This window comes from Panthera uncia, chromosome D2 (assembly GCF_023721935.1).
Source record: "Panthera uncia isolate 11264 chromosome D2, Puncia_PCG_1.0, whole genome shotgun sequence".
Classification (NCBI taxonomy): Eukaryota; Metazoa; Chordata; class Mammalia; order Carnivora; family Felidae; genus Panthera; species Panthera uncia.
The window spans coordinates 72,761,233-72,905,411 of NC_064818.1; the positions used below are offsets into that span (position 1 = coordinate 72,761,233).

General features: G+C 43.2%; 1 protein-coding gene and 1 long non-coding RNA gene across 8 annotated transcripts; one reads left to right on the forward strand and one right to left on the reverse strand.

Moving 5' to 3' along the window:
- Window positions 1-19,217: 19,217 nt before the first annotated feature.
- On the reverse strand, window positions 19,218-102,582 carry CACUL1 (CDK2 associated cullin domain 1). Of its 7 annotated transcripts, none has more exons than XR_007460966.1 (11): window positions 101,648-102,582; window positions 76,002-76,128; window positions 74,987-75,089; window positions 52,914-53,009; window positions 50,329-50,431; window positions 44,518-44,607; window positions 40,085-40,223; window positions 33,746-33,789; window positions 33,124-33,312; window positions 22,146-22,469; window positions 19,218-21,373 (listed from the first exon to the last, which is right to left on the reverse strand). XR_007460966.1 is itself a non-coding variant. In XM_049646557.1 (9 exons), exons 1-9 carry the CDS (start codon window positions 102,012-102,014, stop codon window positions 33,272-33,274), a joined length of 1,110 nt encoding a protein of 369 aa, XP_049502514.1. In that variant the 5' UTR covers window positions 102,015-102,582; the 3' UTR covers window positions 24,580-33,271. The 7 variants fall into 7 exon arrangements, 1 of the variants encoding a protein (XP_049502514.1); XR_007460965.1 differs by having other exon boundaries at window positions 19,218-21,127; window positions 21,269-22,469; XR_007460967.1 differs by having other exon boundaries at window positions 20,404-21,127.
- LOC125933470 (uncharacterized) lies at window positions 97,436-98,113 on the forward strand. Its single transcript, XR_007460968.1, has 2 exons — window positions 97,436-97,641; window positions 97,864-98,113. It is a non-coding gene; the product is annotated as an uncharacterized LOC125933470 (long non-coding RNA).
- Window positions 102,583-144,179: the final 41,597 nt, after the last annotated feature.

Genomic DNA, 144,179 nt, shown 5'->3' on the forward strand with positions numbered 1-144,179 from the left:
TATAGAGGGGCCATGGGGATGTGTGTGTGTATGTGTGTTGTAAAAAAAAAAAAAAAAAGATGAGTCAAAGGCATATGTGTCGTTTCTGGTTTAGAAGACAGGAGAATGGCATTTCCAAAGACTGGGGTAGGGGTGTTGGTTGGTCCCACGTTATTTCAGTATTGCAACCCCCATGTTCAGCACAGTCCTAAGCACCCAGTAGATGCTTAGTATGTATTATTGGATGGTTCAATAAATGAGTAACGCCAAAGTCAGAATGTGCTCTCAGAGAAAGTAAAGGAATAAATCAGGGGTCAAAAACCTCGCTCCTTCAGCGTATCCTATTAGTCAGGGTTCAGTTGCATATAACGATAACCACCCTGGTTAGTTTAAGCAGACATGAATTTAATTCCCAGAATCGAGTGCTTACCGTGTCATTGTTAGGGACGGAAGAGTAAATAACCTCTAGGCTAAGAAGAGACTCCAAAAGAACTTCACAGAACTGGTTCACCCAGGAGAGAAATCGCTACTTCTGCTGTAACCAGGAAGCCGTGGACTCAGGAAGCGACCCCTGGCTCCAGGTCTACACTGCTGGTGGTCCGAGGTCAAGAAGCTGCCCCTAGAAGGGCCAGCTCCAGAGCTGCACTGTGCCTGATGGAAACACTGCCACGAGTCTCGCACTGAACTCAGTTCTGAGCTCCGGGTCCAAGAAAGTGCATCCAGTTAGTGAATCTGAATCACTTCTGGAGCCACAACTGCAGGGACCTTGGAAAACAGGGATCTTAGCTTTTCAGCCTCTGCTGTGACGGGAGTTACCCTAGAAGGAGGCTGAAACAGGATCCACCACAGACACCTGGCTGGTAACCTCAGTCTGGTTGGTGTAAGAAATCGGGGTGCCTGGGGGCTGGAGGTTCACATGCTAAGCATTTCAAGAACATTGTGCTGGCCACATCTGCCTCTTTCCGTGAGTGGAAAGTCCTGGCAGAGAAGAAGAGTGGCTGAGCCTGGGTAGGGAGCGGGGGAGAGGAGACGCCTGGAAGGGAAGCAGGAAAAGCAAAGCAAAAGGGAGAGAAACCAGGAAGGTGGACGTGGCCGGTCGGCATTAGAGAAGATGAGGCCGGTCAGCCGCACCCTGGGTTTGACCAGAGGACGCCCTGGTGAGCCTGGAGGAGGGACCAGGGAGGGAGAGCAGGGAGGGAATAACACAGTGGTGGCATTTGGCAGGATCTGGTAAAGCTGGGAAATGCACACCTGAACCTTTGTGACAGGAACTCACGTGCATGCTCAGGGAGACAGGTGCACGCAGAGGCCCGCGGAATTGGGGGAAATCACGCCAGCAGAAAGCGGTCTATTCATACAGTGAATTCAGACGTCAGAAAGAAGTGTGTGTGTTATCTGTATCATACCCCTAACACAGATTTCAAAAACAAAATATTGGATGAGACAAGCATGAAGACAAATGACACGTAGAGAACAATTTTATGTCATCGCTTTTAATTTTTTTAATGTGATTTTTTAATTTTTGAGAGACAGACACAGAGCACCAGGGAGGGATGGGCAGAGAGAGAGGGAGACACAGAACCTGAAGCAGGCTCCAGGCTCCAAGCTGTCAGCACAGAGCCCGACGCGGGGCTCAAACCCACAAACTGTGAGGTCATGACCTGAGCCGAAGTTGGACACTAAGCCACCCAGGCGCCCCTATTTTATGTCATTTTTTAAAGAGTACTAATCCTGCTGTGGACACAGGGGTGTGTGCCCATCACAGTGCGGAAGGGGCTACAGCAGCCTTGCAGGAAGTGACCGCGAGGTCATGGAGGAGAGAGACAGAATGGGGAAGCCGGTTGAAAACCCTTCCGCTCCATTGTTAATGTTTACTTTTGCTTTCTTTTGTTTTATGTTTACTATTTGTTTTAAAAATTTTTTTTTAATGTTTATTTATTTTTGAGACAGAGACAGAGTGAAAGTGGGGGAGGGGCAGAGAGAGAGGGAGACACAGAATGCAAAACAGGCTCCAGGCTCTGAGCTGTCAGCACAGAGCCCGACGCGGGGCTCGAACCCACGGACCGTGAGATCATGACCTGAGCCGAAGTCGGACGCTTAACCGACTGAGCCACCCAGGCGCCCCACTATTTGTTTTTAAAAAGCATATACGAAAATAGGATAATAGGGTACCTGGGTGGCTCAGTCGGTTGAGTGTCTGACTTCGGCCCAGGTCACAATCTTGCATTTATGAGTTGGAGCCCCACATGGAGATCTGCGCTGATAGTTCTGAGCCTGCTTGGGCTCTCTCTCTCTCTCTCTCTGTCCCTCCCCCTGTTCTTGGGCGCACACGCGCGCGCACGTCCTCTCTCTCTCAAAATAAACTATAAAAAAAAAAGAAAATAGGATAATACGTTAACAACTAATAAGTGGTGACAATATGAGTATTGGTTATATGCTTTTTGTACTTCCTTTACTGTGGTATTTCACTTCTCACAAAATAAATTTTTGTTTTCAAGAAACAGACTTGAGTGATTCTGAAGTGGTTTTGCACATTTAACGCAAGGCAATGACCATTTGTTTCTTGCTGTCACATGTGGATCCAATGATTGCTGCCCAGAGGGGCCCAGCATATCCTGCCTCTCCCGAGGTTTAGGCAAATTGATGGGGCTTCAGGCAGCTCCTCTAGGCATATGGGATTTTAAATCCGCACAGCTTCTGCTCCTGGCCTGGAGTCTCTCCCCAGGGTGGTTGTGGGGCAGGCGGGCAGGCTCAGCAGCCTAGAAGGGGGAGGTGGACGGGCCGCAACCCCCCCAGCCCGCTGCCCCCCTTCCAGAGCTGGAGGAAGCGACAGATACCTCAGGATCCAGGGTCCCCTCCCTGAGCTTTCTTGAGGAGTCCGAAGGGAGGAAGAAGGGCGTGAGAATAGGATCCGAGAAGAACAGACAAACCAAGGCAGTGACGTGGAGAGTCCTCCCCGCTCCCCGCTCCCCGCCCCCCTCATGTTGGATGCTCATCTCAGCTTATCTCCTCCACGTCAATAAATTCTGCTCTCCGGAGCAGAGACCGGGAGAGAGCCCATCGGCTGAGGGACAATGTACACCGGGATATGAAGCAGACACTTAATTTTACTGGGAGATTGCCACTCTCCCATCTCCCAACAAACCTGAGGCTGGCTTAGGGCTCTCTGGTCACAAGCAAGAGAAACTGACCTCAGAGAAGGTAAGCAGGAAGGAATCTATCAGAAGGAGACTGGTTACCTCATGGAAGTGACAAGAAAGCTAGAGAAACAGGATCAGAAGAGGGCCTGCGACCCGGGCACATCCAGGGGTCTAAAGAGCAGTGGGACCCTCTCAGTGGTCTTCTCGGGGCTTGGCTGCCAGTTGAGGAGCACCTGTCATTCTGAGGGTGTCCCTACCTAAAGGTTCTTTGATTGGCCCGCTTCGGTCACATGATCACTCTGGGGGGGGGGGGGGGGGGGGGGGGGGGGGGTAGGGCAGGACACCCTGGTTCACGCCCCTCTGATCTTGTACATGGTGGGGATGGTAATTGTCCAAAAGAAAATCAAGGAACTAGGGCACCTGGGTGTCTCAGTCGAGCGTCCAGCTTCAGCTCAGGTCATGATCTCATGGTCTGTGGGTTCAAGCCCTGCTTCGGGCTCTGTGCTGACAGCGTGGAGCCTGGAGCCTGCTTCAAATTCTGTCTCCCTCTCTCTCTGCCCCTTCCCTGCTCAGGCCCTATCTCTCTCTCTGTCTCTCTCTCAAAAATAAATAAACATTTTTTAAAAAAGAAAATCGAGAAGCTGTTACCAAAGGATGGAAAAGAGATGTTGAACGGTCAGTTAACAGCCAGGGGCCCTGGGACACACACCCATTTTATAGATGAGAAAGCGGAGGCCCAGAGAAGTTAAATAATTTTCCCAAAACCACACACTTAGAGCAGAAATGGGATTCCAGCTCTAATCTTTGTATTCCAAAGCCCATGTACTTCCCACACCCTATTCCCAGGTCTCCAAAGAACATGAGCTGGCCAAGGGAATAAACATCACCCCACAAGCACTGCCCCATCTGAGTTTTCCCTCTACACACTGGCCTTCTGAAAGCTATGACTTCTCAAAATTTCCGTGCATTCTCATCCCAGATGGAAATTAAGGCCATGACCAAGCTCAGGACTTATTGCCATGGTGTGGGATGCTGCTGGAATAATTGCCTTATTATAGCAGACCCAGAGACGTAATTTCTCAAACCGTCTGGCTAGAGTACGTGCCTGGGAAGGACAAATTAAGATGCCCTTGCAGAGACTAATCAAATAATAAATGGCAGACACACTCCTGAGATTGCTGGTTCATGGAGAAGTAGCCCTGGAAGCTGTTAAGGACTCTAAGCCCGAGACCGCAGGGACTGCACACCTGCCTTTACACCCTCCCCGCTCTGAGTGTCATTCTAGGGCGATGGGATGGGGAGAGAACTGGGTTCCAAATGGGAAGCTTTCCAAATGCGTGAAATGAGCTGCTTTCGCTCTTGAGGAACCCGGCTGATCATATTTGGGATAGAACATTTTAGATACAATCTCCCAGTGATCTTGTCACCATGATAATGACCATGATTTAGGCTGTGCTTCTCTCCTACTGTGGCTAGGATGGTTTTGAGGGATAATCCCCTATTGCCCAGCTCTGAGTTAAGAGTGCATGTGCACACGCATGTGTGTGTGTGTACCCCACAATGCACAGAACAGCTCCGAACGAGAATCACGCACCCCAACATGCATCAGGCTTTCTCAGCCTCAGCACTACTGACGTTTGGGGTCAGTTATTTCTTTGTTGGGGGGGGGCTGTCCCATGCGCTGGAGGACTTTTAGCAGCTACCGCAGGCCTCTGCCCTCTAGACCCCGGGGGCACCCCAGCCCCCTCTGTCTTCAGCTCCTTCCTCCTTTCCAAGCCTGACCCCACCCATCTATCTCAGCAGCAGCTCTGACATCCGAGGTCAGGAACTGCTGGGCTGCGGGCCAATTTGGGTGGGTTTCGTTTGGTGTGGTTTGCCAGTGTTTTAAAGGCTTTAATCAGCTACCTACCAGCAGAGAAGTCAAACTCCCTTCTTGTCCTGATAATTCAGAAAGTCCAGAAAATAGCTGATTTCTCTGGCTGGAGCACAGTGGGGCCTACTCCAGGGGCCCTGTCGCCCTGATAACCCCCCACCTTCTCTCACCTTCTTTCCCTCCCCACCTCTCCCCCCACCCACCCACCGAGGGGGTCAACCCAGGCTTCACGCACCTGGGTTTGTGCTGCACCTGAAGAGCACTGGGTGACCCTGTCAACGCCCCCTCCCTACCGCAGGGGAGCCTGACGGGTGCGGGTCCCCCAGGGCTCCCAGCAATCCTTTCTCATAAGACCACCTCTCATTTCGGGGTCTCTGACTACTTACAAGGCTCTCTCTCGGGTTCACGGCCATCTTCATCTTCGTAACAGTTCCGGAAGGTGGGAGGCAGAGGTACAATCTCCCCAAGAGTACCGGTGGGGAAACTGAGGACCTCAGAGAAGTCATGTCGCTCCACCCAAGTGACGCCACGTGTCGACCGAGACGCTGGTTGGAGCCCAGGGTCCTGCTCCTCATTGTGGACCGAATGTTTGCACCCGTCCCTCGAAAGTCGCGTGCTGAATTCCTAGCCCTCAGTGTGGCTGTGCTTGGAGACCGGGTCTCTAAAGAGGAAATTAAGGTCAAATGAGCCCCTGGGGGGATGCTGCTCTGACCGGATTGGTGCCCTTATAAGAAGAAACACCTGGAAGTACTGTCTCTCCACCCCAAAATGCTTGCCCAGGAAAGGCCATGTGAGGACAAAGCAGTAGTGAGCCCTTCTCAAGCCAGGAACAATCTTCACGGGAACCATCCTGGCCATCATCTTGATCTGGGAATCGCAGCCTCCAGAACTGTGGGAAAATAAATGTTGTTTAAGCCCTCCCCGCCCATGGGGTTCTGTGATGGCAGCCTGAGCAGGCTAAGACCATACACCCATTTTATAAACTGCCTTTTCCACTGAATAGTGTATCTTTTAGGGTCCTTCCCTGTAAGGGCTACCTCATCATTTTTAATGCCTGCATTCAGCTTATACTGAATATTCCTGAAATGGAGGCTTTTTGTGTGTCAAAGCAATGCCTCCTGCCTTGGGGCAGGGACTCCCCGAGAGCAGTATCTTGAGCCTGCTGAGGTGAGACCAGGACTGGATCCAGCCGGGAGGACCAGCCCACACCACAGAGCCCACCACCCCCACAGCGCTGGGCAGAGAAGTGAGGGCACCTGCTGAATGTTCCAGCACCTCCCCCCCAAGCCCCCAGGACCAGAGCCCCTCTCCAGGGCCCCCTTCCCAGGGCAGGAGCCTCCTTCTCTGGTTGCTCCGGAGCAAGCGGTGCTGCTGCGAACCCCTGTCTCCCCCCCTCCCCTCAACACTGGATCCTTCTGGAGGCGCTGCCATAGGAACTTGCCAGGCAGAGGTTAGTGCGTTCCCAACGTGATTAGGGATAATGGCGCTGAGTCACAAGGGAGGTCTGACTGTTTTTCAGCTCGATTTTTGAAATTAGGGCTGGGAAAGTGTGCTGCCCCCCCCACCACCCAGGCTGGCTGCTCGCAGCGCCACTCCCCTCCCCCCACCACCCGCTGCAGCTGCCTCTTCTGTAGCACAGGCCGCCCAGAAATAGAAAAATCCCACTTCTAATTAGAGGGCACGAGAGGCCCAGCTCCCGATATCAGGGCTGTTGATACAAGCCGGCAGGATGCCGAGGCAGGACCACCGAGCCTCCAGCCCACCCACTTTTAAAAATTTTTTTTTATTTAAAGTTTATTCATTTTTGAGAGGCAGAGAGAGACAGAGCATGAGTGGGAAAGGGGAAGAGAGAGGGAGACACAGAATCTGAAACAGGCTCCAGGCTCTGAGCCCCCGACGCGGGGCTCGAACTCACAAACTGCAAGATCTTGACCTGAGCCGAAGTCAGATGCTCAACTGACTGAGCCACCCAGGTGCCCCTAGCCCACCCACTTTTAAACCCTTGGTGCCTGCCGCACCTGGCTTGGGCTGGGAACAAAGATCCTGAAGCCTCCAGAGTGGAGCCCCAAGACTGGTCAGGACTGGCCCCATGCTGGACACTGTGCTCCCTCCCCCTCCAGCGCAGCCCCTCGGTCCTCAGGATATAGCTGAGATAGCAGCTCCCGACCCCTCTCCTCCCCAAGGCGGCCTCTAGGCACCCCTCCCTCGCCATTCCCAAAGACAGCATGATGGCAAAGAACGGCTCCCTGAACAGCTCCTGTGTGCCAGGCATCGTTCTGAACCTTTGACACAGACCATCTCACTGAATCCTCAATCTGTCTCTGTGCGATGGGACCTAATACTATCCCCTCCACAGATAGGAGAGGAGATACAGAGAGCTTAAGGAAATTGCTTGGTAAGGGGGTCGTGGTGGGCTTTGTACACGGCATGCACCCGTTCTCAAGGGTGATGTGGTAAGAGCCTGGACGGGTGGAGAAGGTCCCAAGTTAGGGTCATGAGCATCTCACTGGGGTGGGAATGAGTAGCATCTCCATTGGATGATGCTCTGATGTCACCCGCATCTAATGCTTTGATTGGGTCAGTGGTCACAGGAGGGAGGGGTCCCCACACCGGTCAGCTCTCCGAGGACACAGGGCATGGGGCAGACTTGCCTGGTGTGGGTCTTTATACACCCATTTGAGTCTTTGTGCCCAGATGGAGCACCTGTCAGAGAAGTTCCGGCCTCCTGCAGCTGTACTGGCACCATGCCTGGCCCTGTCCCCTCCCCAGGAGGAGGCTGGGAGTCACAATCTTTTTTATTTTTTTTTAAATATTTTTAATTTTACATTTATTTATGTTTGAGAGACAGAGAGAGACAGAGCACAAGTGGGGGAGGGGCAGAGAGAGAGGGAGACACAGAATCTGAAACAGGCTCCAGGCTCTGAGCTGGCAGCACAGAGCCCGATGCGGGACTCGAACCCATAGACTGTGAGATCATGACCTGAGCTGAAGTCGGACGCTTAACCGACTGAGCCACCTACGTGCCCCTGGGGGTCACAATCTTGAGGAAACTTCCAACCCTGTGGGTCAGAGCTCAGCCACTGGGGTACAGGCCCAGCACCAATGTCCCAGCAGCTGCTCTGTCCCCAAAACCCCCACAGAAGGCTCCCTGTCTTTTCCATGCCAGTTCGCTAGGTTTTTTAACCTTTGACGCTTGCTCTGTCCTGCCTGTTCCTCACTGTCCACTGGAGACCAGGGGAAGGAAGGAATGGCAAGAGGTGAAGGACACCTGGGAACACTAGCCCAGCCTCAGCCCTCCACCCCAGACAAGAAGGCAGGAGACCAGATTCAGACCCGCCTCCCTCCAATCCAGACTAACTTCTAGGGCTCAGCTGCCTCGTCTCAGCTGCAAGGGACATGAAAGTGACCTACTGGCCGGAAGCAGAGGCCCGGACCAGATGGCTTCCTAAAGGTGTGGCCGGCTCCCCTACTCTCTGATGGGCTGATCCTGGGGTTAGGTACCCTCCCCACCAGGTCACAATAACACCAGGGACCTTCAGGTGCCCCTTGAAGGCCGCAGGATCTGATCTCCTCCTGGTTTCCGGTGGGTGTTTGAGCCCAGCCCAGCCCTCCCCAGCTACCCAGGCTTCCGCCAGGCGGAGGTGGGGCAGCCCAGCCTCACAGGGGTCAGTGATTCTCTGCTCGGCCTTATTTCGGCTTTGCTGCATCACTGCCGCTTTGGAAGATCCTCCTGCTTTGGGAACAAGGCAGCAGAGGAAGGGCAGGCACAGGCATCTAGCTATTCTCTGGCCTCCTGATGCCTCAGTGGGTCTCAAGAAGTGGCTTTGGACCCTTTCTCGGTACTGACACGAGCCCTCTGACTCCGCCTTGCACACCACTGTTCCTGCTCTGCCCACGGGCCATCCCTGGTCTGCAAGGTCAGGCAGGTCCCGATGGACTGTGACCAATAGTCATGCTGCTAGGGGACTAGGAGAGCGAGGGTGCTGGGTCCAAACTCCTCCCAGCCCCCACCCCTTCGGGGTGAGTTCCAGCCCCACATCAGGCTCTGGGCTGGCAGCTCAGAGCCTGGAGCCTGCTTTGGATTCTGTGTCTCCCTCTCTCCTCTGCCCCTCCCCTCCTCACACTCTCTCTCTCTCTCAAAATTAAATAAACATTAAAAAAAATTTTTTTAAAGATGTAGCTTTCGAACACATTTAGCAGCAGATTCCCCAAATGTAAAGGAAGTGAAGGCCATGCCTGATAAATTGGGGGGTGTTGTTCTGGGACAGTCAGGGGCTCACCCAAAGACCTACCTGTGTGGTTTCTCTCCCCAGGGCTGGCCAAAGACTTTTTTTGTGGACACGGAAACAGCCCATGCACCGAGAATCAGTTGGCCAAATATCAAATCATGCAAATGAATTAAAAATATCTTACGCGGAAAATTAGCATAAGTGCTAAACTTCTCTAATGAAACGCTGGTAATTGACTTTCTGCTGATGAAACATCCTCAGCAAAAATGAACTTGCCTTTAATAAGCTACCATATATTGCATTTATCAATCAAATAGGAAATCTGATTGTGAAGACCAGTTGGTCATTTGGCAAACTGATGAGTGAGTTTTCTTAGCATGCAGATTCTGGGGCCCCAGTCCAGACTCACTGAATCAGGATCTGCATTTCAAATAGGGTCTCCTGGGGTGGGGTGGGGGGCCTGGGTGGCACAGTCAGTTAAGTATCCGTCTCTTGAGCTCAGCTCAGGTCACGATCTCACAGTTTGTGAGTTTGAGCCCCACATCGGGCTCTGCACTGATGGTATGGAGTCTGCTTGGGATTCTGTCTCTCCCTCTCTCTGCCCCTCCCCAGCTTGTGCTCGCTCCTTTGCTCGCTCTCTCTCTCTCTCTCTCTCTCTCAAAATAAGTAAATAAACTTAAAAAAAAAAAAAGAATCTCCAGGATATTCCAGCTGCTTTTTAAATTTGAGAAGTGCTCATTTACAGCAATGGTTTCCAGCCTTGGCTACACATTAGAATCATGAAATCACTCTCTTTTTTTTTTTTTTAATTTTTTTAATGCTTATTTTTGAGAGAGAGAGAGAGAGAGATAATGCACAAGCAGGGGAGGGACAGAGAGAGAGGGAGACACAGAATCCGAAGCAGGCTCCAGGCTCTGAGCTGGCAGCACAGACGAAATGCGAGATCATGACCTGAACTGAAGTCGGACGCTCAACCGACCGAACCACCCAGGCGCCCCATGAAATCACTCTCTTAAAAAGTTATCTGCACCCCCATGTTCGTTGTGGCATTATTCACAATAGCCAAGACATGAGAACAACCTAAGTATCCATCAGTGGATCAAAGGCTAAAGAAAATGTATAGATCTGTATAGATCTTTAGATCTATATAGAGATATATAGATCTATATATCAAATCTGTATAGATACAGATATCTATAAAAAAGGCAGGAAATCCTGCCATTTGCTACAACATGGATGGACCTGGAAGGCATTATACTAAGTAAAAGAAGTTGGACAGAGAAATACAAATACTGTATGATACTAAGATGTGGAAGCCAAGAAAGCAGAGCTCATAGAAACCCAGGGTGTAGACTGATGGGTGCCAGGGGCTGGGGGTGGGGACAAGAAGGAGATGTTAATCAAAGGCTACAAACTTCCAGCTATAAGATGGGTAGATTCCATGAATCTAGTGCACAGCATGGTGACTATTGTATACTTGTAAGTTGCTACAAGAGTAGATCCTAAATGTTCTCGCCACTACAACAAAAAGTAGTAACTGGGGTGACGGGTGTGTTAACTAACCTTATCGTGGTCATCACTTCACGATATATAGGTGGATCATATCATCACCCTGCATACCTTAAACAGACGCAGTGTTATATGTCAGTTGGATCTCAACAAAGCTGGAAGGGAAAAACAAATCATCTGAGGTTTTATAAACAACCAGCACCCAGGTGTCGGTCCCAGAAGGTCTGAGTTCGTAGCCTGGGGTGAGGTCTGGGCTCCTGGTTTATGAGCTCCCCAGACAACGCTGATGACCAACCAAGGCCTGAGTGACTGTGCCGTCACCTGCACAGCCCGTCTAGGACCTGTGTTTCTCCATCTGCCCTCCCACCTTCTGTTCTCCTGAGGGTCAGGGAGCTCCGAGCTGTGGCCGGAGTTCTCACCAGGGACTGATTTCTGTCATTGGAGGTTGACAGTCGCTCACACTGAGCCATCAGCCAGTGAGACACCTCCTTTTGCAAATGACCAAGCAGTAGCATCCCTGTCCATGTCGCCCTCCACGGGACTAATCACCGGGCAGATAACAGTCTGAAAAACCAGCCCTGCAGACCGCAGTTCGTGGTCCCCAACCAGGAGCTGGGCCAGCAGCAAAGGGGACAGAGGCAGGGCCAGCCCTCACTGACCACCCACCTCTCCGCCTTCTCTCATGTCTGTAAGCAGGTCTGGAGGGGCGGCCCTGTAGCCACGTGGATCAGAGGGGAGTCAGGGGGCAAGAGGGAGACGCTGGGTTGGGGAGGGAGTTGTATGGGGCCAGTAGAGACAGCAGAAGCTGTGGATGCCAGTGGAACTCAAGACCAATATTCTGAAGGCCCCACAAGCTATGCGTCTCAGGCTCTAGTGCCCAAGAATCACCCAGGAGGCTTCTTTTTTAAATTTTTTTTTTTTTAACGTTTATTTATTTTTGAGGCAGAGAGAGACAGAGCATGAACGGGGGAGGAGCAGAGAGAGAGGGAGACACAGAATCGGAAGCAGGCTCCAGGCTCTGGCCATCAGCCCAGAGCCTGACGCGGGGCTCGAACTCACGGACCGTGAGATCATGACCTGAGCCGAAGTCAGACGCTTAACCGACTGAGCCACTCAGGCGCCCCTCCAGGAGGCTTCTTAAAACACAGGCTGGTGGCCCTTCCCCAGAGTTTCTGATTCTATTGTTCTAGGATGAAGCCCAAGAATTTGCATTTCTTTTGTTTTAAGTTTATTTATTTTGAGAGAGAGAGAGAGAGAGAGAGAGTGGGGAAAGGCAGAGAGAAGGAGAAAGAGAGAGAGAGAGAGAGAGAGAGAGAGAGACTCCCAAGCAGGCTCCGTGGTGTCAGTGAGGGCCTGACACAGGGCTCAAACCCACGAACCATGAGATCATGACCTAAGTCAAAATCAACCAACTGAGCCACCCAGGCACCCCAAGAATTTGCATTTCTAACACGTTCTGAGATGATGCTTATTCTGCTGGTCCAGGGACTACAATTTGAGAGCCGCTGCCTTTGAGGATATATTTCGAAGCAGCCCCTCGACGACAGACTCTTTCGCATGGCGGCTGGTGGAGTGGTCTCAGGAGTCAACCAGACCTGAGTCTGAAGCCCAGGCCTGCCACATCTTCCTGGCTGTGTGACCTGAGGCAAGTCACTTAACCTCTCTGTGTCGATTTCCCTTTGGGCCTACCTGCCAAGTGGAGTCAAGGACAGTAGCTATGCTTAGGGTTGTGGGTAAGAACAAGTACGAAAGTATCTATCAGGTATCTGGAGCCCCGGGACTCCTCTTGGCTCTCATGAACTGAGCTGTGGTGAGGACAAACCTGGAGAAGTGTGTCTGCCTCCTGTGGGCCTGGCTCCTGCCAGGGTTCAAGTGCACTTCACCAAATTATCTCTTTTAATCTTCAAACACTTAAAAGCTGATGCTAATAATACTCCCCACGGCCCACCAATTCACAGATTAGGCTGCTCAGAGAGGCCAAGTAATATGTTCAAGGCTACACAGCTAGGAAGCAGCGGGACCTAGATTCAGATCCAGGTTACAGACTCTATTGCCCTCCCGACATTCTGTCCAAAGTCATTGCACTGATGTGACCTCAGCCTGTGCAGCCTTACTGGATACAAACAAATTGTGCCCAGCAGGATCTTGAAATACTGAGAATGGCTCAGTCTCCAGGAGCATGAGAGTGTCCAGTTATCCGTAATTAATGCTTCTAGAGCTGCGATGCCCAGTATAGTAGCCAAAAGCCACACGTGGCTATTAAGAGTTAAGTGTAAATCCACTAAAATGAAATAAAATTTAACATTCAGTTCTTCAGTTGCACTAACCCCATTTCAGGAGCTCAACAGACACACACAGCTGGAGGCTACCATATTGGAGGGTGCGGGTCTAGAACATTCCCATCTCCCCATAAAGTTCTGTTGGACAGCACTGCTCTAGAGCTTTGATCTGATTGTTCTCTGTACTGTCCTCTATTTTTAAAATTTTTTTTCCAAATAAAGAGAAAAAAAGAGGGCCTTGGTCCATTATCAGGAAGAAGGCAATGCTGATTGAATGAAGCGAACATAAATGCTCCTGAACACGTGGCAGGATGCTCGGATCAATCAATGGTAGAAAAATACAAATTTCACCGTACTGGGAGACCATAGTTTGCCTATCTGACTGAGAATAAGCCTGAACACTAGTAGCGCCCCCTGTAGGTGGGGCCGTGGGAAGACAGGCTGCGTCAGCTACACCAGCAGGAGTCTACGTTGACTGTTACCCCTCCTAAGGGGGCCGAGTTGGCAGGCCTGCCTCAGAGGGCGGCCGGGGAGGCGGCTGGCTCTTCCCTTGCCATTTCCCCATCGGAGCCTGACGGGAGGCTTCTGGAGACCATCCATCCGCCGTGTCCCATAAGGTTCTGCACGGAGGGTGCATGACACTGACAGAGGGACACCATCAACCTCCCCGGGGCCCCGGGTCAGAGGGGTGGGACGGGACTGACCCTGGAGTCCCAGACACATGCTCAGGAGCTCTAGGGCCCTCGCAGATTTCAGGACGCAGCTCAACAAAACACGCTCAACAAAGAACTGCTGGATGAACGACGAACGAATGGGTGTGGGTCGTGGAGCCAGACCATACGGGTTTGTGCCGTGCCCGCCGGCTGTGCCACCTCGCACCCGCACCTAACCTCTCTGGGCCTCACGTGACTCCCGGGAGGCAGAAAAAGATCGTGCAGGCAGAGTCAGAGCATTAGGGAGCGCTCAAGAAAGGGGGGCTGCTACGGTGAGGGTGAGAAGTCTACCTGCCCCCGGAAGACTGATTTCCACCTGCCGGGCCTCCGGCATCAGTCTGGTCTCACTGCCCATGCCGGGTCAGCGTTGTGTCTGCAGGAGAACTCTGAGCGTCTGGGAGTGTGGCCTGGTGCCGATCCGGCTCTGCTTGCCGGAGGTCCCCTTCCCGGCGCTCCCGGGATCCTGCCTGGCGTATCTGCAGAGTGCAGTCTGTATTCCCCAGCTCCTGCCCTTCTTGCCTCTGGAGAGCCTCACAATAGGAGGCCCCAAGAGTAGGGAGGTGGAGGGTAGCACGGGGAGACCCTCTGCAAAGAGCACCCTGACTCCCAGCCAGAGCCCTCCCTCGGGGCCAGGTGGACAAGAATCCTCTTGGCAGGATGCGTCCTGAATCGGTGCTCCACAGACAAGCTCCACGTGTCCTTGAATGTCAGAACCACAGCCGCCAGCGCTCCTGGCCCCTGGTGATGGGTCCACTGGCCTAGGACTCAGGGGCCCGAGAGTCCACACGAGACCCGCCCTATTTCCCCCAGGGCCCGGCCTCATACCGAGAAGCCAGTGGAGCCCCTCGAATGACACCCCTCCTCACGCCACCCCTGCTCTCCCCACCCCAGACTCAGACATTGTGAAATATAAGGACAAGAATGGAGATCCTACAAGCTCAATCTCCTTCCGCTGGATAATGAATGGAGCCAGGCTTGGTTGCCAGAGTAACCATTCAAAATCCATTTATTTGAGGAAATCAAGAATCCTGTTTATGCCCATTAATCTATATTAATAAAGCCCTCGACTGCAGAGGGCTCTGGGGAACTCCAATCTGGAGTGCCCCCTGATCCCATCGTCTCCCCAACTAGCTGGATTGTCCAACCACCCTAACTGGGCCGTCAGGCAACAGGCTTCCAGGGGCCGAGCGGCCAGCGGAATGTGCTATGTGCTCGCTGAGCTACAACCGGGCTCACAGGGTTTCCAGGAGAGGAGGGAGCCCCCGCCAAGCCCCTCAAGGGCTTTGCTCGGGGAGAAAAGCATCACGAACTCCAGAAAACAGGACCCACAGACCCAGCTTGCTGGGCCCCCGTTTGGAGTGTTCAGCTCCTTCTGTTGCCAAGGGCTCTGTTAAGAGAAACTACAGCAGGGGGACAGGGCCACGGTGTGTCCCTGTCAGCACCCCCACCCCAGGTCCTGGCACCAGAATGGGTGCTCAGAGCATGGTGACAGGTGAACGAAAAGGTCAACTAAATTTGGGATTCTAATTTTAGCCCTGGATGAGAAAAGTGGAAAGGTGACTAAGAATTAACTGTCAGACCACATAGAAATTCACACCTTAGACCGGATGGAGTGTGTGTCCCCTTCCCCTCTGTGGTGGGCCCCACGTGCATCCAAGGCCCCTGGAGTTTGAGGCCGAAATGCGTGTGTCTGGGCCCTGGTCCAGGCCTATAGAATTAGAATCCTAGTGGGGTGGAGGTTAGGGGAGTAACAAGCCTCCCGGCTGCTAGCCCCGCACGCCGAAGCTCAGGACCCCCCTCTTCTTGCCAGTGACAAGACCGACGGGCAGCAGGTTGGCCAAGGACCCTTTGCCAAGTAATGTCGGGAGAAGGCCTGCAACCCATGCCGCCACTGCTGAGATGGGTGGGGGGAGGGAGGAAGACGGGTGGTGCCAGACCTCAATGTGTCGTGGGGGGCAAGTAGACGTAAGGCTTTGGGCTTTTGCAGCAAGATGGATCCCAGCTGCACATGAGGGGACCCGGGATCTGGCAGCTCTTCTAGCCAGTGAAGTAGAAGCAAGCCAGGCAGGCAGACTCAGCCCAGTGGGGTCTTTGGGGTGATGCACAGTGACTGGTCTGGGGTCCACTGCCACACAGTGACAGGCGGGCAGCAGAGAGGACAGTGTAGGGAATAGTTCCTGTGGGGCTCTGATTTGGGTCTGGCCATCTCGGCTCTGCCACCTGGGTACCTCTCTGAGCCTCAGCTCCTCGTCTGGAAACCAGGAATAGGGAGAGTTCCCACTTCCTGGGGTAGCTGTTGGCGGACTTGAGCTGTTGGCGCAGGTTGCTCAGTTGTATCTGCCTTTCAGGACCTTTCTGGTTCCCTGCTGCCCACTCTCACCCCTCCCTGTTTCTGAGCAGACCAGGGGGAGGAGGGCGAAACAGGAGCTCCCAGACCTAAGGTTCCCAGCCCCATCAGGCTCCAGGCTGCCTGCCCACAGTGCAGTTAAGGGCGAACTCACCCTATCTCATCAATCACATCTTTCACTGCCCATCAGGGCCAATTCGACTGAAATTAGACTCCCATGTTGACCATGAAGAGTTAATAGCATTTCAGCTGCAGAGTGAGCCAGCCCGAGCAGCATTTTGTGGGTAAACGATCGGTTCCTATTAAGTGTCCTGAAATGCTGAGGTGGCTCAGAGCCCCATTCCCGCTCCGGGGTCTTCACTGTGGCCCAGGACCAGAAGCACAGCCTTTGGGGACAGACCCAAGTTGGACCAGAGCTCTAGCCCATGGTAGCTGAGGGACTACAGATTGGTTACTGAATTTCTCTGAAGCCCGCTTACCCCTCTGTAAAATGGAGCTGAAAATGTTATTAGTTCCCTCATAGAACTGTTTTGGGGATTAAATGCCATTGTGTATACAAAGTGCTTAGCTCACAGCCTGACAACAGGTACACTCAGTGATTGAAAGCTACTGTTTTTACCCAAGGACTTCCATTCTGGGACCGCAGTCTAGGTATAAATCTGATAAGATGTGTAGATGTGTTGGATTACCATGGAGACCACCTAATCCAATCCGTGGGGGCCGCTCAGTGGCTGTTTATTGAGTTAAAAGAAACAGGCATCTAATTTTAGCCCAAAGAAAAGTTAAAAGGCAATTTGAATGGTGGGCTTTGACTAGACAGTATGATGGTTCTGCTGTCATTCTCTGGCATGTGATAATGGTGTTCCTTAAAGGAAAGAAGTCATTCACACTCACTGTGATCAGAGCCGCTCTCGTTTTCCAGGGACCTTCACTAGCCCCACCTCCAGTACAAGCCCCCCTGAGACGGTGGGGGAAATGCAGGCCACAGCCACACGGCTCTAAGTGGCAGCGCTGGGATCTGCCTGCTTCCAAAGAACCGAGCTGCCAGCTAGCACCCTGTACCCAAAGTCAGGGAGAAAACCCCATGACGGCTAACATAGCACCAGCTCTCACACATCAGTCTCACCAGGTGGCAGGGTACACACCCGAGGCTCCACGCAGCCCTGCAACATCACCCCCCCCCAAGTAGGTGCCCCCCCAGGAGCCACCGTGCCAGGCACAGGTGCATGGATGGAGCGTTGTTGGAGAGGCGATGGCCCTGGGTGGGGGAGGGGGAGACCTGGATTTATCGCCAGCTGGCTCCCTGGGACCACAGTGTAGCAAAAGTCCCTCTGGACTCAGACAGCCCTGCTTGGGCCCCAGGACTGAACCTCACGTGGAAAATGGGGTGGCTAACAACGGTGCCTGCCTCACAGGGCTGAGTGAGGACACATGACACAAGAGTGACAATGCCCGGCACAGTGCTTGGAACAAAGAGGACTCACTCCGTGGCGCAGTTCTTCCTAAATGACCTCATTTAGAGACAGAAACTGAGGCCTGCAGTTCTCATAGCGCTCTTTCCAGATATCACACGGTGGGTAATGAGGGGGCCGCCCTCGCCCCTGCCCACCCCCAACTGTTAGATTCCACTGTGTCCCCAAAAGGTGCCCAAGGGTCACCCCCTCCCTCCAGGCTGACCTGGCTCCCACTGTCCCAGAAGGTCACCAGTTCCCTCGATGCCCCAGAGACCCAGTGCTGAGGACCAGGGCCCCGGGCTACAGGGTCCTCCCCGCCAGCTCCCACGGTGGCAGAAATACACTTACTGCTGCCTGAAGATTGGAAATGCATTTTTCACTCTGTCAGGCACTGGGGCAAACGCGATTCACAAATAGCAGGAGGAGAGAGGAGCTGGAAGTGTTTTGCAGTTTGTTAAGCCGTGGTGACCAGGGCGTTGAGAGACGTCCCAGCAGCCATGCAGGGGCATCGCTCACGTGACCAGAGGCTTGGCTGCGCCTGACGGAGGGCTGGGGTGAGCGGACACCTTGATTTCTCCGCAGGGAGCGCTCAAGGACGGGGGCTCCCAGGGACCGCACACCTGGTTACTCCATTCTGGATCCGCTGTGACATCTCCCTTTTCTTTCCAGAGGGAAAATGCAGAGGAGGAAGAAATCATCGTCTCCATATTTTAAATATATTAATTTTTCTGCCCCGCCCATTGTCTCAGAAGAGCTCCAAAGTGGATAACAAAGTCCCTGCTATGGAGACGGGATCCCGCCCAAGAGATCTTCTGGGGGGTCTTGGCCAGGGCACTTGGGCTGCAAACACCAGTCACTGGCCATGACCCTCTAAGGCAGCGGTAAGGCCGTGGTGGACAAAGGGACGGTGGTCACCAGTGGTGAACAGTGCGGAGAGCCAGGCTTTGGAGCCCCCGCACCTGTCAGGGCCAGGGATCTCAGTGACAGGAACCCCAGCCAGTCCCTGGTGTGTCCATTCTGGGGAAGGGCTGACTCCTGCCCTTTTCAGACTTCAGATTGCCCCATATGCCATCCCAGCTCCCCCAGCAGTGCCCCCGAGACTGTAGTGAAGAGGAGGAGTAATTCCCCAAACAAAACTATATGAAGAAAAGGACGGTCAGAAGACCCAAACAACGATGTTCACCACCATGGGCCAATTTTTTTGTTTTATAGATGAGGAGACTGGAGGTCAGAGTGGTTCAGTGACTTTCCGGGTGAATTAATGGTGGAGCCAAAATTCCCAGTCTGATCCAGATACTAAGCTGAGCTCTCCCTGCAACAGGGCTCAGTCTCCTCTGAGTATGTTTGACCGAGGCTTAGATCCCTCTCCCTCCAACCAGCAAGCAGTAAGTAGCCACTCGATTGTGATTTCTGGTTGGGCTGGCAGGGCAGTCATTTTAACTTGGGGTGTCTTTGGCTCTGTTGAGAGCGGACTCTTGACAGACCTGTTGGGCACCTCTTCTTCTATGTGTCCTGAAAGTCTGGTCTTCCCTGAGGCTGGGGCTCAGATGGGCTCAGATGGGGCTCTGTTTGCAGGCCGAGCAGCCACCCGGAGCTTGGCAGGCACTGCCCAGCAGAGAATGCTGCTGACACTAGACAGCCCGCAGGCTGAGGGCTGAGCATCAATGACAGGAGGCTGAGTTCGTGCCCCAGACACCTGGGGCCACCCCAAGGAAGCAAAGTGAGCACTTCCTGGGCACCGGCCCTTGCCAGGCTGTGTTGGTTACATCTTGTAGCCCTTACATCCACCCGACAGTGTGCGATCATTAAGGACTGGCTACTAGGTCACCAGCGGGTGACCTTGGACACTTCACATCTGTGGGCTCCAGCTTTGTCACTGGAAAATGAGCGTCATTGAGATAGTGGACAGAGTGCCTCGCACAGTGCCAGGCACACAGCCAGCACTCGGCGACAGAACAGTGGGAGAGGAACCACGGTGGCGGTTGTTATTCTCACTGAAGGATGGATGAGAAGCACCTGAACCATGGTAAAGTGAAAGCCTGGCCACTCTGGCTTCATAGCAGGAGAAACTGAGGCTCAGAGAGCTGAAGTACCTGCACAGGGACACACAGCTCATACACCAGGAGCTGGCTGACCCAAAGCATCTCTGAGTCTGAAGCGTATGTTCTTTCAACTGCACCACGCTGCCTCTCAGAGGTTCTGGTCTACATCCCAGCTCTGCCACTTGCTCCCCTGGCCTGAGTCTCAAGGCCACTCCCCCACCCTGCCGTGTCTCCAGGCCCCGATGGGTCACACTTCACACTGCCTCCTTGGATTAGCTTGATTCAGCAGGATTTTCAATCAGCTTGAGAATTCCAGGTCTTGGGAACTGGTGGGTACCCACTAGACCCAGACTATCCTTGGAAAGCCTGAGAGCAGAGGGTACAAGCAACCCAGGAGGGAGGGGCCCCCCGAGTGCCTGGGGAAGACCTCCCACTTGCAGGAGACCCAAGTGCCACGGACTTCAACTGCCCCTCTTTCGAAGCTGCCTCTGATGGGTTGATGGGTTACGATGTCATTTCACCTAAAGCTAGGCTGGTAATACTAATGTCCATCCGATTCTCCAATCCCTGATTGGAAAGCCAAAAATGTACTGTCAACACCAGCAAGAGGACAGTAGGAATAAAACACAGCTTGTTGGGGCACCTGGGTGGCTCAGTGGGTTGAGCGTCCGACTTCGGCTCAGGTCATGATCTCGCGGTCCGTGAGTTCGAGCCCCGCATCAGGCTCTGTGCTGACTGCTCAGAGCCTGGAGCCTATTTCGGATTCTGTGTCTCCCCCTCTCTCTGACCCTCCCCCATTCATGCTCTGTCTCTGTCTCAAAAATAAATAAACGTTAAAAAAATTAAAAAAAAAAAAACACAGCTTGTTAGGCTCAGACTCTCAGATTTGAAGATAAACACTTATGTCATCTCAACACAGATTTTTTTTATGACAGAGCTTGGCGATCAGCCACGAGACCCAACAGCCATGTGCACATTGGAATTACCGTGGCTCCCTGTACGGCTTCTGAAAGAGGAATTAGAAGCTCAGATTCCTTGAGGACTGTTATTTCACACCACCTTATAACCGTGAGAAACCCATGGAATTTTTCAAAAACTCTTTTGGGAAACAGTTTTAGATTTATGGAAGAGTTGCAAAGATCGTACAGAGGGTTTCTATAAATTCTTCCCCTGTTATCCCTGAGTGTTAAAACCTTAGGTTTGGTACGTTTATCAAAACTAGGGAATCATCACTGGTCCAGCGCTATTAACTAAGTCACAAAGTTTATTCCAATTTCTCCAGCTTTTCCACAAATATCTTTTCTCAATCCCAGGATCCCACGCTGCACTTAAGTCTCCCTGTCTCCACAGTCACCTTAATCCGAGGCAGATTTTGGTCTTTCCTCATTTTTCACAACCTTGACACCTCTGACGAGGGAGCGGTCAGGTGTCCCGTAGAAAGTCCCTCACTTTGGATGTGTCGGACGTTTTCTTGTGTGTAGACTGAGGTTATGGATTTTGGAGGAAATACCACAGAGGTGAAGTATCCTCCTCGGTACATCCTATCGGGGGGTACAGGATACCTAAAGGGGTACAGGATAGCAGATGACACATGAACAAATAGCTGGGGGAGAATAACGTACTCAAGCAGTATTCCAAGAGGTGTTTTCAGGCATAGGGACACGACAGTCCATAAAAGAGCCCACGTGGCTCAAAAACACTACCTGAAATCTCTCGCTTCCCAAGAGCGCCATTGGACTTCATGCCAACAGATAGTGCTGCCTGAGAGGACAGGCCTTTCCTGTGGCTCCTCCCACCTCCGGATGCCCCTGGAAAATGCAGGAAACAGTGCAAGTGGGACTCAAGTACCCCATCCAGCGAAGGCCTCACCCTATTATCACCAGAGGAGAGCCACAGACTGGCCTTGAGCACTGGCCCTAGGGGACTTGTGTGTGTGTGTGTGTGTGTGTGTGTGTGTGTGTGTGTGTGTGTAGTTCCTGGCTTCACTAGTAGCTTTTGAGGCTGCTTCATGAGGAAAATCTCTCCCAGGGGATACTCAGGGCATTTTTCTCCCCAGAGCACACCTCATGGTTTCCTCCTGCTCTGCCTCTCTCTCCCCACTAGCCCTTCTCAACCAGGGTTTCTGAGAGAATTAATCCCTTATGCCCTAAAGGCACCCAGTATATGGAACTTCTCTCTGTGCATCTGGAAGCCATGTACCAACCTTGGGAAAAGTGAAAAAAACAAAAACAAAACTGTTCAAACCATTTTCTCTAGGGCTTCTGTCATGGAACCTCAGTGGAGAAGGTTCTCTCCTAAGGTTATTATAGACATGGTTGAACAGCTTCGGCTAGGGAGGTATGATCAGTGGGTCTTAAGAATTACACTGGGACAGAGCTTACCTCCACCGGAGGCTGTCAGGATCATCAGGTGGTAGAGACAAAAGCATCCTGGCAGATGAAGGCTCAAATCTGCCGCTGCTATGTAACTTTGGACGAGTTTTTAAATCTCTGACATCTTGACTATCTCATAATTGTTATCTATTGCTCTGTAACAAATTAGTCCAAAATGTAGTGGCTCAAGACACCATGTATATATTACCTCATAGTTTCCTTGGAGCAGGAATCTGGGCACAGCTTGGCTAAGTTCTTTGGCTCACCATCTCTCACAAGGCTATGATCAAGGTGTTGGCCAGGGCAGAAATCCTCGTTGTGTTCAAGTGGGGCAAGATCCACTTCTAAGTTCGCTCAGCAGCTGTTGGTAGAATTCAGTGCCTCATGGGCTGGTACTGAAGGTCTCAGTTCCTTGCTGGCTGTTGGCCCCATGCTACACTCAGTTCCTTGCCAGGTGGGCCTTTACATTCAAGTAAGCAAGTAAGAAGAGCCAGAGTATACACCAGTAAGGCGGATGTCAGTCTTCTGTAATCTAATTACAGAAGAGACACCCATCACTTTTGCTGTATTCATGAGAAGAGTCATTAGGTCCAGCTCACTCTCAAGGGTGAATGAATACCAGGAGGCGGGGATCACTGAGGACCAGGCTAGAAGCTGCCCACGCTTCAGCAGAGTAGCACTAATTGCCTTGCTCAAATGCTCTTAAAATTTGCATACAGCACCTGCCACACAGGCAGATGGCCAGTAAACAGCAGCCACTACCATAAAGTAGGTGCTTAGTTCACATCTATTTCCTTTCCCTCTCTTAGGCTATTTGAGCCATCTTTTTTCATTGACAGAGGATGTGTTTACCAAGCACTAGCTCAACAACATGGTCTTATTTTTGTTATAGGTGAAACTAGTCATACCCAAGGGAGAAATTTTCCCAGCCAGGGACTTGGGTTTTCTTGGGCCTGTGTTCAGGTAGCTCAAGCTCTTCCCAGCTTTGGGTTCTTTACAGTTCCCTGGCTATTCCAGTCAGGGGTGTGCCTATATCCTTGTTGCTTATGGATTCTAGACATGGACTACCATGACTTTCAAACAAGAGTACATCAGTTCATTCTGAATGAGAATTGGTAAGAGTTGGTTTTTGTGTACGTGTGTGGAAAACAAAGTTGATGTAGAATCAGAGGGGTTGTTTTTGGCATCTCCCTGAGGCTCCTGAGTAGCAGTAGTCATTCCCCCGTGCGGTAGATCCAAGCAAACCGATAGTTGCCAACAGCCATTTTCTCTTCCGTCTTCCTAACAGAGACATGGCTCAGTTCTAGCACATCCTCCTCTTGAGGTCAGTGGGAAGGTGAGCCCAACCGAAGCCCCAAGAGGTGAGACTTATTTAAGTCTGCCACAGTGGTCCCAATCTCTTTCCCGGTTATTAGTTTGGGCATGTTTATGTATCCCAACTTCCCTAGTGAAAAGTGAGAGGAACCATGCAGGTGGGCTCATGAGCAAGTTTCTTTGCTCTTAAAAAAAAAAAAAAAAAAAAAAGCTGGGAAACAAGGTCTTCTTCTCAAGTGGTTGGCCTCATGTCTGGCAACCGTGCGAGCCAAGACCCTGTGGGAAGCAATTCCAGAACAAAGCTCACATATGGAGGCTAGCAGAGCAGAAAGCCGGAAGGAACCTGGGTCCTTGATGACATCCATGAGCTGCCACATTTATTGATCCTGGAACTGCCCAATCTTGCAATTTCTGTGAGGTAATTCACCTTCCTTAATATTTAAGCTAGTGGCCTCTGAAGTAAACAAGATGATCCACAGAGGTGCAGGAAGAAATCAGGAGCCAATTATGTTTTTAAAAGTAAAGAAGAGGGGCGCCTGGGTGGCTCAGTCGCTTGAGCGTCCAACTTCGGCTCAGGTCATGATCTCGCAGTTCGTGGGTTCAAGCCTCGAGTTGGGCTCTGTGCTGACAGCTTGGAGCCTGGAACCTGCTTCCGATTCTGTGTCTCCCTCTCTCTCTGCCCCTCCCCTGCTTGTGCTCTGTCTCCTCTCTCAAAAATAAAGAAACATTTAAAAAAAAAAAAAAAAAGAGTAAAGAAGCTTTACCCAAACTTCATTAACACAGTGCCTATGTAAGTGGCTAGGTAGCACGCAGAAAACGTGAGGTACGTGCTTCAAGAAGCAGTCTGAGCTCCACAAAGTGCAGCCATTGACAATGGCGCCATCTTGCAGAATACTTATTTTGTATGTCCCCACAGAGCAAGTGGTCTCATGGATGTTATCTGACATAAGGGCACCCTTGCAATGCTCTATTACGGACCAGTGCCTGTCTGTAATATGGAATGGGAAGGTATTAAAAAAAACAACAACCACTTTATCTGATCCTTCAAGGTAAAGATGACATTCTAACATTAAGAAAGTAGCTATTTTTTCCAAAAGAATTCATGTTAAAAGCACTTTCAAAATGGTCAGAAATACTTCAACTTTACCAAAATGTGTTACCAAAAACTGTCACCTATCAACTCTCTAAGTGCACACTGAAAGCTTGGGATATGAAATCCAAACAGGAGTTTCAGTAGGTTTTGAGCCCGTTTTTTTTTTTTTTTTTTTTTTTTTAATATATACCAACAATAAAAATGCCACACTTGCAATTGAGCAAGAACAAGTTACTGACAGTGAGAAAGATGGAAATTTATTATAAAGATTTCAACAAACACTTTTTAAGACTAGTAGATGGAATTGAAAATGAGCATTGTTTTTCAGTAAGCAGTCATTTGGATACTCAGATCTTAATCAAGTGGCTTTTTTAGCTACAATAGCCATTAAAACCCAGCATTCAAATAAACTTACCTTAAAACCAGAAATTATTTTTTATCACAAAATGTTAAAATTAGAAGTTTGAAAAATGAAGCATTTTTTAATCCTATAGCTCTAAAAGAAAAAAAATTTTTTAGAAAGAGCAAAAGGTATTTTTTTACAATACACACAAAAGATATTTTAAAACATTTTCACTTTTTCTCTTTCTTTTTTTTTTTTCTTGCCTATGTGTCTTAGTATAGTACATAAACATTAATTTAAAAATATACAGGTCTATATACACATGCTGGGGGTGGTGTTCTACGTGCACACAGGTGACTGGTTTGGAAAGCAATGTTTCATGCTACTGCTTACATCCTTAGAAGAAACTTCTCCAATCCTCCCAAATACTAACTATATTGTCTTCAAGTTTTTGTAACTTACCCTTTTAAAATTTTTAGTCCAAATGGAATTTCTTTTGGTGAATGGTATGATGGGAATAAATTTAATTTTCTCTACTTAAACCAGCACCTTTTACTGAATAATCCATCATGGTCAGAATTATTTCAAGAAGCCACCTTTAGAGTACTCTAAATTCTTAAAAGCATTGGAGTCTATTTTTTAAACTCTTTTCCATTGACTTTGTCTATTTTTATATGAGTGTAAAAATTTAATTGCACTTAAAAACAATTTTTTTGGTAGAGCAAGTTCCCTTTTTTCTCCCCTTTCAATGAAGATCCTATTATCATCTGTTTATACTTCCATGTGAATTTTTAATTTGTATTAAAAATAAATACTCTTTGGCATTTGGATTGGCTTTGCACCGAATATACATGTTAACTCAAGAACTGATCTATTTACAACGGTCAAAACGCCCCTCTATCAACCTCTATCAAGGGTTTATCAGCCTGTGTTCCTCTCTGCTTTCCTTCCACCCCACCCCCAAGAAACTATGATCTTAAATGTTAATCTTTGTTTTCTTTAGTTTTACTACTCATGAATCCCTACCCTAAACAATGTACTAAGTTTTTCCAGTTTCTGAACTTTATAGCCAAATTATTCATCTTTCAATGGTCTGCACTTCCTCTTTTGTTTACAAAATCCTGCCCTTCCCCAAAGTCGTAAAAATATCCTTTTCTTTTTTTAAGTTTACTTATTTTTGAGAGAGAAAAAGAGAGACCAAGCTGGGGAGGGGCAAAAGACAGGGAGAGAGAGAATCCAAAACAGGCTCTGCAATGTCAACGCAGATCCCAACGTGGGGCTTGAACTCACAAACTGGGAGATCATGACTGAGCCGAAACCAAGAGTTGGATGTTTAACTGAATGAGCCACCCAGGTGCCCCATAAAAATATCCTTCTGTATTTATTGTCTTCTAAAAGTTTCATAGTTTTAACTTTCTTAAGTGAATCTTGAATGCGCCTGGGATTGCTTTTTGCAGCTGGTGCAAGGTAGAGGGGGGCCCAACTCACTTTTTTCCTTTGTGAAAAGTTATTCAAGCACTGTTTATTAAATAATCCATTCTCCGCTCCGCCCCCCCCCCCCCCCCCCCCGACTGGTCTGCACTGACCTCCTTTTAAAAATTAAGTTCCCGTACTAAGTGTGACGTTTCTGAGCTCTTCAACCTTGTCTGTTCCTCCACTTGTAATCTCTGTACCAATCCCACATTGTTTTAACGACTACATTTTACGTAAGTTTTTTGTTGTTGTTTCTTCAGATGTCTGAGTAAATGGCTTCTGGTTTTGTTTTTCATTTTAGAGTAAGCTTTTAAATCTGGTAGTGCTAGTTCCCTTCACACTTCGTTGTTTTTTAGTAATGTTTTGAATATCCTTGGCCCTTTGCTCTTGCATTCACATTATGGGATCAGCTTGTCAAGTACCACAGTGAAAACCATTGGGATTTTTTGTTGGGATTGCATTAATTTACTAATCGATTTGAACAAAGAGCTGCGACCTAGATGATCTTCTTATCCGTATCTCCCATTTATTTAGGTCAATCAAGGTGTTGGGGTTTTTTTCCATCATCGTTTTCTCATTAAAAGGCTTATATAGCTCTTAAGATTTATTCTTCTATACTTTATACTGTTTTGTTCCTACTGTAAATTTTCTTAATTACAATTAAAATCTTAAGACGTTATAGCTTGTTGCTTGACGCATGGAAATGTAATTGACATTCACATGTTGATTTTGTTCCAGTGAACTTGATAAACTCTTAAGTCTTCTCATCTGCCTTGCAGACTCTTTGGATTTTCACAGTCTGATCATATGTTAATCTGTTAACAGATGAGTTACACTGATTGATCTTCTAATATTAACCAACTTGCTTCCTCAGGTAAATCCACTGTGGTCATCATTTGTTATACTCTAAATACAATGTTAGATTTAATTTGCAAAAAATGCTTATTGTCTTATTGGAAGGTGCAAGGTGATTTTAGATATCTCCATCAGGTCTAATTTATTAGCTGTGCTATTTAAATCTTCTATGCCCTTCATCATTATGCTTTTTGTCTTCTTCATGATCTATTAACTCATGAGGGAGGTATGTTTAAAACACCTATTATACTGGTAGATTAATGTATTTCTCTTTGTAGTTATGGCCATTTTTAAAAATACATATTTTGAGGTATATTATTAGTCACTTAGGGGCGTAATTGAGTTTAAAACTGTTACATCCTTCTGGCCAATTAAGCCCATTGCACTATGCAGAGACTCTCCATCGTGAGTAATTTGGGGAGGGAAATGGGCTTAATATGGGGACACTGAAGTTCAGAAAAATAACCTTACCCAAGAACACACAACTCCATTAAGCTGAGACAAACATTTGCTCTCAGATTACGTGTAGGATAGTCCTTCTACCAAAACACGTTCTTTGAAATGCAAAATGTTCTGGAATTCTAGATTATTAAAGACACATGCCAATAGAGGAAATACACACAAGCACACTTAAAGAACTGACTCTAGTAGAAAAGTTTTATACTCCGTAAAAAACAAAATCTGCTGTAAGAGAGGGGAGAGGATTTAAACAACTCCCTACCTGGCTGGGGAAAGAAAAAGAAAAAGCTGAAGAAGGCAACTGTCAGGTGACTTAAATGCAGAGAAAAAGAAAAGACAGTCACAGAACCCCGCTGGGTATGGTAATCTAAGAGTGGGTGTTACTACAACACAGCTTGGGTTTTAAACAAGAGGAGGACGGAAGTTGAAAACCGGCATTCTGAGCACACTGTTAGGAAGAACATTTGTATAGAGAAAGTGAGAGGAACTAAAACTGGCAAGAGGGAGCACAACACCCTAGGGGATAATACTAATATCACAGCAAGAAAACACAGGGGGGTTATTTTTTTAAAGCATGGTGTCATCAGTGCAAACAACCACAAGTCAGAAGTTCTGATTAAAGGTCTACAATGTGCCAGTGTTTAAAGAAGAAAACGACACATATATGTACATAGATATAGATACTACATACGTATGCAGACTATGTACTAAATGTATATAAATACACACACCCCGTTTTCTTTTATCGCTGGTACAGAGGTCAAGATGGACACTCACCATGCCACTGATTATCCACAACAGAACAGACATGTGCTGAGTGTGCTTATCGTTTAAGAGGGAATTGTGAATACACCATAAGCAAAATCCTATGTTCTGTGCCATAACAAAGTTCCAATGAACCAAGTATCAACATAACAAGCCAAGGACATCTGTACAAGATTTATTTCATTAACCACAATGTTTTAGAGTGACGGTTATACACCCTAATACAGAAGGAGTGATTCCAAATCCATCCAGAGTTAAAGGTCAGAGCCAAAGTCAGTGGCTTTAATCCCCAATCGAAAAGAGTTTCATTCACAATTTTGTTGTTCTTAGATTAACAGAAGAACTGATGTACAGAACACCCTGTTCTAAGCTCCACCATGCTTTCCGACAAAGAAGCACCACCAGGGATTAGACTTCATTGCTTCCTCCTTGCTCTGGCTGTGCAGGTGGCTGGCAAGAGCCTCTTGTCTGTCTTTGACTCCCATTTATTCACAAACATTCCTGTGTCCAGCCACAGTTCCCCACAACGTCACATCTGAATTAATTTCTCCTGAATTGCATGGCTGTAATATTGACAAACAGGGCTAATGAGAGCAATTAAATTGCCATCTGTTTAACAAAACATACCCTTCTAAGAGAATATCCACAGTCCTATTGCATTTAGTACATCGTCACCACATTGAAATGACATGTTAAAATCAATACAAAAATTTTTTTTTCAAACCACAAAATTTACCCCAGAGCCACTCTATAAATTTCCTAGAATTATAAACCATTAACATTTTTCTGAACAATGCAATCCAACCAGAAATGAAGATAAATTTCCCACCAGCAGGGGTACAGTATGTACTGAGGTCAAGAATGTACCTCTGATGAGGATTCTAATTCTCCCACAGCCACACCACCACCGTCAGCAGAATCAGTGTATGGACTTGTGCCACTCGGCTCTGGAAAGAAGTTCAAAATAGGGTCCTGGCCAGGGGAGGAGGGAAAGCGTCAGTGACTTAGTTAATCACCAGTGGGGACAAAACAGGAATCACTACCCTTGAAAAAGAACAGGGGTCCTTTCATGGATTCTGGTGGCCAGAAACTGGGGCAAATTGCAACAAGGTAATGAAAGTAACAAGAAAGCCATTTCTCCAAGAACTCCTATAACTTCTATCTTAACTTCTGATAAACGTGAACTTCTTCTTAGGCAAGCTTATTGAAAACTGCAATCACAACTGAAAAGGTCCTATAAACCTATGCTAGTCAAGGGATTCACATTCTGATCTTAAATTTTAAAGTCCTTAAGAGGCCTAGACCGGGGGTAAAGTAAACATAATACTCTGAAGCGCAGTGAGACACCATAAAAAAAAATCAACTCAAAACATCCAAACTGACTGGATACCTAATGCAGCTTTTTAAATTTTTTTTTACTATCTCAGATTAGTGTATATTCATAAAACAAGGTTCAGTTATTTTAACAATAGCTGCTTATTGAACAACTGAATTTTTAGCTCAAGGGCAATGCCTGTGTAATTACCATGGAAAATATTAACTGCCCTAAAACAGAGAAAACACAGACGAAAATATAACTAGTCTCGATAAGAAAAGAAGATAAAATCTGGAAGGGCCACTCTGGAGATTAAACAGGCTTATTTAAATACTATGATGCAAGTGCCCCTGCTCACTTTATAACTGCAGAAACCGATCGTGTTTGCTAGATCACCATTACCTTTGCTAGAACGGGTGCACAGACCACCACTCTGAAGTTCTCCTTTTGTGCTGAAAAACTTTCAAATCCCTTGTTCGGTCAGTACAGAATATTGCGAGGCGATGCATGTGCAAACTCTTCCTGAGGAATTCTTCACGTGTGCAAATCTGCAACCTGACAGAAAGCGTGGCATTTATAGCGAGGGAAGCGGCAGCTTTACGGGGCCGGCGCACTAGGGACGGACACGCAGCACGAACGGCCACGGGCACCTGTTCCCCTGCGATCTCGCTCACAGGTCAGTGTTCACCCCACGCCTCAAAGAAAGGGAGAGAGGAACTGCCTCAAATTTGTAAAAGGGACAGGAAAAAAAAAGTGACTTTCCCACAAACCTGACCAACGCACAACTCCTGCCTCCGGGTTTGTGTTTCTTCTAACTCTACCTACGAACTGTTCAGAGTCGCTATACCAGGCTTTGCTTTCCGCTCCACAGAAAACAAGTAGATCCTGTCGGGTTAGGGTTAAGCTGTGACAACGGGGAACAGGAGATGACACTGTTACGGAAGCAGGAGGCCAACTCTGAAAGTACCGTCTCTCAATTACAATTACCAATGACTTGGACACGGCATTATTTCGAGGTGACTGAACTGCTTTCTTTTGGAGAGCCTGGTTTCAGGCTGCACATGCTTGGCGGTCAGGCTTGCCGAAGCAACTACGTGCCGATTAACAAGACAATCCGTGGACAGTTTTCTGTCCTCAATGATTTGGGCCCCACAAAAGCCAGGATTCAACTGGGGTGGAGAAACTAGACACTGTACGGGCAAAGAAGAACACAAGTAAACATGAGAAGAAAACACTTTCTGGTAAACGGTGCTTTGTCAATACAAAACGGGAGGGCAACTCTGATCTCCCCTCGTGTTGCAGACTAAGAATTCTGTTAAGAAACCCAATTAAAGAAGCAAGGTCAATTTCTACTCAAAAACGAAGAAATAGGTTTTCCATACTGCAATGTACCTCAAGGGGCCAACAGGTAACAACCACGTCACATGCACTAGGAGAACGTGTATCTTCTCTCTACAGGGCCTTCCACTCACGGCCTCGCAGTACCACGCCCTGGCCCATAGCTAGCTGCAGACGCTGTGCAAATATTTAGAGAAGCTGAATTTTGCAAACTTTGTCCACTTTTTGTTAACACATATATAATAAGAAAAAGAAGACAACATAAAATGTTTCTCCATTAACTTAATAATGCAAAAGCATCCAAAGATTTTAACACCAATTCACATCGTAATACAATGCTTTTGTAGAGAAGTTCCCCTGTTAGCCAAAGAAACACTCTCCCAGAAAAAGCATTTGGGTACATTATGAGGATAATGAAGAATTCATCCACATTTAAAGAAGCATCCCAATTTTATTCCTTTCAGAAATATTCCTGAAACCACTCAGGGGAGACTTTAGTTGCAGGTGTTATTTATAAGCCTGCGGCAAGCGTTCCATTGAGAAAGTAAAATTTGGACTTCACGACAGAGTGGAGTTCTTCCCTGATACCAGAATGCTACTGGGGTAGCGAATCAAACTGTATAGGGCACAGTGAGAACCTGTATATATGCTTCCAGTAATTCAGTGTGTATCAATACAACCCAAGATGCTCACAGGGTTAAATGAGTCCAATTCAAAGTCCTCCACGAAATCCAGCTCTGGTTGAGAAGTACTTAAAAAATAAATCTGCCAACTTGTACGCTGACTTCTCGGAATAGTAGTTTTACAAATAGAGGACTTCTACTAGAGCACTTACTTGCTCCTACTGTCACACTTCTAACTCTCCCACCCAGCCTGCTCCCCCAAAAAGGACAGAGTGAACTGGCAGAGGCCACTCTATGAAAAACCCGACAATCAGAAGCGTGGCAGTATCCCTGATCCATCTGGTTTTGCCCCAAGTTCTCCGAAGAGCTAAATATTAGTGTCACGTGGCCAAATACAGTCAAGCATATGCTCGATTTAGATTCAAGCAAAATTGAGGAGAAAGATATTTTCACCTGCCACATCTATTTTTCTTTGCCTTCCCAAAACGACTAGAATAAGCTTTAGAGTCTTTTATAAGAAACTAAATAGCACTGTGGGTGTAGAAAAAAAAAAAAGAGCTGTGTCACAGCTGGAACGAAGCTTCAAAACAGCAGTGTTACTTCTCCTCTGTTATACTCGAATATAATGCTACAAAAGATGCAGACTGCAGACATTTTTTTTGAAGTACCTGTCTCACCCATTTAAAATGAAATGGATCAGGAATGCCACACCACTGATTCTATCTGGATTCAATAACCATACCTGCTCCCCGGAGTATCCTAGTAACTAGCTGTCACCCTCTGGTAAGTCTCCACTGTCCTGAAAAAGGGAGTTTTGGTGCTAGAGGACAGCCCATCCTACGCTAGCATCATGCCAACGCTACAGCAGCGGGTGAGATCATGCAAGTGACGGAGGGAATGGATATGTTCTGTAAGAGTTGGTCCCCGACATCAGCATGAATATGCCACAGGTGAGGCAGGGGGGAATCTGACCAATGAGCAACGTGTTTCTATCTTCCCGCTTACTTACTAGTATCCTGCTAAAGTCACACCTGCCACCTCAGTGGGTCAGTCTGTGACACCACAAGCTTTTTCAGAAAGCATCCGGGAGTCGAACAACTGGTCACGGAGTTGCAAAGTGCACAAAGCTCAAGGCACAGAGTAGAAAACAGTTGTGAACGGTGAGGGGAGATGTTATAGCAGAAGCAGAGTTATTAGCATTTTCCTTGAACACGACTTTCTAACGCTAAACAAAGACCAACTCTTTTAAACGGGGTTTGTTTTAGTTATGGGTAAAAAACACTGTATTGTATAATGATCTGCTCGATTTCAAAGCAAAAGAGATCTCGATGTGTAAAAGCCAATGTGCTGAAGTGCCACATCCACAAATGAACAAAACAAGTGCTTTAAAAAAAAAAAAATTCTTCTGCTCTTATACTTTTGGAGGAAGCTGCTGACGGTCGCTGCTGGATTTCCCTTAGCAATGGTCGCTTTTCAAGACGCCTGTTCCTCACGGAATCTGTAGATAAACTCATTAAAAGATTGTCCCATTTCAAAATCATCCCCAAGTCTAGCAGCAACTGACTGTTTTTTGTTTTTGTTAGTTATTTGTTTTTTAAAATTACAAACCAAAGTAAGAAGTCCAACATCCTCTTCCGAGAACAACTTTGTGACAGAGCTCCTGAGTGTCTGCAGGACCCCCGCTGTGCTCCCAATACAGTCTCTGCAGCTCCAGTGTGTCCTCTTTTCGGGAAGGAAAGTACATTCAACACATTCACTATCTGTACCCTCTGGAACTTGCACACGCTGATGAGCTGTCTGGAAAAACAAAAAACATTGCGACAGGAAAAGGTATGAACAGCAGACGGCATTTGATAATGGTAAGAATCTGTTTATTTAATACATAGTTCTCACCCCTCTCCCGATCCCCCAAAAGGAGATTAAAAAAAAAAAAAAAAGTGAGTGAAGTGAAAGGAGGCTACATCATCAGAAAGGAGACTGGATCACTATCACACTCTAGCAGAGACTAAAGAATCCAAGAGGCTCTTGACAGCTGCTTGAGAACCACCGCCCCCACTGGACTTCGGAGCCATCCCAGCTTGCAAAACAGCGTGAACTTGATCACACGGACAGCCTCGTGAGACCACCATCAAGAGCACTGTGGACACGATCACACTCACCGTACGGTCACCACCAGCAGCTGCCTTACGTAATAGAACCATCAGAAATGGTAAGGAACATCATTACTTACTATAAGCCAACTCATCCCCAGCTCTTTTCCGGGACTGGTCACCTCTGGGGATAAGAAAAGAAGAGGGAATCAACCAGATTACACAGACATCTTCATACATCCAAATGGGAGAAGTGAAATGACATAACTGGTAATACAAGGAAAGCAAGTATTTCAATTCTAACAACCTATCTTAAAATAGGCATTAAACAGCAGTACAGTCATTTATAACCTGAATATTCTTAGCTAAAAGGTGTTGTCTTTTAAATATAAAACGCTATTAAATAAAGGAAGGATTATCTAGAAAAATGGCTTACACTGGGTTCTAGAAATAGGTTCAGACTAAAAATGTGTTTGAAGATAAATCTGGGTTCTGCTACAAACACCCACAGCGACCGCCATATACTAAGGCACATTTCAAATATGAAATAGAGGATAATTCAAAGTCTTCCCCCCAAAAAAGCCTTATTATAAAACCAAAAACTGCTTAAGGCTTTAGAAAAATCTCAGAATCTTAATGTACATGAATACCCTTCCTACAAGTGGAAGAACATGAGCCTTCATAAATATTAACCAGTTCCATCTTAGACACCTAGAGAAGATTCTAGTTCCACTTTACAGATAAGAGATTCTGATCAGGTCCTAATGCTACCCGTAAATCCTACCTTTGTCTCTCCAGTTTCTCAGACTATAACCCAGACAAATAACTATAATGAGTAATTATAACCAATTTGCTAGCTTTTCCTTGCTCGGTCACTTAGCAGCATATACCTTGTCCCATCTTTTCCTTCCTTAAACACTTTTGGCTCCACCCAGCATGGTCCTTGGCCGCTTTTTCTTCCCCATGTATATATTCTCCGCAGGCCAGGATGGTGATCATACATACCAGTGCAAAGACTTGAAACACTATCCATATACCAATGACTCCCAGGTTTCTGTCTCCAGCTCTGATTCCTTCCCTATGCTGCAGATAGGAGGTCCAGCTGTCTCCCCTCATCTAACTGGGTGAGTCAGGACTACTGGCAGTTCAGGATGGCCAGAATGCAGTCTGACTCCACGCCACCCCCACTCCTTCTTCAGTCTTCCTCAATAAATGGCACCACCATCCGCCCAATTACTCAGATCAAAACCCTGGCTCATTCTTGATTTCTTTCTTTCTCTTGCTCTGGAGCATACTGTCACAAAACATAATCCAAACTCAACCACTCCCCATCATCTTCATGGCTCCACTCCCAATTCAAGCCACCATCATCTCTCCCCTAACACAGCTGCAAGACTCTTATTATTAGTCCAGACCACAGCCAGAGCCATCTTACATAAAAGCATAAGTAAGATTATTTCATGCCTCTGATTAAAGCCCTTCAGTGGCTTTCCATCACAGTTAAAAATCAATTCAAATTCATTTTCCCAGTCCTGTGAGACATGGCTCTTGCCTACCTCCCTACCCTCATCTTCTACCTCTGTTCACTACACTCCAGCCATGCTGGCTTTCCTTCTGCGCTGGGACACGCCAGCACTTTGGTACTTTCCTTTGTCTCTGCCTGCAGCACTCTTCCCGCTAGTTAGCCACGTGGCTGTCTCACCACCCACGTCCTCACTGGAATGTCTCTTCCTTGGAAGGCGTTTCATGTTCAAGGTGGCTGGACCAGCCCTTCACACGTGCTCTGGTCACTCACTCTTTATCCCATGCTGTCTCGGTTTGTTCACAGCATGTTTTATTATGTGAAATAATTTGCGTACATGTTCGTTATTTATCTCCCAACATTAGAGCACAAGCTCCATAAAAACTGGGTCTCATTTTTACCGAATACTTAGAATAGTGTCTAGCACATGGGCAGAAAATAAGTATCTGCTGAATTAACAAATCAGTGAATAATTCATAAATGGCCTCTACAGATGGATTATGAAAATGCTAGCTCAAGTAATTATTTCATGCTTTTGAGTGATCTTACTAGATTAGCAGAGTTTCCCACCCTCCTTCCCTGGCTGTGCTCAAGACCAGGACAGAAACCTCTTGCTGGACAAGGCGAGGAGTCTCGATTACCAGCAGGAAGAGAAGATACCAAATGGGCTCTGAAGGCTTTTTCTCTAGGCTGGGCACGTAGAGAAAAAAAACATGCAGCGCACACAGCATGAACTAGCATCAACGAGCCTTAGGCAGCCTAAAGAACTCTCAACAAATCTGCCCTAACGCCACTTTCTTAACACCTCTGCTGTTAACACCACCCCTGGCCAAAGCCAGCTGTATCATCACAGTTAAGCATTCACCAAATATTCTGAAGCAAGTAGGTTAATGCTGATCAAAAAGGAAGACACAGGATTTTATATCCAGAGCCTCAACTTGTACACACAACCTTCATTCCCACTCCCAAAGGGTTAAATAAAAGCTGAACACGTAAAAATAAGAGGAGAATAATACAGATGTGCAAACAACAGAAGGCACAAAGGGATGTGAATGTGATATGTGAATGTGATATATGCGAGAGGCTGTGTATGTGGCCAAATATCTATGTGGCCAAGGATATTATCTAATGCCCCAAGTCTGGCAAGCTATGGCTGCCCTCAAAACCAGACCCCTGCTACTAAATAAAAAAGTGCCAATTCTAGAGTGACCCTCTCAACTAAAAGATCAACAAGATCCCTGCAAGGTTCTATTTTTGTTGCAGAAATCCAAGTAACAAGTACTCTGCAAGGTACCTGCCTTTAAAAGCTATTCGGCACAAGCTCTGAAGAGGCCATAGTCTGGTTTGAAAGAGAACGTTCCGTCTAAGGGCACTCATGTTAGAAGTTCCCAAACAAGATTACATAATGTCATCTTTGATACCAACCTGCCCTCCCCCACCCTCCAATCATAAATTTAATCATGCAGGTAACAGATAAAGACAAAATTCTGCTCTCATATGTTAAGTCTAGTATGTGTATTCCCATGTACATAAAGATGCTGCACACGAACTCCGGCTCCGATGAGAAATGCCCATTAACTGCAATCAAGGATATATTTGACAACATCCACACCTCATTTCAAAGACACTCTGTGCCATCCACATCAAAGCTGTGTGATGCCTATTCAGGACTACACCACGTAAATGGAACACGATCTTAAATGAAGAAATTGTGAAGCTGGGCAGGAATCGTGTAACTGGTTAGACATAAATCATAAAATGACTGCTCAATCAGGATAGCCAGTAACAGAATTCTGGTTAGACAGTCTGTACTATATTCTCAAGGTTTTTTGCATCGATGGACATCATTTCTTCCAAAACAATCCTAGCCAGATAATGAACAAAGAAGGCCTCAGGTCTGGCAGGGCAGACTGCAGAAGACCCACATACAGGAGATTCACGGAAGCACGGGCAGCCTTTCTCTCAGCTGTTAAGTATATGATGTGTGCACACCTTTCCATGGGGGGCGGGGCGGCTCAGCAGTGGAGTGGAGTGAGTCCAAGAATGTCAGCTTAGACAGAGCCTACTCTGTGCAAAGCACCCTTCAGCACAACCTGTGAGGCAGACTTTAGTCCTCACAGTAATGCAGAAGTTGTTAATTTAATTCCAGAAAGGGCCCAATCTGGTTTGTAAAATAAAACATTTTAATCATATCACCTCTTGAAATACTAACATTTAAATTTCAGGCAGAAGTTGTATGAAAGAATTCCACTAAGAGAAACAAAAATTCTAATACACACCAAAAATCCAAGGGACCTTTCCCGACTACAACCCACTTGGCCTTGGCAGAGCAGCGCCGTGTTAGTCCTTCGTGTACAAAGGCAACGAACGTCACACTAGACTATTTATGGAGTCAGTTCCTCTTTCATCCCGAGCAAATTTTAAGAGCTGCTGCACACTAAGCAGTCCTGCACCCCGTCCTCTTCTTCCAGTTCCAAAATCAGGCTTAGGAAAATATCTGAGGTGTTTACATAGTTCCAGACACTGTTCTGGAAGGTGAATTCAAGGTGTTCAGAGAAATCCACAAGAGCTATCTTCACACAGTGCTTCACAGAAATAAAGGTTTTCAGAAGGCTGTTTAGTTTTTAAAGGCATCAATAAACTCACCTCTAAAATTAAAAGCAAACATTCAAATAAAAACATGAATAAAAGCATGAAGACTTCACTATTATGGTAAGCCTAAATTAAAGAAAACCATAAAAGGTATACTCAGATTATTTTCCATTCACTTAAAAACATTTAAGAAAAAACTTTCAACTGCGATTCAAAACCCATACGCCATAAAGAAAAAACCTGACAATCACACAAAAAAAACTGCTGCATGACTTAAAACAAAAAAGCCACCATGAGTAAAGTCATAGACCAACTGAGAAAACTAACGGTCTTATCTTGGGCAAACCATCTCTGCACCACACAGAGAGCCCCCAGAATTCAAGAAAAAAAAGACTAACAAACAGAAAAGTAAGCAAAGGTCATAAGCAGGCAGTTTACCAAAAAAGAAATACAACATGTTCATATTCTCAGCCTCACTCGTAAGAGAAATGCAAATGAAACCAACTCTGAGTAATTATTTTTCACCTGCCAGACCAGAGAAAATCCAAAAGTGTAACGACATACTCTACCGGCAAGACCATAAAGAAGAGGTACTTTCAAAATTTGCTGGTTGATGTGCAAAACTGCACAATCCCCTGTGAAGGGAAAACCGGTGATACTGATCAAAATTACACCTGCCTTTTATTTTCGGCTCAGCAATCCCACTGACGGGAATTTACTCTCTAGATCCACCTGCAACAGGTACAAAATTATGCACGTACAAGGGTATTCATTGTAGCACATGTGTGACAGCAAGACCGGAAACAATTCAAGTTGCCATCCACAGGGGAGTGGCTAAACAAGTTCTAGCTACACAACAGAATGTGTACGAAAGGAATAAAAATGAGAACACATATCGTGTTTGCTTGCATCGGTATATTAAAAGGCACACCGAAAGGAATCATCAGCAGCTCATAAAATGGTCACCTAACGAGGTAGGAACAGATTGGAAGACAAGAAGGAGCAAAACTTCTCAATGTATGCTTTTTATATCATCTTGACTTTTGAACCGTATGAATAGAACAGCTCTTCAAATATGACTAAGTAAAATGCTATGCGCATTAAACGGCTTCATTCTGTGTATGAAAATAATACCATTATTGGAAATACTGCAATTAATGTCAGGAAACACCTGGCCACTGGACATCAGGGAGAAAAATTAGCCTAACATTCCAGCATTCCTATGGCCTTCCCTTAACTTGATCCAAGAAAGTCAAGATTACCAGACCTATCTACACAGCTTCCGTGGGCCTTTCCTGTGCGAGCTGCCAGCAAGGGGGCAAATGATCAGTGGATTACTCAGTGCCCCCATCACCACATGAATATAGATAGCACAAGGGCAAAAAGGGAATAAATACCAACCCGTGAGGCTACAATGAACGGACTTTCTGCTTTCTTTCCTAACCTGTGCTGAGACTAGAGACAGTAACAGTGATCTTGGTCAAGACTGGTGTTCCGAAACTTAGCTTGGCTTCAGAACCAGTGAAAGAGAAGGTCCATCCCCAGCCTAGCCTTAGATAAAGTGAATCAATATTCGACCTACCATTGTGTTCACAACTATGCCTAACTTTCCGTAACTTTCTTCCTTTAATGTCAGGAATTGAAACAAGAGAAGGTATGTAAGAGTGCTGAGAGTAGGGATTATGAAAATATAAGGCCTGACTGCACCTTTCAATGATTTGGTGACACAACAGGGTATTTTCCCATAGTATAATCTATTTCAGTTGAAAAAACGCACTTTGCAAGACTTTCTGGGATACAGCTACGATATTGAACTGCAAATTTTAGAAAAATTAGCGAAGTGTATGTATCAAAACCAAGGAAGGCAAATTTTCTGGACACATGTAAAGATATACTCTAATTTTTAAGAAGAAACAAGTAGAATTTAGGACAAAAGTGAAAACATGAAAAACAGAATCTAAAAGCCTCTTTACTGGTTTAGTCATAAAACGAAGTCATTTGCTAGTTTCAGTCATAAAAGTACCTTGTAACTAAACATAAAATTTCTCTGTTTTCCCATGTGTTGAGAACTAACGTAGAGGATCAAAACTAGAAGAGCACTTAGAGGCTTCCCAGTCTAACTACTCACCCACTGAGAAATCCTGTCTTCAAATCCATTTTTAGTGACAGGCAGCTTCCATAGAATCAAACCCCAGCTGTCCCATCTCTGTGCACAGACAGGGAGCCAACGGCCTCTCCCCCCAGTGTCACCTTGACCATTCAGCAGTTATTTCCCACTCTAAGAACTCTGGCCTCCCTCCCCTGCCAAGCCAAACTGGCCTAAGGAAATGGACATATTTTGTCAAAAGGGGGGGAAAAAACTTGCCTCGTAAAACCATTCTGTATAAGTTCTCTTTGAAGTTTCTGATCTTCAGCAGCATATTCAGAAAGTTCAGACTCCACCGCCGGAGGGAGAATGTTTGGAATAAATTTAGAAAACAGAGTTGGAGCCATCTGAACCCACTCTGTGAGGAAAGGAAAAGATTCATTAAGGAAATCAGACAAATTAAATGAAAAATGTAAAGTTTTCTTTTGTTCAAAGAAAGAATATATATTAAACCAAACTCAAAATGGGGGGAAAATTAGTGTAATCCTATTCTGATAAAAAATATACAACCAGGTTAAATTTCCTTTCTAAAATGAATTTATAGTCAAAGAAAGCAGATATTTTTCCATTTTGCTGTGTTAACAAAATTTAATGAAAATCTCTAGAGAATCTGTGAATGGACCTATCAAAAATTGTAATTAATATGGGGGAAAAATGAGTGAGACAGGCAAAGAATTCCAAGTGGAAGGGACTTAAAAGCGAGGGTTTGGTGGAAATACTAACCCCTATAAGCATTAATTAAACAAAACAAACAAACAAACAAACAAACAAGCAAAACAGACTCTTAGAGCAGTGGTCCAGATGGGAGATGCACAGAGGTATGAGCAAAACAGATAAAGGGGATTTAAAAAGTATACATTTCCAGTTATACTAACAAAGTCACAGAGATGAAAGTACAGCACAGAAAACATAGTAAAAAATATTGTAACAATGATTGGTGACAGACGGCGGCTACGCTGATGGTGGTGAGCACTGAGTAATGTACAGACGGAAGTGTCGAACCAACGTTCTATACCTGAAACCGACATAATGTTGCATGCCACCTATGCTTCAATACCAAAAAAAATTAAACAAGCACACCACATATGTACATACACACATACATACATACTGGCCCAAGAATAGAGAACAGTACAGGTAATAAGGAAGCATACAAAAAGTACCACAAAAATGGGGGAGAGAGGTCTAAACATTTAGGAAGTAGGCTGAAGATAACTAGAGTAAGTACTTTTGAAATAAAAACCTATTTTGGCCCAAACTAAATTATAGCAAATTAAATGTATGCAGTGTTGAAAGAAAAGAGAATTAACATGGGTATCAAATCATTAAGAAAGAGATAAAAGATAAAGAGAATACTCTATAGAAAAATAAGCGTTCATCTATCAAAACAGAAAAGGCAAACATTTGCATCAGACATGACAAAGGTGAATCAGTATCCTTATTTATAAAACATTTTTATAAGTCAGTAAGACCAAATAAATGAATGAAAGACAGGACTAATAATATACAAGACTTATAATTTACAAGAAAAAAATAAAGACAATGACAGCCTTGTTAATATTCAAAAAACTCAAGCTAAAATAAACACCCTCTTCCTCTCATTTTGTGAACGCTAAATACAACTAACATCCACCTGTATCAAGGGCATGCTAAAACTCGCATTCCCCTGCCCTGTTGGTGGTCTTAATGTAGCACTGTTATCCCTTTTAGATTCTTTTCATCTTGTCCTTTCAAATTTTCCCTTTTGGAAAACATCTTGGATGTACATATCAAAAACCATAAAATGTCAATGCTGTATTTAATCCAGTGAGCTCGCTTTAAAAATTGTAATTTGAGTAAATAATTCTAAATCTGAAACAAACACAAGCAAACAAATATGTTTAATGCTGTGTGATGCTGGGTCACTGGTAAGTAAAAAATGCCCAACAGGAGGACAGTAAGTTAAACACGACCAGAACAAAACAACAACGACAACAACAAAAACAAATACCACAAAAACACCACCAGGGCCAAGCCCACTGTATAAACTCATGGCAAAAATGTTCTCAATAGTGTCCCTCCTGTCAGCTCAACTCAAATATGGCTTTACGGTCTCCACACGGTGCCCAGGAGAGCCACTAGCCATCAGTCAGAGATGGCAGGAGTCAGACCGATATGCCATTTTCAGGAACTCCAGGCAATCATTAAGATACAAGATGAAGGAATCAAAGAAAAGTGTGTGTATTAAATGAAGAAAGGCCGGCTGGGACAGCTGGCACTGTGTCCCAACTAAGCTTCTAAAGATCGGATGGAAACACACCAAAAATTGTAATAGTCATAAGAATCTCCAAGGATTAGGGTCTAGGAATTTAGTTTAAAAAACTTTCTTGGGTGACTCTCATTATACAAAGATCAGTGCTTGAGAACCACTGCAATGAAAGAAACTTCCACATTTAAAATTCAACTTTTAAAGTATTTTAACCTTAATCTGTCCAGTGACTAAAACTACTTTAACAAACCAGGAGCACAACAGGCACTGGCAAGACAGGTAAATGTCAAAATATGTTTAATAGTATCTCAGAAAATGCCTAGGGCAGCAAACGGTTAGTCTGTGATAAAATTCGCCTTTTCAAAAGGACAACTCTCAAATACAAAATTCTCCTCACAAGTAGTATGAATCCTATTATAAGAGCTCGAACATGGGTAAAACAGCATTTGGATAAATACATATCTGTAAGTTTTCCTACCCTTAGTGATTAGTTTTATTATGCAATTTTGCTATAGATGATAAAAGCCAGAGCTGATAAAGCTGCCTACTTGGGAGGCAGAATTTAGAAATTTGTCATACCGCATTTGGATGCCTTCCAAAATTAAAGAAAAAAAAAAAAAAACCCATTCATAACCTATAGCACTAAAAGAAAACTTCATGAGCCATTTTCATCATTTAATAAAATGAATACAAAATTCTGAGAAACTAGAAAACATCAGTTTACTGGACATATGTAATAAAATATTTTTGCTACTTTACGTAAGTAATTAATTACTTTATAAGAATAACTTGTTTACAGTTATCAAGAGTAGAGCAAGGCCTGATCCAAATTTAAGTAACATTACATCTGAATATTCTAGCAGACACTAATCATTTACAAAGTAACCTGGGAAAGAAGGTATTTGTGACATCACAGTCTACTACTGGTACCACAGTTTTTAATTGGTTTCCATTTCAGCAAGCTAAATTCTCACATGTCTTTCAAATTAATTAAGCAAACAATCAAGCTGTCAATTAATGAAAATAAAATAACCACTGGACCCAACTGGATAGTAATCAAAACAGCTAATATCAGCCATGCTTATTATCAGGTACCATGTTAAGCTCTTTAGATCATGTTTTATTTCATTTAATCCTTAAATGACATAAAGAATTCCAAAAAAAGCACTGTCAAAAAAGCATCCCTTAAGGTTTCTAGATTGTAGAACAATGTTCTACCCTGAGATCTTTTTTTTTGTTTTGTTTTAACATTTATTTATTTTTGAGAGAGAGAGAGAAAGAGCGAGAGCAGGGGAGGGGTGGGGGGTGGGGGGGACGGGACAGAATCCGAAGCAGGCTCCAGGCTCTAGGTTGTCAGCACAGAGCCCAACATGGGTCTCAAACCCACAAACAGCAATATCATGACCTGAGCCGAAGTTGAACACTTAACTGACTGAGCCACCCAGGTGCCCCTACCCTGAGAGCTTTTGCAATCTCTCTTACTATAGGCATTTTGTAATTCGCTGGACAACCGTATGACAAGATTGAGGTTCTGGCTTATAAATAGGAAGATAAATACAAAAACATCTTGGGGTTCCTTTATATTCATAATTTTTTTTTAATTTTTTTTTTTTTACATTTATTTATTATTGAGAGACAGAGAAAGACAGGGCATAAGCATGGGAGGGGCAGAGAGAGGGGGAGAGACACAATCTGAGGCAGGCTCCAGGCTCTGAGCTGTCTGCACAGAGCCTGACGCAGGGCTTGAACCCACAAACCGGGAGATCATGACTGAGCCGAAGTCGGACGCTCAACCGACTGAGTCAACCAGGCGCCCCTCATAATGGTTTTTTTTTTTTTTTTTTTTAATTCTAAGATAGATACATTAAGACAATTTACAAGCCAGGCCTTTGAATGCAGTGATCTCTGATTTTTGGTTCTGCTATTCTGACTCTCTCTCTCCTCACAATATACTTATGAAATGACTGTACATTTAACAACACTTCTAGATTCCTTGCAATTTATAAAATAGGCCTGAGAACATGAAGTTGTGGGTATGTATGTCTACATATACTTGCAGTGTGGGGTACAAGCAAAGGAGAAACTCCATAACAAAAAAGAGATTAATACTGGATATGAGATTCAATTTCATCCAAAACGTCTGCTACAAATCCATTCCTTGTATTTCCTAACCGAGTTGGTTTTCACTAGTGTGGAAAGAATTTCAAGCGAGTCCTGAGTTTACATTTCATAATGATGAGTGTAGTATCTACTCAATGTTTTTTGGGGTTTTTTTTTGCTATAACAAATCCAAATACCATTAAGCCTCAAGAAACAGATAGACAAACACTGTCCTCTTGGATAAGCTGGAGCTACCATAAACAGATAAACAAGCCCAACCCCAAAAGAAATGACCACTACTTACCTGGTCTGAGAGTGTATAGGCCTTTCACAATATTTGCCATAGTTGAAGGTGTGACCTGAAATGGTGTTGACTGGGCTTCTAAGAGTAAAGCTGAAAGAAGAGAAAATGGGTTATAAAAATGATAGAACACTTATTGTCAAGGTTTCTGTTACTATTTTTCCCAAAGACTAAAGAGCAAACGAGCACAAGAAAAGAACAGCCTCAGAAGACAAACCAAGTTTATACTCCAAAGAGTTTTAAAAATCCAATGCACTAGAGCTCAATCTAATAAGTAAACACGTGCAGGTCTGTTAAAACACTAAGGGAGATTATTCAATTCATGGAGGTTCTGATAATAAGCTTTCCAAAAGCAATAGTATTCACGGTACTTAGCAAGTGAGCTGAGAGTACCTCCCACTAAGTTCATGAGTCAGGAGGTTTACATTTGGAAAATAAAATGGTCTCTAACCCCCTTGAATCATTTCTCTTTCCCCAAATCGCCGTATTTGAGGCTCCTGGATACTTCATTCGTAATTTTAGGAAATGCAATCAGTCAGAAAGTCACTTTTCCAAATGCTACAACCACATGTACTTTTTTCTTACTAAAAGTAAAGACAAGACACTGTCTGGCTCATCCTCACTTTCCTGACTCTCACAACCACAGGACTCCGACCGACAGTGACAAGGGAGTCAGTTTTCTTTTAGGTTATCTTCTCCAATGAAAATTTTATTAAAACATTTTTAAATAAATAGAAATAATTCCTCCAAATAACATCATTAACAGATATCAACATATTCCATCATTTCGTAGATACAACAGACACCACTGACTCAGAATTTTTAATTTATCTCTCAGAGACCTACAATTTACTACCCCCAAACCCATAAAACTTGGCATAATTTTACTCTAAGCCAAGCTTGTAAAGTCATATATAAGCTATGCCTTTTCAAAAATGAAAACACCACCTCACTTGGCCACCAATGATTTTATAGTTTTCAAACACGCAATGCGAGTTACATCCGAACTTATGTGATGACAGTAAGAGGTATACTGTTCAAGGTGATCCTTCTGCTTCTATCGTCAGGAGAGAGCTGCTAACTCTGAATGGCACAGATACATTTTAAGGATGACAAAAGCACTGCAGAAAATGTTTTAGAATGCAATTTTTTTTTATTATTTATTTTTATTTTTATTTTTTTAATAATGATTTATATTTGAGAGAGAGGGAGAGCTCGAGCAGGGAGGGGCAGAGAGAGACAAAGACATAGGACCCGAAGCGGGCTCTGCGGTGACAGCAGAGAACTCGATACAGGGCTCGAACACACGAACTGTGAGATCATGACCTGAGCCAAAGCTGGATGCTTAACCGACTGATCACCCAGGTGCCCCTAAAAATTGCAATTCTAAATTTTAGACCCTAGGAGTCTCTTCAACTCAAGGTTATCTCTAATTTCAACGTATGTCCCACATGCAGACTCTATCTCAAATCATTTTCCTACCTTTTGACCAATCATTTTGGCCTTCGTAAATCTTGATCCCACTAAATCTTCATGTTCAGTCACATGTTAATTATGTAATCGAATATATACATTTACAAATGAAGAAATGATACATTCACAAATTAAATTATACATAAAATATATAAAAATTAATTTGGGGTGAATTAAATGAAAAGAATTATATTCGATAACAAACAATTACAAAGTTGAGAAGGTGTTAACAGTTCACTAAAATCCTCTCCACCTAAATTATTTTTAGGAGATCAGTGTTTAGAAGACTTGTAGTTGATCTCCTCTTTTAAGAAAAAGGAAGAGAATCTGGGGAGGCAGCAGCTTGAGACTGGGAAGAAAATATTTCTTGAGTATTTAACAGGTGCTAGGTACTTTACAGGTTTCTCATAAACTTTACTTAAAATTTACTTTCTCACAAGCTTAATTATCATCTTTTTTTTTTTTTTAACAGATAGGGAAACAGAGGCTAAAAACAAAACAATATAAAACACAATGAAAAATGCATCCAAAGTCACAGAGCTAGCAGGCAGCAGAAGAGGGCTGAGAACCTATGTTTCACTCTAAATTTGCATTCTAATTCACCATGCCACCGTTGAAATACAGATCTTACATGTAACAGGTACTAATAAAGTACTAACTAGTACTAAAGCCACTGTTAACTAAACCCTTAGTTAACAGTCCCCCCCCCCCCAAATTATATAGTTAAAAAGACAAAACAAGGATTCTCCAACAATCCCACTGATGGAAACTAGAATTGGACTTTAGTGAACTTCTAATGCTCTCACCTCTTTCTTTACAGTCTATGATATTAAAGTCCAGAGAGATTAAGTGCCATCCTGAGAGTCACACAGCTTAACAGCTGACCTGGAACCAGAACAAAGCTCCTCCACTCATCCAATTATTCCTCAGAGCTACAAGCTGACCCCAGGGCTTCTCTCCTCTTTTAATATGAGAAGTAATTCTTAAAATCAAAACTGAAATTAAAAATATTTCTTGGGGTGCCCAGGTGGCTCAGTCACTTGAGTGTCCAACTTCAGCTCAGGTCATGATCTCGTGCTTCACAAGTTCAAGCCCCACATCGGGCTCTGTGCTGACAGCTCAGAGCTTGGAGCCTGCCTCAGATTCTGTGTCTCCCTCTCTCTCTCTCTGTTCCTCCCCGGCTCATGTTCTCTCTCTCAAAAATAAATAGACATTAAAAAAAATAATAAAACTTAAAAAAAAAACTACCTTTATTTGCAATGAGAAGTCACTATCTTCATTCATGGAACAATTGTTAAAATAGGGCATTAAAGGGACACCTCAGTGGTCATTAGGGCATTAAAGGGACACCTGGTTCAGCTCAGGTCATGATCTCGTGGTTTGTGGGTGTGAGTCTATATCCGGCTCCACACTGGCAGGGCAGACAGGCCTGCTTGGGATTCTCTCTCTCCCTCTCTCTCAACCCCTCCTATCTCTGTCTGTCTGTCTCTCTCTCTCTCAAAATAAACTTAAAAAAAAAAAAAAAAGCCTGCTTTTAAAAAATAATACACCAATTTTTAAAAACCAGGGCATTCGAATACCAATTATTCATTAGCAGAGAGGGTGTTCATTTTGCTCTGCTGTAAAACATGGCCCCTAAATTGTTTCAACAGGCCTCCCACTGAGAGGTGTCCCTGTCCAGTCCCCTGGAATCTGGGTTCTATAACTGCCTGCTCAACAGAAGACAGCAAAAGTGACACTGTGCCAGTTTCTAGGCCCAGGACTTCAGAAACTGGCAGTTTCCATTTCCTAGATCTTGGGACACTCACTCTTAGAGGAAACACAAGAGAGAAAACTACAGCCACCACAACTTGCCAGTCATATGAGTGACCCATCTTCGAAGTCCCCGACCCCTGGGTGAGTCGCATCAGCCGATGCTGAGTACAAAAGAGATAAAGTGCCCCGCAAAGCCCTGCCCAAATTGCAGATGTGAGCAAAATAAGAGATTTTATAAAAGATTATGTTTTGAGGTGATATGTTACACGGTAATAATAAACACTAGCATTTTCAAATGTATCTAAAGCCACAAAAAGGAAATTACTGATCAGAATTCAGAAAATTATACACATTGAGTGTAGCTATTTTTGCTGGAGGGGATAAGTATAGGAAAATGTCAACTAGGGCCAAGAAATCAATTCTTAATAGCTGTGTTTTTCTGATTTAATTAATATTAGCCTTTCTATGCCTCATTTTCTCCATCTGTAAAATGGAGGTAATGACTGTCCTAAAGTACCTAGAATAGGTCCTACTACATAGTAAGCACTATATGTGTGTGTTTATTTTTAAAAAATCTTTTTTTTAAAACATAACATTATTAAACACGTAGAGTGTCTCTTGTTGTTACAGAGCCCAAACTAGGCCAGTGATCACTGTGTGAATCCCTTACTCTAAGCACAATGCCTGGTAACTGCTCAACAGATAACTGATAAACTCAGGTTTATCCAATTCACAAAAGCTTAAGGAACTTTACAGTTTACTTGGAAAAGAAAAGCCTGTCTACCTTTAAATATAATTTTGGTTGAAAATCAGATTATATAATAAACAAGATGATAATTACTTTTTTTTAAAAAATAAAGTACAAATTAATTGAAGGTTTAAAAGGAAAAAAAAAATTCATTTTTTTCCGGATTTTATGTCTTTATGTGGTCTGATCTTATAAAATATCATGAATTTATGGAAGGCTTACATGGATTGAAGACAGAGTTGTCTCACCAGATCTGGAATACTATATTCTCTTTGAATATTTTCTTTGTTTTTGCCTAATAAAATTGATTTCCAAATTAATGACAAATATAAAAACATACTCACAAAGTATTTGATTAAATAAGCTTTTCTACCAAATGGCAGCGTTTCTCAAAGAATTTTAAAAGGAAAGACTTCAAAATACTCTGTTCTAATTTACAATGAAGGCAAAGACAATGTCAACATCAAAGATAATATTTAAGTGGTTATAACAGCTGCAATATCTCATGAGATTACGTTTAAAGATGTTTATAAACATATGTCCAGTTTTTTCAAAAGTCGTACTCCCAAGGTATCAGTCTCTATTCTGATTCTAGAATCTGTTGGGAACATAATAATGAAACAAATATTATCTTCATCTAGCATATTATTTGAAAACTCTGCTTTTCTAAAATAAACCAGCCCAATGTTTAACAGTTCCTTCTCTTAATTTAAACTCAAAAATTAGAAAGAGTTTATGGTCAAGCTTAGAATAATTCTTCTGTAAATACTAATAAAAGTTTGCTGTGGTACAGACTATTTATGACTATTAGGAAAGCAAAAAATCCATACTACAAATCCAAATATCTGCCAAATTCTAAAAAACGACTTCAATAATATACTGCATAAAATAGGAGCTTTTAAAAGATGCTGAGACATTAGGTTGTAGGGACTTCCTAAACTCCACGTAGAGAGGTATACTCTTTCAGGAAAGGTAGGATAAGATGCCACCTACTGGGATGGGGCAGGGGGCCAGGGAATAGGGGGAGAGAAAAACTAACTGAACTTGGCACTTTGATCTGCTTACTTGCTAACTATGTTGCCATTACAGTAAACATTTTACAAGTCCCAACTAATAGAAGAAAAACTCAGGACCAGAGGCTGAGAAGCTTGCCTAACATATAGTTAATAAGTGACAGAGCCAGACTAGAGATTTTTTTTTTTTTTGAGAAGAGATTTTTATATCAAAGGGTAAAAAAATCAGAGAGGATTCTGTGCTTCCATTTCAAAGATACAGTATTATGCTCCTTCTAGAATTACCAGTAACAAAGTTAGGGGTTAACTTCCCCCATTGTTGGTGGAGGGATGCGGGGGAAGAGGAAGTGTCAGGCCAGATAATAAAGGCACTCACTGCCCAATAACCTGGCTAAGTGCCCCCAGCTCTCCAGGGGGCTTCAAATCACATTTTCGATTCCTTTGGGTCTCTCTCTACAGAACTGAACTTCCAACACTTCTTGCTATGATTCAGAAGATGTCAACACTGGGCTTTATATACCGATGCTCTCTAATCAAAAATCAAAAAGATCACTGGGGTGCCTAGGTGGCTCAGTCGGTTAGGAGTACGACTCTTGATTTCAGCTCGGATGGTGATCTCACAGTTTGTGAGGTCAGTTCATGAGGTCGAGCCCTGCGTTGGGCTTTGCACCAACAGCACACAGCCTGCCTGGGATTCTCTTTCCCCTCTCGCTACGCTCCTCCCTTGCTCATGCTCTCACTCTCTCTCAAAATAAAGAAGCTTAAAAACAAAAACAAAAAAATCTTGTTAGTGTTAGCTCATCCCTATAAGTTGAAAATACTTACGCATTAGGCTGTAAATGTGCTTTTCTGCAACATGTTCCGTAAACAGCTTTATAAGGTCATCTTTTAGGTCTCTGTTAAGCTTGGTTTCGATGTAAAACTTATTCTGAAAGATAAAATACATTATGCTTAGTGTATCGATTAGGGGGAAATGATCTAATGAACTGAAGCACTAAAAAATAAATTATTTTAGGAAACAATTTATAAGGGCATCAATTAAAATATTAAACCCCAATATCAAAAAACAAAAGCCCTGCTACTATTAGTTATATGTCTTTCTGGCAAGGGGTTAAAGTACATAAAGATAAAATGCTATGAACCACACACACACTCCAAAAGAACACGGGAAGATACTCAACATTAACTAAACAGATATAGAGACACATGGACCACCCTGCGGGAGAGGCACATAACATGCCCTTTAGAAACACTCCATCATTGAAAGGCAACAACAGGAAACACTAGGGAAAGGTACCCCCTTTACCAACGATCTAGGCTGAGCAGGCACTGGTTGACTCCCCAACATACAATCCATTGTAATCATTAGTCTAAGTTATTCGGCCTGTGGCATTTCTTAGGAATGGTTTTTGATTCAAAGGCAGACACATGACCCAACATAGAACAATCAGACTGAGGGAAACCTAGGCTTTGGTGCCAAGCATCTTATAGTCACTTTACGACCATGAGAATAAGATGAAACAGATGCTGTGTACAGCGAAGAGACAAAAAAGAACCTGAATCCTTGGTAACACTACTGAACCACGGATTCAACCAACCCTAGAGACAGCCTTATTTGCAGAGTTTTATTCCAAGGGATTAATACTTTTCCTAATTTGCTTAAATCACTTTGAATCAGGTGTTCTGTTTTTTGTAGCCAAAAGCATCCTGATGAGAAAGACTGGCAAGTCAAACAAGATTGAACTTGTTCATACTTAAATGTCAACTCCATGGACAGGTGTGGGAAATACAAGAAAGAACATTAGCAAGTTGCTCTCTGATTCTTTTAATTCTTAGACAGAAGATTATAAAAATCATAATACGCACATGGTGACAAAATAAAACCATGCAACAAAAATAAGTCTCGCACAACAGACCCTCTGTCGCATTCCCAAAGGCCCCATTCTACTGCGGAAACTTTTGTATATTCTTTCTAAAATGCTGCTTGCATATATATGAATATGCTTTATTTTCCATAATAAAGAGAAAACACTTGCTATAAAGAAATATTACATACTGCTTTGCATGTTGCTTTTTTTTACCTAATGTATCTGGAGATTTCTCTCTAAATGTACATACATGTTATTACCTTCAACTGCTTACTTTTCTACTGTTAAGTATCTCCCACAAGTTATTTAAATAATAGTCCCCTGCTGATAATACAGATTTCTCCCAATGTTCTGTTTTGTTTTTTCAGCAAGGTATATTTTATGGAGAATAAATCATTTTGGAGATTAGTATTTCACAGATAGCAATCTTTATGCTACAGAATACAGATCAACCCAAACATCCCATTTCCTAATCTAAAAAACAAAGAGGAATTGCAAAAATGGTTAAGGGCCCCTGCCTTCAGTAAGAACACCAACATCAGGGTTCTATGGCTTGGGCACCTGGGTGGCTTAGCCGGTTTGACTGTCCGACTTCGGCTCAGGTCACAATCTCACGGTTCGTGGGTTCCAACCCCCTATCGGGCTCTGTGCTGACAGCTAAGAGCCTGGAGCCTGCTTCAGATTCTGTGTCTCCTTCTCTCTCTCTGCCCCTTCCCCACTTGCACACTCTCTCTCTCTAAAATAAATAAAGATTAAAAAAAAAAAATTTCTATGGCTTTATATATTTAGGAGAGAGAAGGAGGCAAATCAACAAAGTCAACAGACTACAAACTATACTTATGGCATAATTCTCCAAATGAAAGACATCATAATGGAAGAAAATTTTATTATTCTACTTTTTTTATGGGGTGACTTCCTTGACATTATCACACATCATGTTTTTAAATATATTGCTTAACTCTCTACTTTCCGAGGACAAGAAATCTTTCTTCTATATCTTTATTTCCTAAGCACAGGATCTTCCATATGGCAGAAATAAAATAAATGCTAACACAGTGACTGCTGATTATTAATGCCTAATTGTCTATTCAGCAGTGTTATTTATGGAGTTTTTAAACAGTAAAAGGGTAAACAAGTCTATGTCAACACAATCAAACATTACTGAGGTAGATTAATTTCCATTTCTTTTTTTTTTTTTTTAATTTTTTTTTCAACGTTTTTTATTTATTTTTGGGACAGAGAGAGACAGAGCATGAACGGGGGAGGGGCAGAGAGAGAGGGAGACACAGAATCGGAAACAGGCTCCAGGCTCCGAGCCGTCAGCCCAGAGCCCGACGCGGGGCTCGAACTCACGGACCTCGAGATCGTGACCTGGCTGAAGTCGGACGCTTAACCGACTGCGCCACCCAGGCGCCCCGATTAATTTCCATTTCTAACATAATAAGTAGTAAAAGAGAAAGAGAACATGCTTAATTCTGCATCTATCTGTACTTAGGCCAATAAACTGAGATACTTTGGAAAGGGAAAACAGCTCTAACTTACCATATATATGAAAAGAGGCACAATGCTCTGCAATGCTCCCATATATTGTCCAAGGGCTATATTAAATCTTTCAATATAGAGATCTGGAGGGCTGGCCTGTGAGAAAGAACATAAATGTGATCATTATGCGAAACCAAGTATAAAGACTTTCCAATGCAGATCTAAAATGCAAATACACTCAGAAGTCCAAGTCAAAATTCATATTGAAATTCCCAATAAAAAAAAGGAGAAGGTGTATATCCTGAAATTTAGTTTAGACTTCTATCTCTGTTTCAAAATCTGCTACGCAAAACTGAAGTTTGGTTTTGCCGTCTTTAAAAACTGTGTAACTTTACCATGCTAGCTAAAAGGCTTGCTCGGTTAATGAGTAAAAAGTTGAATTCACAAGTTGTATTTATTAAGATAAATGATTTTTAAAATTATCACTAAACTATGTGTACATTTCTGATAAGAACCAGGCTGTATTTGGACCTAGAATAAGAAAAAAAAAAAAAAAAAAAACTCAAGGAAATGGTACAGACTTAATACACTATGAGAACGGCTGTTGGGGGCGCTTGGGTGGCTCAGCTGGTTAAACGTCCAACTCTCTTGGTTTCAGCTCAGATCATGATCTCACACTTGGTGAGCTGGAGCCCTACATCAGGATCCATGCTGACAATGCAGAGCCTGCTTGGGATTCTCTCTCTGCCCTCTCTCTCTCAAAATAAATAAATAAAATTAAAAAAAAAAAAAGTTTGCTGAATTTTTATAATTACCTTAGGCACAGTAATATTCCGAGTTCTATACCACTTCTATAGCTAACCAATTAGTTAGAAAGCAGAGACTTAAATGGTTCATATACATCTGCAGCTCTGGAGAGCAACAAAATAAACATAATACATGCCTGGCTTTTAACTCATTGTTACCAAAATACCAGGTCATAAAGCCATCGAAAGAAAAACTTCCAATTTTACTGCAGGTTATGGACTGAATTATGTGTCCCCCTCCCCAAATTCCTACGTTGAAGCCTGAACTACTGTGCCTATATTTGGAAAAAGGAAGCAATTAAGGCTAAATGAGGTCATAAGAGTGGAGCCCTGATCCTTTAGGATTAGTGTCATGAGAAAAAGATACCAGGGGGCTCAACCTTCCTCCCTCTCTCTTTCTATCTCCCTCCTCCACCTATCTATCCCCCAACACACTCAGAGGAAAGGCCATGTGAGCACCCAGCAAGCCCATAGCTGTCTACAAGCCAGAAAAAGAGCTCTCATCAGAAACCAAATCAGAGGCTACATTAATCTTGGACTCCCCAGCCTCGAGAACAGTGAGAAATAAATTTCTGTTGTTTAAACCAACCAGAGTCTGCGGTATTTTGTTATGGCAGCCGAAGCAGACTAAGGCACTGTGTTTTATGAAAGTACATCCATCTACCGTTGCATTTTATTCTCTAAAGGTAAATTAATTAGGTGCCATTTTAATATTGAAGAAACGCACAAATGGGCAAGTCATTTGTCTAAAATTAGAGAGTAAATAGGATAGACCCAGGTCTCCCAGCTACGAATTCATTCCAGAGCTAGAGAGTTAGGGGGATGGGCATGGCACAACCTGCCATGCAAACAGGTGGTTCCAACCCGGCGAAGTCTCACTACCTGACAACCATAACCTGCACAGAAGGTCTTGCTTTCAAACAAGGTATAAGGAAATGCTATGCTGAAAAGATTCCTAAGTGCTAAATTTAAGCAATGAAATTATAAAACCATTTCAGCTATACTGTTTTAGAAATGTCCCAATGTTCTAATACTATTTTTAAAATAAGACTTAATTTATACTTTTTTCAGTTCTACTTAGACGTTAGAGTATGTGTAGTGAACTGTCCCTACTTCTAATTCATCTTTCATTATTGAATAGAGGGTTGGCACAAACTAGGTCCTTTTTTCACCTTTATTTTTCTTGGTCCTCCTAATTACCTGCAAATTGAATGTTATTTCCATTCTACGTATGAGGCAACTAAGGGCTCAGAAGGAGTCACTTGTCTACAGCCCCACAGCCAGTAAGCCCAAGAACTAGGACTCAAACCCTGGTCAATCTGAGTCCTTCCATGTATCCACCCTCCTTGTTTGGCACCCTGTAACCTTTAGAACAATTCAGGGCACCCCATCTGCCTCTCTGCTTTCACATCTTGCTCCCTCTTGTACACGGCCCGGCACAGCACTCACAAGGCACTACCAAACAGTTCCCAAACAACGTCGGTGTGCTGTTGGAGACCTCCTTGACCCCTCTTCCTGAACGTCTCTATCACTAGGCCCTGATGAGACTCACCCTGGCTAACTTCTATTCACCCTTCAAGATTTGTGTCCCTTTCTCAAAACTGTCTGAGATATAGGCCGCCAACAGGGCACCATCCCTCTTCTTCACTTCTCCCACTAGCTGGTCTTTGCCACTAAACTTCAAGTCCCCGGAGGGCAAGACCTGTGTCTTTTCTTTATGCCTCCGCAGCTGACCACAGAACCTGGAACACAGCACGCAGAGATAAATGCATTTTTGCAAGGACAGTCTTCCTTAAATCTAAATGTCTCTAAATGTATCTAAATCTAATCTAATCTAGCCTTGTTTTTATCTAAACTGCTTTTTTATTATCTGACAAGACTGTATGACCTTAGGCAATTCATTTAGCTTTCTGAATTTCAATTTCCATAAATATGAAATAGGAAGAATACTAACTGTGCTACTTCTAAGATATGCCAACAATCAAAGAAAACAATATGAATATGCTTTGAAAAATGTCAAACATTACAAATGCATATGCAACTAGTGAGGATAAGTAAACTTTCTGAGTTAACCACCTATTTGTCTAATACTTCAGAAAAACCTATTAACATTATGAAACGCAGTCTTTTGTTAACTAAAGAAGTTGGGGGAAATGGTTCCACATTATAAGCATACTTTTAACTATAACTAATGGACAGAATCACATGTAATATCTTTTTCTAAACTGCTGCAAAGAGCTCTGGAAATGATATTTCAGCATCCAAAGAAATAAATTTTAGAAGTATTATATGAGAAAAAGAAAATCTGAAGAGTTTTTGCATTAAAATAATTTTCCCTTTTCATAAAAGGACACTTTATTCAGAAGTTAAAAGTATGAACACTGATCAAAAGGCACACTTAATAGCAGACAGAATAAATAAAATTGAATTCCTTAGTTATTCTTTTCAAGAATTCCCAAAGCCTCAAAGGTTATGAGTATTAAAAAGCACTTTTTGTACTAAGTCAAATGTCAGAACATTCACTTAGCTTTTTTAGTTCCACATTTCATGCAGCACTTATTCAAAACCTTTTAAATGACAGGACTATAAATTATAACAGTCTTCTAAAATAAATCCAATCTCTTTACTAGGAACTAGAAATAACTGCTATTAAAAAAAATAACAGATTGTTCCTCCTTAAAACTTAAGTTCAGTATACCTTGGGCCCCACTGGGGAAATTGCTACCTATTTGATTTACATCATTTCAATATGAATGTATTTGGCTTGGACATTAAATGCAATTTTTTATCCCTAAAATAAGCAAGGTTCATTTTTCTTCTAAAAAAAAAAAAAAAAGAAAGAAAAGAAAAGAAAAACAAGAAAAAGCAAGGTGCCAGAAAAATGACCAATGCTCCAAACTTGCTCCAACTTTTCATAACAGACCTAGATTCCCTGAAATTCATAACACAGCTAGTAGGAATGTTTCAATCTCTTCTGTTTTTAAATGGGTAATACATTCATCTGGTTTAAAATTCAAATGCATTCAAAAGGAAGTAAAGAGTTTACCTTTACTCCTTCCTCGCTGGACCAACCAACACTTAATTCCTTTATATCCTTCCAGAAGAATTTTACATACATACAAGAAAATAACTATCCCATTTATATCCCTTTCCACCCAAATGCTAATATACAACCAAAACAATCTGTACCTTTCCTAACAACATTATCCTGCAGACTTTTATTCTAGTGGCTCTCAAACGTTTTGGTCTCAGAATCACTTGACACTCCTAAAAATTATTAAAGCTTCCAAAAAGCTTGTATTATATGGATTGTGTCTATCAATAATTACCATACTAGAAATTAAACCTTGGTTTTAAAAATATGTATTCTTATTCCAAAATGACAGTAATAAAGTTATTTCATTTTAACACTTAAATGTTATAGTATATACTTTAGGTTACAAGCTAGTTGTATGCAAATAACTATTTTCCCAAAAAAGGTAAGAAAAATGACAATGTTTTTACATTTTTGCAAGCCTCTTTAGCACCTGGCTTAACAGAATCTAGCTTAACTGCTAGATTCTCATACCTGCTGTTGTATGGAATCAGTCATGGTATGTTGTTTTGGTTGAAGTAAATGAAGAAAATCTAGCCTCACACAGATATGTAGGCAGATAAGGAAGGCATTTTTAATATCCTTTTCAGGTAATTGTGGATATTTTTCTTTGAAACTTGACAAGTGGTAGTTTCTTAAAGGTTAGTTGCAACAGGAAAGCTGAAACTATTATGAATTCTTTGTACTCTATTACATTAAAACCCACTGGTCTATCTTGTACTATGAATGGATCTTTTACCACATACATTTTATATCATCATAAAGTGGTCATTTATAAAATACTGACTGAGTTATGCAGATCTTCCACACGTTGACACGTTTCACTATACATGAAAAAGAAAAAATTACATTTGTTACTATCACCACCTATCTCATCAGGAGAGTCTTTTTTTTTTTTTTTTAATTTTTTTTTCAACGTTTTTTATTTATTTTTGGGACAGAGAGAGACAGAGCATGAACGGGGGAGGGGCAGAGAGAGAGGGAGACACAGAATCGGAAACAGGCTCCAGGCTCCGAGCCATCAGCCCAGAGCCTGACGTGGGGCTCAAACCCACGAACTACGAGGTCATGACCTCAGCCAGAAGTCGGACGCTTCACCGACTGAGCCACCCAGGCGCCCCCAGGATATTTTTTAAAGTACCCAAAGTTACCATAAAGTTAATAATTTTCACTGCTTCGTCTAGCATATTCTTAAGTGAAATGCTTTCGTTTTCTACTGCAGCATGTGAAAGTGAAGATTTGTGCAAAGGCACCAACAGTTTGCACCACTGCTTGTGCACTACCAGAACAAGTATCAACACAGAAAAGGGCAAAAAACATCTTAGTAGTACTAGAGACAGTTTCAATTTTGCAGACCCCTGAAAGGATTTCAGGGAAACTAGTAAGTTTCAAACCACACTTTAAGAAACCTGTTCTAAGTACAATATCTGAATGTACTAGTTAATCTCCATATTGACAGCTTGTTTTCAATCTTTTGTTACCGCAATGTTGCAATTAATAACTTCAAATAGATGTTATTTTATAGACAGCACTTTTTAAAATATTTTTAAGTTAAGAAAAAAGAACTAGATGATAGTCTTATGGATTATGGTATAGGAATCAAAAGAACTTTGGCAGCACCTAGTTTTGAAGACCCAACCTGCTAAGAATCACTAATATTTTATATATATACACACATGTATGTATGTATACATATATACATACACATACATATAATATTATATTATACATATAATATATATGTATAATAATATTGTATTATATTATACATATAATATATATGTGTATATATTATACATATATAATAATGTATATATTATTTATATATAATATATAAATATATAAATAATATATATATATATATTATTCATTAAGAATATTTCTTAGAGCAAGGAGGGAAGAGCTGGATTTGACATACCATACCAAGCCTTCACAGAAGGGAAGGAAAACAAAAGTTTATCTTTAGTTTTGAAAGCTAGATAAAAAAGTGTGGTCAGTTATTCTAAAGGGATGTATATTAATTTTATAGCACCATGATTTATTTCAAGAATTTTACTAGACAATAGACTTAAAAATACTTACGATCGAGGTCAGTACTGCCAACAGGACTTTCTGCGATGATGGAAAAGTCCTATACCTGCACTAGCCATGTAGGGCTACTGAGCACTTGAGATGTATGTAATGAAACTAAGGAACTGAGTTTTTATTCCATTTTCATTTGAAGAGATGCACATGGCTAGTGGCTATCAAAATGGACACAAATGTAAGATACAAACAAGTTCCACAATTTCCTATTTATATCCCTCCTCTTCCGCCTCTGCCCCCAACCCCATCCCACCAAAATGAAACATGAAAAAAATTTTTTAGAATATGTGCTTTGGGGCACCTGGGTGTTGCAGTCAGTTAGGCAACCAACTCAGGATTTCGGCTCAGGTCATGTCTCACAGTTCATGAGTTCAAGCCCCACATCAAGCTCTGTGCTAATAGTGCAGAGCCTGCTTGGGATTCTCTCGCTTTCCCCTTCTCTCTCAAAATAAATAAAAAATTAACCTAAAAAAAAAGAATATGTGCTTTTATGTTCATAATAACATTGTCTTCAAATAAAGAAATGACTTTTGCATGTTAAAATGAAATAGGGAAGAAGAAAGGATGGGAGAGGAGAGTCTAAAACACATAAGGCTACTAACATGTATCTTTACAGAAGTAATACATGTTTACTAAAATTTTAAAAGATTAAAAACGCAATTATAGAAAAACCACCACTACCAACATTGGTAGATAACTACCATTAACATTTCCATCTGTTCTTGTATGTGTGTGCATGTTTTAACAAACATGGAATTACATTATTTTGTAATCTGCTTTTATCACTCAGCTATACAGCAACATCTCCTAGGTCAAATACATTTCTACCACATAATGACCATCTGGACACACCATTGTCTATTTTACCTGTCCCTCTTCATGAGACACTTAAACTGTGCTTTACTGTTTATATTATCCGGTCTGCATGGATACTTCTCTAACCCAGACTAGAACTTCAGTGGTGCAAATGTGTTGAGTGGCTTCAGCCATAACACAGTCTTCTATTTAAACAAGATTGACACCACTCCTTGCTTAAGAGAGACCAGGTTCAGCAACAGTGGTGCACTTCTCCAGGCCAGCGGGTCTCAAAGAATGTTGTTCTCCACATCACCCGAAGGGCTTGTTAATGATGCAGATTCCTGAGCCACACTCCAAAGTCCTAACTCCGAAACTTTCCAGAAGTGTATAGATATATATTTTTAAAATATTTATTTATTTTGAGAGAGAGAGAGAAAGACAGACAGACAAAGCATGAGCGGGGAAGGGGCAGAGAGAGAGGGAGACACAGGACTCAAAGCAAGCTCCAGGCTCTGCACTGTGAGCACAGAGCCTGACATGGGGCTCAAACTGTAAGATCATGACCTGAGCTGAAGTCGGACCCTTAACCGACTGAGCCACCCAGGTGCCCTTCCAGAAGTGTATATTTTTACTGAGAATTTCAGGGGATTCTTTAAACAGCTGGTCAGCGGCCACTAAATATTTAGAAAAGTCAAGCATAGACCACTGTGAAGGAAAAGCAGTTTTATGGGAAGGAAGCCCAGAGGATTCAAGAGAGGGTTGAGCAGTAATCACCCATGCAACACAAGGCATTTACTGCATGACAACAGGAACAATTTAGCTGCAAACTGTACTCAAATTAGTAAAAAATGATACACTAACATTTTAACATTAGTGATAAACTCTACCTAAATTTTTATTTTAAATGTAACAGCTTCTTGACTGTTGCCAAATCACTGTTGTGATTATAAAGTTATTAAAATGTAATGGAAGTTCCACATCCACTCAGAATGCAGAAAGCTGCTAGAAAACATCAGTCCCACCCTCATGATAACAAAAAAACTAGTTAAAATACATAATCAGTTTTCCAAACTCATCAGGGATCTGAGGTCTCTGTATTTTACAGCTGCACTGTCCAGCTAGGTGAAATGAATTCTAAAGAGTGACCAGCTCCGTAGTGCCTGCCTGGCTCAATTGGTAGAGCAAATGACTCTTGGTGTTGGGGTCATGACTTTGAGCCCCACGTTGAAGGTAGAGATTACTTAAAAAAAAAAAAATCAGATATATATATATATATATTTTTTAAAGTTTATTTATTTTGAGAGAGGGCAAGCATGTAGGTCGCACGCAGGGGAGGGACAGAAACAGAGAGGGAGAGAAAGAGAATCCCAAGCAGTTTCCACTGTCAGCATGGAGCCTGACACAGGCTCGAACCCATGAATGGTGAGATCATGACCTGAGCCAAAATCAAGAGCCAGATGCTTAACTGACAGAGCCACCAGGTGCCTCCCAAAAATAAAATGTTTTAAAAATAATAAAAATAGGGGCACCTGGGTGGCTCAGTCGGTTAAGCGTCCGACTTCGGCTCAGGTCATGATCTCACGGTCTGCGGGTTCGAGCCCCGCGTCGGGCTCTGGGCTGATGGCTCAGAGCCTGGAGCCTGCTTCCGATTCTGTGTTTCCCTCTCTCTCTCTGCCCCTCCCCCGTTCATGCTGTGTCTCTCTCTGTCTGAAAAATAAATAAATGTTAAAAAAAATTAAAAAAAAATAATAATAATAATAAAAATAAAAAGTGACCAGCTCATCTAAGGAAAGAATGGACACATGAACAGTTTCTCCATCAGTGATGGCAGCCACAAAGGCTGGTAAGAAAACAACAGAAACGGTAACAAATCATTAAAGGCCACGTAGAACTAACAGTTCAGAATCCCCGTGAGCCCCAACACAAGGATAGTCCACACCTATTCTCCAGTTCCTTTTTTTTTAAGTTTATTTATTTATTTTGACAGAGAGTGAGTTGGGGAGGGGCAGACAGAGAGGGAGAGAAAGAGAATCCCAAGTAGGCTCTGTGCTGAAGCCCAGAGCCAAATGCGAGGCTCAATCCCAGGAACTGTGAAATCATGACCTGCGCTGAAATCAAGAGTCGAATCCTCATCCAAATGAACCACCCAAGCACCCCATTCCAGTTCCTTTATGTAAGTTTCCACTGGGTCTTTGAGAGTAAACTGAATTAAAAGTCCAGCCTCTGTGACCCTGATTCCTATAGCTTACCCACATTAACAGTGACTAAGCTAGGTGACATGGCAGTTACAAAAGGTTCAAGGATTACTTAATACAGGAAAATATCTAAAGAAGTCAGATGGACTAGGATGACTTCTCACTTTCTACACACCTCACCTCTTTTAATACTTAACAAAAATTACCACTTATCCCTATTTGCTTATTTTTTAAAGAAAACTTTTTCCCTTATCTTTTCCAATTTAAATACATGACTCTGTCTCAAAACAAAAAGTTTATTTTAAAAAGAATATAACTGGGGACTCTTGACTTTCGCTCAGTTCGTGACCTTACGGTTTGTGAGATCGAGCCCCACATTAGCCTGCTTGGGATTCTCTCTCTGCCTCTCCCTCATTCTCTCTCTCTCAAAATAAATAAATGAATATTTAAAAAATAAATAAAAAGAATACAACTCATATTTGTACTCTGTATACACTGTGATGATAAATAACTACAAACATCTATTCATTACTGGAGTGATTTGACTCTCTTGCTAATCACAAATTCCATCTTCAGGATGCTGTTTTAAGTAACAAGTAGATGGTTCTAGTAATCTCAGCTGTAAAGCAAGCACATGCTTTTTATCAACAAGTATTTTATTGGATCTCTCTCTGAGTCTGACACTATGTTAAGCCCCATGAGGGCATATAAAAAGAAAACACAGTCCCTATCTTGAAAAACTGACAGTGAACTTACTAGAATTATGGTCTGCAGAGGGTTGAAGTATCTCACTGGCAAATTCAGTGAGACAAGAACAACTTTGCTATAACAAGTGCTTTAAGTTTCAGTTTGGATAAAAAAATAGATCTCAAAATAACTTTTTCAAAAAAAAATTCAGTGAAATACACATATGAAGAGCTGCCTACCAGTTGGCAATGATAATTATTTTACTTGAAATCTATGTAGAGACAATAGGCAATTTTCTTATTATCTAAAATCATCCTGGGGCTCCTGGGTGGCTCAGTCGGTTAAGCATCCAACTTCAGCTCAGGTCATGATCTCGCGGTTGGTGAGTTCAAGCCTCATGTTGGGCTCTGTGCGGACAGCTCAGAGCCTGGAGCCTGCTTCGGATTCTGTGTCTCCCTCTTTCTCCCTCCCCCGCTTGCACTCTGTCTCTCTAAAAAATAAATAAACATTAAAAGAAAGTTTAAAAAATATCATACTCACTCAGTAAGGATTAAATAGCATATTCGGGGGATGAAAGTTTTTTTCAAAACACACTCTGTAGTTAAACAGAGTACAGAAATTCTAGCCTCTAAAAAATACGTAAAATTTCAAATTGGCCACCAAGACAACCAGTTGAGTTATGCTGCCACCCACTGGACAAAACACAAACAGCAAAGCAACCCTTGCTCTGACTTCAAACACCAAGACAATTTGGCTCAGTTTGTTGGCGGTTTGGCAGTAAAGCTTTTATTTGTAATCTGGTGTCTCTGAAGAGCGACACAAAGTTAAATAATGTTGACTAATTGTGGTTTAGTTTCTATTAATTTCCATTATTACGAATAGGTCTGGAGTCAAATTATATTGACCTCAACCAAGATATATTCAGCTCACGAGACATTAAAACTACTCCAATCTTAGTAAAATAAATGGTTTAAACACAATTACTTGACAAATACTCATCTAACCGTTCCAAATTCAGCCCTACTGGGGAATAAAAACTGCAACATCTTTCTTCCCCATGTCTGTTTCTGTGGCCTCTCCTCAGAACCCTGAACTCAGGTTAGTATTACCGGTACCATTCCTAACACGTCAATGTTATTGTCCTGGCCTAAGAACCAAGCCTGTTTAAACACAATATTCACGTACACGATGTACAGCGCAAGCTCCAGATCACTGACCAACTGCTGGAAGGAACACACTTGTGAACAGGTTACTGGCTATAAAGCTAATAGATCAAAACATCAATAGCTGTTGTGAAAGTGAAAATATACTCTCAAAAGAATAAAGTGCATTAATGTATACAATAAATTTATCAACATTACATGGGGGAAAATGCCTCATGATTGCTCTAATGGATTCTGGGTTCAGATGTACACAAAAATAATCAAAGTATGGAAGGGTCATTTAAGACAGTTTTAAGAGTACAGAATGTTCTATCCATTAAATTCAATTATCCAAATGTTGGGGCAAACAGGATATTCTAAATACTGTCAACTCAAATACTTATCTCAGTGACTTAAAATAACAAAGTCTGGATAAATAAAATGTACTATAGGGGTGCCTGGGTGGCTCAGTCAGTTTGAGTTTGACTCTGGATTTCGGCTCAGGTCGTGATCTCATGGTTTGTGGGTTTGATCCCCAAGTTGGGCTCTATGCTGATAGTGTGGAGTCAGCTTGGGATTCTCTCCCTCTCTCTCTGCCCACCCCCCACTTGTGCACACTCTGTCTCTCTCTCAAAATAAATAAATAAGCTTAAAAAAATAAAAATAAATAAAACGTACTATAACCATACAATGCAATGTTATTCAGCCATAAAAAGAAATGAAGTATTAATCATGATATAAACAGGAATGAACCTTAAAGCAGATTAGTGGCTGCCAGTGGATGAGAGAAGGGGAGGGTGGGAAAGTACTGCCGGTGACTAGCGGTTTTCTTGCTAGGGTACCTACAACGTTCTTTAAATTAGCAGTGATGTGGGGCGCCTGGGTGGCTCAGTCGGTTGAGCGACCGGCTTCGGCTCAGGTCATGATCTCACAGTTTGTGAGTTCGACCCCTGCGTTGGGCTCTGTGCTGCCAGCTCAGAGCCTGCAGCCTGCTTCGAATTCTGTGTCTCCCTCTCTCTCTGCCCCTCCCCCACTCATGCTCTGTCTCTGTCTCAGAAACAAATAAACATAAACAAACAAACAAATAAATAAATTAGCAGTGATGGCTGCACAACTTCATGACTACACTAAAACCAAGTTTGTACATTTTTTCAATGAGTGCAAACTGGGAAAAAAATATAGAGCAAAGCTTTCTTCCTCAGGCTACAGGCCCATCTTGAAAGTCTGTTCCATGTCATACTTACCCAGGGACCCAGGATAAGAAAGCCTCCACCATCTGAAACACTTAGCAGGCAAAGGGAAATTCAGAAAATCGGACAGCTGATCTTAAGGGCTTCAGATCTTTGGGTACACACTTCACCATACACACTTCACTTTCTTTCATAATTCACAGGCCAAAGCAAGTCACTTAGCTAAGTCTAACATCTATGAGATAGAGACATATACTCCTACCGTGCATCCCATAAGTAAGAGAAATGCAAACATTCGATTAATGGCATTATGACTAGAATATTTATGTAATAAGTACTTAACTGAGCTCAAGACTACAACAGGCCAAAAGAAACCAACGCTAGTACGTCAGGATTCTTGCCCTCAAGGAGCTCACAGGCTGCACAGATGGCATCCTCCTCGGTAACTAAATAGACGTCAAAGTGCTCAACTAAGGACGACAGTAGCAATACAAATAAAATGCTACAGAAGCAAAGAAGAGAAAGTGATTAATTAAGCCTCTTGGGAACAATGGAGTTAAAATTAAAAGCTCAGCAAACCCTAACAGACAAGTAGAACGCCCCTTTCCAGAAAGGGGGGAGATGATCCTCAAACAACACGGGTTTGAACTGCATGGGTCCACTTATTCACGGATTTCTTCCACACGGTACACTACTGTAAATGTATTTTCTCTTATGATTTTCTTGATATTTTTTCTCTAGCTCACTTTATTGTAAGAATACAATATATAACACATATAATATACAAAATATGTGTTAATCAACTGCTTATGTTATCAGTAAGACTTCTAGTCAACAATAGGCTACTAGTGGTTAAGTTTGGAGGAAGTGAAAAGTTACATTCAGATTTTCAACTGCATGGGGCACCAACCCCATTGTTCATAGTGGCAAAAGAAACCAAATGAGAAAACACATGAGGATGAAAACACACAGCCCATTTAAATTTTAATAGCAAAATAATGTTACACTATCTTGCCGAGTTCACAGTGTGAAGAGCCTTGAAATCCTAATTGTTAAGGAGTATGGCCTTTGCTCTTTAGGTAAATAGAGAGTCAAAAGGTTAAGAAAATAGATGGTAAGTCTGAAAAATAAACAAAACGGACTAAGGCAAGCTGCATGGCCAAGATACAAATTAGAAATCTTTTTCTATTTTTCAGCCAAGTCCCAATGAGGACCTAAACTAGGGACATGGCATGGGATCAATCTGAGACACTTCACACGGGGGAAAATTAGCAAGACTTGTGACTCATTTCCTACCTCTATCCTATTACTCGTCACATTCTAATATATTAAAACGATCATTACACCTTTCCCCTAAACAGTACTAAAGAATAAACCTGCATCTTAATTATCCCTGCAGCCTTAGCATCTAGCACATTTGCCCACACATGGACACTCAATGTTTGCAGACCTGAACGTTCTCAAACCATTATCTTCCTTCCCTATCTCTCAAGTCCCCTTTAGCTACTGCCAACATCTCTATGGAAACCATATCGATCTCTCAATCCGCTCACCCTGCCTCTCTTCCAACTGGTCACGGTTTTAGCTATTCTGTTTCTCTGATCCCTGCAACACATTCTAGATGCTGCTTTCTCCCTTCTCCTTACCAACAAGTCCACAATTTCTTGTCCCAGATTCCTGGGGCTAGAGGTGTGCCATTAATTCAGAACTTTTCAGATTCAGAAGGTATCATGGTATCTACACAATATGTTATGTGTAGAGATTGGGAATATGCAGTAGAGATTGGGAATAGCAACACACTGATCTTTTGGGAGAAATTCGTAACACACGGATATTTCTGAGGAAAAAAAATATGTAAATGTTCCCACCAAGTTCCTCACGAGTTTAAATCAAGTTTTACTACAACACGAGTTTTGACACCAAACTTACAAAAATAAAAATACACTTTCAAAGCTTTTTTTTGGATTTTAGAATTTCAGATAAGGAACTGTGGACCTGTAGTTCACCTGGTCTACTGCAACCGATTTATATTTATATAATCTTTTGTATTCTACATTGACCTAAGATGCAACTCCTGGTACGTAAGGGCTTCTACAGTTTGGTTCCAATCTGCCTTTTTTCCGCCTGATCTCCTCCCAGTTTCCCTCAAACACCACATCTAACTTCACAGGACCTCTCTTTGCTACCCAAACCTCCCCAGAAACTGCCTTTGCTTATGAAGCTTTCTTAGCCCCAAAATGCTCCCTCCCCAAACATCTACCCATTCTTCATGACGTATCATTTTTAATGCTGCCTCCTCTCTACTCCTCTATCTGGCTGTGACTATTGTTAGTCTGTCATGGCACTTTTCTTACTCTGTTTTGTACCACAGTTTCCTGAATACTTCTGATCATTTCAACGGTCTACTAGCAAAGATTGTGACTTAATTCTTTCTCTGGGTTTCATCAGTATTCTTTTTCTAATTTCTTGAGATAAATGCTGCTAACATCACTGATGTGTTAACTTCTCACTATGATTATGGATGTGTCTGTTTATCCTTTTAGGGGTTATGTTATTGGGTGCATACACATTTTAGAAATGTTACATACCTTCCTGGAACTGGAACTTTTTATTATAAAAAGTTCTCTTTAAGGGCAACTGGATGGCTCAGTCGGTTAAGTGTCCGACTCTTGATTTCAGCTCAGGTCATGATTGCACGGTTCGTGGGTTCGAGCCCTGCATCGGGCTCTATGCTGGTAGCACAGAGCCTGCTTGGGATTCTCTCTCCCTCTTTCTATCCCTCCCCAACTTGCACGCGTGCACTCTCTCTCTCAAAAATAAATAAACCTAAAACAAGTTCTCTTTATATACAATAGTACCTCTTGCTCTGAGTCTACTTTTTATGATATCAATGTAGCTATATCATCTTTCTTTCAGGCTTATGTTTGTATGGTATACCTTTTTCCATCATTTATTTTCAATCCTTCTGTCTAAGATTATGCTAAATATGCTGCCTCATATTAGCAGCATTTCATAAGGTTGCAGAATTGCATTCAGTTGGATAATCTGCTTACTTTTTTAAATACGGTAGTCTTAACATTTCACATAATAATTGATACACAGAAGTTTATTTTTAAATGATTTTTTTAATTAAAAAAATTTTTTTAAGTTCATTTATTTTGAGGGGGAGCGCAAATGGGGCAGGGGCAGAGAGAGGGAGAGGGAAAATCCAAAGCAGGCTCCACCCTGGCAGCACAGGGCCCAACATCGGGCTCAAACTCCCAAACGGTGAGGTGATAACCTGAGCCAAAACCAAGAATCGGATGCTTAACCGACTGAGCCTCCCAGGTGGCCCTTGCTTGATATGCTGAAGTTTAAATTTATTACCTTACTATTTGTTTTCTATGTGTTCCATCTGTTCTCTGTCCTTTTTTTTTTAATCCTTTCTTGATTTCCTTGATTATTTTTAAGTTATTCCATTTTCTTCCTCTGTTACCTGTTAATTATACTTTCTTTTACCATTCTTTTAGTGGCTACCCTAAAATTACAGACTGCATCCTTGTTATCAGTCTAACTTAGTATTTCACCTCTTTCTACACAATGCAAGGGCCTTAGAACATTTGACACCCAGGTACTCCCTTCCACCTTACATGTAATTGTCATGTGTTTTGATTACATAGATTTTTACTCTATAAGACATTATCATTATTATTCTACACTCACACATTTATCTTCTGTTGTTCTTCATTTCTACCTGATTCTCCAAGTTTTCATCTAGGAACATATTCTTTCTATCTGAACAACACTCTTCATTACTTCTTTAAGGTGAGAGACTACTGATGATGGATTCTCTCAATTCTTGTCCGGAAATGGATTTTACCATTTCTTTTACTTTTATGCTCACCTCCTAACATGACTAGTTATTTCTGATGGAGTGCCAGATACTGTTTATGAAAAATCAGAGAACCATCTGATGCCTCAGATAATGTTATCTTTCTCAGAGACAATTTACTTTTGCTTCTGGTAAGCAACTAGAGGCACTAGCCAATCCACACCACCTTAATGCAGTCAGGAATCAGGCTCCAGTTACAACAGTCGGTAACTTACTACTTTTGCTACCGTTGGGATGTGATCCTTCACGTTTGATGGACTCTAATCTCCCAATTTTTATCGCCCTACCCCCACAAGCCCATCAAAACTCTATTAAATTCTCGGCCAATTAGCTTTCTTTTCCAGAATAAACAGGGGCCCCTAGTGGAGAAATGGCTCAAGTGCTAGACTCCCCTCTCTGGGTTTCCTTCTCTCCGATTGTGATCCTATAATTCCTTACACTTTTTATTAGCAACCTTGTCCATTTTTTACATTGTAATCAGTAAAGCGTTGGTCCAAATTATCTAGCCTTATCAATCATTTATCTGCTGTTATACCTAACAGACTACCTTATATACCTGGATGGAAGGCACTGGCTACATCAGGTTTCCCACTAGGAACCCCCATAACCAATCAACCAGCTCAGTTTTTTATACTAACCAAAAAATTGACTGTGACTGAGAAAGGCAATAGGGAGTCTAAGGTTTCTGAACAAGAAAGTGTGCCCATCATATTAGTGTTTTCAGAAGATTACTTAACCAAAGAGTATAGAAAAACCAACTGGGAGAATGCTGCAGACATGAGCCAATACTGACATGGAGAAGAACAACAGCAATTAGACTGAAAGATGACAGAAGCAAGGGAAATGATAGTGTTCTATCAACCTTGACAATCACCTGGAAACAAGGGGTGAAGGAGAAAAAAGGAGTCAAAGATGAACATGAAATCTCAAGTCTGAGAGTGAAAATTATTTGGGTGAAGAGGAATTTAGATTTAGACACGAATATGAGGCATCCACAAGAAGAAATCCCAGTTGAAATGGTCAACAGACATTTGGAGAACCTGGTCTGAGCCCTCACCAAAAGTATGGGGACTGCTAAGAGTTTCAACAGAATTTTCCACAACTAACCAGAATATCGTTCACTAAACTAATAAACCTGTTACCTATTTCCATTCACTGGTATATTAAAAAATCAGAACTAGAAATTCACATTTGAGGCTTTAGAGATACAGAAAAAGGAAAATATATTAAAAGAGAATTTATTTAAAGAAGAGACGAGTTAAATGCAAGGGAGCAGAATGGCTTTAAAAAAACCTGAGGCAGAGGGAGTGGGCAGGGGGATGGGCTAAATGGATGATGGGTATTAAGGAGGGCATTTGTTGTGATGATCACTGAGTGTTACATGTAAGTGATGAATCACTAAATTCTACTCATGAAACTAATATTACACTATATATTAACTAACTGGAATATAAATAAAAACTTGGAAGAAAAAAAAAACCTACCGCAAAACACTATCACAGCTCAATCTAGTAGTAGGTAAAAAAGTATAGATATACATGCTGTGTAGTATAATGTAAGCAGAATACTGAGTAGGGTTAGCTATTTAAGTGATTTCTGAAACTTAATAAACTAAATAACAAAAAAGCTTTTTAAAGTTACTTAAGTGGTAGAAAAGTCATTGTTTCCAAAATAAAAGAACTAGGATTTCCTTTTTTTAAGAGTGAGTGCAAGCAGGGGAGAGGGTCCAAGGAGGAGAGAATCTTAAGCAGGTTCCACACTCCGCGTGGAGCCAGACACAGAGCTCAATCCGATGACCCTGGGATCATGACTTGAGCCAAAATCAAGAGTCGACGCTCAACCAACTGAGCCACCCAGGTGCCCCGATTTTTTTTTAAGAGTCAACACGTTAGAGTATACAGTTATGCAGAAACATTTAGGTTTAACTAATTAAAATCTTTTGAAATCTCTGAAAACAGTAGTCTCTAGTTTTTAAGTCAATAACTGAGCAATATGGAAGATTATTTCATATACCCTTCAGTCTCCCCAACAGGATATGACTTATGATGGAGATAAATAAGTCACTCTGACACATAAACCATACAAACCTGCAGCTATTTTAAGATGTCCTTGAAAGATAAAGGCCCATGCCCTGAAGGTCTAACTCATGGATTTATCAACACGTACTACATTTCTGATGATGTGCCAAATGCAACTCATCCCACTTTTGTTTTAGCAAATTTTAACAGTATTTCATTTCTAAAATCAGAGTTGCAAACAAAACGTTCCACCCAAATTAAACTTTTCTGGCTCATGGAGCCTGGCATATAGTCTTGTTCTGTTCCACATGAAAACTTATGCCACGTATTTGTAACAATGAATAAATCAATAAACAGAATCAACTGAACACTGAATAAATTTATAAAATGCCTAAACATCTAGAGATTAGTGATTGTATGTACCTAATCAGGCTACTCTTTCCATAGGATAGGTCAAATTTAGTTGCTGTGTTGGGAGTGTGCCAGACATGACGGATAAAAAGACAAACACAACAGAGTCTGTGCCCTCATAGGAGGACCTGCGAGATGGCCAAACACGGACGCAGAAACAATATAACGCAACAACTGCTCTAACAGGGTTGTCATTGCCAAGGTGTTGTAAGTATCCAGAAGGAAAAATTCCAATGGTCTGTTTTGCTTTGAGGGGAGCGCAAGGAGTCCAGAACATTCCACACAGGTGGACACTAACAAGCTTGAGCCTGGGAAAACAACGAAGAAGCATTTGCCAAGCAGGAAGCAGTAGACAAAATACCTTATTACTTTGCTTAATGCAACCAGATATTTCAGTAAAGCCACTTCATTTCAATGTTGAGAAAATTTACAAGATACCAGCATGTTTAGTCAAGAGGCACACAACTACTGAGTGGCAGAGTTGAGACCAAAACGCAGGTCCCCATGTTTTTACCCACTTCACCAGGCTATTTAATAATGGTTAGACTTTAGAATCTTACAAAAGATATCATTCTGAAGTAAAATATTTTTATAGGCCATATCGCTGAACTCTTAAGTAGAACATGTACTGATTCTAAAAATCAACTACATTCCCTTGGTTTTATATATTACCTTTACATTTATCAATGTGCGTTCCAAAATACTAACATCAAAAAAGATACCACTCTTATGTTTTCGTTTTTAATAAAAATTACTTCATTACCTAAAGTGAAAATTTAGTCTTCTAATATGCTGTATTAGTAAGAAAGGGTGAGGGAAAACAGGCACTCCGATCTATACGTAACTGGTTTGACTGTACGTTGGTACAACTTTGGTGAACTGCAATACGGACGGACGTAGTAAACACTGCAGCACTGTTAGTAACACCCAAAGATTGGAAGCAATCTAAATATTCATCAATCAAAAATCAGTTAAATAAACGAAGGTCCATCAATAAAGTAAGGTTAATGGACAATCAGACATTCATGATAAAGAATGAGAGAGCTCTAGGCACACTGACAGGGACCATTCTCCAAAACCTCAGAAACTTAGTCTCTAAACCTTAGTGACTCCAGAGTACCGACTGGTACCCCAGGCAGCACAGCCTGGGCAAGTAACAGGTTACCTTCATATTATTGATAATTGGTGAAGCAAACACACGGCAAAGATGTAACCAAGTGACCTTCCAAAACTACCAATTTGATTGAGCTTGATAATACAATACTATTGTGCCCTCTAACTTTAAAAATATAACACTGTAACTGTAAGAATGAAAAAACGTCTTACAGTGCTTAATAAGACTAAATACAAGAAAAATCTACTCAAGCAGAAGCTCCAATTTAACAAATGAATTTAGCAAATCAGAGTTCTATTGGTCAAATTAATGATCTACATGTGAAGTCAGGGCCCAAGTGTAATACACATAATAACATTTTCAACCCACATTTCATAGATATAAATAGGACAAGTAGCATATCTTGCCCTGATAATTGAACTGAAATGGTTTGCTTTTTTTTCTTTTAGAAGATTAATTAGTATTATTTCAATAACAGCAAAACAGTGTTAATAAAAATCATCCTTTTTGAGGATACTGAGTTCTTTGCTGTTCTAATAAAAGCTCTGGTACTCCTGAACACCAAAACCACCTAATGCTTGATGTTAAAAAAGATGATTACATTCAGATTTCTACTAGAAAAAGGTTATTCAACAAGCAGTAAATTATTTATTAGTAAATATTTGATATACATTGCATTCAATAGGCATGTAATGCCTAGTATGTATCAGATACTAGACTAGGTACTAACAACGCAATAAAAACAGCTAGGATGTATCAGATACTGGGCTAGGTGCTAAAGACACAATAACAAAGAAAGCAGACATGTTCCTCTGCCTTCCCAGAAAATAATATTGGGGGCAGGTGGAGGGAAAGGCACAGCTAAACAAGAAGTTATAATACCCAGAATGAACTACAATAATATACTAGGTGTCGCAAAGGCACAGGTGAGGGGCCCCCAAACCCAGACTTGGGGGAACAAAGTATCAGAGAATGTTTCCCAAATCAAATGATGTCCAAGCTGCAGCCAGAGTAAGATCACGCCAGCCAAAAAAATAAGAGGGCAGAGAAAAAGGAAGAACTTTCCAGGCCATCGAGTTAACACGGCAAAAGCCAAGAAGAGTACATAAACTGTTCAAGGAACTGAAGTAAGTTCAATACACAGGAGCAGAGACATAACATATCAGGCTACAGAAATAAGCAGAATCAAATAATGAAAGGTTTCCTAAGTCATATGAAAAAGTCTGAACTTCCATCTAGTAGAAAAATGATCATCAGATTTATGCTTTAGAAACCGTCACTCTGAAATGAAGAATAAAGCAAGAGATGTGAAGACTAGAGGCAGAGTAACCAGCTTAGATGAGTGTTTCAGTGCCTGGGTTGGTAGTGGCTAGTGAAGAGAAGTGGACAGGAGCCAAGAGAGAAATAGGAAGCAAACAAGATCTGGTAGTAAATTGGATGTGAGAAGTAAGGGCAAGCGTAGAATCAAGAATTCGTCAGCAAGTAACTCAAAGCTATCATGCACAGATCCTGGGTTTCATCCACAACTTATAATGCTTAGGTACCAAACTTTTTTGTTAGGGGCGCCTGGGTGGCTCAGTCGGTTAAGTGTCCTACTCTGGGTTTCAGTTCAGGTCATGATCTCAGTTTGAGTTCGAGCCCCACGTTGGGCTCCATGCTGATGGTGCGGAGCCTGCTTGGGAGTCTCTCTCTCCCTCTCTCTCTCTGCCCCTCCCCGGCCTGCTCTCTCTCAAAATAAATAAAACTTTAAAAAAAAATTTTTTTAATATATAAATTTGTTTGTTAAATGAGTAAATATTTCATATTTGGTGGCAAAAAGATTAAAGAACAATTTACACTCTAACAACAGGAAAACTATGTATTTGGCCATGATAAACACAGCTCTGGCTACAATCAAAAAATAAATAAATAAAAGCTACTTAGGGCAACTGTTTGCAGTAAACAAGACCAAGATACCTCAGACCAGAAGGCAAGTGAGGAACAATATCCAAGGCCAAAGCATGCTAGAAACTGTGGATATTCCAGAATTGCTGGAGCACTTCCTAAGTGTGGTATGGATCCTGGTCATCTATTGCTGAGTGACTTTTCTATACATGTCACTTCTGCACCAGAACGAAAATATGATCTGGCCCTGGCATAAAGATAGTCCCTGACCTTCAAGCACTGGAAACTTTACTAAGGCAGGGAGGGACAGGGATCAGAGGCCAAGTGCTTCCTTCAACAGAATACTTTCTGCAACCTGCCCTACCCAAATTTTACAGCTGGGATGATGTTCATCTACAGAGGGTTTATCAACAAAATGTGACTTCACTTGTTTATATTAGCAAATATTAGAAACTAGCAGGCCATCACCAATCCTCAAAGATAATATCAAAAAGGTTACAGTTAAAAAATTAAAATATACCTACATTTATATTATAAAAGTCATCAAATACTAAGGTTAGCAGAAACAATCAAGTTTTAAATAAAAGCAACACTGACATAATAAATGGAATCTGTTAAAGTCTGAAGTATATTCAATCTAAAAAGTTCCACAATTTATATCTCATTTTCTAACAAATTACTCTAAAAGTTAGGTAATTTGGTCAATACTCATCTAGGAAATATTTATAAATTTATACCTTAATCAAATTAACAAGCCTCCAAATATATATCATAGAGACTACTTTCAACCAGTCCAAAAATCCCAAGGAAGCAAAAATCAGTACGATCAGTTTTTTACCTGCAGCTCCTTCGAGACTCTCTCTAGGTGATTAGTTATCTTTTTAATCAGATCACTGTACATCTGTTCTGAATGCTGCTGGCAGACACATTTATACACACAACTGTGGGGGAAAACCAAAACAGAAAAACCAAGTTAGCAACAAAGAACTTCATTCAACCTAAGATGAATGCATACTTTGGATATACGGACACTGGTCAAATAATCAATTCAGGCCTAAAAAACTGACCAATCACAACTTTTAAATAGAAGTTTACCTTGCCCCAATCAGTGCTCAGATGAAAGAGATACTACCACCAGCTGCAAATCTTTCAGAGTAATGCATTACACATTTTGCCAGTAGTAGATAATCCAGTATCAGGTGAGAATCTGAGAATCTGACTATAACTACTTACAAACTAGCTTCTCACTCACTCTCTCGTTTCAATGAATATCAAAATAAGGGAGAGAGATAATTAGCACCAAGTTTCTAACTCACAAAAGGTTTGCAATGTAATCTCTTTGTGCATCACTTGTGTCGAACAACACAACTGTCGCTTCCTCCTCTGTGACAGGGCTGATCTCATGTCCTACCCCAGGTCCTCACTAATTTGCTGTTTCCATTTACCAGGACCCGGGGAACAAAATAACCAAAGACAGAATTGTGTGTCAATAAACATCAACAGATCGAGCAAGGGTGTCCCTGTGAAACAAAAAATACATTATTTTTGCACCAGATACTGGTCATTCGTGTCTTTTTCACTGACCTCCAAAGTTTCTTCATTATGTATAGTGGGGGTAGCAGGCTGAGGTGGGAGGAAGTCTAATCGAGTTGAGGTTAACTCTACCTTGATTCAAAAGCCAATTCTGAAGCAGAAAGTATAAAATCAAACCTCCAACCACCAAGTGTGGAATATACAAATCACCTATAGAGCCTCACCATACATGTATTATATGCATACCTACTGCCGTAATTCAAGGTGTCATGAATCTCAACATACCCTCTCAAACCCAGGCAGATGAAATCTTGACTTACCTGTATATCTGTTCATAGGATATGGGGATATAGTCACCAGGACTCTGGGTTAAAAGCTGATCTATGGCACCATCCAATTTTGGCCAGTAAGTGCTCTTATAATCTTCAATAGTTATAACATTCATTACTAAAAGTAAAAAGTAAAATAAATATTACTACATACCACATGTAAACACAAATCAAAGCAATTTTGTGCTCTCAAATTCCTTTCACTTATTCTAATTTCTTTGACATTCAATCACCTAAATACAACTCAATTATTATCCCATTTCAAAAACAAGGAAACAGCAACTTTGCCAGGGATTTTAAAGAAGCCATTAATTACGATTTAAAAAGGAATGACCATGAATCCATCTTTAAAAATAAAAACAAAACAAGCAAGTATCTTTGGTTTCCTTTTCCAGTTTTCGTATCTGTTATCAGTGGAGCATTTTCAAACGCACATCACCCTCAAATACATGTTGCCAATGATGTGACAAGGCAGCCTATCCATGAACCACAACAAAGTTCTGGAAAATTATGAACCTCAACGATCAATCTTCAGCGACACCCCCGAGAAAATTCACGTAACATAGGACCATCCCCATATTATAAGTCCAAATGCTACAGTGACAAAAGAGGTTGCTAGAAACTCGCAGGCATTTTTGCACCACCAGCACTTCCTGGACATTACTAAGGCTCAGACTCAGACTCTACCAACTTACACTTGATAAGCCCAACAGAAAAACATCAATGAACTGGAGACTTACTTACACTGAGGCTGACCTCATTCCTACTGACTGGCTCTCCTTCCTTCACTAAAGGTTTCATAAAGTTTTTACAACAGCTGGTCCTAACAACTTTGAAATCCAGGGTGACAGGGGATTCACACCAATGAAACGCCAACGTTAAAAAGAGCTACTCTGCCCCTGCCCGCTGGAAAAAGGAGCTATCCAAAGAACCTAAAATACCCTGAGTCTTATAGAACCACCGCCATCTCAAGAGGCAGAAGGTAACAACTACTACACCAAGTATTTTACTACTCATTTTACCAGCAAGTGGAAAGCAAAGAGTTGACTTCCCTAAGAGTACATGGCTAATTACTGTCAGAAGTACCAGATAAAGAAAGCCTTTACCTACTGATTTCCAAATTCAGCTTCAAGAGGTCTCTGATATGTATGTACCACCTGTCATTGTTGCTCAGTATTTTCTTTAAATGAATTCACTTTTTCTTGCTTAAATTTATTCTTTTTAAAAAATGTTCATTTATTTATCTTTAGAGAGAGAGAGAGAGAGAGAGCAAGCATGCATGCACATGTGTGAGCAGGGGAGGAGCAGAGAGGCAGAGAGAGAATCCCAAGCAGGCCCCATGCTCAGAGTGGAGCCCAATGTAGGGTTCAATCCCACGACCTTGAGATCATGACCTGAGCTGAAATCAAGAGTCAGATGCACAACTGACTGAGCTACTCAGGCACCCCTCTTGCTTATATTTATTCTAAAGAACACATTCATACAACATGGAATAATCTTAAATGCATTTCGCCAGTTGAGACTCAGACCAAAATGGCTATTATAAGATTCTCATTTATATAAGATGCCAGTAAAGTCAAACTATAAAAAGGAAAACAGACTAGTGGTTGCCAGGGGCCAGAGGGTGGGGAGGACTGTCTACAAAGGCTAACATGGGAGAACAAACTGTTTTGTGTAGAATCGTCTGGGTGGATACGCCACTCCAGGCAGTTGTCAAAACCAACAGAAATTTATACAATAAGTAAATTTACCATGTGAAAATGTAAAAAAACAAAACAAAAATCAAGCAGGATGGAGTAGTAAAGATGGAATGAAAATCTTGACCAATGAATTCCTGCACTGAAGGGAATGAAGAAAGAAAAGTTTTGGCTACATAAAAGGCTAAAACCAAAAGGAACTGTATATGCACGCACACACAGACACACACAAAAGGACGGACGAAGCCAGATCACAGAGGGCCTTAGAGGACATTTTAAAGACTGGCTTTTACAAAGCATAAGAGACTCTTAAAAACTGAGAACAAACTGAGGGTTGATGGGGGGTGGGAGGGAGGGGAGGGTGGGGGATGGGTACTGAGGAGGGCACCTTTTGGGATGAGCACTGGGTGTTGTATGGAAACCAATTTGACAATAAATTTCATATATTGAAAAAAAAAGGTATGTTATAAAATATTAAATAATATTGTCAAACCAAAAAAAAAAAAAGACTGGCTTTTACTCTAAGTAAGATGGGGACATCTGGAGAGTTTTGGATGGAGAAGTGATGTGTTCTGACTTGGGTTTTCTATGGCTCATCCAGCTGCTATGTTGGGAGTAAGCAAAGTGAGGAGGCTGTGAGATGATGGAGGTTGAACCAGGTGGTAGCAGTGAGGGTGAGAGAGGTCAGACTTTGTACATATTTTACAGATTGAGCCAACCAGATTTGCTGACAGTCTAGATGTGAGATATGACAGAAGGGTCCAGAATGACTCCAAAGTTTCTGGCCTGAGCACCAAGGATGGGGTTGCTGTGTACTGAGATGAGAATGGATGTAAGAGAAGCTCAGCATATCTGAGAATACAGCAGAAATTGTTGGTGCCCCACCCGTTTACTCTGTCCACAAACACAAAGGCCGCTGTCAGCGATCAACCGAAAGTGATTTTCTCTTCTATGTGGTTCTAGTTTATTGAATCTCCTATATCACCTAAACCAGATCACATACCCACTCTACACCAAAAGTTGAGGCTTAACGAAGGTGACATGCTCAGAAAGCAAACTTCAAGTACAGAAGCCAAGAATTAACATAATCATCCCATGGCACCCCAACTGCTGAGTTCGATGATCTCCACCTCTGCTTGCAACTGGAAAGCACTCCTACTTCTCAACCACAGGCTTTACACTTCAGCAAATCACCAAGTCAAGGATACAAAGGAGAAAAAAGAATCTAAAATGTAAAATCCTGCGGCTGTAAGTACAGAATGGAGTCCCACTACAGAAGCAGTAATTGCTGATGCCTCTCAGGTATCTTTCATGTGGCATTTTTTTTTTATGTTCTGCTTTTAAGTATCTTTGAAAAGAGACTTTAAAACCAAAATGAAAAAGGCATGATCACAGAAGAAAATCTTAAAGCCTATTTCCACATCAAAAAAAGCCGTATCTATTTCCACTTTACATTTCCATCTATAAATATAATATACGTCTATTTCTACATATATTTTGCTTGGAAAATAAATAAATAAGTAGCCAATTCAGCTGACCTTTATTAAATGCTGGCTATTACAGACTATCTGTGTTTCTTCCCCCAAAATTCATAGGGTGAAATCCTAACCTCCAATGTGATGGTACTGGGAAGGGCCTCCGGGAGGTAATTAGGTCATGGGAGTGAGGCCCTCACAAATGGAATTAGCACCCCCGGAGACCTTCCTCACTCCTTATGTAATAGAAGTCGCCAGCAAGAAGACAGTCTACAGGAACCAGGAAGCGGGCCCTTGCCAGACTGAATTCGCCAGCGCCTTCATCTTGGACTTCCCAGCCTTCAGAACCGTGAGAAATAAGTTTCTGTGATTTATAAGCCATGCAGTCTCTGATATTGTTGTAACAGCTGAATGGATTAAGACACAAGCTAACATCACTTTCTTCTAGGAAACCAGCTGATCTTCACCATGGTAGCAAAAGAACAGAATACAGACAAGCATCAAGAGAACCAGAGGTAGTATGAAGAATGAGCACATGTTGGTGTAAACTCTTAGCCAAAGATTAGGAAGGTTTTTCATGCCAATCTGCAATCAACACTTAAAATGACAATCCAAGAAACTTCAAGGTATCTATTATTTCCTTGCTAATCTCAACCTAATCCCTGATTTAAAAAAATATATACACATACATACAAAGCATGTGTTTGTATGTGTGCAGTATGTAGCCTTGAATTTTAAAACTAGATCCTCTTGTTAGAGAAATGTAGTCAATCACTCTCAACTTTGTCCACAAAAAAGTTCAGACTGACCAAAAGAAATATAAAGCATGGACACTGAACAAAAATTACCATTAAATTTCTAAATTTTATCTAGGTTGTGTTTTCCAGCTTGAAAATAATGCACTACTTTTTAAGCAGTTTAAAGGTACTAAAACTCAAAACCCAACAAGGCCCAGGTCAGTAATATAAATGAGCAAAGCAGGCCTAGTATAAAAATCAGAACAATGAGCATTTCAATGAACTGAAGAATGCAGTGCTCTCTAGAGACAGTCCAGTTCAAAAAATGTAAATCCCTAGTGTTAGCCTCAAAACATCATGCCACAAGACTTAAACCTAGAAACACATATTTATTAGATAGTAAGTTCATGCAGTCTAAGTCCTGCTGAGAAAGTTGCTTAGTTGATCTTTACTAAAATAAAGTGAAACAAAGTCTAAAACACATGGAACAGTTGAAATCTAAGGTTTGGGAATATTAGCAGGTTATTAATAAATAATAAACTATTAGAGATATATAATTCATACCAGGCATGAATACATATGTTCAATTCTCATACTTATTTATCCAAGTAATTCATCAAAACTTGACATATTACACACTGTCCATCTCCCTCAAACTAGACACTCGCCCCCTGGAGGAGGAATTTACTACTACAGCCCCAACTCCCGCCAAAGAGTGCCTAGCACATGACAAGTACTCACTAACACGTGAATGAATTTACCGAAAACCAAAATAAATGCTTACTATAAAAACAGTTGATGGCATACCACTTAGTGGTTGTTCTGGAATTAAAGTTTAAAGCATATTTTATTTCACACAGACTGAAGTAAACCAGGTTAAGTTCTACTATTCCTTTTGAATTTCTTTGTTATTTGTTTGTAAGGAAGGGGAAGATATATTCAGAAATTATATCAGGCATTATTAATTTATACTTGGTCTACTGCAAGACCTTTCATTACCTTATATTAGTGGTTTTCCAAGCGTGATACTCAGAACAGTGTCAGTATCATCTAAACTTGTTGTAAATGCCAACTGCCAGGCCCTAGCCCAAAACTACTGAATCAGAAAGTTGGAGAGGAGCGGGCAGTGATTCACAATACAGGAATCTGTTTACCAAGCACCCCAGGTGATTCTTACACCTGCTCAAGTCTGAATGAGACCCACAGCCTAATGCTACTCCAGCAGCTCAGGACAGCCAGGGTCACAGGTATATTCTGAACAACCTGTAGAGTCAAATAAAGGTGTAAATGTATCAAAGAAGAATGGTGAAACAACAGCTAGAAACTGTTTTCATATCAAAAATTCCTTAACTTTATATATTCCTCTATGTCTCTTTTCTTCCCACCAAGAACACTGCCTTCATTCAGAATTGACTCCTGAAGAATACAGTAAAGGCAGGGCAGGGCACCCAGGGGACTCAGTGGGTTAAGCATCAGACTTCGGCTCAGGTCACCATCTCACAGTTCGTGAGTTCAAGCCCCGTGACAGGCTTTGTGCTGACAGCTCAAAGCTTGGAGCCTGTTTCGGATTCTGTGTCTCCCTTTCTCTCTGCCTCTGCCCCAACCCCTTCCCCGCCCCCGCCCAATGCTCTGTCTCACCCTCAAAAATAAACAAACTTAAAAAAAAAAAAATACAACAAAGGCAATTACAAATTAAATGATTAAGCCAAATTTAATAGGCCAAATTATGTCTCAAATGCAATGACTTCTTAGATTAACTATAATTAATGACAACTAGATAAGATGACAGAATGGACTAGGGCAAAAAGCTCTGGGTTTTCTATTTAACTCTGGCTAGTGAATGTGATCTTGGGAAAAAAAGTATGACTTCTTCATCAGTGACAATCCAGTAAACCTGTGTTGTCCAAAACATTACCATCTGGTAGAATGCTCTACTCTCTCCAGCACAACGGGATGACTGAACACTTTCAAGTAATGGACAGAGAGAAGCTGAAGGCCAAGAACAAAGCCTGGGAGTTGGGGGAAAGTCCGTGGGAATGAAGAAAAGGAATAGAATAAAACAGGAGACTCTGAAGCAGAACAAAGTAATGTATTCTAATAAATAAATGGGGTGTTAACTAAAAAAAAGAAATTTCCAATTATTTATTTCTCTCAAAAGGAAAATAACTTGATACTGGCACAAGAGGTGGTTAATACTTAGCTGTTCGTAAGAGAACTAGCTGGTTTAAAAAAAAAAAAATAGTAACAGGGGTTACCAAATACTATATCCTTTCCCTTAGGAGAAAAAAACCCCTACAAGTTAGGTATATTCTGATTTGCCAATAGAGGAGGGTAGCTAATGTTAAGTCCTAATGAAGCAACTGTTTCTTAAGTAGGCAAAAACCTGGGGCACCTGGGTGGCTCAGTAGGGTGAGTGTCCAACTGTGGCTCAGGTCATGATTTCACAGTTCATGGGTTCAAGTCCTGCATCAGGCTCTGCCCTGACAACGTGGAATCTGCTTTGGATTCTCTGTCTCCCTCTCTCTCTGCCCCTCACATGCATGCTCTCTCTCTCTCTCTCTCTCTCTCTCTCAAAAATAAATAAATAAGCATTAAAAAAAAAAAAGACAAAAACCTTTTAAAAGTTCCATGCTTCAGGTATTTGTTTAGGAAGTTTCTAAGACTTACAGTTTGTGGTTTCATTCAATTAAATACTATGGACAATATAAAATGTCTCCTGTGATCATTAAGAAATCATTCCATGTAAAAATGAAGTTACATTCACATAAACAATTAAATTAACACTACTATCTTATTTTTATTTCTGTAAGTCCTTATTAATATTGTTTAAAGGTTCTGTGCTTCCCACCCCATCCTATCCTATCCTCCCCAAACAGAATCCACAAGACTTTTTACATACTAACTATATGAAACTAAATATATAACCTGCTTTGCCTTGCTTAAAATAACGTTTCTTTCCTAAAAACACTGTAAAACTTGTATAGGAAAAACATTTCATTATTGTTTTACTGCTTAAAAATCCACACATTTCTGGGGCGCCTGGGTGGCTCAGTCGGTTAAGCGGCCGACTTCAGCTCAGGTCATGATCTCACGGTCCGTGAGTTCAAGCCCCGCGTCGGGCTCTGTGCTGACAGCTCGGAGCCTGAAGCCTGTTTCAGATTCTGTGTCTCCCTCTCTCTGACCCTCCCCCGTTCATGCTCTGTCTCTCTCTGTCTCAAAAATAAATAAACGTTAAAAAAAAAAAATTAAAAAAAAAATCCACACATTTCTCAATTTGACAAAATGTAATGAAATGTAATGATGCAAATGTCCTTCATCACTACTTGATCAGAAAACCAGCTACAGCAGCCAAACAGCAACAATGAAATCTACATACCTCTAGAAGAATTACTACACATTATTGTACAATTACAACATCACACTTGAGACTGTGACACACATCCTAAAACGAACATGTTATAACAGTATATATGAAAAGGTCAAGGGCTATCATTATAGCTCTAATTCCAACTAATCCCAAATCTCTTAATATTCATATAGAAAGTATCTGTTCAACTGAATACACAGGTGTAAACCATGCCAAGTGCAAGTCTGCCATAATTTTAGAAGTCTGCTGATTTCCTCAAAGACTTAAGTCAATCTCTCCGTGACATGAAGACCAGGTAAATTTAACTTTGAAGTAGTAGCATAAGGCAGTGTGTGCTGAGGTGCAAGCATCAAAAAGTGAGCTAATTTTGCCCTGCAGGACCCTGAGAAGTTCAGGGCTCGAAGACGGGATACAAGGAGTATGGGTTAGAAGCAGAGAATGGGCAGTGGGAAGGAAGGAAGTGAAGATTGGTTGCATATCTACAGAAGTGTTATTCTGTGCAAAAACTGAAAGATAAAAGCCTGGGACTCTGAGACATAGATACATTAAGGAGGTAAGGGGTACCTGCACAAACATGTGTGTACAAAGCACAGGGCTGATTTAAGTAAAAGCCAAAGTCAACAGAAGAGGGGCATCTGGATGGCTCAGTTGGTTGAGCGTCCAACTCTTGATTTCAGCTCAGGTTATAATCCCAAGGTCATGGGATTGAGCCCCGCATCAGGCTCCGTGCTGTGTGGAGCCTGCTTGAGATTCTCCCTTCGTCTCGCTCTCTCTTTCTCTCTCTCTCACTTTCTCCCTCTACCCCTCACCCCCACTTGCTCGCTCTAAAATAAAAAACAAATAAAAAGATTAAAAAGTCAACATAAGAAATGCTCAAACATCTAATCCTGATCCTTTTCGTAAATTAGGGAATGCCATGGACCAGGAAAAATGTACTTTACTTCCTGTTCCACTTACCCCTCCCCCACCATTCTCCCAGAATGAAGATCCTCCCTCTAGAGAAACTCAACAGTGCCAGAGAAAAGATATTCACATACTAATATTCGGCAGTTCTCCAACAAAATAGTAGCTCTGCATCTAAATAGCCTAAAATGAAGGCCAACACTTATACTTGGTAAGGTCCCTTGTAAACACAGAACTACCACAATTAGCCTTTTTCAGTTTTAAGTATGAACAGACCACTACAGATCACCAATATCTGCAGAAAGTTGACATGAGAAATCAAAACAAAAATTGAAAAGATAAAAAGAAAGATATGAGAACTTCTTAAAAACTTTTAAAAAACCTATATAATTACTATCTTTGGAGATGTAAAATAAAAACTAGACTGCCATGAAAAAGAAGCAATCCAAATGATCTTAATGTAAAAATATAGCAACTGTTAAAAAAAACCAACTGAAGAAAATATCAAGAAATTCTCCCAAAACATTGAGGAAGAGATTAAATATAGCAAAAGTAGTTAATAGAAGACAAAAACAGGAAATTTAACATATAACTACCAATAATTCCAGAAAAAAAAGAAAGAATAGAAAAAACATAAAGGGAAAAAAATATTGACACATTAAAATAAGAAAACATCCCAGAAATTTTCTCAAGGGGAAAAAAGGTCACATACAAAAGAACAAAAATTATTTTTTTTAATGAAATTTATTGTCAAACTGGTTTCCGTACAACACCCAGTGCTTATCCCAACAGGTGCCCTCCTCAATGCCCATCACCCATTTTCCCCTCTCCCCCACCCCCCATCAACCCTCAGTTTATTCTCAGCATTTAAGAGTCTCTTATGGTTTGCCTCCTTCCCTCTCTGTAACTTCTTCCCCCCTTCTCCTCCCCCCTGGTCTTCTGTTGAGTTTCTCAGGATCCACATATGAGTGAAAACATATGGTATCTGTCTTTCTCTGCCTGACTTATTTCACTTAGCATAACACTCTCCAGTTCCATCCACATTGCTACAAATGGCCAGATTTCATTCTTTTGCATTGCCAAAGAGTATTCCATTGTACATATAAACCACATCTTCTTTATCCATTCGTCAGTTGATGGACATTTTGGCTCTTTCCATAATTTGGCTATTGTCGAAAGTGCTGCTATAAACATTGGGGTACGAGTGCCCCTCTGCATCAGCACTCCTGTATCCCTTGGGTAAATTCCTAGCAGTGCTATTGCTGGGTCATAGAGTAGATCTATTAATTTTTTGAGGAATCTCCACACTGTTTTCCAGAGCGGCTGCACCAGTTTGCATTCCCACCAACAGTGCAAGAGGGTTCCCATTTCTCCACATCCTCTCTAGCATTTATAGTCTCCTGATTTGTTCATTTTAGCCACTCTGACCAGAGTGAGGTGGTATCTCAGTGTGGTTTTGATTTGTATTTCCCTGATGAGGAGTGACACTGAGCATCTTTTCATGTGCCTGTTGGCCATCTGGATGTCTTCTTTAGAAAAGTGTCTATTCAGGTCTTCTGTCTATTTCTTCACTGAATTATTTGTTTTTCGGGTGTGGAGTTTGGTTAGTTCAAAAGAACAAGAATTAAAATGGCACCCGAAGTCTCCAGTGTAATACTGCAAGCTTAAAGTCAATGAAGCAACACTTTAAATTCCAAGGAAAAGTTATTTTCAGTTAATAATTCTATACCCAGTCAAAATATCAATCAAGGGTTAAAGCAGAATTTTTAGACATGGAAAGACAAAACTTTATTATATATACACATTTTCTCAGGAAGCTACTAGAAGATAAGTTCTACACACACACACACGCACACACACACACCGGAAAACACTATCTGGGAAGCCCCTGAGTAGCAACTGGGCAGTGGCCCTAAAGAATAAATAGAAACAAGATTAACAGTTTCACAAGCAGACAAAAAGAAAATACTGATTAATGGAACATTTTTAAAACACCAGTGACAGATACATGGTGAATCTGATGAAGCCACTGAAGAGTTTTAAAAATAAGTTTGACACATTATGTAAGTGTAAACAAAGCAACTAATAACGAAGATCTCTCTGTAGGAAAATGTAATCCAAATGCATTCCTGGCCATAATCATAACGTAAAGATGGCTTATTAATTGAACCAAAAATTGTGGTATTAAAAGAATTGAGGGGGTAAGATAGGTAGAAGTATAAGAGAACTAAAACCTCATATTAATAACAGGAAGCCAACAGATCATATAAAAGTGAAAAATTAAGCAATAACAACAACTGAAGTATGTAGATAAATACTAGAAGAAACAGCTAAATGAACAAAAAGTTGACTCTGAGTTAGAGGGTTAGGAATGGAAAGTGGAAGAGGAGGGAACCACTGATTTTCATTACATAGGTTTTCATACAGTTTAAGTTTTTAAATGATAAACCTGTATCTTAATAAAAACAAAGTTTTGTGCTGTTTTCTATTAAGGCCAATGAGTTTGGTGAATCTCAAATGCTCAGAAAAACAAATGTACTGGAAAGAAATTTTTGTTTCAGTATTTCAGGATTTCCAATATTCTAAGGCACACGGAATGAAAAAGCTCAGATTTTACCAACTGCGCACTAAACCTTTCTACATGACTATTCCACAGACCTTAAAAAAGACACACACACAGAAACACACACACACACATACACACACCTACCTATACTCTTCCCACATCTATATCCTCCCTCCTTCACCACCAAATCTTATAGACTCTAGTCCCCAAATATTTCTAAAATCTGAAAAATGATCTCCTCCAATGCTTTATTCCTTCACATCATCATTTCTTGTCTAGACTACAACAAATTACAACCCCCTAGCTAGTTTCAAGGCCTCCATTCTCTCTCCTTTCTAATCTAAATTAACATGCTAAGCCAAATTTTGCCAAGTTGACTCTCTTAATACCCTCTGTGGCTCCTATTCCTACAGGAGAAAATCCTATCTCTAACATGGCAAGCCCCTCACATCTACACACTTTTCTATCCATTTAGGTTTAATTTGTACCACTCCCTCCTCAAACCCTGTGTTCCAACAATTTCAACTCTGGGTCTTAAGCACAGGCTGCTCCCTCTGCAAAGGAAGTCTCCTTGAGCCCAATCCTGCCTCCTCAACCCACCTGACAAACTTTTATTGGTTTTCATAAAGATTCTCTTTTTCCTCTATGCTACCATGCACTTATATAACTTCACTATAGCATTTAATCATAACGTATCACAATTATCTGTCATCATCTTCCACACTAACCTCTATCTCATCAACAGAGACTAAAGTATTACCCTGGCATACAGAAGACCCTAAATAAATATTTGATGAATAAAATGCCATTCAGATGTCTGGTCAGAACAACTGCAACTACAAAGTATGGACCTATATATAACTCTACCCATAGAGGTTAATAGCCTAATGACTACAAAAGTAGAAAGAAAAAGGGAAAGCCAGTTTCTCCTGCCAAGACATGTCACAAAAGGCTATCAAAAATAATTTTTATATGGTATTTAACAGTTTACCATGTGATTACATACAGTCTACAGCTTACAGAGTTACAGTTTAAAGAGGAAGTAAGCACGGCACCTGGGCAGCTCAGTCTGTTAAGCGTCCCAACTCTTGGTTTCAGCTCAGGTCATGATCTCACAGTTCATGAGATCGAGCCCCACATTGGGCTCTGTGCTTACAGTGTGGAGCCTGCTTGGGATTCTCTGTCCTTCCCCTGTTTTTGTGTTTGTTCTCCCTCTCTCCCTCCCTCCTCCCTCCCTCTCTCTCTCAAAATAAATAAACATTAAAAAAATAATAAAGAGGAAGTAAGCAGCATTCATTTCCTTTAGGGATTTGGGACTGGGCCTTATATAAACATTACAATGACTTTCCCTTAAGGTTTCATCAGTGTCACTTTATGCAATACATGTCAAAAATGGCAAGACAAGACTCCCAATGAGATCCTGAAATCTGGCCAATCAATCAATATCATAGTGCCACTTACTGCGGCACAACTCCACTAAACTGAAAGGTAAGAAAATACCCAGTAACGACCACAGATGCTATAAACAGAGCATATTTTAAGACCTGAATGTATTAACTGATACGCTTGCCAAAGGATCAACCAATCTGGAAACTGGCAGATGCAAAGGGTAGATTTACTAAAATCAGTTAACACTTTTCATCCAATTCAAAAGTCCATTTTAACACATTTTTAATCATTAATTAAAAAAAAAAAAACAGAGTGATTTCACGGAGTTCAATTTAAAATACTGTGAAACTTTTGTTTACCTGAAGAGAAACATTTGGTGCACTAGGTTAATCACTCTCCTGAGACCACTGCACAGTATTGTCAGTCAAGGCAAGATCCCCCCCGATGTCCCTGTCTTTATCCGTCTTTATCCCCTCACTGCCTTTTACCCTCAAACCCCAGTCCCACCTGCCTCCATCCCCAATACTTTGCAACAGGGAACCATTCATTCCACTCTATTTAATATATTTGCAATATGAGCAGATGTGACGTGCTACATCTGAGCAAAAGCTTTAAAAGCCATTTAGTGCTTCTGTCCACTCTCCTCTGTTTGCCTCTGCCAAGAGTGACAGGACCCAGAAAAGAGCTGCTCTTGCAAATGAGAGGACATGTGAAAAGCCACAGCCAACTGCCAGCCACAAATATAACATGAGCAAGAATAAACCCGCGCTGTTCCATAAGCTCCTGAGATGTGGGGAGTTATTATCACAGAAAGCTAACCAATGTAGAATGTAAAGCTGAACTAAATAATTACACTTCCCAAATCGGATTCCACCAATGAGACACATCTGAGTGAAATCTGGAAGGCCAAAGTGAGACAAAGGATGTATTATTGCTGCCGGTGATTCTGGCAAGTCAAGAGACGTTAGAATTTGTGGCATCCCAACTCCAAGTTCCAGGGTCTGGTGACCAGCTTCAGGGATGAGGGAGGCAGGTGTGACGACGTAAGCATAGTGCTGTCGCAGCACCAGCAGGAGCCTGCCCTCAGCTCGAGTGGAGCAGCCTCACTGACTTCTATACCTCCAACCTCTTCAACAATTTTTCAAGGACCTAATTCCAGTATTAAATCTCTTCTTGCTTTGGATACCTAGTGATTGCTTGCACTGAACTATAAATGATAAAGTATTTGGTACTGGAGTAGTTAAGGACACACTCTCATAAGCTAGGAAGCTGGCTCTGGTTTTCCCATCTAGTTGGATTTTTTTTTTTTTTGTTTTTAAGTTTATTTCTTTTGAGAGAGAGAAAGAGAGAGAGAGAAAGAGAGAGAGAGAAAGAGAGAGAGAGAGAGAGAGAGAGAGAGAGAGAGAGAAAGAGTACGTGAGCTGGGGAGCAGCAGAGACAGAAGGAGAGAAAGAGAATCCCAAGCAGGCTCTGCGCTGGCAACACAGAGTCTGACATGGGCTCGAACTCATGGGCCACGAGATCATGACCTGAGATAAAACCGAGTCAGATGCTTAACCAACTGAGCCACCCAGGCGCCCTGCGATCTAGGTGGATTTAGACAAGGATGACAGTGCCAACATCAGATAACATAATACAACAGGACCTGTCAGGCAGCAGTAAAGAGTTAAATGATCACCTATGGATACCCAGAATAAAGTTCTTGAGGAAACGACATGGCAGACTGTTCTGGCAGTTATGATGGAAATGAGAAACACAGACTGTGGAGTAAACTGATTCTGGTAACAGGTGAAAACTTTAAGAAAATGATTAGCTCAATGAACAAAGACCAAAGAGCATCTGTGACTGTCATAAAAGAATCTCTTAATTCTTACAGGCACAGGGTTGACATAGCTCAAAAATCAGAAATAGAATGATCCTGCAAGTTACACACAATAACCATACAAAAATAATTTAAATCTTAGATAAATCTCTTAAGTGAAAGGGTACTGACTGTGAAACAGTACGACCTTGAGACTTGAAATGGAACCAGTCTGGTGGACTCTGATCAATCTGGGAACTCTAACCTCACAAAAGTCACTGAGCCTTCCCTGCCTAAGAAGTACCGTCCTCCACAATATGAGGCTAGTCTTTACCTAACTGAAGACTCTGTCATGACATTACCTGAAACCTACAAGGAAATGCAGATCTCCACATGCCTTACCTACAAGCTGTCCCTAAATCTCCAACTAAATCAGATTCTCCAGGGGAACAAGTACTAAATATAAACCAACGGGAGTCAGCTTACATTCCAAAAAACACTACAGACTCTTGGAAGACTCTAAGATGTCCAAAGACATTAATATCTTATGTTGGAGGGGTGCCTGGGTGGCTCAGTCAGTTAAGCATCCAACTTCAGCTCAGGTCATCATCTCGTGGTTCGTAAGTTCGAGCCCTACGTTGGGCTCTGTGCTGACACCTCGAAGTCTGGAGCTTACTTCAGATTCTGTGTCTCCCTCTCTCTGTACCCCTTGCCCGTTCACACTCTGTCTCTCTCTCAAAAACAAACACTGGGGCACCTGGGTGGCTCAGTCGGTTAAGTCTCCAACTTTGGCTCAGGTCATGACCTCACAGTTTGTGGGTTCAAGCCACAAGTCAGGCTCTGTGTTGACAGCTCAGAGCCTGGAACCTACTTCAGATTCTGTTTCCTTCTCTCTCTGCTCCTCCCTCACTCATGCTCTGTCTCTCTCAAAAATAAAATAAACATTTAAAAAATTTTTAAATAAATATTTAAAAATTAAAAAAAAGAAAATACGTTAACAAAAACCTAGAGAATACACATGGGATCAGATTCTACGGGTACTGAGTAGAAGGAAACACAATTTTAGATAACACTTAAGTTATCAAAAGGAATATACTCACTAAAGATTATTTATTGCACTACCTCAAGCAACTAGATATGGTTATTACAGTTTGCTCCGTTAACTGGCTCAAACCTGGACTCAATGATGGCCTACATTAAAAACAGCTCGATCTCCTGCTGAATAAAAGCAGGATTAACAGCAGATCAGATACCAAGGAAGACGTAGCAATGGAAACTATCTGAACTGAGGCACAGGGAGGGGGAAGAAAAAACGGAAAAAGATAATGATCAGAATCTCGGTGATTCAGGGTACAACAAGTGGTCTAACAATATGTGTAACTGACGGGGAGTGGTAAATCTAAATACATACATATATTCACATATATATATAAAATGAATGATAATGTTCCAAATTTGACAAATTCTTTCTTTTTTTTTAATGTTTATTTACTTTTGAGAGACAGAGAAAGAGCATGAGCAGATGAGGGGCAGAGAGAGAGGGAGACACAGAATCCAAAGCAGGCTCCAGGCTCTGAGCTGTCAGCACAGAGCCCAACGCAGGGTGCGGGGCTCAAATCCACGAACTATAAGATCATGACCTGAGCCAAAGTCGAACGCTTAACCAACTGAGCCATCCAGGCACCCCAAATTTGACAAATTCTAAAACCCTACAAATCCAAGAATCTCAATGAATAAAAAGAATAAACATAAAGAAAACCCTACCCCAAGGAATGTAACAACCAAACTGCTGAAAACTTAAGGCATAAATGAAAATCCTAAGAGCAACCAGAAAAAAAAAGACACGTTAGAGAGAGTAACAAAGATAAGACTATACAGACATTTATTAAATAAGAAACAAGGCAGGCCAGAATACAAGGAAAAACATCTTTAAAGTGTTGACAAAGAAAAACACAACAAAACACAAATTGCCCATCTAGAAATCTATATCCAACAAAAATATCCTTAGAAAATAAAGGTAAAGTTGGCACAAAAACAGACACTCAAATCAATGGAACAGAATAGAGAACCCAGAAATGGACCCCCACAAACGTACAGCCAACTAATCTTTGACAAAGCAGGAAAGAATATCCAATGGAATAAAGACAGTTTCTTCCGCAAGTGGTGCTGGGAAAACTGGACAGCGACATGCAGAAGAATGAACCTGGACCTACTTTCTTACACCATACACAAAAATAAACTCAAAATGAATGAAAGACCTAAATGTAAGACAGGAAGCCATCAAAATCCTCGAGGAGAAAGCAGGCAAAAACCTTTTTGATCTTGGCCGCAGCAACTTCTTACTTAACACACCTCTGGAGCCAAGGGAAACAAAAGCAAAAATGAACTATTGGGAACTCATCAAAATAAAAAGCTTCTGCACAGCGAAGGAAACAATCAGCAAAGCTAAAAGGAAACCGACAGAATGGGAGAAGATATTTGCAAACAACATATCAGATAAAGGGTTAGTATCTAAAATCTATAAAGAACTTATCAACTCAACACCCAAAAAACAAATAATCCAGTGAAGAAATGGGCAAAAGACATGAATAGACACTTCTCCAAAGAAGACATCCAGATGGCCAACTGACACATGAAAAAATGCTCAACATCACATCACTCATCATCAGGAAAATACAAATCAAAACCACAATGAGATACCACCTAATACCTGTCAGAATGGCTAATATTAACAACTCAGGCAACAACAGACATTGGCAAGGATGTGGAGAAAGAGGATCTCTTTTGCACTGCTGGTGGGAAGACAGGCTAGTGCAGCCACTCTGGAAAACAGTATGGAGGTTCCTCAAAAAATTAAAAACAGAACCACCCTATGACCCAGCAATTGCACTACTAGGTATTTATCCAAGGGATACAGGTGTGCTGTTTCGAAGGGACACATGCACCCCCATGTTTATAGCAGCACCATCAACAATAGCCAAAGTATGGAAAGGGCCCAAATGTCCACCGATGGATGAATGGATAAAGAAGATGTGGTATGTATATACAATGGAGTATTACCCGGCAATCAAAAAGAATGAAACCTTGCCATTTGCAACTACATGGATGGAACTAGAGGGTATTATGCTAAGCGAAATTAGAGAAAGACAAACCTATGACTTCACTCATATGAGGTCTTTAAGACACAGAACAGATGAACATAAGGGAAGGGAAGCAAAAATAACATAAAAACAGGGAGGGGGACAAAACATGAGGGACTCTTAAATATGGAGAACAAACAGAGGCTTACTGCAGGGGTGCTGGGAGGGGGGATGGGCTAAATGGGTAAGGGGCATTAAGGAATCTACTCCTGAAATCACTGTTGTACTATATGCTAATTTGGATGTAAATTAAAAAAATAAAATTAAAAAATAAAAAATAAAATTTTAAAAAGAAAATAAAGGTAAACTACTTGTGCACAGACAAACGAAAGCTGAATAAATTCAAGACCAAAAGGACTGCACGATAAGAAATGTTAATGGAAATTCTCAAGGCAGAAGAAAAGTGGTGAAAACTTGGGTCCAAGCAAAGGAATAAAGAGTAATAGAAACAATAACTAAGTAAATATAAAATACTTTCCTATTTTTGATTATTTAAGACAAGTTTCATATATTATGATTCCATTCATATGAAATATCCAGAATAGGTGTACCCATAGAGACAGAAAGCAGGTTGATGGATGCCAGAGGCTGATGGGAGGGAGGAATGGGGAGTAACTGCTTAACAGGTAAGACACGTTATTTTAGGGTGATGAAAATGTTTTGGAACCAGATAAAGAGATAGTTGCACTACACCGTGAATGCACTAGATGCCACTGAATGGTTCACTTTAAAATGGTGAGTATTATGTTACATAAATTTCACCTCAATTTTTTTTCAAGATAAATGTTTGTTTTAAGCTGAGTTAGCAACTCTATATTTGACACGTTGTATGTAGAAGATTATAGCAGTGGCAACACAGTGTAAAGGGCAGGAAGAAGAAACGAAGTATACTGATATGATTATTATACTATATGTGAAGTGGTCTAATACTTGAAGGTACACTGTGATAAGTTTAGTTTTCATACCGTAAATACTAAAGCCCTATATAAAAAAAAAAAAAAGGCATGCTAATAAGCCAAACTGGAGACAAACAATGAATCATAAAAAATAATTAATGAAAAGACAGGTAAAGAGGAAATTTAAGAAAAACAAAAGAACAGAGGAGACAAAGAGAAAATAAATTGGAAGATGGTAGATTTAAACCCTACCATGTCATTAATTACATTAAGTGTAAATGGTCTAAATGTTCCAATTAAAAGGCAGAGGTTGTTAGACTAGATTTTAAAAAGCAAAACAAAACCACATGCTGTATACAAGAAATGCACTTTAAATACATACAGATTACAATAAAATAATAGGAAAAGATACATTGTGTTAACAGTAATTCTGAAGGAAAAAAAAAAAAAAACTGAACAGCTATCAAGAAAAGCATCCTTCAGAGTAAGATAAAGACAGAGTTCCATAATGATCAACCAACCAATTCAACAAGAAGATTTAACAATCCTAGATATGATACACCCAACAACAGATTAATGGAATTTAGATCCACAAATACATGGTCAGCTATTTTTCAACAAGTCGCCAAAGTAAGTCAGTAAAAACAGGATAATCTTTTAAATAAATGGTGCTGAAAACAACTGGATATCCATTAAAAAAAAAAAAAAAAAAAAGAACTTCAATCCTTATCTCTTACTACACACCGGTATCAACTCATAACTTAGATCACAGATCTAAACATAAAAGCTAAAACTATAAAATTTCTAAAATAAAATATAGGAAGAAAAATCTCCCTGATTATGAGATAAGCAAATGTTTCTTAAGATTAAAAAAAAAAACAGTACAAGCTGTAGGAAAAAAATTGATGTTAGACTTCATCAAAACTTAATACATCTATTCTTTGCAAGACATGGTCAAGAATAAAAAGACAAACCAGAGAGATAGCACTCATAATACATATTATCTCATAAAATATGTTATCTAAAATTAATGCTGAATTCTTAAGACAACCCAAGAAACACAAAGATTCTCACAAACAAAATTACATTAAAGGGCAATAAGCACATGAAAAGCCAATGGCATGTGTCTAAGAGAAATGCAAAACAAAACCACAATGAGATATTACTACTCTCCCTCTAAAAAGGCTAAAATTAAAACAAAATACAAAACCAAAAAAAAACCTTACAATTCCAAGAATGTGAAGCATACTTAGTATAAATAAGTATGTGCAGCAAATGGAACTTTGACATATTCCTAATGGGAATGTACAATGATACAGCCATTCTGAAAAAACAGGTTGGCAGTTTCTCATAAAGTTAAACATATAACTAATGTATGACCAAGCAATTCCATTTACAGATATATTTATGAAAACCTATGTCTAGGGGCTCCTGGGTGGCTCAGTCAGTTGGGTGTCCAACTCTTAATTTCGGCTCAGGTCATGATCTCAGTTCGTGGGTTCAAGCTCCGTATTGGGCTCTGCACTGGTGTGTGGAGCCTGCTTGGGATTCTCTCTCTCCCTTTCTCTCTGCTGCTGCCCCACCTGTGCACACGCACACTCTCTCAAAATAAACAAATAAGCATTAAAAAAAAAAAAAAAAAAGGAAGAAAGGAAACCTATATCTACACAAAATCCACATGATGGTTCATAACAGCTTTATTCATAATAACCCAAATTGGAGACAACCCAAATGATCACCAACAGATGAACAGATACACAATTTGTAGTATCCCAGCCAAAATAGAACTCAGCCCTAAGCTCAGTAACATGCAAGAATATGAATGAATCTCAAATACAGGGTGAAGGAAAGAAACCAAGCATGAAATAATACAGATTATATGATACCATTTATATGAAAACCTAGTAACAGAAAGCAGTGGGGCTAGGGGGTGTGGAACTGAAAGCAAAGAGGCATAAAAAGTATTTAAATGATGAAAATGTTCTCAACTGCAGTCATGGTTACCTTTGGAGAGATAGTCTTCCTTGGGCTTCTTGCACTCCTACATGTCTTGCTGAGTGTGCTAAGACTGCAAGACCCAGACCAACTGCTCTTGAACCTGAGCCACGCTACGGCTGGTAACCTTGAAAGGTGAGGTATTATCTTCCCCTGAACAAAGAAGAAGCTTGCTTACTGCTTTCTATAAAAGCAGTAGATTCCCCAAGTTCAATATTCTTCAGCTGCAACACAAGCCCAATGAGGGAGCATCCATCTTGGCCGTCCTGTACTTGTCTCTGGAGACGTGGGGGGTAAGGGGAACCTATGCAAATATGCTGATTCTCACCCTATTTGTGGTGCCATGAATAACATTTCTTTCTCTGAGTTTCCTGACTTCTGCCAGCATTCGTAGCAATAGGCTAGCTTCTAGCTGGCTCAAATCCTAGATAAAACTTTATGCCTCAACTGGGTACAATTTACTGAATATAAATGGAGAAGGAAGGAGAAAAGGTGTATGAGAAAGAAGAAAATAGACAAAGAGGAGAAAGAGGAAGATTAGGAGAATGAAGAGGACGAGGGAGGGAAGGTGAGTTTGGAACACCAGAAATTCCTTAGTAGGCAGAAGAATGAATCTAGACTTATGAAGACAAGACTGAGTGTTTTTATCATATTCAACTCTCTCTACCTCTCTCTCTCTTAAATGTCCTCCAAGACCCTGCATCAAGGAATTAAGAAATACACTGGTGAAGGATACACGGATTTCCTTGAAAACTGCTGTGGTGGCTGTCCTTTTTAGTTCTGAGCTAAAGATGGGTAATACTGCCACTAAAAGGAGCTCCCTGATTTCAATGGGATAGTGGGATTTCCAAGGTGATAAAGGACAAGTAGAAGCACTTAACCCTCAGATATAAAGTAGGCCTGGTTATTATAACAGGCAGGAGGGCCAGACCCGTTATCAGAATGGCTTGGATCTCTGGTGGTGGCTAACCATAGTGTCCATAAGAAAAACAGATGTGGAGTATACTAACGTATTACTTGACGAGAAGAAAAAAAGAAAATGAAAACAAAAAAACTCTAGATATATCAAACTGAGGCCTGACTTAAGTGGCCACAATGGAAGAGTTATGGCATATCACCTAATACGCAGGCTGAACTTGTTCAAAGACACAGAGCGCCTGGAAAAAAGGAGATAATGGGTTCCATTGAGGAAGGACCCTACAAAATTCCATCAAGCGCATAAAGTCATTCTCCTAGCCTTTTCCAAATAGAACATGCAGTTTTTCATCAAGGACACAGTGCATGTGGGAAACAGAATCACTCAGGCTTTTGGGGGGCGGTTACTTAACGCCGGCTCTAAGCCCGTATTAACCCTAAGGGACCAGAACGTCACTATGGTAAACCAGTCAGATCAGGAGCTGTGATGTCACATTGAGAAAGAGTGTTCTGGCTTCCATCCAGCTCAGTGGGCCCAGTGAATCCACAGACCCACCCTGTAATTTCCCCAGTTCTTGAACACAGTTAAAGGCTCCCTACACTATGTAGTAAGGGTCATGAGCATAAGAAGGGCCAAATAAAATCCCCTAGATGTACCCCTTTCTAACAAAATAAACCCAAAGCAAGAGCACACCTCCGTGGAAACGAGAGGACGGAACCAACTTCAAAGACGTAAAAGACACAGGGATGGTAACTGTTACGACATTCTGTTTCACTAACCTATTGGGTCAGTGCAGAGAACCTGAATCTTGGAGAATGACTGTGGATTACAGTAAATCGTCAAGTGGTGACTCCAGTTGTAGTTGTTGTTCCAGATATGGTCTCTACTGGGACAGATCAACACAATCCCTGGCACCTAGTATGCATCTATCAAGCTAACAAACGCTTTCTTTTTATCTATTCCAAATACAGACCGCCAGAAGCTGTTTTCATCTTACAGTCCAGAAACACACCTTCACTGTCACAGCTCAGGGCTTCATCAACACTCCAGCTATCTTCCATTATTTGGTCCACAGAGACTCCGGGCATCTCAACACCTCACACGTCCACTACACTGTTAGTGCAACCAGCAAATCCTGTATCCATACCCACACTTGGTGCCATCTCACTTTCTACTTTTTGCCAACTTAAGAGGTGGGAAAAGATACCATTACTCTTTCAATTTGAATGTCTCTTGATTACTTAATAATTCCAAACATCTCTTTCCATGCATGTTAAGATTTGCTATTCCATAAGCTATTTATTAATATCCTTTGCCTATTTTTCTACAAAGGTTGCTGCCCTCTTCTTAGGGATGTGTAGTTCCTTGTCTAGTCTATATATCAATCCCTTATCAATACTGGGCACTACAAATACCTTCCCTCATGCTTTCATCTTTCACTGAATGAAAATGTTTAATTTTTATATAATCAAAATCACTACTTTTTCACCTTCATATTTTTGAAGCATTAGGAGTCCCTGGTCCCTAAGAAAAGAACTTCAACAATGTCTTCCATTAATTTTATAATTTCTCCTCTCACATCTAGGTCTTTTTAATTTATCCATAACCCATTCTGCCTGTGCTATAGGGTTTGTTTTTTCTCCATATACTGAGCCACTCTCCCTAATAGGACTCCTTTCTCCAGTGATTTCTCTTAAGCTCCTGAACACATATGGGTAAGTCTCCACTATCTAATTTGTTCCCAAGTCTATTTTTCAGTTCGTGCACTTACACTACAGTTTTTTATTACTACAGCCTTGAAACAGTATCTTAATTTCCAATAAGGCAAACCCCACCAAAAACAAATCTTTAAGACTGCTTTAGCTATTCGTAAACTTTATTCTATCTGCCATATGAGTTTTAGATCTAGGTTACTGAGTTTGTCAGACAAACCAACTGGAATTCTGATGGCAGTTTAATCGAATTTATAGATTAAAATGGAGAAAACTGACCCTCATAATAATAAACAAACACATCTCAAGAGCATGGAAAGATTTATTTAGATTCTCTTCTGGTTCCTTATTCAAGTTTTAAAGTTTTCTACAGACTTTACAGTTTTGTTGCTTTTATTGTATATGATATTTACTTCTGATTCCCTATACTAGCTGTTTATTGCTAGTGAGTAAATGTTATTAATTTTTATGGTTTGATCCTATTTTTTTTAATGTCTGTTTATTTTTGAGACAGAAGCAGAGTGTGAGCGGGGGAGGGGTAGAGAGAGAGGGGAAGACACAGAATCTGAAGCAGGCACCAGGCTCTGAGCTGTCAGCACAGAGCCTGATGCAGGGCTTGAACTCACGAGCTGTGAGATCATGACCTGAGCTGAAGCTGGACACTGAACCGACTGAGCTACTCAGGTGCCCTATGGTTCGAATCCAGGAACCTTGCTAAACTCTTACGAGTTCTAATAGTTTCTCTTAATTCTAATGGTTCTTCTAGGTAAGTGATGTTATCTGCAAATAATGGGTTTTATTGCTTCCCTTCCTATCCTTACACTTATTTTTTCCCTTTGTAGTGTTAGCCAGGACTTTTCTTAGAATGTTAAACAATAATAGTGATAAAGGGCATCCTTGTTACTTATCTTACAGTGAATGAATCTAAAATTTCTCTATTAAGTATTATTATTTGCTGTAGGTTTTTGGTAATGACCTCGATCTAGTTATCTCATATCCCAATCGTGGGAAAAGAGTTTTTTATCACATAGCTATTGGACCTTATCAAATGCTTTTATGGTATCAAGATAATCATGATTTTCCTCCTTTAGTCTATTAATGAGATAAATTATATTAACAGTAAATAGATGTTGAGCCATATTTACATTCTTAAACTCCATAGATCAGGATTCTTTTAACACATTGTCAGATTTGATGTGTAGGATTTTCATATCTATGCTAATAACTGAAACAGGTCTATAATTTTCTCATATTGTCCTTATCTAGTTTTAAAATCAAGATTTCACTAACCTTATAAAACAAACTAGGCATCTTTTTATTTCCGTCTCCTAGAACTTGTAAAAAGGAATTGTTATTTAAGAGTCCAATGCAACTCATTTATCTCAGTCCAGTTTTTGAAAGGGGAGGTCTTTACCCTTCCATTTTGTTAAATATTTATTAGTTCAAGCTATCCATTTCTTCTGATACCAATTTTCAATATGTATTTTTCTAATAATTGATACTTTTCATCTTATTAACCTACAGGAATTCATAAAATTCTTTTCTGAAATCTCATGCTTGTAGTTACTTCCCATTTTTTTCACTTAATTATATTTTCACGTATTTTACTTGATCAGTCTTACCGGAGGTCTATCTAGCTTATCGATCTTCAAAGAACGATCTTTTGGTTTAGCAAGTCTTTCTTCTGTTCCTAATTTCGTTGGTTTCTGCTCTTGACTGGATGTTTTCTGAACTCTCAAATGAAATGTTTAAGCACTAAAACAAGATCCTGCAGCATTTAGATAAGTCACTAGGCCACACTGTCCAAAGCCTGGTTTCACTACCAGACTCCAATACACAAACTATATAATATATTATTCTCACATACACATGATACAAAAAAAAAAAAAAATCATATCCAAATCTTACCAACCATACCTACATATGAATGTCTTTGACCAAAGCTGTATCTTGAGGGCAAATACATTAGATTAGATTATGCGCTGTTCCCACCAAAAAAATAAGGCTGTTAAATATATATTTGAATCAAGGCAGATATTTTCTCTACACGGCTAATTGGACAATTACTGGTACTGCTTGATAAAATTAGTAACTAGAAATGAAATCTCCAGTTGCTTTACCAGATGTCATTTAAAACTTGCAGTTATTAATAGGAGAGAAAAATCTGGCTGCCATGGTCACTTTTCACCACTACCACCACCTCTAAAAAAAAAAAAAAACAAAAACAAAACACCCCACTCAAAGCAAAAGCACTCTTTTCCTAGCTATAGAAATTACGTTTAGGGTCGGTTTAGGGTCAGTTTCAGATTACAAAACAGATTTTGGTCTTAAATCTTTCCGCCTGCAATTGAGCATTAACGCAGACCACTAACAAAGTTCAACGTTATCTTGTACACATGCTAAATGGCTTATTCTTGTGAGTGTACGCTTTGACAAGTAATTTTATACATTATTAGCTTCAAAACGGATGTCGCTCCCACCGCATTGGTGTCACTCTAAAAACAACAACTACAGTTCTCTATCAGGACGTAGAAAGTGCACGCTAGTGAAGGGAAGGAAAGAACGAGGTGTAAATATTGGTCAGCTTTCTAATTCCTGACTTGTCGAACGCGGACTAGCTAAAAGCACAAGAACACAACTTGCCAGATTTCTGACTACAAAAAAAAAAAAAAAAAAAAAGAATCCTTTAACGAAACTCAGACGGCCTAATTTTCCCCTCACGTTTGAGGGCGAAACTTTTCAGGGGCAACGGAGAAGAAAAGGGCTTCTTAATGCTGAGAGATAGCCAGCTGTGATAAGGATCGCATTTGCAGGAGAACTCGGGGCTGCGGGCGCACCAGGCTGCTTCTCTGGGCCAGGTAACACAAGAAGCCAGGGCCGCTAAGGCGCTGGCCGCAGACACCGAGCGAGGGGGGAGGGAGGCGGGGAGGGGAGGAGAGACCCGGGCCTGAAACAAAGGAAGCGGGACTGGCCGAGAAGGGCGGATTCGGTGTCCGGGTGGAGAGGAGAAAAGCCAAGGCTGCAGGGAAGAGGCTGGACTCACAGAACTTGGAGGTGGAGGTGTTGATGTTGATGGTGGAGCTGGGAGTGGGGGCGGGGGCCGCCTTGGCCACGGCGGCGGCCGTGTCGCAGCTCTTCAACATCATGATCACCCCATTGGCCTCCGGCGGTGGCGGTGGCCCCATCGAGAGCCCCTCCTTGGGGCCTTTCCTGTCCACCGAGGCCGCGGGCACCGCCAGCAGCTGCCCCCCTGGCGGCTCTCGCGCAGGGGCTGGGATCGACGAGGGGGGTGGCGGCGGTGGCGGGGGCTGCCGGAAGCCGTCCACCGCGGCCTCCCAGTTGTTGTGGTTCTGGTCGTCCATCATCGCCACGTAGCTGCCCCACTCCTCCTCTTCCATGCTTTCCTCCATCCTGCAGGCCCCCAGCACCCTCCCGCCTCACAGGCACCTGCCGCCCGTCTCAACCCCGGGCCAGGGGGCACCGCGGCCACCTCGAGCTCACATCGCCGGCGGCCGGCACGGGCGCGGCGGGGAGGGGAGCGGCGCGCCGGGTCTCTCCGTCTCAGCCGAGCAGACTCTTCGAGACAGGGCTGACGGCGGTGGGCGCTCCCGGGCTCTAGCCTGGGAGAGGCAGCCGTAAAGCGGCAGCGCCCCTCACGACATTTTACAGCAACTTCCAACAGGCAGTTGGAAAGGGCAGCTGGGGGCGCGGCCAGCAGGGCACGTGGTGCGAGGAACGAGCCAGGAGAGACCAAAGTGAAAAGGGGCAGGAGCTGTGAGTCACCCCCACGCAAAAGGGCAGAGGTTTGCCCCGCCTCGGCTGGCCTCGGCGCTGAGAGGGGAGGGGCCGCGGGTCCGAAAGAGCAGCCGTCGGTCCCGCCTCCCGGCCCAGACCCACGTGACAAGGAGTTTGCGCAAGCGCGTTCTTTGTCTGGTTACCGGGACGACCGGAATCTGGCTGGCCCTTGAAGATGCGCCCAAAACCGTTCGGCGTTCGCTATGGTCCGGGCCCCCGCTTCAGTGGTGTTTTTCGTACGCCCTCCGGATTAAATGGGCCACCGCACCGCGCAGAGCTTCGTAGCCCCGGCCTTTGGTTGACGACAGAGCTAGGGTGCCACGAGAGGCCCTGGTTCGCACGTTACAAATGGGTGGGACTATCCTGGGTGGCCCTTGACGAGTCTGCTCGTGGGCCTCAGCCCACACTGCGGAAACCTTCAAAACCAAGAATAAAAACCGAAACGTAGCAAGGTGTCTTAAAAAAAAAATGCGAGTGAGCTCTTCATGGATTCTTATTTTGAAGTGTCTTAACTTCTCCATATACTGAGGCCAGGAATTTTAAATTTTTATTTTTTTTAATGTTTACTTAATTTTGAGAAAGAGCGAGCAGGAGTGGGGAGGGGCAGAGAGAGCAGAAGACCCAGAATGTGAGGCAGGATCCAGGCTCTAAGCTGTCAGCACAGAGCCGGTCGCAGGGCTCGAACTCCTGAGCCATGAGATCATGACCTGAGTCAATGTCCCACGTTTAACCAACTGAGCCACCCAGGCACCCCAGGAATTTTAAATTATTAAATGCAAAGCTTTTTGTAGTGTTTAACAAATCTGACTACAAATTTGAGATTATATGGGAGAGTTCAGAGGGGCAAGGGGGAGAGGTTATGTAGCTCTATTATAATTTCTTTAATTCCTCTGCGTTCTCCAATTATAGCAATAGCAGTATACTATATGAGAATATATGTTATAATTGTTGTGGAGCACATTCTAGCTACTTGTGATAAAGTGGAGAAAACACCGTTACTACACTAAACTAGCAGATAATCTATTTCCACAGATACGAAGGTAGTGTAAAGAATCACTTCAGCCAGTGAGAAATCATTGTCTAGGATGTTCTTCAATGTCCACGTTTATTTCGGCTCCTCTACCTATGTTTTCCCATATATTCAGTACTATACTTAATGGAACTGTTTACCAACCAGTTAACAATGATTTAATCAGACAGTGTTCTCACATATGAATTCACGGCATATAGTTTTTGAAGCAGTGCATGTTTTTAATTGCCTGGGCCTAGAACTATGCTAATTATCTGGCCCTGGGAAGTTTGGGGAATACTTCTTTTTTTAGTTTATTTATTTTGAGAGAGAGGACACATGTACGGGCAAGGGACAGAGAGAGAATCCCAAGCAGGCTCCATACTGTCAAAGCAGAACCAGAGGTGGGTGGTGGAGGGTGGAGGTTGAGGGAAGCTTGATCTGTTAGATCATGACCTGAGCCGAAATCAAGAGTCAGAGGCTTAACCAACTGAGCCACCCAGGCACCCTGGAAATATTTTTTTAAGTAAAAGATAATTGAGTGAAACCCTAAGGGTGGGAAAAAAAATGTAACCTTAGAATTCTATGCCTAGCAAAAAAGACGATGGAAAAAGGAAAACAAATCATCTTTTTCAGACAAATAGCAACTGGTAGTTTTTCATCAATAGACTTTCTAGGTGGGTGGGTATGTGTGACTGGAGATAAAGAGAGGTCTCCACATAATAAAATATTCAATATACAAGGAAGATACAAATCATAAATATATCTCTAATATGTATATCTCATAAATATATCTCCAATATACAAAATATGTGAAGCTAAAGTTGACAAAAGTACAAGAAGAAAGAACTCTATCATCATAGTAGCTGATTTTTCCATCTCTCTCTAATAGATTTTAGTGGGTTGAATAGTAGCCCCCAAAAAAATACATCCATGTCCTAATCCCTGAAACCTTACTTTATTTGGAAACAGGGTCTTTACAGATGTGCGTAAAGTTCTTGAGATCTTTCTGGATTGGTCAGGTAGGCCATGACACCAATGACTAGTGTCGTCCTAAGAGAAAGACAGAGGGAGATGTGAGAAGAGAAAACAGACAGGAGGTAATGTGACCACACAAGCAGAGACTGGAATGATGGAGCCACATTCCCGCTTACATGTCAACAGCCACCCAAATCTGGAGGAGGCAAAGAATGGATTCTCTAAAGCTTCCAGAGAATTCTGCCCTGCCAGTGCCTTGATTTTAGACTTCTAGCTTCCAGAACTGTAAGAGAATACATTTCTGTTGTTTACCACACTATTTGTGATAGTTTGTTACTGCACCACTGGAAACTAATGCATAGATCAAGGGGACAAAAAAAATCTTTAAGGAACCAGAAGATCTGAATAACACAATTAGCAAGCTTGATTTAATGAATACATGTAGAACAATGCATTCAACAACTACAGAATATAAACAAGAATATGTAGAAAGTTGACAAAAATTGAACGTACTAGGTCATAAAGCAAGTCTCTCTACAATGTCTAAGGATCAGTATCACAGCAACAACTTCTCAACCAGTATGTAATTAAATTAGAAATCAATTTACCAGACAGCTGGTAAACCCTCAGGCTTCTGTTCCAATCAACTCACAGGTGAGAAAACCATAACGGAAATTGGAAAACATTTAGAACTTAAGGTATTGGTACTCTCTTAGCAATGTAACTTCCATTCTATCAAGGCCCTACCAGCATACTGGTGGCCACTGAACTCTTCATGTGTGTACTGCCAAAATGGCCGATATAAGACATTCATTTTAGCTGCAATTAAATACACCATTATGAAAACTATAATGATGATTGGGCCAAAGCAATCACTGACAGGGTGCAACTTGCCATATAAATAAGAAGAAACAGGGGCCGGGTGGCTCAGTTGGTTAAGTGTCTGACTCTTGATTTTGGCTTGGGGTTCTCTCTCTCCCTCTCTGCTCCTCCCTGACTCGTTCTCTCTCTCCCTCTCTCTCTCTCTCTCTCTCAATCTTCCTCTCAAAATAATCATTAAAAAAATTTTTTAATTAAAAAAGAAGAAGAAGAAACACCACCTGGGGCTCCTGGCTGACTCAGTCGATTAAGCATCCAACTCTTGGTTTCAGCTCCAGTCATGATCTCACAAGTTCATGAGATTGAGCCATACATCAGGCTCTGCACTGACAGCACAGAGCCTGCTTGGGATTCTCTCTCTGCCCCTCCCCCCCCATTCCCGTGTTAGCTCCTATACGCTCTCTTTTTCTGTCTTGAAAAATAAGTGAACGTTAAAAAAGAAAAAGAAACACTCATCTACCAAAGAGAAACCAAATGGACATGTTGACAACTGGGGGTTTTTTTTATGGATATTATGAGACATCATTAAATTACACTTAAAAGCATATTATATTTTAATAGTTATTAACTTAAAATCTTAGATGATTTGTTCTAGGATATGGCAATAGGGAATAGCATTACTAGCAACCACTGACCTGACACTGGAGAGTTATAACCCAGGTTAATAATTACTACAACCTTCCATAGTTCCAGGTATCAATCTATTTGTTTGATCTTTGGTTTGTTTCTATTTCCCACTATGCTATGAGTTTCATTAAATCAGGATAAACGTGTATATATATACATATACATATACATATACATATATATATGTATACATATACATATATATATGTAAACATATATATATGTAAACACATATATGTTAACATATATATATGTAAACATATATATATGTTTACATATATATATATGTAATATATGTATGTAGGAGAGGGAAACTGAAGGGTCCCCATGGAAAAAAAAAGCGATTTTTTTTTCCTTTGCTCCTTTTCCTGTTTCTATTCTTGCTAGAACCTGCACCCCTGCCTTACACATGCCTTAATGTATGTGAAGGTCAAGGAGTTGATGATTTCTTTGGATTCTTCCAACACAATAGATAATATCTGAAGAGTGATTGAGCGGGGCCATCACGAACATTCTCCAAGACCACTGACTCCAAACACCTTGACACGAAGCCCCTGGCTCCAGGGCGTAAGTCACTACAGAGGACACCTGAGCACTCGTCCTTGTTAAAACAGGTTCTTGGATACCTGATGGGACATGTACACCAGACCACCACCCTCAGTAAAAACTCCAGACCCCTGAGCAAAGATGAGGTTCATGTTCCTTTTCCTTTCTGGGTCTCCTAGATGCCGTGTCTGTATCTGCTGTCTCTCTATGTCCTCAACAAACTCTGCTCTTACTTCCACTCAGCTTGCATCTGATTCCATCCAGTGCAAAGCCAGGGACACTCTTGGCTGGTCTTGTGGGACCTGCCCTGGGTCCTTGGACCCGCCAGCCTGCATCATAAGTTTGTACACATAAAGAGAAGACTAATTCAAAATACTAATAGCAGTTATCTAGGGATAACGGGCTTATGGATGGATTTAATCTTCTTTTAACCTTCAATGTTTTCTATTCTCTACAATGAGCGTGTATTATTTTTATAATCAGAAAAAAATTCCAAACCTGCAAGTTTTAAAAAATAAACAAAACAACATGAAGAAAGTATAAATTGGAATTCTATACACTAAATGTTCATTTTGGCTCCCAGAAACACAAATCTCGAGTAAAAATTACATAAAAACGAAGGCTATTCATTGGCTAACAAACTGACAAAGTCTAAGCAGGGCAAAGTGAGGTGTGGTTCAGCACTGGCTCCAGCTCTGTTCTCTGTCGTGCTCCTTGTCCTGATCTCCTCTTTCACAAGCTTCATCCTCAGGCTGCTGGCATAATGGCTGTCACAGCCCCCAGGCCTCGGATACATGGACACCAATGGCAAGAAGAAGGCGGCCGTAACTTCTGATAGCTGTCTATTATAAGCAAGCAGGTCCTTCCCCAGAAGCCCTCGGCAAACATCCTCTCAGTGCCTCATTGGCTCGTTCCTGAACTGATTCACATGACATTTACACATATTCCAGAGCCATTTACTGGAAAGGGTATGGATTTATTCCTGGCAAATAAGGCCCACCCCTGGAGCCCAGAGTGTTATCAGCTTCTCCTCCAGTACATGGCTGAAAAGTGAGGAATAGATACAAGAACAAAACCTGGGGTCAAGTTGGGAGGTTTAAATAAGTGCTGGCTATGCAACAGTGCCCCTTAAAGGCACAAGTACCTAATCTCCTCGAGCCTATCCGTTACATAACTTCATCACAAACTCTCCACTCCCTCCCCTTCATTAGCACCTACCTAATCAATATATTTATGCAAAATTGCGTATATATGGATTAGATAAATATGTGGCTAATTGTCTAAAATAGTTAAAACTTGGGGCACCTGGGTGGCTCAGTCGGTTAAGCATCTGACTGCAGCTCAGGTCATGATCTTGTAGTCCATGAGTTCGAGCCCTGCATCAGGCTCTGTGCTGACAGCTCAGAGCCTGGAGCCTGCTTTGGATTCTGTGTCTCCCTCTCTCTGCCCCTCCCCTGCTCTCTCTGTCTCTCTCTCTCTTTCTCCCTTTCTCTTTCGACTAAATAAACCTTTAAAAATTTTTAAAAAGAACTAAAAAATACATAGTTAAAACTTGGAGGGGGGTGGGCACAGTCTTTAAGTACTTCATGTCACCTTTCCCATGGAATAGTTCGTTGTGATTGTTCAATATTTTTGAATGCGTAAATGCATGACTAGCTGAAGTCTACCTGAAAGCTTATTCATATCAACTGTTCTTTTCCCTTTCATCAGCTCTTAAAACATGATCTATACGGTGAGATACATTCTTCCCTAAGAGAAAGCAAAGTTTATTATTGCCATTTTTACATCTTTTTATCTTAGTTCTTGCATTGTTAGTAAAGGATGACATTGCTCAGAGGTGAACAAGAAAAGGAAAGAAGACAAGAAAAGTTATGTGAAAAAATCCACAGACTGTACATGCATCTTCTAACAGTCAAGTAAGAACTAATTGAATCAGAGAAGATGTTGTAGACAACATACAACATATAAATGATTTAATTGCTGTTTTATTTCAAACTTACTATTAATTTCATGAAGGCATTAGCATGGAAAACTTAAAAACATTACCTTGATAGAGATAAACTATATTAGGATAAAGAAGAATGAATACTTTGTTTTTTGTGTCTTGTTTTAATTTTTTTTTAATGTTTATTCTTGAAAGCGAGAGACAGAGCATGCGTGGGGGAAGGGCAGAGCGAGAGAGGAACACAGAATCTGAAACAGGTTCCAGGCTCTGAGCTGTCAGCACAGAGCCCAACACTGGGCTCGAACTCCCGAGCCTTGAGATCATGACCTGACACTTAACTGACTGAGCCACCCAGTCACTCCGAATGAATACTTTTTTTTTTATCCGAGGAGATTATAATGGACCAATACAGCATTTGACAGAGAAGTGACTTGTAAACGTATAATGCAATTGGAAGTCTAAATGCAAAGCTACTGGAATGATCTTGATTAGAAGGCAAGAGGATTAGAGACATATAAATAACTCAAGCCTTATTCGTTGCACAGAGATTGCTGCTGACGTGAAGATGTGTAGCCACTCGGGGGAGTATTCTTTATTCGAAATTTCTTTCCATGTTGGATTTTGTTCCTTCCTTTTACATCTTAACATCTGAATGCTAAACTCCATCCTAGCAGGGAAGCAGATAATGATGCAGATTCTCCCTGTGGTGAATTTAGAAGCTGAAGGAAATGACTTTAGGCTGAAGGAGACTGTAGAAAAAAAGTTCTTCCTATCAGCACCTTATTGCAGGCCGATCCCTTTCACTCAGTCACTCACAAGTGTATCTGTATCCAGGCACATGCTGGGGCTCGGAGAGTAAACAGGCAAAAAGAGTTTCTGCCTCTCGTATTTCCATTCCGCTGCACTGCCAAGTATTAAACAATTAACCACATAAGCCAAAGCATGACAAGGCATCATGAAGGAAAATACTAGATGCCGTGAGAGGGCACAACAGAAAAGTATTTTACTTTGGGTGACCAAGGAGGATTTTTCTGAAAAAGCATATTTCTGCTAAGTTGAGAGAAAGGTAGAAGTTCATCCATCAGCAATTTAGGGAGAGAACACTCTGGGCAGAAGATTCAGCAGGGGAAAGGTGTTTGACATAATCTAGGAACCCAAAGAAAGTAATGAGACTCGTGTAGAGTGAAGGAGAGGAAAAGGGATATGGAATATCCCTGGAGGAAAGGTAGGAAATAGCCCGGTTATACAAGTCCTTATAAGTCCTGTTGAGGATTCTGTATCTGCTTGAATGGAAAAGGAGTGAGGAAGTGCTGTGTATGCTTTACGTTTTTATAAGGATGTCTAACTGCCCTGAGGAGAGTGGACTTTAGGAAAGGAAAGAGTAAAAAAAAAAAAAAAAGAGAGAGACCAATTAGAGAATATGGCAATACTTAGGGCAAGAGATGATGATGGCTTGGACTAGGGGGATGGCAGTGGGCATAGAAACAGGTGGTGGACTGCAGAATGATTTTGGAGTTAGGCTGGACAGGACTCGATGCATTAAATCGGGAAAGTGAGAGAAGGAAAGGTTTTAAGGATAACTCAGCCACTCTGACACAGACCTAGATAGACGATCATGGTCATCCATAGCTGGGGTTTTATCAGATGCATGCAATGGAAGGAGAGTTGGGTGAGGAATGGAAATGATGAATCAGCTACGGACTCCAAGCTGGGTAAGAAAATAAAGACAGATGGGGCAGATGGCTAGAGAGAAGGTAAAGTTGTTTATGAATGAGAAGTCTCCATGAAGTCGAAGAGCTATTACAAGGATGTCTGTCTTTAATTAAGAAACCAGCAGGATAGGTCATAACCCAAAGGTAGAATGTTTGAGTTGGCAAACATTCTCTGTACCCCCTGTCCTCAAAACAAGTGACCTCTCCTGGATGCCATGAAGGCTTTTTGGGTGGTGTCCACCACCTACACATGAGACAGAGATATATCAAAATGCAGAGACCATTTGAATGACAGAAACACTTAACTGAAAGGGAAGACAAATTAATTAACTTCTGAAATCCTTTCCACTTGCAATAGATTCTTGCATAACAAAGTAACATTTCCCACTTGTGCGAGCTGTCCATTTTCATGTTCTAATTCACGGTCTTGGAGTTACTTGCTGTGTTAAAGCAGTTTGATATAATTTAGACAAGATAGATGAGATGCACTTGAAGAGTTAAGTGAGACAACAGAAGATTCTCAGATCTGAGTGTAGTCTTTAGAAGAAAGGGTACTTGCACTATCCCACAGATATTTGGTATGAACTGTGGCTGACAAAAGAAAACCAGAGCTAAGTTTGTCTTCATTTTTTAAAACATTTTTTTTTATTTTTAAAGGAAACAAAAACTTTGCATGACTATGAAGAAATTCATACAACATTTCCCCAAACTAATTTCTATAGAGACTATTTTGGGCCATTACATCTCAAAATGTAATCTGGAGAAAAATTTTAACAAATTAATAACATGTTGTTGTTGTCAACATTGAAGAATTTGGAAGGAAAACACTTTAAAATACTGTATCGATCTTGATATTTCTTTTGAGAGACAATAAAAATTTGTGATATTGATGATTAGCAATTTATGTAATGAAATTAATATATTTTATGCCATTTTCTGTGATAATGTGATACATAATTGATAATATACAACCTAACCCCATCAAAATGTTGTATGTTAAACTCATGATCTATCATGATATGAATGTGATATATGAAACTCATGGTTCCCTTCCAATCCAAGTATTACTTTAAGAATTTAATTGACAAGTCCCAGCTGCTTCAACCTCAGCCAAACATAGTTCCTCCACTTTGAAATCGATGAAAAACACCTTAACAACCACAATGTCCCCAGAAGGTTGTCTAATTAGTCATTACTCTCAATAGAACACAAATTATGTGAAAGTCTTGATTATAACAACATAATTAGTAATTTACTTAAATGAAGGCAAGAAAATTAACTTTTAGGGAATAAATATAATTTATGAATTATGTATGACTTTATTTCATTACTTACCCAAATAATAGGCTCGTGGAAAGAGTGCGCAGACATATACAAAAGTAGTTCAATTCAATCATCCTTGATATTTTACCATAACTTTACATGTACCTTTTTTTGTATCAAGGAAAGGAAATAGGATATGTGTTATTTAACAGTTGGTTAGCTGGATGTGTAACATTTAAATATTGGGACATACAGATGAGCCTCCATTTGTGCTCCTGCTGCAAATATTAGAATTGGGCCTGGTGGGAGAGCCAGGGATGGAAGAGTTCAGAGGACTGGAAGGACCACCCACATGCATGTTGAAGTTTCCCTCAAGGGAATGATGGCAGGAATTGATGTAGAGATAAAGGTCATCCAGAAACAAAAGTGAGGGGTGCTAATAACCAGGAGATGGTTGCTCTGTGAGGATGGGGTGGGAAACTCCAATGGTGTATGCCTCACTGGAGCTTGCAAGGGGGAGGGAAGGAACAAGGAGGATGCCAACACCACCTCCCTATCAAAGAAATACCTCAGGGTATGAGAAACATGTGTCTCCTAGACAGGCCACAAAGATGCTGTGCTCAGACAACAGCTAAGTTTGGGTTAAAGCAAAGACTTGGAGGAAAAATTTGAAGGAAAAATGCGTGAAAGAATGTGCTGATCATGCAGCAGTGAAAGGGTTGTGTAGGAGGAGTGGGGTGAAGGACTGTGTCAGGGGAGAAAGTTACAGAGAACTCTGGAGATGAGAATTCAGAAGTTTATTAAAAGTCATTGTTTGCATGTTGAGTGATGACACAGCTTTGAAAGATCCAGTGCGTCCAATCCCAATGGAGTCTTAGGGGAAGGCAACACCTGGGCCCAACACAGTTCAGCTGTGGCCTGCAAGTGAGGCCCCTCCTGTGGTTGAAATTGAGGACTGGCCCTTTGCCATCAGCCAGCACCGGCAGGTGCCATGGGCATGTCTGTGGTTGGCAGCAGTGAGCACGAAACACCTGGTTCTTCATGGCCAGTCAATCTGGGCAATGCTCACTGGCATTCCAGGTGGTTGGACCAAGATGCTTCATGATCATGAGGCCAGCATTCTCAGTGGCTTAGCCATGGGCAGAGGCCAGGACCTTTTAGAGGCCACATTGGTCATCTGGTAGGAGTTAGTATCTATCTTGTCATATTTAAGAAGGGGCAGATATAAATGGGTCTCAACTCCATTTTTTTTCACACGTTAATCAGCACTTTCATACTTCACACCCCAAATTGCCTTTCATCCTCTAAACCCAAACATTTCCAGCTTTGAAACAGTGATGCATCCTGCCAGCCAACAGGTCAGTTTTGGAGGCTCCCTTTTATTATGTGGTCAACAGTATATGTTTTTGAAAATTGCATGTTTTTGCCTTATTGTTTCATAGAAACTGGAGAATGGAAAACTGGATGAACTGATACCAGTGATTTTTAAAAAGCTGTAAAGGGGCGCCTGGGTGGCTCAGTTGGTTAAGCGTCTGACTTCGGCTCAGGTCATGATCTCGCGGTCCGTGAGTTCGAGCCCCGCATCGGGCTCTGTGCTGACAGCTCAGAGCCTGGAGCCTGTTTCAGATTCTGTGTCTCCCTCTCTCTCTGCCCCTCCCCTATTCATGCTCTGTCTCTCCCTGTCTCAAAAATAAATAAAATGTTAAAAAAAATTAAAAAAAAAAAATAAAAATCTGTAAAGTTAATCCTGTTTGGACACAGATGGAAACCATTACAAATGCTGCAGAGACTCTAATCTCTTTCGGCCATTCACTGGACTTCAGCCAGTTACTCATGTGTTTAATTGCAAAATAAAAGAACAAAATTCATTTCAAAAGGTAACAAAACACTGTTAAGGACTGTCAAAAAGGACAATTATGATCAAGGACTTTATAATATATTTAGCTTTCTGAGAGTGCAACGTCATTACTATGGGGATCCATTGTTCAACTTTCAGGAATTCAGTTGCCCCAACATTTTGAAGATGTTTTTTTAAGAAATGGAGGCGGCCTGTGTAGTCATCAGAGATTCAAAATGGAAACCTGTCTCCTGGAGCACATTGTCTCCAAGGTGACAGTTTAAGCATCACTCCAAAGGCTTGACAGGAGAGAATGGGAAGGCCATTGAGCTGATTGTATAATTTTAAGGCAGGGAGGGTGACTAATAGTTATTGTGTACCTACTATGTGCCAGGTCCATACCAGGGGCTTTTTGCTTCCAGCATGGGCTGCTTTTTCTGCTCTGTGTTCAGAGCTACCCTTCAAACCAATGCTGAAAAGGATTTTGGGGGTCGTGATGGCCAGAGCATTAGCCAGCTCTTCCACTTGGCCCAGAATACCATGAATTACGGATGGTAGTGAGAAAAATAGCAAATATCCATTGCCTGTTGACTATCTGCTAGACTCTGTGCTAAGAATTTTCTATGGATTATCTCATTCAATCCTCACAAGAACCCCATAAAGTAGAGTTTTTACAGATGAAGAAGCTGAGGCTAAGAGAGCTTGAAGAAACTCCCAGGGTTGGAGGTGAAAGGAGCTGGAGTGTGAACATGAGGAGTCTGACCTCAGGACCTACCTACACGTCCACCACACTCCACTGTCCATAGGTGGGCCATGCATGGCAGCAGAGGGAATTCAGAGCCTCAGGTGATCTTCCAGCAAGAGGATGGTCACTTCTCCAGGCAGCCTGGTGTGGGAGAACAGTTGAGTCTGGGTCAGATAATACTTCAGAGGACTGCTGGGAACATTACCTGAGGTGCTGAGGGTCAAACCCATTCTCTCTGATACCCTCTTTCCAAGGCAGAGCTCCCGATATTCCCCAGAGACAACTGGGGTGGCTTAGCCACTCCCGCAGCTATGTGCACTTCTGTCTCATCTTCTAGTTGGCTTGCATGATCTTCTAAAATGTCTTCTCTTTTTCAAACTTGTTCTTGCTTAGCCATGCCTTATATGGCCAACACCATCTACAAACAATGCCAAAGCTTAGCCCCAAGGAATAGAGAGAGCAGGTATCTGCTGGAGAGTCAAGAACCGGAGCTGAGCTTAGCCATTTCTGCAGGGTGTGGCCACACTGGCCTCAGGCAAGGACCTTTGGTAGCCTAGCCAACAGCCACTGCCCTTCCCCAAGGCCTCTCCTAATTTGCTGGTAGGTATCAGGCAATCATGGGCTCCTGGAAAGACTCTACTTGATTTGCTCAAGTCAATCATGGTGACTCGTTAGGGATGGTGACTTAGGAACGGGTCTGTGCTGCAGTCCTGACCAAGGAGCCATGAGAAGTCTGCTGGAGGCTCAAGGGACACAAGGAAGGAATGTCCCCCTCTGGGGGCATAAGAAAGCTTGGGGCTGCAGCAACCATCCCATAAGCATCTAGCAACAAGCTTGAGAACAGAAGCCAACATGTTGAAGTTGGTAGAGCAGGGAGATGAAATCCTTAAGGAGTTGAGCCCTTAAGGATGTTTTGAAAGTAAATTAACAAACCCTGGACCTGCATACCTGCGTGTGTCTTATTGTGTGTGACTTTAAGTCCCCTTGAGGTTTGGGCTTTTCCAGTTGGATTCTTTATTACAGGCAGCTGAAAGTACCCTGATCCAACAGCCCAGTAGCATCTGGCGGCCCTTGCCACCAATGGGTAGGTACCAGGTCCAAATCTGCACCAGACTGGGGGTGTCCTGGGAACTTTAGTTCAGTTACTACCACCCCAGACCTGTGGGCAAAATCCAAGTGAGAAACTGGGAAGTTATATAATGAACTTTCCGTGAGGCCAAGAAGAGTGTCAAAGCACTTTACAATCAAACCTAATTGAAAACAACAGCTCTTTAATCTAAATTTACAACATAATCAGGCTTCTGGTTACCTAATTATAATTAAATTAGATTGGCAGTGTATTTCATATATGCTAATTAAAAGTACCAAAAGAAAAATCCACATTTGGAAACTGTTGTGTCTGTTCATTCCCTGTGAGAGCCAAGCCAAGCTTTCTGGGCTGTAAATTTGGAGACCTGTGTTCTAGCGCTGCCTCTGCTCGAAGTGGCTGTGTGACTTTAGGCAAGCCAATTAGCCTCTCTGAGTCTTCTTGTACATGGATTCCGATCAAAAACAAGGGGCATCATGGGTTCATTTTGCTTGTTCTTGAATATCATATAACTAAAATCATACACAATGCACTTTTTTGTGTGTCTAGTAAGAAACCTCCCATTTTTAGGTGTTTTATTGCCAAAGAAATGACAAACCCAAACTAGCAAATATTTTGACTGTTCAAGCATTAAACAACCCTTGGGGCCCTGAGATTGCACAGGCAGGAAGTCAGCTCGTGCAAGCTGCACAGTCGCTAAGTAGAGCAAACTCTCTAACATTCATTTTAGATGTGGCCCAGGAGGTAATGATCAAGGCAAAATCTCCCAGAGGATGGAGTCAGGGCCATAAAGAACAATGGGCCAGGGAGCTCCTCCCAGAAATTAGAATGGGGTCTAACAAGCGAAATTCTTCACCCATGGTCCCACCTCCTCGGTGCCTGCCCAGCCAGAGCTCACAATTGTCAGGGGCCAGCAGCTGCTCTGTCTGCCTGTCTTCCCCTTTCAGAACACAAGTTTGTATTGTAGTCATGCTGTTTCTGCTCTACCTCTGGGTGTTGGGTGCGAAGGTGAGGGATTCAGATAACTTGTCCTTCTAGTTTGTATGTCACCAGAGCAAGGGAAGCCACGTCTGAAATCAACAGGACAGGACATCCTCAGCTTTAAGCTGGATACAGTGTCCTGGGAGGTCTTTGGATTATCTCCCCTTGGGGAGGAGATAAGTGTTCTGGAGGAAGGATGAAGAAAGATGCACACAGATGCTTAGCTGGTCACCAAGGACACATGACCCCCTTCAGGAGTGTGGAGTTATCCCTAGGAAGCAGCCGCTGCCCTACCAGGGATGACACTTCCCAGCCCCCTTGCATTTTTTTTTATTGACGTGAAATTCACATAACATAAAATTAACATTTTGGGATGTACCATTCAGCATCACTTCATACATTCACAACGTTGTGCAGCCAACCCCTATATCAAGTTCCAAAACATTTCATCATCCCCAAAGAAAACTCCGTACTTATTAAGCAATAACTACCCATTCTTCCCTCTCCTCAACCTCTGGTAACCACCAATTTGCTTTCTATCTCTATAGATTTACCTGTTCTGGGGTGCCTGCGTGGCTCAGTCAGTTGGGTATCCGACTCTTAATTTTGGTTCAGGTCCTGATCCCAGGATGGTGGGATCCAGTGCCCCGTCAGGCTCCATGCTGAGTGTGGAGCCTGCTTAAGATTCTGTCTCTTTCTGTCTCTCTCCCTCTGCCCCTCCCCACAACTCTCTCGCAAAAAAAAAAAAAAAAAAAAAAGAACAAAACAAAAACAAACATAGATTTACCTATTCTGGATATGTCTTATAAAAAAAGAAATTGTTCATTATGTGACCTTTTGCATTTGCCTTCTTTCACCTAGCGTAAGTTTTCTGGGTTCACCCATGTTGCAGCACATAACAACACTTCGTTCCTTTTTGTGACTGAATATTCTACTGTGTGGATATCCATACGATTTGCTTATCCATTCATCTGTTAATGGACATTTGGGCTGTTTCCATTTTTTGGCTTTTGTGAATAATAATGCTGAGAACACTCATGCACACGTATTTATCCCAACATCTGTTTTCAGTTCTTTTGGGTACATACCTAGGGGTAGAATTGTTGGGTCATTTGGTAATTCTATGTTTAACTTTTCAATTTAATTATTTTTTTTTATTTTTTCAGAGAGAGAGAATGCATGAGGGGAAGAGAGAGAGGAGAGAGAGAGAGAGAGAGAGAGAGAGAATCTCAAACAGGCTCTGTACTGTCAATGCAGAGCCCGACACAGGGCTCGAACTCATGAACCAGTAGATCATGACCTTAGCTGAAACCAAGAGTCAGAAGCTTAACCAACTGAGCCACCCAGGCACCCCTCTACATTTAACTTTTTGAGGAACTGCCATACTGTTTGCTAGAGCATCAGCCCCCTTGCATTTTGGTGAGATCATGTGAGTGACTTCTCATTCTCTTCAGTGGCAAGTGAGTAAAAGGGATCTTTGTCACATCTGGGCAGGGGTGCTTCCCCACAGGCTCAGCACAGTCATGGGTGAGCACAGGGGAAGTATTATGGGAGGGAGGAGCCACAACATGGAGGGATCCAGGTTCCCGGATAAAGGTTGTCTGATCAGGAACATGCACACACCATGGTGTCAACAAGGAATAAACTACTGTGCTAAGCCACTAAGGTCTCAGGGTTTATCTGTCACAGCAGCTGGCATTATCTTCAATACGTTGCTCAGATTCCATCTCCTAATTTCCAGCTTCCTAGCAGAGGTAGCCCTGCATGATCCCACACCCATATCTCAACTGGCCTGTACCAGACATCAGGTTCATCATTTCTATTCTAGACAGGGATATGTTGATTGCAGGGATCAAAAACCACTCAAACTATCTGAAGCAACAGAAGCATTTATCATGAGGCTACTGAGATCTCCTGGATTCTGGAGACAGAAAAAGTACATCCAAGCATCATGCAAACAATGGGAGGCACAGCAAGGGAGGAGGGCAGAGGGACACAGGTTCCTGAGTGCCAGTCAGTGGGAAAGTCACAGAGACGCAGGTAGACAACTTTTTCTATTTCAGTTTTGCACTGAGTTACTATTTTTAGATATGCTGACCATGAAACCTCTAGTTTTCCACTGCTTGAGATTTGTTTCCAGGCAAACTCTAGCCCCCAGGCTCCATTTATCACCCTCTGAGCTAGGATGAAGGTCCAAATTGCCATAAGGAACCAAGGCCAGTACTGTCTCCACTTTCCCATCCAGGGACCATGTAGTCTCTGGTCTCTGCTTCTCTCTGGGTGACTGTCCACGCTCTGCATTGCAGGCACCTCTTTCTGCTTGTTCCTCCTTCCCAAGCCGTAGCCCCCCACTGGAGACTGTCCGAGCCCTTATTCCTCAATATCCAGACCTCACTGCCTTCTTTAAATTTTTTTAATGTTTATTCATTTTTTTTTTGAGAGAGAGAGACAGAGAGACAGAGAGAGAGCTCGAACAGGGGAGAGGCAGAGAGAGAGTGAGACACAGAAACGGAAGCAGGCTCCAGGCTCTGAGTTGTCAGCCCAGAGCCCAACGTGGGGCTCGAACTCACAAACCGTGAGATCATGACCTGACCCAAAATCGGCAGCTTAACCAACTGAGTCACCCAGGCGCCCCAAGACCTCACTGCCTTCTTTGTCACCTCTGAAATCTTTTTTTTTTAATATATGAAATTTATTGTCAAATTGGTTTCCATACAACACCCAGTGCTCATCCCAAAAGGTGCCCTCCTCAATACCCATCACCCACCCTCCCCTCCCTCCCACCCCCCATCAACCCTCAGTTTGTTCTCAGTTTTTAACAGTCTCTTATGCTTTGGCTCTCTCCCATTCTAACCTCTTTTTTTTTTTTTTTCCTTCCCCCCACCCCCTTGGGTTTCTGTTAAGTTTCTCAGGATCCACATAAGAGTGAAACCATATGGTATCTGTCTTTCTCTGTATGGCTTATTTCACTTAGCATCACACTCTCCAGTTCCATCCACGTTGCTACAAAAGGCCATACTTCATTCTTTCTCATTGCCACGTAGTATTTCATTGTGTATATAAACCACAATTTCTTTATCCATTCATCAGTTGATGGACATTTAGGCTCTTTCCCTAATTTGGCTATTGTTGAGAGTGCTGCTATAAACATTGGGGTACAAGTGCCCCTATGCATCAGTACTCCTGTATCCCTTGGGTAAATTTCTAGCAGTGCTACTGCTGGGTCATAGGGTAGGTCTATTTTTAATTTTTTGAGGAACCTCCACACTGTTTTCCAGAGCGGCTGCACCAATTTGCATTCCCACCAACAGTGCAAGAAGGTTCCCGTTTCTCCACATCCTCGCCAGCATCTATAGTCTCCTGATTTGTTCATTTTGGCCACTCTGACTGGCGTGAGGTGTCACCTCTGAAATCTTAAGCTGTGCTTGGTCCACTCCTATGTGTCACTTGAAATTTCTGCCTTGTGTGGCTGGTTGCTGTCATGGTGAGTGTTTACCTCATCTCTGAAGGGTGAAGGCACAGCCATAGTTTCATGCCAGGGTCAGAACCTCGCACTCCCACATGCCATCTTGTGATCTCAAGCAAGTGACTTAACATCTCTGAGCCTCGGTTTCCTCATCTACAAAATGGGTAGAATAATAGTACCTACTTCAGTGGTCTCGCAAATATTATACATATACACATATTAAAGATAATGCAAAGTGCTTAGCAGCATTCCTGATACACAGTGAAAGCTCTCAATTTTTAATGGTTTCAGCTCCCTTTTCAAGTCAGCAGGTGCATGGTGAGTAGCAAATGGGACATTGAGCTGTCTGGTTCTCAGATCTTGAGATGATCAGAATCAGATAAACCTTTGGAAAGGTTCTGGCCCATCTCCCATACAACCGGATCAAAATCCCGGGGTTGGATTTGGGAATCTGAGATCCTAATCATCACCAGCTTTGACATGCATGGTGCGCGGGGAGACCCCAGCAGGCTGGCTAGGCCTCCTCCAGTAGGAAATCGGGAGAAAACTCCGATCTTAGCCCCCACAGTCCCACAAGTCCCTCCCTTGCTCATTTGAGCCCTTGCTCAAGATCCCCTCCTCAGAAAGGTAACTACCTCCCTCCATCTCCTTCCCAGTCCTCTGTAGCCCACCCCGGGAGCGTGAGTTTATTTTCCATCATCTGTCTCCCTCACCACTGGACAAGTGCAGGGACCTATGCATCTGACAGTGGCTAGCACAATGTCAATGGGTGGTAAGTGCGTATGGTGAGTAAAAGAATCAATCAGCCTCTGTGGACTACCCTTCCCCAGGATCTTGGGCATATTTCAGAGCTTATTAAAACAGCCCAGTCTGGTTTAGCATGCTAATTTCCTGTCTGATTCCAAGGTCACCTCTTCCCCATCACAACTGGGCTCGGGGTCTAGGGACTAGAGTGAGGACAAGGCAGTCTGCTTTTACCTCCTCCTCATACTTAGGAGTGAAGGGGAGGCTTGCTTTGCCTTTGAGAAAATCCTTCCCTTCTCCAGCTTGTCTGGGGTTGGGGGCTGGGACTCAGCAACTCAGGGGAGAGGACAGAGGTCTCCTGGTGTGGCTGGCACATTGCAGTCCTCTCCACTCACCTGGCTGATCCTCCCTGGGGGTGGCTTGTAGACACTAGCACGTGTGGGTGCAGGCAGGAGTTCTCCTGATTCCAAGGTGTCTTCGGCTCACCAGTTCCCCGAGTGAGCAATCTGGTTCCACTCTACCACACACCTTAAGCTGCCCCCTCTGGCATTGATACCCACAGCCTCTTGCTGCTTGGGTTCTTTTGCCCGGCGGCAGCCTCCTCCCACCACGTCCCCTGGACTCCTGAGAAACTCACACACGTGGGTGTTCAGAGCATACATCAGTAGACAGGTGTTTGCCTTCACCCTTCCATCTCTCTCCAGCCCTCTCCTCCCCTGCTCAGTGAGGCCCATCTGGAGACCAGCATGTCCAGGGCCTGAGAGCTATCTGATCAGGATGGAGTGCCAGGCTCCCCCTCCTGCGGGCACCCTAGTCCCTACAAGGGATTCTTTCGCAACCCTTCCCCTTCGTTGGGTTCAGTAGGACAACGAGGGGAGCAACACAAAGGAGCATCCCCTCCCTCCCTCCACCCCGCACCCTGGGGAGGAAAGGAAATTGCCTCGCACAGCCCCATGCAGACTGACTCCCTGTCCTCATCAGCCTTGGGCCCAGAGCCATAAGACAAGTCCTACTTTACAGCCCGTCCCACATTCGAGCACTTCTTGATTTTCTGATCAAAGCTTCCAGTCTTGGAGGCTCTGCCAAATGCAATGAGCCCACGAACCTTGTGAAAGCCAGGCTCCTAACACAGCCGTGGAAATAAAATTCTCCGGTGGGCCAAGGAATATAAAGTGAACTGTTACACATGACTTCTGGGAAGTGGCCCCTAATGAAAGTGGCAGGATCTTCCCTTTCTCCCGATGGCTAGAAGGTGGACACAATGGCTGGGGCTGCAGCAACTATCTTGGGTTATAAAGTATACTCTACATGACCAAGGTGCCAGAACAACAGAGTGGAAGAAGTCTGGGTTCCTGACTATCACAGAACTGCCTTTCCAACTCTGGGCTATTTGCCTATGCTTCATTTATATGAAAGAGAAAATACCTTACCTTGTTCATCCAATCTTTTCAAACCTTCCGCCTCTCATAGCCAAACATCATGCTGACAGTCTTGCTCTAAGCTTGAGGCCAGTTTTTTTTTTTAGAAAAACTAATTTTTTTGAGATAATCAGGATTGAAGGATAAGTGGAAAGGAAATGACTTTTGCATCATGATTCAATATTATTTAAATGCATTTGTGCACTATTGTCTCTTACCACCTGTGGTACCTGCCTCATGTTTTAGAGAAACTTCACAGGCTTCAAAGTCAGTAGAACCCAGGTTAGAATTTGGTTCCCATGATTCACTACTTGCGTCATCTTAAGCAAGTTACCCAACAATTCTGACCTTTAGTTTTCTGTTTTATTACATAAGATTAATAATGTCTGCCTTGCGGAGTTCACCAAACACATTTTTATTGTGCAACTAAATGTACATGACATTATGCTGGGGATGCCATAAAGAAAAAGACAAGGTCTCTACCTTCATGGAGATACATGTCCAATGGGGAAGAGAGGAGAAAAATGCAAGTGAAGGGGCTCCTGGGTGGCTCAGTCGGTTAAGCGTCCAACTTTGGCTCAGCTCATGATCTCACAGTTCACGAGTTCAAGCCTTGCATAGGGTTCTGTGCTGACAACGCAGAGCCTGGAGCCTGCTTCAGATTCTGTGTCTCCCTCTCTCTCTCTGCTCCTGGCCTGCTCGCTCTCTCTCTCTCAAAAATAAATAAGACATTAAAAAAAATTTTTAAGCAAGTGAATAAGCAAACAAAATAATCACAGTAAACAGTTTACCATAATGGAGAATAACAGGGTGGAGAGGCACAGGGAACCAGGAAAGCACCCCCTCTAAGGACTAAAAGAACAATCTCATGTAAAACTCTCACCACTCTTATACTCTTATAGCCCTTGCCCAGAAGCTGCCAGACGCTCTCCCCTCAAAGGGAAAACTGCCTCTAACAAAGCCCAAGCACCCCCACCAGCAGCTTGTACACAGCTCTGACCAGAGTGACTCAATCTGTGGTTTTCTGTCCGAGAATGAAGGCAGGAGGATGGACAGACCGAAGGCCTCACACAGACCTCCAGTAGAGAAAGCTGTTCTTTCTGCCTGGCACTGACCTTCCACGGAGTTTGCTCTATCTCTGCATAATGGGCACCACCTGGGTCCCAGGGAAGGCAGTTGGCATCACTTAGCTCTCAGTGAGCCCGAGCTGCAAGGGCACCCTGGCTCTCCTCCCAGGTAGTGGCACCAGAAGCTGCTAGCTCCTGTGCTGTATGTCACTTACTCCTAACAACCTCCATGGGTGACCTCTTCTCAATCAGGCACAGGCCACCAGGCCCACAGAAGCACCATCATGAGAACTAAGACGATCAGACCCCATCCACCACCGTACGGCTGCAGAAGCAGGATGTGTGTAGCAAATACAACATAATTCTGTTTCCAGCTTCCGTCGGAATTCATCCAGTACAGAAGGATGGGCAGTTTAGAATTTGTGGTGTCGCCTAGGACCTACGTGGGTACTGTGAAGGCAGAGGTACAGGAGATCAGATCCCAGTTCGGCTGCCTTCAGTTGTCTGGTCTGGGGCAAGTTACTTAACCTCCCTAAGCCTTGGTTTCTCCATCTTCAAATGGGCATGGTAATCGTAGTACCTACTGCATATTTGGGGGGAAGGATTAAGTAAAATAATCCACGTAAGCAGATGTAGGGAATGTTTGATGTGTGTTTGCTATGACCCATCTTCTTCACTCAACAACTGTTTTTGAGCATCTGATATGTGCTAATATGTGCAAAGACAAATAACAAAGCTGGAAAGACTTTTGAAAATCATCTCAGGGCACCTGGGTGGCTCAATGGGTTGAGCATCCCACTTCAGCTCAGGTCATGATCTCACAGTTTGTGAGTTCGAGCCCCACATCTGTGCTGACAGCTCAGAGCCTGGAGCCTGCTTTGCATTCTCTCTCTCTCTCTCTCTCTCTCTCTCTCTCTGCTCCTCCCCTGCTCACATGCTGTCTCTCTCTCAAAAATAAATAAAGATTTAAAAAAAGAAAAAGAAAATCATCTCATATGGGGACCATCCATATTTTGGGCTCCAACTCATCTAAACTGGGTGAAAGACCCTATAATCTGCCTACCCCATGTATCACTTGGCTTCTGCCATGTAACAAACCACCCCAAAACTTAGTGACTTCCAATGACAAACCTTTCAATTTTTTCATGACTCTGTGGGTTGTCTGGGAAGTTCTTGTACTCAGGGCCAGCTGGTTAGAGCTTGGTGGTCCAGGGTGGTCCCACGCACAGGCCCCAGGCCTCAGAGGGGATGTCTGTAGTCACTCTCCTCATGGTCTCTCAGCCACCCGAGACTATGGTAGCTTTGTTCACTAAGTGCTAGAAGGTCCCACAGTAAGAGAGGGAGCAACCTACAACTCACAAGCAATTTCCAAGCCTCTGCTTATGATATAATACCTATTGTTGTATTGGCCAAAGCAAGTCACAAGGCCAAGGCCAAAGTCTGTATAGGAGGAGACCACCCACAGGAAAGCAAGGACAAATTGGAGCCATTGCTGCTGCCACAGTCAACCTCTCTGAGCCATTTGCACTTTCCAGGAAAATAATTTGGTAAGAATTAGAGGAGGAATATATAAGAACCATATTATGTACTTCAGGGGTCCCCAAATGTTTTTGATAGCATATCCCTGTATCAGTCACCTCAGACTGCCATAAGAATACCATACACTGGGGGCCTAAACAACAGAAATTTATTTCTCAAAGTTCTAGAGGCCAGCAGTCTGCCATCAGGGTGCCAGCATGATCAGGTTCTGGTGAGAGCTCTCTTTCTGGCTTACAGATGGTCGCCTTCTCAATATGGGCTTACAAGAGATCCCTCTCTTGCTCTTCTTTTTTTTTTTTTATCTTTTTTTGGGGGGGGATGGAGAGTACAAGTGAAGGAGGGGCAAAGAGAGGGGGATATAGGATCTGAAGTGGGCTCTGTGCTGACAGGCTGACGACAGCAGTGATCCTGAGGTGGGGCTTGAATTCATGAACCGGGAAATCATGACCTGAGCCAAAGTGGGATGCTCAACCAGCTGAGCTACCCGGCACCCCTCTCTCTTCTTATAAGGCCACCAATTCTGTTAGATTATGACCCCATTTAACCTTAATCACCTCTTTAAAGGCCTTATTTCCAAATATAGTCACATTGGGGTTAGGGTTTCAACATATGAAAACTGGGAAACTGCTTTCTTATTTTTTGGACCTAAAGTTCTACTATTTTTCCTACAACTCAGTGGATGGTGTTGAGCTCCCCTGCTTAGAAACCACCGATGTTCTTTGTCAAAAACAAACATGAGGAGAATCTCATGTTTCTGTGGATTCCCCATATACACATTAATTAAATTTGATGTTAAAAATGTGCAAGTGAGATTTTCCACATACTACTCCCAATTTAAAACATTGCCTTGGGGCGCCTGGGTGGCGCAGTCGGTTAAGCGTCCGACTTCAGCCAGGTCACGATCTCGCGGTCCGTGAGTTCGAGCCCCGTGTCAGGCTCTGGGCTGATGGCTCGGAGCCTGGAGCCTGTTTCTGATTCTGTGTCTCCCTCTCTCTCTGCCCCTCCCCCGTTCATGCTCTGTCTCTCTCTGTCTCAAAAATAAAAAAATAAATAAATAAAAAAAAGAAGAAAAAAAAACATTGCCTTATACTCAATGTTTATGACAACTGAGTAGCTAGTATAAAGTATCTGGTAAATAGGGCTTGGTCTTACATAAAATTGGAACTCTGTGGGATTGTAGGCCATTTTCTCATAAGAAACCAAGAGAGGCTTCATATTAGCGGCAGTGTGTGGCCCCCTGGGGGGGGGACATCCTTAACTCCCGCTCCCAGCCTGGCACTGGGCTTTAAGGACTCTACTCCTGCAGCTATCTTAACAAATACCACAAACTTGAGGACTTAAAACAACAGACACTTAGTCTCTCACAATTCTGGAGGCTAGAAGTCCAAAATCAAGGTCACACTGCCCCTGGAGGCCTAGGGGTGAATCCTCTGTGACTCTGCCTACCTTCTGGTGGTGTCAGCATTCCTGGGTTCGTGTCACCTGGCTCTGCCATTGCCTTTTCCTCTGTATGTCTCTCTTCTCCTCTGTGTGTTCTTTATCAGGACATCTGTCACTGGATTTGGGGGCCTACCCAGATAATTCAGGATGATCTTCTCATCTCAAAGTCCTTAGTTACATCTGCAAAGACCCCCTTGCCAAGTAAGATCACACTGGCAAGTTTTGTGGGTCACCACTCAACCTGCCACGCACATCCTCCCCGCAATTTCTACGGATGAAGTGGGGCCCAGAAGGAGAGTAGGGGCACAGCATGGACCAGCATCTGTCTTTTCCTCTCTCGTGACCACGCAGAGCTCCTCTGGATATCATGCTTCATCACAGAAGACTTCCCCATGCAAAGAAGCACTTCCTCATCTGTGTTCACAATTAACTCCTGTTTTCCAACACGAAGGAAATGACTATGGCTCAAAAAATTAACTTCTTGCCCATTAAGGACCATTTAAGGCTCCTTCCTCCTGTCTTTCCACTACCATTTCCACGCATTGCTTCTCCTCTAGGAATCTTCGAAGCATTTTCCCGGAAATGAGCAGCCTGGTTTCTGAGCTTTGGGGATGGAGCCAGCCATTTGGGGTTTTATCAGTGGGTACAATAGCAGCAAAGCCTCGTCAGCTCCAGGGGCAGAGTTCTGGCCTCACAGAGAGGGGAAGAGTGGACTGGGGAGATTTCCTCTTGGCCTCAGAGTCAAACCATTTTGCAGTTTCACTAGGCGTTACCCTGTGGTCTGGGTTGCTATATTTAGCAAACAAGAATGCAGTAGGCACAATTGAATTTGTGTTTCTGATAGACAATGAGTAGGGTTTTTTGGGGTTTTTTTTTTAGTATAAGTATGTCTCATACATTATTTCTGGATCTGCTTATAAGGCAATATTTGGAACATACTTATATTTAAAAAATTATTGTTTCTCTGAAATTCAAATTTAACTGTCTTGCATTTTATCTGTCAACTCTAACTATGCCCTTTTCTCTCCCCCAAAAAGACAGTTGTCTTCCCAAAAAGACTTTGTTGTAAGCCTTCTCTCTGCAAAGCCCTTTACTAGGCACAGAGAAAGCTGAAAGCTTTCCTTCAACGTATTCACAGCATAGGGGAGGAGACAAACTGGTAACAAATGCCTTTTCACACAAGGTGATCAATCCTCATCTTAATAAATATTCACTCAAATCGTTTGGGTGACCCAAAGGCAGGAACAATTCATTCTGTCTGGGGGAAAAGAGGGGAAAAGCTTTGGGGAGGTTCAGGGGTGAGCCTGATCTGGATGGACAGATGTAAAGCAGGCATGGCATGAGGCACACACTCTCTTCTGGGACCGTGGAGGTGCCCCTGTGGCCAGGTTGGTGAGGTGAGAGCTGTGTGTGTCTCTGGGGGTGCTGGTGGCACTGATGTCTGGACGGGGGCAGAAAAGTTTGGAGTCCAGAGTGAAGGGCTCTTTCCACCATCCTGAGGAGCCCCTGGGGCTTTCTGTCTCATCAGTCCTAGGAAACTAATACACAAATAGACAATGGCCAGACCGTGGCTGATAGTAGAACTCTGACCTTAACCTCTGCAGCAACCTGCCTGTGCAGCAGTCCCATCAGAAAGGCTAGGACTGTCACTGCCAGCCAGCTTCACTATTTTTTGCCCCTGCTTCCAACTCAGGACCAATGACACAAAATGTCCCATTTCCAGTTACCCACCTCCAGCCTCCCCAACAATCTCCCATCAGGACAGTCTTGAAATCCTCCTTTTCCCTCACTATAAAGCTTCCCCACTCCCCTGCCTGCTTTTGAGTTTCTGCTCTCAGTGAAAGCCTTGTTTTTTCTCATTTATATGGTCTTCACTTATTTCCTCAGTATAGACCATAGGTATTGCTTTTTAAGAGAAGGATGGGGCAATGAGAGTAGTTACCGGTGGAAACGAATACTCTGATATATGGTGTTAATACAACCACAGATATGGTGGTGTTCAGAGCTAGAAAAATCTGCTTTTTGAAACTCTTTGCAATCTACACACACACACACACACACGCACAACTTATTAATGTTTTTTAAAAGTTCACTCATTTTGAGAGAGAGAGAGCGCGCGCAAGCAGGGGAGGGGCAGAGAGAGAGGGAATCCTAAGCAGGCTCCAGACTGTCAGTGCAGAGCCAGAGGCAGGGCTGGAACTCACAAACTGTGAGATCATGACCTGAGCTGAAATCAAGAGTCAGATGCTTAACCGACTGAGCCACCCAGGGTCCCAACGTTTTAATGTTTCTATTCACCTGAACATCTCCAAATTCCTTTATGTTCTGAAAAAAAAAAGGTCTTTGAATTTTTAAAGTGCAGTTTAAAAGCAAAAATACTGTTAAAGTCACCCTTTGTTTTCTTTTTCACTTGATATTTTGTTTTTATTTTGACTTACTATTTTGTCCCCCCTATAATAGATTGCATTTGTCCCCTTCCTGTATCCAGGCCCTCAGCTGTCTGATTCTGCAGTACCTCCCACTAAATGGGTTGAGCCCCTTGAGGTCCAGCTTGGCCCTGTGACCTGCTTTGATCAATAGGGCATTAGCAGACAGGAGGTAAGTAGAGGCTTGAACAGGCTTACTCACTGGGGCTTGGGCTCTCATACCCCTGCCACCTCCATGAGAAGAACATGCCTAGTCTGCTGGCCACAGGAGGAGGGTGAGGGTCAGATACAGAGAAGCTACCCCAGCCAAGCACAGTCCAGATGAGACAGCAGCCCAGTTGGTTATTTTTTGAGGCATCCAGAATTCTGTGGTGGTTGTTAAACAGCACTTTTGTACCAATAATTGACTATCGCACCCCCTGATTTCAGAATCTCAAGAGTTTTCCATTGCCATGAATAAGAAATTAATAGAAAATCCTATTGATTACCTACCCCAAACCATGCCTCCTGCTATTCTTTCCTACTGGTGGAGCTTACTTGCTTTCTTTCTTTCTTTCTTTCTTTTTCAGGACTTCACCCTTGCCCAGCCCAGACAAGTGCTCCTCTGCACCCCCAGGGGACAAATATCCACTGATCTAAGCCAACTGTAGTTTGCTGCTGGTGATTGATATAGCAAAGAGCATATAACACAGTTATGGCCAATGAAATGTGAGAAGTCTGGTGAGGGGCTTTCTAGAAAGGCTTCAATCCTTTTTAAAAGAAACCCATAAGGTGATGCTTCCCTTTTTTACGTTACTAGATTTTTGGAACTGCTGTTACCATCTTGGAATCATGAGGGAAGCCAACAAGAGGACAAACCAATATTCTGAGACAGACGTATAGGGAAGAGCCTAAGGCCAGGATATCACTGCGAAGCCATCCCTTACCAAGCCCTTGGAGCTGTCCAACTCAGAGCTGCCTGCTACATCTCTGCTATTTAGACCATGTTTCTTTGCGGTTTCTGTTCTTTGCAGTTCAGTACTTCCTAACTGATTTAGATACTTCCTCAGTAGAGGAAAATCCAAGTTAAAGAGAAGAATGTGTTATCTTTTCTTTCTTTTGTTTTTACCAAATGATTTGTCACTGGGGCATAGACTCGAACAAGAACTTTAAAGATGAGCTTAAAAATGTCCATTCCAATGAATGCCCCTGAGATTTGATTTTGAGGGTTTTCACCATGGCTACAATCTTAGGACATGCCTTGTGGCCTCACTGCTATGACTCTGTGATGCTTTGCCCAGTGATGTGGAGACCCCTTGAGGACAACTTCAGAACCATGTGTGGATGGACAAACGCGGGAAGAATTCTAGCAAGTGTAACATTCCTTGGTAATGGTCCTTCTGTCCGAGGAGAGACTCGTAACTCCCCTAACTCCCAATTGTCCGTAACTCCCAAGATACTTTACATGGCTACGGCAAAGCTGACCCTTTTTAAAGTAATGCCAGGTAAATTATAAAAGGCAAATTCAATCCACAGGAATGATCTTTCTCTAGCACAATGAACAACATATGCTTGCTCAGTATAATACATTTCACCTCAGTAAATAGCACCTTCAGAAAACACATTAAAATGTCATTAGATTTTTATCTAAACTTGCTGATAATTTAGGTAACCTGACTATCTCCCCCTCCTCCCATGCTGTGCTCAGCAGAAACCAGCTCTTGCCAAATTATCACTGATTTTATCAAAACCACACTTCAGGCCACTCTCTAGACTTGCCAAACTTTCTCCCAGCCCTGGACCACCGCCCTCACTCTTTTTTTCCCCTGGAACGTCTGTCTCCCACTCACTGCCTGGCAAACTCCTCATCATCTGGCAATGTAAAATTCTAATGTCAACTCCTCTCTGAAGCATCGCCTGGACCCCTGAGGCAACGCGGCATGGTTGAAGTCAGGCCCACCCGATTTGGGATCCAGCTCTGTCCCCAATTAGCTAGGTGACCTCAGCGGAGAGGTCCAGCTTTTCTGAGGCAGCCTCAGCTCGCTCTCCTGGAAGATAGCATCATGATTACCCCAGTTTTGAGCTTGTGTGGATAATGAGATGGACTTGTGTGAGGCCCTGGCACAGAGTAAGGGCTCCACGTATTCTGGCTGTTGTTACTAGATGCCTTCCCACAGAATCCTAAAGCTTTACAGCCAAGAAGGGGCTTCAGGGTTTCTTCTCAACCTTTCAATGTATAAATGAATCACTTGGGGATCCTGTCAAAACACAGGTTCTGATTCCGTAGTTCCGGGGCAGTGCCCGGGATTTTGTGCATTTCTTACAAGTTCCATAGTGTTGCAGACACCGCTGGTCCTGGAACCGCACGTTGAATAGCAAAGGCTGTACGAGTTCCCGCTTGCTTTACAGAAGAGGACAAAGCCAGGTCAGGAGTTGAGAAAATTCAGAAGCAGAACTGGTGAGTCAGTCCTGTGGTCCATGAGAGGGTGAGCTTTGTTAAGGGACAAGAAGGGATGGGCAGATAGCGCTAGCCAGACATCAAAAGTCACACCCTCGGGGTGCCTGGGTGGCTCAGTCAGTTAAGCATCTGTCTGTTGATTTCAGTTGTGGTGATGATTGCGGTTCCTGAGTTTGAGCCCCACAACAGGCTCTGTGCTACGTCAGCGTGGAGCCTGCTTGGAATTCTCCCTCCCACTCTCTCTCTGCCCCTACCCCACTGATGCTCTCTCTCTCTGTCTCTCAAAATAAAGAAACAAACTTAAAAAAAAAAAAAAGAAGTCACACCTTCACGGAAAGCAAGAGGGCCACACTTTACAGGGCACACACAGTCTAATGGTAGCAAACGTCGGTTGTGTGCCAGCCCTGCGTTAGACAATGCATGAGCTAGAGAAGTGAGTTCTAGGAGCACAAGCTGGATGGAGCAGAGAATCTGCTCATGTTTTTCATTCCTATTTTCCTAGCCCCAGATAACACGAGCTAATACATAGTGCTTAATATGTGCCAGCCATTGTTCGAAGACATTTGAAAAACAGCTTCATGGAGATGTGACTCACATACCATACAATTCGCCCATTTAAATGCAATTCGGTGGCTGTTGGCATATTCACAGAGTTGTGCAACCATCACCATGGTCAATTTTAGAACATTTCCATTACCCCCAAAATAAAACCCTGTACCCACTAACAATCACTCTGTATTCTCCCCTCCTCCTCCTGCCCAGGCGACTGCTTATCTCCTCTCAGCCTCTATAGGTTTCCCTTTTCTGAACATTTCATATAAATGGAATCGTATAATATGTGGCACTTCCATATAATACTGGCTTCTGTCACCCAGCATAATGTTCTCAAGGCTCAGTCTCATTGGAGCAGGGGTCAGTACTTCATTGCTTTTTATTGTTGAATAATCTACCGTACGGATGTACCAGATTCTATCCATTCATTGGTTGATGGACATTTAGGTTGTTTTTATTTTTTGCCTGTTAGGAACATTAGTGTACAAGTTTTGTGCAGAGATATGTTTTCATCCCTTGTTCTCAGAAATGTGTATATATCTTTTAATCCTTAAAACCTGATGAGGTAGGTAATATTATTATGCCTAGGACTTGGGGAGGTTAATTAACTTGTCCAAGGTCATACGACTTGTAACTGGTGGAGTTACTGGTGGAGCCAGGCAGCCTTGCTCCAGAGCCTTGTGCCCATAACCGCTCTACTCTCTTCCCTGGAAGCGTGCCCGGCACATTCAATATGTATTTATGGAATGAGTAGCTGAATTAGACAGGGGCCCCGCTCTCAAGAGACTTGCCATGCGGTTGCCTTCTTGCAGATAGCTTCTTTCTAATTAATCTCTGCAACATTCTTGGGGTTGGAAATGGGGAGAGGAGAAGGTTGGCTGGAATCAGCCATTAAGAAGTTGAACGTGGTTGGTGCTGACTGCATAAAGGGACACTTCCAGCCGGGGCTGAGGCTGCAGGTGCCTAAGAGGAAGAACAGTCAGCACTGGGGCCTGAAAGATTTGAGAAGTTAAAGAAAGCTTCCTCTTTGCGGAGGCAAACCGGAAATCCGCTTTTTTGGTTTTTGTTTTTTTGTTTTTTAAATGACTAAAGTTGAAGCTCATTTGTGTGCCTGGTAACATCTCCGCCTGAGGTCTCGGGCTTTCTTCTCCGTGTTACCTGTGATGGAATGACCAGGCAGGCTAATTCAGGGGTGGGCAGAGGGGCTGAGTCATCCAGAACAGCCAGCAGAGGGCAAGTGCAGAAGGGTTCCAGGCCAGGGAGGTGGAAATCTTCATTCCAGCTTCAGGTGTGCAGGAAGCTGATTCTTAGGGACAAAGGCCACGTCAGGCCACCCGAGCCGACAAACTCCCAGAGCCCAGCCCAGCCACCCTGCTGCATCCTCTGCAAAGTCAGGGTCAGAGGCATCACTCACCCAGCTCCTCCCTTCCCTTCGTACTGGCACCTCCGCCATAGACACTCTGATGTTTTGGGGATGTGACGGTGACTTTTACAAACCAGTCATCAACAGGAGTCTCAAACACAGCCCTGACCCTGGCTTTGTCTCATGTTCTCAGAAGTTCTTGACTCCCTCACTTCCCACCCTTACCCTTGGCTTTGACAATGCATCTGCTTCTCTGGTTTGAACCTTAGGCTCTCAGAGACATGCTCTGGGCCACCACCCAGGGATGGGAAGGTGCCAGTGAAACGGGCCAATCTCATTCTCAGGGCACAGCCAAGGTTCCCAGTGCACCAATTCTTGGAAAATGGAGTTCGCCAGAGACACACCAGGTATGGAGGCAGATGAAGTCAAGACCTCATCTCCCAGGAAGCCATAGTTCACATGGCCAGGTGACCGAAAAGCTGCATTCTTGGAGAGGGTCGGGGGAGCAGGGAAAGCAGGCACTTTCTTTCCAGGGTAGCAGGGCACTGCCTCCAGCCCCATCCACACATGGCTTTCCACGCAGGGTACCTGACTCATCTCAGCTTGCCAGGAACTTCGTAGTTTTAAAACTCAAAGTCCCACCCCCCGGAACCCACCTGGTCCCAGACAAGCTGAACGGGTAAGTCACTCAAGTTCCACAGCTCAGTGAGAGGGAGTTTCTCCCACCACAGTGCCCCATGGGAGTCAATGACCCCTCCTCCTCTTCGTCTTCCTCCTCCTTCCCCTCCCACTCCCCACCCCACCCCCATTTTCCTCCTCCTCCTCTTCTTTTTCCTCCTCCTCCTCCTCCCCCCCCTTCTTTCTCTTCCTCTTCCTCCTCCTCTCCTGGTAACAGCCAGTGTGGAGGCCGTAATGATGACATCAGGATAAAGACAGAAAGCCAGAGCCAGCACTTGGGTCACATGACACCGGGAAGCCTCCCCTCTCATCCCTGGAGGCAGGGACAGCCCATGGTGCCCATGCACCACCAGTCCGATGGTCCTGACATGGAAAGGTGGCTGCCTTCCAGGACAGAGGGGAAGAGGAAAAAGGGAAGGAGGCCGGAATGGCGACTGCCTTTCACAAAAGGCTGCAGGCTGGAGCCTCTGTCCTTCCCGAAGCCCCAAACCAGCTCCCAACCCATCTGCGACGGCCACCTTTGCCCTTGTGGCCCACCGTCTGTGTCTCTGCATTGCACACCTGCTGGGGTGACAGCAGCCATCTATCTCCTTGTGCAGGTGGCCAGCAGTCATTAGGTGGAAGGAGCCTGCTGGAGTGGAGATAGGCGGCCACAGCTGCAGGCAGGGGCCAGCCCGGCTGACCCCAGTGCTGCAGTCTGGGAATAATAAACCCATATGTGGGAGCCAGAGGAGTGGCCTCCCCCATCTCTCACCCATGGCTTTTTTTTTTTTTTTTTTTTTTTTGTGGCTGATCTCTCCATTTGGGAAAGCCAGGGCACAGTGTGTGAATTTGCCAGGACTCAAGGACAAGCACCAAGGAGATGATGCGGGTTCCTGGCTTCAGGGAGCAGAGCGGCCTACCCGTGGGGCTCACTCTGTACTACCAAGAGAGGCCTCTGCCTTTCCCTCAGAAGGAGGGCTCAGCTGGGAGGAAGGGGAGTCTTCCTGACTCCCAAAGAATGCCACGGTCTTTATCACTTCCTGCTCTGTCCCTCTACTCCACAGAGGTCCAGCAGGGGAGGCTGGACATGTTGGATGCAGTTGATTGGTACCATGGACCAGAGATGAGACATCTCTTACTGGTCCTTGGGGCAGAGGGCAAATGCCAGAAGTCGCTTCCCAGGCAGGGTGCCAGAGACAAGACGGGGGACTGGTTCTCACTGTAGCTAAGTGAAGGAAAGGAAAGAATGAGAACATGGGGGGTCAAAACGGGAGTGAGAAGGGGAGAGTCAAGGACCTGGGACATCTGTAAAGAACAGAGAAGGGGGCTGTGTGGGGAGACAGGTAGGCTTTAATCAGGCTACTGGCATATATGGCATCCCCCCAGCTTAGTCGACACCACCACCCCCACATCACACTAAGAAGGGGCCTCTGTGAGGTCCTCAGACCCTTTATAAAAAACAAGTAGTCATTAACACTTTAGTATAGAATTCTACAATCAGATTGTCATGTCCTTCCCTCCTAAGCCCTAGGTGACACCAATCCTAAGGCCCTTGGAGAGCAAACTCTGAGGGTCTGAGGACTCTGAGCTCTCTGCACACAGGACCCTATGGTAGGAGAGGTGGGGTGCTAAGAGGTGCGACCTTCACCTCTACTCACCTGATTTTCCCTCCCACCTCCTTGAGCTGGAATGCCCGTGCCCACTTGCAGACCCAGCACTACTCAGGTCTGGGACCATCCTAACAGGCAGCAAATGTCTCCACAGCCTTAGTAATGCCATCCCGTGGGGCTGGAATGGAGTCCTACTACCCACAGGCCTAAGGTTGCATGGCCAGGTCATACTGGGAGTCAGAACCTTGCATGTGGACCCCTGGACTGGCCCAACATGGAGGATGAGGTTCCTGCCTCAGTTTCCCTGCCCAGCACTTTGTTGCCCCACAGCCTGGGAGCCCAGCTCTGATTCCCCTGTCTGGAGGGAGCTCAGGTTGGAGACCCAACACTGCCAGAATTTTCCAGCCCTGTCTCTCAAAGCTGGAGCTTGCTTCCCAGACTTCCCAGAGCTTGCCATTAGACCCTGGATGGTGACCATTGAGTTGGCCTTGCCAGGACCACTCTAGCCCCATTCCTGGGACCTTTTCCTTTTCCATGAGCCTGCCAACCAGTATGGCTATGGCCCCAGTCAGTCTCACACTTGAGCTTGTCTCCTTTGTTTCCCTTCTCTTTCCATAGTCATTCAGTGGACTGGAAGGTGCAGTCCAGTGGTTGAACAAATGGTCATTGCCTTACTGGAGGCATAGAGAATCCAAAAGGGGACAGAGGCAAGAGGTTCCCCATCCCTCAGGGAGGTAGGTCTAGCTGCTCAGAGGAGCCAGAGCAGGAAGAGGGGTATGAAGGGCAGCTGGAAAGAGTCCTGATGCAAATACAAACACAAATATGACACAAAAAAGGATTGCGTGGGGGTTAAATACCCACACTCTGGTACCAGACTTCCCAGGTTCAAATAACCTGTGTGGTCTTGGGTAAGTTACTTAATTTCTCTGCATCTCATCTGAGTTTCCTCATCTGAAAAGTAGGGATAATGAAACTTCAAACGATTGCAATAAGAATCAAGTGAGACAGCATACAGACGGCGCATGGCACACAGTAGATACTGTAAAAATAGGGGCCATTATTTTATTAGAACATATATACATCCTGTTTTGGGTGTAGGAATATCACCTCCAGGAAGCCCTCTAGGCTTTCTTTCATGTTTCTGGTGTACTTTCCAGGGAAAGAGAGGACAGAAGATGATGTACTGGGTAGCAGGGGGACAGGTCAGAACAAGGAACAGGAATAAGCATGCATTTTGCCTCTCTCTGGGGCCAGGCGCTGTGCTAAGTCCTCGATATACTGTATCTCATTCTATCCACCCAGGAGCCCAAAAAGGGGAGATATTCTACTTCACCCAACAAAACAATAACCCAACCTCAGTCACTGACTAGTGAATCGCTCCTGAGTGTTTGATATGGGGACATGCAAGGCCTACCTCAAGATCAGCATTCGGTGACAGCTTAAATGCAAGGATTCAGTCTCATCAGTGTGGAGAGTAACTGTGCTTTTCTAAGGCTGAGGGGTTGTGAGCATCGGAACACTGCACTGTCTTTATTCCCCCCAGAACAGTGGGGTGGGAGGAAAGCTACTTCCGGGTCCAAAGCAGGAACATGGCCTCCAAAGTGAGGCCAAACATTGAGCTCAGATTCCTGTTAGAGATGCAGCATCTTCAAAGCATAGACCATTCACTTTGCTGGGTCAGAGGGTAACTGGTGGGGCGGGGGTTCTGGAATGATCTGCCTGGCTCTCTATATGGCTGTTTGCCATGGCAACAGGCACTGTGGAGACTCTGAGCCTGCTCAGATGCGAGTATCTCTTCAGGGACATTTCAGACCTCTGTCTCCACATTGTGCAGGAGCAGGCTACTTGACTGAATGCATCCTGGGGGGCAGAAAGAAGCCCAGAGCTCCCCGTTTCCCCTTCATAGTGCCAGCCTGTGTCTTCCTGTTTTCTCTCTCCAAGAGATTCAGATCAAGGAATATGGATGTGAAGAAGAAAGAAAACGCAATGTAGAATCTGCTTGGACGAGTCTGAGAATAGAGTTGTTTTAATGTCCCTCCACATGGGATTCTTGTGCCAAACTGATAGGTTCAAATACCAGTTCCAGCCTTCATGAGCCATGTAACTCTGGGCAAATTCAGTAACCTCCCCGTGTCTAGGTTTCCTTATCTGTACAACCAGGTGCCCACCTCATAGAACTGCTCTGATGATTAAAGTTACTACTCGTAAAAAGCCTTGGAGCAGTGCTCTGCACAGGGTAAATGCTAAGCATAGAAAGAGAATATTTCTTGGGCACCTGGGTGGCTCAGTCGGATAAGTATACAACTTCGGTTCAGGTCATGATTTTGCGGTTCATGGGTTCAAGCCCTGCATTGGGCTCTGTGCTGACAGCTCAGAGCCTGGAGCCTGCTTCAGATTCTGTGTCTTCCTCTCTCTCTCTCTCTGTGCTCCTCCCCCACTCGTGCTCTCTGCCTCTCAAAAATGAATGTTAAAAAAATTTTTTTAAAGAAAGAGAATATTTCTTAGCTCCTTTACAAAAAGCTCTGTGCTCCAGAGCACACTTTTCTCTTGTTGCCACTGTTGCTGGGGAGCCAGCCCTCATGTGTGTCTATGTGTCCAGCTCCACTGGCCTCAAAAGGCCTAAGTTTGTAGGTCCATAGGGTCCAGCCTCAGGTGTCCAAAGGCAGAGGTCGGGCAAGGCCAAGGTACAAGATGGGGAGTCTGCTGTGGCATAGACGAGGGCCAGGGCTTGTCCCAGGCTGGTCAGTCAGCTCACAACAGAGCTGGGGCAAGAATTCCAGAACAGAGAGGTGTCACCATGGGAAACAGCATTGGCTCCAGGTCAGCTCTGGGTTCCAGTCCTGACCCTGTCACCCACAGGCATGTGTGGAGCTACTTACTGCCTATGACTCCCAGCGTCTGTTATCTCTATGATTCCCAGTGTCTGCATCTCTAAAGAAGGGCCAGCAGTGGTGTTTACCTTTCTGTTGTAGGAATTAGATGAATTCATGCCTGTGAAATATTGGGCAAAATGGCCACTTAATATGTGGTAATATCCTCCTTCCACCCCTGTATCAGTCAGTTGTGGCTGCATAACAACCAGCCTAAAACTCTGTGGCTTAAAACAGCAACGTGTTTCTTTTGCCCACGAAGCTGGAGTGTTACCAGGGCTCAGCAGGGGGCTCATGTGCTCCATTCAGCGTCCGGTGGAGAAGACGTGAATGATGGGGCTGGGGTCACCTGAAGGCTCACTCCCTCTCAGGTCTTATGCTCCACGGGGTTACTGTGGCAGCGTGGGCTCCTTGAGCTGCTCTCTATCTCTATATGGTCTCGCCACATGCGCTCTCCAGCGTGGGGTCTTTGGTGTAACTAAAACCTCTTAGCTGGGGGCTCAGGGCCCCACAAGTGCATGTCCCAGCAGAAGCTAGATTACCCTTTATGACCTGGCCTTGTAAGTCACTTACCACACTTCATTGGTGGAGGCAGTCACCAGTATCTTCCCAGTTTCAAGGAACACCTGCTTCCCTGCATGATGGAGGTCATCGTCACACTGGAAGAAGAGCGTGGGGTGGGGTGCCTGTTGGTGCAGCCCTCTTTGTAGAATGCAACCTGCTCCATGCCTCACTCGGCATGGTTTGTGCTAATGCCCGCCTCTCCAGTGGCCCGGATGGGAGCCTGGCAACAAACACTGCTGCCTTCTGGGCTCCCCAACAGGCTGGCTCCCTCTCCAGCCAGAACTAATAGGGCGCATCTGGACTTCATGCTCCACCTTCTCTAGCTCTTCTTTAGCCAAGCAAGACCTTCACCAGCCAGAAAACACCAAACCCACAGCAGGTAAGAACCTCTGGGGCCAGCGTCCCTCCCTGCAACCACACCTCCGCCTGAGCATGGCTAAGCAGGGCTAGGGGAAGGCCTGGGGAAGACCTTCTCCAAAACCATTTCCACCTCTGGGTCAAGGACCCAGGGATCCTGGGTCAGGTTGGGCCTATCCCCACTGTCTTAAAGTTCTAAGCTTCTTTAGGTTTTTAATTCCATTCACTCCCCATCGCTGAGACAAAATAAATGGAATAAGAGAAACATTCCAATGCCCAGCTTTTTCCCTTGCTCAAAGGGATGACTGGTGCCCTTTTAAAGCTCTGCCCCCCTGACCAACACCTGGGCTGCAGACTCCCATCTTTGCTTTAAAAGCCAGGGAGATGTAGACACCGGGACTGGCTGGTAACCTGCCAGGAAAATGGGCCAACGTGCAGCCGAGCAGAGCTGTCATCCACCCACCTTGGGCTCATGGGCTCAATGCACTTTTCTAGAGTGGATAGGTGTCCCCTGGGGTCTCTCGGTACCCTAAGATCCAGACCACATTGCCTCAGACCTCCTCTCACACCCCTCCCCAAAGCGCTACATGCCCTTGGCCCCTCCAGTTCTCCTCCCTTGCCTCCTCTGAACTCCTGGATTTTGCTCTGTGTTCCCTGGCTGGTTCTTTGTGTTCACATGACCCTGTCCAACCATGGGGCACAGACCCACCCCGGGCCTTGAGAAAGCAGCAGTTTGCACTGGTGATTTGGAAAGAGGAAGGGCACATGGATCCGCGAAACAAGCTTAAAATTAAATCTTGGCTATGCCCACTCGCAAGAACCTCAGCCATTTTACCAGCCAGCACCTACCAGGCTGCTTGGGCGTCTTCTTCATTACCTGCTCCCCTGCAACCTCAAAAAGACCCCCTGCTTTATTGTGCACAGCACCACAGCTTTCTCCAGCTCCCACCGACAAATAGCCCAGAACCTCCTGGCAGATGCACCATGGCACATTGTCATACACACCATGTCCTGCAGTGTCCTCCTTCCTCCGTCCCACATTCCCTCCTCACACCCAGGGGAAGGAAGTATGCCACACGCTCCCACTAGGGAGACAGGCATCCTGGAGTCGGCTTGGATTATTTTATAACAATATTCTCTCCATTATGTGGAACTGGATCTGTCCTGACCCAGCCCTGTTCTCCCATCTGGCCTCACCCACCTGGCTCTCTGGGGGTTCCAGAAGGGAGAAGAAGACAGAGGCCCAGGTGGGGACAGAACTAGTGAACTGGCCTCCCCAGCATGATGCTTGAGAACATTAGGGGACGAAGTGAACATCAGTCACAGCTCTGATAGTTAGGTCAAACTATTTCACCTGAACAGACCAGCCTGTGGCTCGGCGGGATGCACGATGTACCACAGAGATCCCAGATGTGTGATGCCCAATCCTTCACTCCAGGGAAAAGGAAGGGCTCAGTCTGCTAGGACATCTGCAGGTAGGCAGGCCACAGAGCAGCTGCCCTCCCAGAACGCGCTGGCCTGAGCCTGTAAGACTGCACGCACCCACTAACACCTTGCCTTTGCTTGTCCTTTGCAACGTATAAGCATCCAACTGGCAGGTCCCTGGAGACGGTGACAAGGAAAGAAAATGAAAGGCAGCTGGCAAGGGGTCAGGAATAAAAGCTGGTTGGCCCAAGGCAGGCCACACCTGGAGCCCTCCCCATGGCCAGGGTCAGGGTGCCTTCTGTTTGGCTGGACTTCCCACACTGCTCTGTGCCCAGGCCTTCCCCAGGAGCTTTTCACCCTTCGTTAACCACCATCTGGCGATGTCATGGAGAGCCTGGAAAGTGGCCAGGAGCTGGCGTAGGCTAAGCACAGAGATTTGCTGGCCTGTATGCTGGGCTTGGCTCTGGGGGCCTCAGCTCTCTCCTGATTCAATGGTGGGGAAGCTTCCAGCTGCACGAAGAGTATCTCCCAGGGCCGACAGATGGGCAGCCCCAGGGGAAAGACACATGGCAGGGCCTTGTTGTTGTTAAACGCAGATCACTGGGTTTTATCAGCAAGATGCTGCTCAGTTGGCAGGAACACACCTGCCCGCAGCACGAGTGGCTGTCAGAAGCACCGACAGCCCTGGGAAGACTTTGGTGGAAAGGTGGAGCCATGGGCTCATTCTTGGAGCTTGGCACCCTCTCCCAGACCTACCCTTCTATGCTTGGGGGGCCTCAAGGAAAATGAAGGGGGGCATATTGGTGCACTGTGCCTAAGACCAAGGAAGGCCAGCAACCCCAGGGCTGAGATACAGGCAAGGCCAAGCAAGTCTCTCCACCAGCAGCCAAGTGCCCCCAAGTCTGGACTCTAAAAAAAAAAGACCACACCACAGGCCAGCAAACTTTAATAAGTCCTAGATAGTAAATAGTTTAGGCTTTGTAGGCCAAGAAGCAAAATTGAGTATATTGTATTTATATAAATTTATATATATATGTACTTATATAAATATTTAAAATTTAACCACTTAATGTAAAAACCGTTCTTATTTCATAGGCCACACAAAAACAGGTGGTGGGCCAGATATGCCAACTCCTGGACTATAGTACCCTGGGCAAGGAACTCAGCAGGAGAGGCTGTCTACAGCTTTCCTCCAAGGCAAAGCCCTCAAATGTCTGGGGGATCACCTAGCCCCCATGCACACCTGTCCTACCTGGGGACTGGACCTGCCCATATGTGTGTTAGTTTCTCTCCAGCACTGGCAGGCCATTGGGCCATGCTGACACCTCTCTCCCCACTCAGGTCCTGCAGGCCCCCGAGCTGCAGTGTGGCCATCCTGACATCTCACAGCCCTTACTTGCAATGTTGTCCCCTATAGGTCGCCAAGGCCCCAGACTACACTCAGGCTCAGTGCAGTCCCAACAACCACTTCCCCTGTGCCACTGCCAGTCCTGGGTGGAGCTGATCTTGCCAAATCTCTCCCTTAGGTGACTTCTCATCCCAGCAAATTCCTTAGGCCATCAGGCCAACGCACTCTGGAAAGCGCCCATGCCCCTGCCCAGCCACATCTGAATCCACTTGCCCTCATGCTAGGACCCTCACCTACTACACTATATTACCAATCCCACCCCCTCTTACAGGGAAAAAGTAGCAGAAAGAGGTGTAACACCTGGCTGCAGGATCTTGGGGGCATCACCTGGCCTCACTTAGCTCCACCTCCCCATCTGCAAAATATGGTGAGCACCAGGCTCAGCCTGAGTGCCCATATCAGACAGTCAGTGGAGGGATCCAGTGGAGAGCGTGTATGGCCTGGAGCATGTGTAGACCTCAGTAGCTGCTCATTGGACCTCCATGTAAAATTGAAGTCCAGAACCAGAATGAGCTGAGGAGATGGTGGTGGAGAAATGGCCGCGGGAAGGAAGAGGCAGCTGGTGTGAAGCTAATGAGTAGAACGACCCCCCCTCACCTCGAATGGCAGTGCCCACTGATCTGTTGCATGAAGGCGGAGGAGGGGGATAGGATGAAGGGGACAGGAAAGAGGGCGGTGTGGGAGGACTATCTGACCACCTGTCACAAGGTGAGACATCAGGACTGAGAAGTGTATCCAGGGTCCTTACAATCTCTTCCGTCCCTGAGTAGAAACAGACACCTTCCCTTAGCTGCACCTGGCCAAGGGCTTCACCACCAACTTGGCTTTCATTGCAATGCCTTTGGCTGTAAGTAACACCCAAGTAAACCTGGCTTAATTAAACAACACAGGTTTGGGGCACCTGGGTGACTCAGTTAGTTAAGCGTCCGACTTCGGCTCATGTCGTGATCTCACGATTTGTGAGTTCAAGCCCTGTATCGGGCTCTCCGTTGTCAGCACAGGGCCCACTTCTGATTCTGTGTCCCCTCTCTCTCTGCCCCTCCTCTAATTGAGCTTTCTCTCTCTCAAAAATAAAACAACAACAACAACACAGGTTTTCACCTCAGTTAAGAAGATGGAGGTGGGCAGTTCTGGGGCAGATTCAAAGCTCTGTGTTGCCTGGGTTCCAGGCCCATCCTCTGAGCGCCTATTCTGACCTTGCCCTCCTGGTTGGAGAGCTGCTGCGGCCATCACTTCCCAAACAACTGAATCCCAAGACCTGAAACTAGGAGGCAGGGGATTCCCATCTAAAAAAGTCCGAGGAGACTTCCCTCCAATCCCATTGGCCAGAACTGGGTCACATGCCCAGCCCTAACACAAAACAGGAGAGAGCTGGGCTCCAGGCTGACTCCCACTGAGTACACGGTACCTCAGACCTGAGCACAGTTGGGTCCTGATGGAAGGAAGACGGCAGGAGTGGACGTTTGGTCAGAAGTCAACCAAGCTGCCAGGCCTTGTTGGGACTTCTGGATTTTAGCATCTGCATTATTTTTAACTAGAGATATTATACTGTCAAAACAAGTGAGTCATCATGCCCTTCTGACTGAAGCCTGGTGGATTATTAATACTTCCATCCAAATTCCTGGGGAGACACAGATGCCTGGATGGGATAAGGCAAGGAAATGTTAGGCTGCCCTTGGAAGGGTTTGATGTCATCACATCAGGAGCTGGGACACTGGGTCTGCGAAGAGGGGCTGGGCTGAGGACCCATGTGTAGGGAGCTGGTAATTAATGGCTTTAATTCATTCACTTTTGACAGGCACTCTGTCCAGACATGAGGAAAACAGGCATTAAAACATTAAGGGAAGGGGCACCTGGGTCGTTCAGTTGGTTAAGCATCTGACTTTTGATTTCAGCTCAGGTCATGGTCTTGTGGTTCATGAGATTGAGCCCCATGTTGGGCTCTGTGCTGATAGTGTGGAGCCTGCTTGAGATTCTCTCTCTCTCTCTCTCTCTCTCTCTCTCTCTCTCTTCCTCTCTGCCCCTCCTGTGTGCTCTCTCTCCCTCCTCTCTCTGCCTCTCCCCAACTCATGCACGTGTGTACTCTCTCTAAGTAAATAAACATAAAAAAGACATGAAGGGGAAAAAAATAATAGTTCAGATACCTCATGGTGGCTCCAGCAAGGAACGTATCTTTCTGGCCCCTTGTGGTCACTGAAATGGTTCAAAAAGCCATAGGAACAGCAGAACAGGGGCCAGGGCACCAGTATTCTGACCCTAGATGAGCCACTAGCTTAGCCTCAGTCTCTTCATTTGTAAAATCGGCATTTGGTATCATAGGTCAAGATCCTTGCAGCTCTGATTCTGTGTGGCTGCAATTTTGAGCCAAAAATGACAAGCAGGACCTACAGGTCTGAAACCAGCAGCCCTCTGGGTTCCTCGTAACTCCCTTTAGAGTGACACAGATAATGCAGTGGTGATGCTGGAGGTGATGGTGGTGGCACTGGGTACATGAAGCACTTGCTGTATGACATGTGTTGTCCTCATGTGTTCCCTCAACTCCCTCGACAACTCTATGGAATAGGTACTTTTATTAACCTCATGTAACTGAGGCTTAGGGAGGCTCCTGACTATATTCATATATGATGCACTAAACTGTGTTCCTCCAGGGGCACCTGGGTGGCTCAGTTGGTTAAGCATCTGACTCTTGATTTTTGGCTCAGATCATGATCTCATGGTTTGTGGGATACAGCCCCTCATCAGACTCCTCACTGGGTGTGGAGCCTGCTTGGGATTCTCTCTCTGCCCCTCCTCCACTGTTCTTCCTCTCTCTTTCTCTCACTCTC

What these genes read in the sequence shown, in the direction of transcription:
- CACUL1 (XM_049646557.1), bottom strand. Translation starts at nt 102,014, where the DNA reads ATGGAGGAAAGCATGGAAGAGGAGGAGTGGGGCAGCTACGTGGCGATG. An exon ending in GAGTCTCGAAGGAGCTGCAG is followed by an intron (nt 53,010 to 74,986) that starts GTAAAAAACTGA and finishes TCTTTCTCACAG; the next exon opens with GCCAGCCCTCCAGATCTCTA. An exon ending in CCTATACACTCTCAGACCAG is followed by an intron (nt 40,224 to 44,517) that starts GTAAGTAGTGGT and finishes CTTTCCTCACAG; the next exon opens with AGTGGGTTCAGATGGCTCCA.